At 34.9% G+C, this 119526-nt stretch overlaps 1 protein-coding gene across 10 annotated transcripts; it reads right to left on the bottom strand.

Moving 5' to 3' along the window:
- Positions 1 to 31453: 31453 nt before the first annotated feature.
- LOC127870789 (EH domain-binding protein 1-like) lies at positions 31454 to 112977 on the bottom strand. Of its 10 annotated transcripts, none has more exons than XR_008044910.1 (27): positions 104832 to 105122; positions 97307 to 97463; positions 94680 to 94737; positions 93767 to 93916; positions 91478 to 91659; positions 90573 to 90796; positions 88780 to 89338; positions 88033 to 88096; positions 87644 to 87807; positions 87195 to 87243; positions 86228 to 86368; positions 85198 to 85823; positions 84602 to 84665; positions 80908 to 80985; positions 77050 to 77256; positions 76256 to 76439; positions 74055 to 74108; positions 69285 to 69457; positions 68888 to 68981; positions 67330 to 67394; positions 66315 to 66435; positions 64673 to 64720; positions 61384 to 61483; positions 53628 to 53701; positions 42095 to 42209; positions 32280 to 35436; positions 31454 to 32133 (listed from the first exon to the last, which is right to left on the bottom strand). XR_008044910.1 is itself a non-coding variant. In XM_052413269.1 (26 exons), exons 2-26 carry the CDS (start codon positions 97405 to 97407, stop codon positions 35355 to 35357), a joined length of 3777 nt encoding a protein of 1258 aa, XP_052269229.1. In that variant the 5' UTR covers positions 97408 to 97463; positions 112867 to 112977; the 3' UTR covers positions 31454 to 35354. The 10 variants fall into 10 exon arrangements, 6 of the variants coding, with proteins under 6 accessions (XP_052269229.1, XP_052269230.1, XP_052269228.1 ...); XR_008044912.1 differs by having other exon boundaries at positions 31454 to 31987; XR_008044909.1 differs by having other exon boundaries at positions 31454 to 32279; positions 32432 to 35436.
- Between the last annotated feature and the right edge of the window lie 6549 nt (positions 112978 to 119526).

Here is a 119526-nt window from a genome sequence, read left to right as displayed (position 1 = left end):
TTGATGGGAAAAGGTGCGCATATTTTGTTAACCATGCACAATCTTATCGGATATCATCAATACGAAGTAACACCATCATGAAACGTTTCGCCGCGATACAAATATATTAATTGTTTTAATTGGCGTTAACAAAGTTCCAGCCTGCAGTCATTTAACTATTTCAGTAATAATAAAAGTAACCAAAGTCGAACATGCTACCCTATATTTAAAATGAAAAACGACGACACAACAGCAACAACAACAATAAGCGATGAACGATGACAACGTCTTCATTTTAAACATGTATTAATGTATGAATTAAATTATAATATAATCATAAGCCGTTTAGTGCTTAAAGAAGATTCATACCCATTCTTGATCTGATAACTTTTTAATTGATGAATGTCTTACCTGCTTAAAGGTGATTATCTGGCGTTGTTCTTATCGCTGTAAAATAACCCTCTCGCTAATCCGAATTTGCCGTACGTAAAACTCAAATTGAACCATTGAACTTATGTATTTATGCAGTATTTTCAGCTCTTTGTTTAATACATCTAATCCCCGAATCGTCTTAGTAGCTCGGATTCAGGCTCTGAGATTCAGGGGAAAGTCTATGGAGAATTATAACCGACTCTAGCACAGAAAAAGCTTAAATCAGTAAAACTAAGCTTATGTCTTCAAAAACGTTGCTAGTTTTGATAGATAGTTGGGCGGTTAAGACGGCTAAGTACGGCAGAGTAAACAGGCTGCCCCACCTCCATGAAATCGGGAACCAATAGGCGTGCTTGTTTGCATCTCTCGTCTCGTTATTGAATAAACCACGGTCGTGGAGAGATCGATGATGAATTATTAATAAGCCTGAAATATTTCACATTTTCTCAGATTTTCTGTTTTTCTGTGTCGCAGGAATCTTTTCTATTGACTTGTTCATAAATGACTCGACAGTCTCCCACTTTTGCCAAAAACTTCTACCGGCTGATTTACTTGCTACCATCGGGGCTTAAAAATCACCTTCGGGTTAAATCAATGAATACACACGCGTTTGTAATCCACTTAAAATTTATCTGCAAATGATGTTAATAATTTTTATCCGCTTTAAAGATGGCTGCTTGGGTAAATTAATACACCATTTAAACAAGCATTCGCAAATCAGTATTAAATCACGTTTGATAATTTTACACTGCCGGTGTACACACCGACCAGATCCGTATTTAAGCAAATAAGATTGAGAACGCTTAAGATTTTAATAAATCATATAAATATGTTTAGAAGATTTTCTCCTAAAGTATATAAATACCCATTTAGATCTAATTCCCCATTTTAAAAGCGAACAGCATTCTTTGCACTCCTAGATATTGTTTCGGACGTAAAATTGTACATTTTATAGTTAATTTTGGAATGTTTAATCATATGTTTCCTTCGAACCGTCCAAACTAGATTTGTGTGTTGGAATACTCGGATATGAAGTGTGCACTGCATTCGATGGAGAACTTGAATTGGTGAAAGTTAGAGAGTTTTTTAAGGTCTTTACATGCATAGCAACATTTCTAATCTTGTAAACACCAGCAACACAAAAATAAGTTTTATTTTCAGTTTGAAATTGTTTAATAATAATGAAGATGATAATAATAATAATAATAATAATAATAATAATAATAATAATAATAATAATAATAATAATAATAATAATAATAATAATAATAATAAATAAAAGATAATAATAATAATAATAATAATAATGGTTTATTTGAAAATATTTGTATTTTTCCAAAATGTTATACATTTCAAAAGAGCGATGTAGTCATATGCGAATCATTTTATCTTATCGCATTATACAATTATCATTTTATTTTATCACACAATTTAAACATAAGAAAGAGATTCATTGATCTCAATCTAATAAGTATTGTTTTCTAAAATAACCTTAATATAACTGAGTACTAAGATGTCTGCATTTTAAATCAAAGTATTTGAAAAACAACGATGCATCAATAAAACAGGGATATAATAGACAAGCTTTGCATTCCAGCGAATGTAATATTTCAATTTTCGGTATCATTTTGAATAAAACAAACATCAAATCATTCGGGACCGGATGCTCTTCTATTTCTCCCATTATTAAAGACGGGAATAAAGTTTAAACGTTCGCTCGAAATGTGTCCAGCGAGTTAAACCTTCTTTGAAAGCGAACGTTCAGAAACGAAAAGTGAAGTGGAATTAACATAATAATGGTGAATTCGATTGCAATTTCCTCTTGAAAATAGTAACGGCGAACCAAACTTAGATGCATTTTGGGCATCTATCGACTCGAGCCCAAAACATCATTGGGCAGACGACATAATACACAAGTCGACACAAAACAATTTGACAACAATGGCCGCTTAGATGAAACGCCCAGTGAACATCGCATGCTCATTTTTATAGAATGAAGTTTCGAAAACCATGCAATGTCAATTAGTACAAAATCTCTTCTTTATTCCGGCGGTTCCGGATTTAATGTACAATCTTTGTATACAGTCAGTCCAGACATATTTAAATATGTTTTATTTATTATCAAACGCACTCGCAAAACCTCAAGAGTGGGTATGTGCATTCATTTTTGATACATTAAATGACAAGTACACGTTGACTGCGCTGAAATAGGTCAACGGGCTAAGTAGATGTTCGAATACTATGTGTCAAGTGCCTTCAGCAAAAATATTCAAGAATGACTACATTATTAATATTTTATATAACACGTGTACAGCTAAGAGAAAACTACGTGCTGTACAACATGATGCATAAATATTCTTTACATTTGTATCGTACATGTTCGTTTAGAGTGCACAAAATTTGAAATGTCTAAATTATTAATTATTTGAAACCAGCACGATAACTATTGCGTAAACGTAAATCTGAATTGAAACGCAGAATCGGAAGCATTATCATCTCAATTGTGTAAAAGACATTCAGATATTGTGAGAGAGAGAGATTGCGTTGACACTTCGATTCAGGGGTATATGAAATGTGACGGGTAATGCCGTTAGTCAGTGTGGATTTATTGGGTTTCCTTTCTGTGCGCCGCCCGTGTCCATCTACAGAGAACCTGGCGGCGAACATCTAAGGCTATACGACACGTAGATAACTAATTATTTGTGTATTACAAAAGTAGTTGACACCTTCTGACGGTGCCTTCAAAACACAGTGAGATTAGAATTGTACGCATCCTCATTAAAACGAGTAAATAAATGTATAACCTGTTTCGTATAATACCGAAGCATTTCGTGTTGAATTATTTACGCTGGTGACTAAAGAACAAAAACCTAATGAGAAAATGTAATTATTAGTACATACGATGCACGTGATCGGATGATGATTACTTTTTAACCGGTCCTTCCATCTCGTTATGTGCTTTGCGACGCTTGCTGACAACAAATGTTGTTGTTAAAAGGCATGTATTTTTCAGATCTGTAACTTTAATATCGCAAACATATATATTTACTTATGGAAAGCTATATTATATAAATCGTTGTTGGTTTTCGAATTTAAATTTACAATCCTGGTCTTTTTTGTGTTTTTTTTTATTTCTTCGGTTATGTTTTAATTCCTTAAAACGACATAAGCAAACGCCATTGGTATTTTTTAACCATTTTATTAAAAAAAAAACAAGTATTGGGAAACAAACACGTTCAAAATTTATAGCATTTGATTTATTCCAGTTGTTTTAGCGAAACCAGTAGTGTTAATATGTGGAACTGCATTGGCCTTTACCTAGCTTATGTGTCACAATATTCATAGAGAATATGTTATATTAAATTGCAAGAAAGAAAGTTTCAAATAATAATATTTTACAAATAATTTCTATAAAACGTAATACAAATCATAAAATTGGTTGTTGAGTTGTCTTGTTATGTTCATCATCGCGCTGATGGGAATGTTTGCATCATTTTCTCTGATCTTTGCGAGGGTTTCGGCAACGGGCTTCCGATCATTATTCCTTAATCCCTTACAGAGCTTTGGCCTCGAAGATTGCTCAAAGAAGTTTCCATTGGCCGCCGTTGAAGGCGCTAAAATCGAGCGCGTGGAACCATACATCGACGAATTCATTTCGCTAATTAGCCATGATTGCGTCTTTGTTCGAAGTGGCAAAACACATCAACGTAAACGTACGGGAATAAAGCACGTGTTGATAGGTGTTCAATGCTGTTGTTTCGCCTACGAGACGATGTTTTCTTACCCGTTCGCACCTTTTCTACAAAATTGCGATACCAAAAATGTTGGGCTTCGGCGAAAATTATGGATCACAATTGAAACAAAATTCCTCATGCCGTTAAATTAAACATTTCATGCAATGACACGCACCTAAGAATTAATTATGTCGCATATTACACAGTTATTTGTTATTGTTTTGCATGTCAACAAATGTGTTCTAATTATGCTGTCATATACTCTCTATTAATTAAGACGAATAGCCACGAATGTGTATTTTAAAGCATGCATATTTGAAATATGCAAACAAGTTAAATTTATTTTATAGAAGAACGTAGAAATCAGCATTGTGGGCAAAACGAAACTGCATTTTTTTATTGAATTAAATCAATTTGTAAATTGATGAGTGCAGACGTTGGTACGTAAAAATATTTAGAACAATCGACAATAATATTTATATGACCATACAAAATATCGTATTGTAAGAAAAGTATTTAAACATCCACACGTGATTTTATATTTAAAGTATGAAAGTTCAATAAGCAAATATATTCACGTTTTTATTGGTGTTTTTAACATTTTAATGTGGGCTCAAAAAACACCGACTAATCCAGCATCGTCACAACAATATGTGATGGTGGGGTATGTAGAGGGGGCTTTAGTTCTTAGTAGGTGAGAAAAGATGAGAAATATCTAACAAACACCTATCAGACCATCGCTTTCGTGTCGCGTCATGTCCAATACTGACCAAACCCCCAACCGCCTCGATAAAGTACCGCGGTCTACATGTTCCGACGTTCGTCGGCGGATTATGGACCAACACCAACGGATTAGCCGCTGGTTTCGAAGAGATTATCGGGCGGATGAACGTGGATTAAGTGAATATTTGGCATCGATGACAAGAACTTGCCGAAATACACATTTCCCATTGTGAAACGTTTTGTAATACGTTAATCGCTTTAGAATCCCATAACAAGTGCGCTATTGGTTGGCAGTAATGTTACATGTATGAATGATGAATCAATCAACCCAAATAGTAAATAATCCCCACTGATGTGTCAATTATATGTTTTGATGGTGCCGATTAGACGAAATTCTACTTTTTAATCTTCATTTTTCAAATGCTCGTTTGAGCATGTTTTGTTTTATTGGCAAAGCCCGCTATATCGTTGAATCACTTTAATTTATGGCAAAACGAATTTGCAACATTGCGCACGTAACTTGAATCTTGACGCCTAACTAAAACTAATTAACTGAACACATAAGTTTTTTATGAAAGCATAATGGTTCACCACCATGTACGGTCTGTATAATATCAGGCAATTCAACGCCACATATATCTGAACATGTATTTCACTCATATAAAATATTATTAAATATGGGTAACATTTTAGCACCCATGTATAGTAAAAACAGAAAAGATCATTTACGTGTAGATATGCATTTGGTATTTACATAACTCGCATCTGGTTTTTTGTTCAAGTTTTATAAAGTGTTGATATACTATGAAGATTTAACTAGAAATGATAAATTTCAATTATACCTGAGCCTTTTTTTTAAGTTATGCAACATGTTTAAAAAGACAATGCATATTTCAAGCCAGTAAAAGTATTCCATGATTTCAGTATATGTATGAATACTAGAACCATATGTGTAATGCAGTGAACTAATCTATCCCTTTATATAACGCTACATCAGTTTGTGTACTGTCAACAATATCATAACAAACTAAATATACACACTATTTAAAGGGGCCTTTTCACGTTTTGCTAAATTGACAAAATTTAAAAAAAGGTTTCTGTTCGCAAATTTTCGTTGTAATTATGATATTTGTGAGGAAACAGTCATACTTAACATTTACCTTGCTCTAAAATATCAATTATATGCATCGTTTAACGATTTAAAAATTTGAAAATTATAAAGCGTTGTAACGCGAAACGATTAAATAATTTGGAGAGTTCTGTTGATGTCGTTATATTTTGGGATACTACGAGGATTGCTTATTTAAAGTATAAAATACATTGAACTAATTGTATGAGCATGGATGGCCGAGTGGTCAAAGAGATAGACTTTTACTCCAGCGGTCAGTGGCTCGAGCCCAGTTGAGGGATACTTTTTTTCTTTCTTTAATTTTATTCTTGTTTTTTTTTTAACTTGAGCTTTTTATATAGAATGTTAATGTTATGTATCGATATAAAGCATTTAATGACAAACTTCAATACATGCCAAAATCTGTGAAAAGGCACCTTAAACAATCAAATTGATTTCTTTAAAGTTTTTGTTTTATACAGTATCGTATTTTATTGACAGAAGTTGATGATACCTTCTATTTGTTGTATTTTTTATTTATAACGGCCATTTTTATAATAAGCATATCTGCATGCATACATGCAGTTTATGTTGCCAAACATCTACCCTGTTGATTTTGCAATCTACTTCGTACTTACACACAACGCGCTGGTGAACTTGAACATTCTATAAAAATCGCAAATCATGTACATCCACAAATATATACAACATTAAACAGAGGACAATTCGTGCAAATACCTGTACATATCAACCTTTCTATCTCTACATGATTAATAATTAGTTAACAGAGCTAAGTCGAACAATGAGCCTTTTTTAAACAAAAGCTTTTAACATCAGAGCGTATTTCGGAAAATCGAGAAACATCTCAGCAAATCTTGCTTTACAGTACATTTGTCCTTAATTGATATTTCTGTGAAAACACCAGGATGGTACTTATATTTCAAAGAGCGCACGAAGAGATTACCAAAGTTGCGTCATAATAACTGGGATGTCGCTGTCACCTGGATTGAGGAAGCAAGAGCGATGATGTTTAAATTCCTATCTGGAGATTATCTCTAAATGGATATGTTCTTTGAAGCCACGCGATTAGCCCTATCTTCCAATATCTTCGCAAATTGATAATCCCCCATTAAGGACCTTTCTCGCAGGTAATGTTTCATCTGCAGTTAATGGTTTTAATTTCATAGCAAACAACATTGGCTCTTGATAAACATCACTTGACATAGACAAAGAGACATAAATACATGTGCATGTACATGTACGTGGACGTGAAATCATCTTGCACGTGTATATACAAGGACGCCCTCTTTCTTTAGATTGTGTGCATTCAAAAGCCTTAATGCATTTTTATACGTCATTTTCTTACCACGATTTGTGGTTTGTTTTCAGCAAAAAGTAAATTGTCATATTATCGGATTATACTTCGTTACATATTTAAATTCAAATTAATAAAACGGATGCCTTATACTTTAAAACATGCGTCGCCAATGAGGCTCATGTAATATGTTGCAAACGGACGCAAAAATCAATGTTATATGTGTACATATTACTTTGACTATGATTATAGATTAAGATATCCGATAAGTAGTCATTTTCAGATTTGTTCTCCCGAACCAATTGCAACTAAGTCGTTACAGACTTTCGCTCTGTTATTAAATGTCCCTGTCGCATTATCCTCCGGTAAATATCTGTTATTGATAATGAAATCAACATAACCCATTAGGCTATCGTTTGAGCATACATTTTTTTGATGGAAGAACTGTTTTTTATATCTCAGAAATAACCCCGAAACTATCTATATTTTTTTTCAGAAATCTTATACAAATCAATGATGATCATAAACACACACTAATATTCAATTCGGACTACCGGTCTTAGGGCTCCAGTTGACAATGATGCCTTCTACGTCGGTTAAATAATTAGACTGTCCCCAATGTCAATTACATATCTGTATAATATAAAATATGTTAATAAAGTTTGCTTGAATATTATAACACTGTATGACACCCGTTTTATGAAGTCCTATATAAAACTGTAATTTTGGTGTAAACTACTAAAATCGAAGTCTTTATCAAAGCACCTGGTGACATCAATATTTAATATTTATCAAACGTGATTAGCTGACAAAGTGTAATTAATTAGGGATCCACCTTAACTATTAGTGGTACCGTTATCTCATAATAAATTAAATCATCGATTTCTCAGATCAAACGCAAAACCGTGTAGCAACATTTTCGGTCATCATTTTTCTAGCAGACTTCTCACTTCGACTGTATTAGTCGAGCCAGATATGGAGACTAACAAGGAATCACCCTTGGAGACATGGGCGTCATTGACTCCCAGAATATTGTCACTACACTTTCAATATGCTTCTACTCAACATATCCGTATCGGGACACTGTCGGTGACACTGGGGACGTTTTCGGGAACCACTTGAAAATTATGCGAACCGCACGCTGGCATTTTAATTTCGGCGAATTTTGAAGATTCGCGGCCATCTGCGAGCGCGCAAGTCTTCTCGTGCGACTCCTCTAGACTACATGACCTTCGCCCCTAAGGGTTAAGCCCGGGGTCAGGATAGGATCAGGCAGATGCGCCGAATAGGCTGCCTGCTACATGACCATTATTAGCAGCATTATTAGGATGCATTTGAAGTGGTTAAAATGCTGTTAACAATAATTAAGAGTCGTTTATTTGTTTACCCTTACTCTATAATGATTGTTGAATGCACGTGGCGAGACGAGATGCTGCACTGCACTAAATATTTGTATCAGGACAAGATCGACTTTCCGAACAGGCTTGAGCTGTTCAAGGCGCCGCTCGTTTCATCGTCGAGCATAGAAAACAAGCAATCAACACTAAAAAACAAACAGAAGTAAAATGAAACACACAATTTCGAAGAGACCAACTCATTGAAAACATACTCTAAGCCTGTTCTTAGGATAATCACTTAATGCGTAAGTTCTGGTCATGCACGTGAAACGGACTCGAGAGCGTCTGAATATTCCATGACTGTCCAAGCTTTCGTGTTACAATAATAAGCGTGTACAGAATGCACGTTAAAATACTTTGGTAAGTAATGTACGTGGGTAGTTTATAAATAAATAGTATTGTTCAAATGCTGCATAACAACGCGTAACGACGTACGGTGGAACAAAACAGGGAGTGAAAACTTCGAGGAAAAAACTTTTTAAAAATATATATTCAAGCCCGGTTGATTTATATTTGACGTGTGAATATGCGTCGTTCCTCTTGAAAACTGACTGGCTTTCTCTCACAATTACATCTTCATTTAATTCATACGATCGCGATTTATTCATGAGTTTTTCACGCGGTTTTCAAAGAACACTCGGGCGATATCATTGCCTCTCATTCTTATGCTAATAAGCAGTGAATCTATGGTCGGTTACCATACAGTATAGCTTTTCAATATGTGCACGAAAATCTCGAACGTTACACTTGCAGAGTGTCGATAGGTTGCTCGATTTCAATATCATTCTCGTCGCATTTTTTTTTCCTTTTGAATGCATTGCAATGTTTTATGCTTCTTGTCATAATCGTCATCATCATCATCATCATCATCATCATCATCATCATCATCATCATCATCATCATCATCATCATCATCATCATCATCATCATCATCATCATCATCATCATCATCATCATCATCATCATCATCATCATCATCATCATCATCATCATCACCACCACCACCACCACCACCATCATCAACATCATCATCATCATCATCATCATCATCAACAACAACAATAACAACAACAACAGCAGTAGCAGTAGCAGTAGCAGCAGCATCGTAATCGGCATCACTATCACTATCGTCCTCCTTCTCTTCATCATCATGAATACCACTTCCATCGTTACCGTCATAATCGTCATTGTGGCAATCATTACCAAATGTATTCATATTATTTTTCAACCGTTTTTAATATCCCTTATCATAACTCTTCAAATAAAAACGTCTTAAATGTATACTTCCAATCAAATATTACTCCAACGCGATTAATGATCGTTACACCGGTAAAATATAATTGAGACCAAAGTCAACAGAACCAGAGAAACATGATAATTATATAACGCTGAGTTCTCTACATTAAGAGTGTTGACACACTATTTTACTGTATTCGCATATTGAAGTGCGCAGGATTAGACATAGGCCAACCCAGAAAGGCTAAAAGTGGGTATCGAGATATTTGCGATCTCCTCCATACGTGCTTCATATACGACGAGGTGATCATTTGCATGTTTGCATATTTCATAATTGAATGGCTCATACCTGACGATTTGTGATTTTCGGTATTGACACTACTGGCGAGAGGCCGAAATGGCTGGGCCACACGCAAAAATATCTGCGCGTTCATCCCGGGCGTAGCTAATGTTTGATAGTGCTTGTTCGTACTTACGATTGCAAGTGATTTCTATTTCTTAATGATGTTTGCTATCGAATGTTAGTGCTTACTAATGCTTACTCTTGTTAGTGCGTATTACTGCTTGCATGTGCTCACTAGTGCTTGCTAATGGTTACTAACATTTATTAGTTCTTACTACATGTAGTTCTTGCAAGAAATTAACAGTGCTTTTTAGTGCTTCCTGGTTCTTACTAACGACAGAAATTCTTAATATTGGACGTGTCCAATTACTGTCTGCGAATCCCGGAGAAATAGCTACCAGCGAAAGCTACGCCCAGGCCTCAGGTGGAGTGCTGTTTACAGAATTTTGTTATTAACGTATGGAAGCATTTTCTTTAAATCGATATTGAATGTTAAATTTAGTAGTTGAACGGCATGTTAGACAAATCTGCATAACCAGAGACGTACATATCTGGCATAACATACATAGTAATTTTAGTTAACGGCGATCTGTGCTGCGAGTTGTATTCCGCATGTCTGCTTATTATTGTTCGTGTGTTCTTAGTCGTTCTATTCCTCCAATGTGAGATATTTAATTCTTTATAAATTAACATTAAACAAATTATGTTGGTAAATTATTTTCCTCTTCTCATTTTTTCTCCTCAAGACATTGCTTGTATTTTCGTCCTCTTCGTTTGCTTCTTCGATGTAAAGCATGGGTTTGTTCCTGAAGTTTCAGTATGACATGACACTAAATAAAACCACAATTTAATTAATTTTTCATTCAGTAATGTTTCCATTGACCACTTTCGATTGAACATGTCACACGACCATTGACCGTGCTGACGTCACAATGACTCCATGGTAGTGACACATTGTATTATTTGACCCATCGGTCATTAAAACAATTTAGAAAGGTTTTGACACGTTAGATTAAGGCACATATTATGAAATATTTCTTTTACGAAAATAAAGGAAACATATCTGTCATAAAATTTCATATTTTCTTCGAAGTCGACACTGCATGGATTCGCTAGCCAATGAAAAGCATCATTACTTTATTGGATAACACGCGGCGAAGCTCCAAAGCTGCGTGCGCATGCATCGGTAATCGTTTGCTTTGAAAATGTCTTCTGCTTCATCGATAGAAAATTAACGGCTTACGATAAGGAATAAATAGAAAACAAACCATGGTAATTCTCTGTAGTTTCGAGATATCATTCAATGGCCTAATAAACCCAGGCGAAATGTTCAGCAATTTGTCCGTCGCAGACGACAAAAGCAGATGAGAATGCCAGATTGTCTTATCGGTATCCCACACTCGTCAAGAAGTTCCCGAGACTTGTTAGTCGACAATAAGCGGTTAATCTAAATTCAGATTTTCGTCAATGAAATAATAAGAAAAAGGATCGAACGCTTTTATAAAAGGGTGCCATGCCGTTATAAAGGACTTGTAAAGAAATACTTTTCGATGAATGACGAAAGATAAACTTATAAGATAAGCATATTCGAAATGCGTCGTTGTTGTTGTTTTTTTATTAAAAAATGTAGGATTGGGATTTTCTTTAGGCCCGTAAAAGGTGACAAATCCAATTATTATGCATATAAACTGGTCTAATTTTTACCGGATTTCAGTTACTCTTGCTTAAAAAATGATAATAACACAGCTTAGGTGCAACGTTGTCAAGAATTATGGAAGATTTACCCGTTTCATGATTTGCAGAAATGTTTACAACTTTGCAATTTCAGTACATTTTCGCTATCTCCGATGTTCTTTGGTTTCGTTCGTAAAGTACGCATATATTGATGACGTAATACAAACAACACAACATCCTCGTAAACAAAGAAAGAGAACATGAGTTCGATAAGATATTTTTGTGTTTTACAATATTTTATTTTAGATGGAATTGCATCATGCATACTTGTTTTCATATACGTTTCATTGTTGACGCCATTTTTGTTTCGAATGTCTTGCCGCTTCACCCTTGACCTGGTCACGTAATACACCGGAAAACAGGCTCGGAATCGATCGGCATAAATGAGTAAACAGCGATGCAAATAAACTGATTATTTGTAAACACAATTGACTTGGATGACACTGTATTTTGAGCTCGAAACAAGTTGTATTGCTAATTTTTTATGGTAATGTCCAATAGCACATATATATATATATATATTTTTTTTTGATAACCTTTATAAAAAAATATGCAAAACATATTTTAAAATTGGTAATAATTACGGATCGTCCCCTTTTACGGGCCTTTAAGGCTAATTTTTGTCTACATAAGTAAAAAGCATCTAAAGAATATAGGATTTGATCATTAGCCAGGCTAGTAGGGTTCCTATTTTGTTTCCTAGTATGTACTCGTTTTAAATATATATTTCCCCAAATACAAACTCGCTTTAAAATTATTTTGTATATATGTACACGAACAATTAGTATAACATAAAAACAGCCGCTGTCATTATATACATAATATCATTACACATTTATGACTGCCAAATATAATTAATTCGACGTACAAGCCATCCTTGTAGCTTCCTCATGCGAAAAAGTCAACGTTTAGCATTTAAGTCTAATAAAACGGCAACATAAATTGTAAAAAGACAGATATGCCTCCGTATCAAAGCATACTGCCTCGTTTTCCGGTTTATTTTTTCGCGCGGATGAATACAGGGTAATCAGTCGGAAGTTAGTAGAAAACGAGATAAATGGGCGGATGCACCTGTGAAGCGAAGTACATCATGGTCACAAAATTACTCACTGTGAAAATCCTTCATGCGGGAATATTAAAACTTTCATAAATACGCCTGCAAACATGGTTATTTAGGCATAAAAGCATGCCCAGATGTCAGTGAATATAACGAGGCGAAACGGACTACATGAAATCGAATATTGTATTAAGAAATCAATTTGCAAAAACTTGATTTTAAGTTGTTAAATTGCCTGTTTACATTAATAACCACAATTAGTTAAAGGTGTTATTTTGTCTGATCATAATGTTAAACATATCAAACTACGTTTATTCCCTCTTATATGGTGTATGGAAAGAAACTGTTGTGGAGATCTCAATTATATCGCATAATGGTTTGAAATGAACACCGGCTGCAGCCAACCTTGACGAACGTTAATGGTCCGTTAAAAAGTTATCATGACTTTGACAAATCATTTCTTTTAAATTTGTTCCTGTTGTAATTAAAAGCTGCTCTCGATCGGAAAAGTTACCCATGTAAATGAGTTCTGATAATAAACACCAGTTTGGTAGGACTTCGAATAACTGCCCATGTTAATTTGTAACATCGGGATTCGTGACTTCGGTACTTAAACATAGTAGTCGTCGCTTCACACCTTCCAAGCACGCGCCTGCAATGGTTTTACGACAACGATATCGCTTTACGATGGTAAAACTTTCGTTGTAAATTACGGAAGGACGCAAACACGTGCGCCGCGTCACTGGGGCAATGGAGACACGTGAGTGGCTTCCATTTCGTGAGCAAAGGTGATACATTGACAAATAAGGTCGTAGATAGTAAACGCTGCTCACCGGTGCTGTCAGTTAATTGGGATAAAATTATCTTTGATTTCATTAACAAGTTAATCGCGTATTAATTAAAATTGAAGACAGTGGAACACGGGTGGTAATCGATACAAAATCAATGGGAATCAGTTATTATCATGAAGTAGCGATGCATTAGCGATGATTACCACTCCCAAGTGCGGTCTGTGAGTTCAGTGGAGGGCGGTAAATTAAAGCGATGTAAAATAATATGTAAATATTGGCTTGTTTTGTACCGGAACTAGTTACAACAGGCTTCATATAATCCTTATAACGTCCATCGAGTATATGCATACGATTATTTGGAAACGCAGAATAGATTTTAAAATTCATTTTTGCTTACATAATGTACGTGTGTTAGAATTACATGTATTTGTTAAAGCTGATTTTAAGGTCAGACAAAAGTCCAACATGAAGCCCATAAATTGCAGATTTAAAGGTTCCATAAGTTTTTTAACTTGCCCGCTATTGAAAGTGAATCTTAATTCTGACAATTTTTTATCGAACAGCATGACGTGTTTGAAAAGTTTAAAACGGTCCGTTCAGCCCGTTGTCAACGAATTTCTATCAAAATCCATGATGAGGTGGACGGGGTTGGGAGAGCCCTGAAAATGGGCGGGCGTATTTAATATTTACAAACATAACATTTTCAAGCAGAGTCATGAACGATACAAACATTTTGGATTGGGCTGAGCTACCATTTTTTCTAACATTTTACATTTTCTTTTGGAAATTTTAGCTGGTTTATCAATCAGTAGAAAATTATCCAGGATGCAATATAATGCTATTTATGTATTGATCAGATGTACGTTGTTGATTTATAAAATATTAACTCTTTGAATTTTAAATAAGTGCCAACACACAGTTACGCATACAGTTGTATACTGTATACCTGTTCCACGGACTGTTTTACAAATTATGCATCTACATATTATTGTGAAAAGTTATTGTATTTTTGTCTATTTTTGTGACGATGTTTCCTTTATGTGGCCTAAGTACCTTGTAAAATGTCATTAAATAATTTTTAATAAGACAAACTGTTTCACGAAAGCGGCAATTTTGAAGACACCCTTGCGCACAAAAATGTGACTCCGACTGCTCGTATCTGTACAAGATCTTCAAGCTGAGTATTCTGATACGAAAACATTTTTATAAATGTTTACGTGTCCTCAATCCCTTTAAGAAATATTGCTTCTGTGGATTTGTATCGGAACCCGGTCAGATAATTACTTATGAAAATACCAATGCAGTAATTTGTTGAAGATTATTAATTGGATTACTTGTTAGATTGTTAAGATTGTTAAAACGGCTTGCCTTAAAGTGATCGCCGGTTATATAGTAAACTTTAAGAAGCGTGTTGAAAACAGAGCGTCTTCTTGACTTCTCTGCTTCATACAGCGTTTCGAAGAGTCCTGGCATGCCAGTTGAAAATATGAAGATTGCAGATATGTTGCAAATACATTGATACGCCCTCCTGAAAACACAACTGCTCACATACGATGACACTATTTATACCATTTATACATTAAAAATGTTAAATTTCAAGTTGCTACCCTTATTTTTAAGGCGGGATATGTATGTGACAAAACTATAAATTCAAATTCATGTTAATGGCACGATTTTAGAATCGCTTATGGCATGAGATATATCTTGATGGGGGACATGAAAAATATTATCGATATATTAATGTGGCTGAAATGGACAACTTATTGCATGACAGCATACATGCGATTACAATGTTCCAACTTCGTGCAGGTAGCGTAAATTGCACTTATACATTATGTTGTCTACCATGTTCGTAGTTTCATGTTCACGTCCTAGCTCAGCAATATGGTGACATTTTTCAAGCCTTCAAAAGTGTGCAATCACAATTAGGACTTATAACTTAAATGTGTGATCTCAATTGCAATGTCTTCCCATATTTTAATGTGTCATTAATAATCGGAATTGATATCTGAGACGATAGGTTTCTGATAGTTATACTTTCATGAATCTATTAACATGCACTCAATTCCTGTCAAATAACAAAGCAGTATACAAATCGTTTTATTTAATAAATGTATGCACATTTTGATAGAGGCTTGGTGTCGGTTCATAACGTAATTGTGAAGAACTTTTTTATATGGCTGACTGAAGCCCGTTTACATTTTTGATATGATATAAGCTCGTTTACAATCATTATTGCTGTTGCGAACAGACACGTACGGAGTTTCATTCAACAGCCATTGTTTAGTTTCATTCTCTTCCGCCTACATTCTAGTTTCTGTTGGTACAACGACGACGTCGGGTCCATTTCCTTGGGGTTAATAAGCTCGCGTGACTGGGCGGCCATTGTTGTGGCTCACAGATAGCAGATAGCGGTCATCACCCGCTGGGGCAATGGTTTGTCACCGGAACCCATTCCGGATCCCTCCAATTAGGGCCTTACGCCTCTTTGCACATTATCTATGCTCGGATTGACCGATGTTTTATGTTTTTGTTCTCGTTTATCGCTATACGTCGTCTTAAGTAACAGAAGTTCTCGACGCATACTAAACAATACATGCATATCTTATATGCTCACATCTGCATTGATTAATCGATATAAATATTTTGATATTTGTATTAAATAAATACGTGTTTATCTGTTATGTATCGCACACAATTGTTAAAAAAATTTTTTTTAGTGATGATGTCAGTGTCTTTCGATCGCTTATCTGACCGGCAACCAAAACGTTTGATTGACCACAATCAAAACTGTCTATGTTTACCTTGTTATTTAAAAGGTGATAACCGAAAAATGTTTAAATGCAGTGATTTTCCTTATTACCATCAATCTTTGCCATGCTCTTAGCATGTCTGTGCTATGGACCTTTTTGTATAATAATCAACAACCATGAGTACATCCGAAACAGCTCATAACAATTTACATACGTGATAAGTTGTTAGGTGTACATGTAGTTGGACACAGACAGATCACTTACATGGAAGAAGACGCAATATATAAGTAGTTTGTATTGCTGAAAGAAACTGTGGCGGACGGTTCTAATAAGCTTAAATGACGAGTATAATGAGTGGAAAGTGTACTGCGACATTAAAACGATATACAAAAATATTTTGTTCGACCTTCCCTTTGGACCTTTCTCTTTAAAGGATTGTAAAATCGTATTGTCATGGATGCTCGTTAGAGTGTGTGTTGCTACAATTAAACATCCTGTTTATAGACCATTATAAGTTAAAAGGACTATATAAATCCATTTAGCGTAAAATCGCCGCGCTCTACCGGGTATTATTGTGGCCGGAACCCGCAGACATCGGCTCCTGAAACCTGTAAGGAGGCAATTTAATGACCATACCCGTGAGGCCACACACCACTATAAGTTTGAAGTAGCATGGATCGCGATGATCAAAGTAATTTATGTAAGATGTATATGGTATACATACATAGTAGCCGACATCCTTCTCAAAAGGGGCGCATAACAGATGTGTCCTTTTAATTGTTCATAATTCATAACTTAGTCCACGAGATTCGGAACTTAATTGTACCCCCTGTATAGATTGGTTACAATTGTGAAGACGCTTGTGTAATTTGCAATAAAGTAGTTTTCTTATTTTAAAAAAGCGGCTAATGAAGTGATCAACACAACAACGTGGATTGCAACCTATTAAATTTAACACCAGTCTCTGGAACTTTAATGAAAGCCTTATAAAACAAGGAATTGTCGAAAAGGAGTCTTATAATACGAGAAGGATAAAAAATGAAAGTACCAAAAGATGTTAAATTATGTCAATTTGGTTTATATTTGTCTCCTTGGTTCTTAGCGTGCCTGACGACCAACACACCACTACTTGTAAGTCCACTTAATTGCGACTAGCTCTTGATGTACACTGAATGGAAAACAAATATTTATACATCAACCCCAAATTGCGGCCACTGTCCATTTGCATAGCCGTGTCCAAGACTTATTGAAGCGGCGATTCTCCGATATAATAAATTTACCACTCTTTATTTAAGAATGACCCTGACTTGAATTTATTGAATCAACATTTGACACGCATCACTTCAAAAACAGAGTCTGATGTATTGACGTGGAAACTTGTTGATATAGCATTGTTTACACGAGGTTGACTTTATTTTCACTACCCCCACCATTTGAATGAAATTTCACGGCAGTGAATAAAGTGCACTTTGCTTGGTAAAACAATATTCAGGAAAGGACGATGTAAATATTAACGTTTTCATGTTTTTTCATGTACCGGTATGCATATAATACGAATATCAACATTTTTAAAAGTCAAAATACCCATATCGTAACAACCTTAAAAAACTTGCATTCCACTTGGTTAATAAAAGTGTTAATAGCTGGAATGCAATTTCTGTATTACACTGGTCTATTGACTCACATACACGAGCATAATTATAATAATCTATAACAAAATGAATAATTTGTTGTTATATTATTATGGACTCAAAGATACATATACCGAAATTTACTTTGATGTAGAATAAACAGTAGAAGGAAAGTTTGAATAATCTGTATTGGAACTGTTACTATCGTACGTGCACGTGCAAGTACGAAGAGAAATCATTAAAATACGTAAACGATGCGTATTTGTAGTATGTATATATGTGTTCAAATAAATCATAACACATCAAAATATTACAGAGTATAATATTGTGCAGATTATATACAATTTTGTATTGACCCTTGACATTTCTTTTTTGACGTATTCCTAACTAATCCATTTAAAGAATGAAACGTATGAGACTAGCTGACGATTTAAAAGTCGCTATTAATATCATCCTGCGTCCGTTTTTAACCATAAATCCCATGATATTCTTTCGGCTTAACTCACTTAGTTGTATTAAATAATGAAGTAAGGTAGTGCCATTCAACTTTAAAAAATCAAGGAATCAAGTGTGTGAACGCCTTAATGGACCGGAAACTAGACATAACAACGGGAAACAACCAAAGGAGCGAGGTGCGTGGAATGTAAAATATGGCGTCAATTTTGATGCAATTACGTAATATTTTCACCTCACATGAATCAAAAGGCAGACGGTAAATGGACAACCCTGAAATGATATTCCCCTTTCAGGTGTAAACAGCGGCTCCCGAACAAAACTTCCCGGTAGGGAGCGCAATTTCCAACCTCGCTTACAAGACGAACATGAATGTGTTAATCCGCCGATAAAGATGTTATTTGGCAACGAGAAGATCTTGTTAGTGGGTCATGATTAGCCGTCTCATTCTCATTAGGTATCGTTATGGAGATGTTCACCAGGTTTTCATCACCCTTTCACGGGAGCGGTAGGACCCCGGTGTCCGGCGTTCTAAATGACACTTCAGATGTAATGGAGACGGCCTATGGATGCGTGTTTACTCGCCGAGGGCCGAAATCATTGGGCTGATCCCTGCCGAGATCAGAGGGACCGATTAATTGACCAAAGGTCAGTCCGGTCATATGACCAATAATGACCAAACGATGACCACTCCACTTCTTGCATTACCGGGCTCTTGAAAATACTTGTGGTTCAAACATGTTTTGCTCATTCAATTACCAAACCGTCTTGAACCGAGAAAAACCAAACATCTTTGGTTCGACACTTGCTTGAGATAGACGATTATGGTTACGAGCCCGACTCCCTTGAATTGTTTTGGGTACTGGACACTTGGGCATGTAAAGTTAGCCATTGAGAAAAACGCAACAATGCTCCGAGATCAACTTCAATAATGACATGAAGTGTTGCGACAGTGCATTGATCTAATATGCACCTTTTCAACGAATCCCTTTGAACTTGATTGATACGGGGATTCTTTGAGTACGTTTGGGGAAATGTTGCTTTTTTCTCACCAATCGCATGACGAGTTTATTAAGCACTTAAAATATGTGCATGTAAGATTTTCGAACTGAATTGTGTGTGGATGCAACGCATTGACATTGATAAACATTTGATATGCAATGTACGTAATTATATATAATGTTTCTGTTTCTCTTACACGTTTAAACAAACGGGTTTTTAACACCTGTGTATTTAGAAATGTTATTTTACCTGTTAATCACGTTTAGCATAGTTAAGATACACGGTATATGTTCACAACAAATAATAATAATAATAATAATAATAATAATAATAATAATAATAATAATAATAATAATAATAATAATAATAATAATAATGTTGATATAAGCCAAAAATATCTGCTGGGTTTGACCTAATTGCAATGTCGTTAAATTAAGAAATTTAATCTTAAAAAATAAGCCATATATATGTCTTTTTGATTGTTTTATACATGTTCACAGTCCAAAAACAGTACAAAACTACGTATTAAACTAAATTGACCATCAAGCCTTTTAAAAGCAATTGCAACCGACAGTGAGAAAGAATCATGCTCCGTCTTGCTTACAAATCGGCGGCCATCTCTAGTGGGTTTTAAAGGGATTTCAGGGGGGATTTAGGGTCCTTCTTTACGGCTCTAAGGTAGAGGAGGTCCAACTTGTCTACATGACTTCACCGTGCATTATGCCAACTAACAGGTGTGTTAAACTGCGGGATTAGCTCTGCTAGTAGTCTATTATACAAATTAAAGAACTACTAAACGCCGTTTTAATCAGCTTTGCGACTTTAATAGCATTACACGGGCTTATAAGGGATTTAGGCGAACTTCCAATACACGAAGGTAAACATGGGACTTTAATGCGACAAATCATTCGATGATTATACACAAATATAATGGTATTTTTACAAGCGTATTGGTGTTCAATGTTCATTTGATGTTCACACCTTGCGGTTGTAACAGACTGACTAGATAATGTGGAGCTAAGTATGTGTGAAATTGTTATCAGTATAGCTGACGACGCATGGGTTTGTGAATGATACCTTTATGCATATAGTATGCTTTGAACTACACGCACACCGGCAGGTGTCTCATCCCATGTTGACGAACTCAACGTCTAAAGTACATAAGATTGAATTGAAATATAAATAAAAATGTATCTATAGCATCAATAAATCTACAATAATTATCATTTAATTGTAATGTTCTTGTCATGGTAAAAAATACAATCTAAGTCATGCATGAGAAGCTTTAAGAAAAAAGCATAACTAAATCGACTGAGAAATTATAATAGTTTCACTATTTAATAAATACAAAAGGAGCAACAACCATCCATGTTATCGGAGCCAGAGTAGTAGTAAAAGTAGTAATTTTTATTTCCCCTTTTCCCATTTTGTAATTAAAATTACAGTGGATAAATAATATGAAATCGTCAAACAGTTTGAATAATAGTCAAATTTGTTTAAACAATTATCTTTGTGGTGACATGCGGCTCGTTCAGAGATGCGTTTCGTTTTTGTTGGAAATGTGTAATATCTGCCGGCTATATCGCTGCCTAATTAGTTTTATGAGATCTAATAATGGCGTTAAGTCAACTTTTCTAAGTTCTGTATAATGAAGAACACTCGCTGAATTACGAGTGACGTCTGCTGCGTGTCGTCCGCGAGAACTGGCACGTGCCTATCTGAACGGCACGTGCGACGTCACGCATACTCATAGCGCTATTGAAACTAAGCGTCAGAGCACGAGGCTCTCGTTTGTAATTCTGATTGAAACGCTGACAATTCTTAAAAATCTGATTTGACGTTTCTTTTCGAGCAATTGGAATCAGATTTCCTGCTTCGCATACTATAACGACGCCAGGATTTTCGAGAAAGTTTCGAGCGTTGCCAAAGGTGTGGACAGGTCAGTGGGTAATTAACTAAAAGACAACTTATGCAATATGTAAGCTTCTCGTACATACAGACGGACATGTGCCCTAAAATATCGAATGCATATTTTCATCTGCACATTTTCATATATCTGCTATAAAAAATCGTGCCGGGGCCTCACATTACCGTCCGGTACCTTACCATGTTTGTGTGTGTTTATTTAGATTTTTTACCGTACTCAATAGTATTTCAATCACCGCCCTAGTTATCAGTTTACCTACTTATTGTTCCTGGATAAAGATAGGCTGGTAACTTGAATCAGAGTTAATATATGAGAAGCTGTAGACAATATTTCACGACCAATGCCCACACGAGGTATGCGAAGCGATTCTAAGATCAGTCGCTCTGCCAAATGAGTTTAACGGCCAGGATAAGCTTTAAACTATTTGTAAAAAAAAACACTCTGCATGTATAAATTATAAAAGAAATACAAAAACGCAACATAGCTTCTACAGGCGAAAAAACATACTAGTATTATGTTGAAACAAGAAATATGAATCTCGTCTCGTGTTAATTACTGCTGTAGTACAGACTCGCGTAGTGCCCTAGAAGCTGATAACATCAAGCAATAATTAATGCTAGTATATGACTTCATCACCATTGTTTAATTTGTTCGAAACGAGGTTCACAAAATTAAAGTTCTGATGAAAATATGTGATTTTGATTGTTACTGAATGGAAGGCATCAGTTCATATCTTGCATGGGAACTTGTTTAATGGACCAGCCGGGTGAATGTCGATAACGATATTCTCATTCGAATGTGAACGGATGCGCATTAATAACTGAAAAAACGCTGACAGGCGACACCAGTTAATTATAAAATAGTTCCATTTTATTGTCTAAATATGAAACCAGCAAATGATCATCAAAATGCAATAAATTGGATGTAATTATTTCATTAAATTCACGCCGCAAAAATATTACAAAATGGCCGCCGGCCGAAACGAAACTTTCTGAGAAAATAATATGTCCTGTCTTCCCACCAGACGATAAAACTGTAATCAAGAAATAATTACGTGTCATCAAGACATGGTGAACAGCGTTATAGTTTATTGCGCTCTTGTATGATAGTGGCTCGAACATGATTCCGCGTTAACTGGTGAACGACAGGCACAACAATGGTCTCACTAATTGTGTAAGAATGACATAATTTGTCTTTAAAATTACTGCGTTTGGGTGTCTTTCATCGGATGTTCTCGATGTCAATTGTTGTGTTTACAGGTACATGGGCTTAAAACTTAATCCTTTATTCGCATTTTTAAATATAAAGGTCTTTTATTTTAGTTTGGTTCACCCTTACCCACTCACTAAAACGTAGATCCCAGTATGTATATATCTGATTAAGTCATTTGCATGAAAAAGACCACTTTTTATATGCTCTTAAATCACCTGAACGTTGCAGCTCGCAAATTTCGTTATAAACTTTATATATAGATGATCTTGTAATTACACAAGAAGAAAATTCATTCTCAAGTACCTTAAAGCACTCAATGGTTCCGAGCATAACCACATATAAACCACATTACTTGCCTTCTATTCCTTAGTGCTGATTTGAACCGCACCAAATCAACCCATCGCGAAAACCTAAATAGCGTACATAAGCATCTAGGGAACACAAATTCATGACACCGATGTCAATTGGACGCAGCCTCCGCGGATTTCAATGCACATAATTCATGGATTCATTCGCATGGAAAGTCCATATTCTTTCATTGAACAAACAACATCAAAAAGGGGTCGACCCACTGCGGGGTTTTCGACGTATGTTTGGGGTGCAGCCGGTATTAAGTGTTTTCATCTGAAGGCCCTTGATTGACAACGTGCAAAGTTATTCTCTGGAAAGCTGTACACATAAATGAATAAATTAGTCGAAATATTAATTTTGAAGGTCAGTTTTTCAAATCAAACTCGAGGACTATGTTAATAGTGTACGACAGTTGACGTTTGCTTAGGTTTAAAATGTAAATCCCACCAATAAAAAGCGCTCATGATGACGCCGAAATTTGCTACAAAGTGCAGAAAGGTGCTATAAAGAAGACGCACACGTCCGTAATGTCGACTTAAATTGTTGACTTTGCAAATTAAATCCGTACAAAACGATCGGGATAATAACAAGTTTTGTTAAAAGTCTGCTTGTAGTAGATCAGAAAGAAAAATGGTTGACGCTCCACATCAACAAAGTCGTACTAAATATCAATTGATGTTTTGGTGTAATTTACAAATTGTGCTAATATTTTGGGTATCATCATGACAGCAAATGCATACTACAACTTAAGAAATATATGAATATGAGATATTTTTCAGCAATTAATCGAGATATATGTATAAGGAAACTCCACTTCTAACATTATCAGGAGAAAAATGTGCGTTACGATCCGCTAGTCTTGAGTTCAGTGCACGTTTCCGATTGTCGATATACAGGACAAAACATACAATACGCCGCTAAACATCAAAATAAAAAACACCTTTGGTCTCCGCTTTGAAAATACACATTACGTACTATTAACTCGGTTCACATGCGCATACATACAATATAACATACTGTTATTGAATAATTAATACAACAAACAGATGATACAGAGAGGATATAAATTGTACTGCTCACTTTAGTGAAGAACTCATTATATTTGTTTTATGACAATTGAAATATTTCAGAAAATTTGTCCGTTATCGACCAAGAACCATTTCGCCCAGGTGTCGAAAACATCAGGAACAACGATGACTGGAAGAAACAGTTCACCAGCGATACATAACACTTATATGACAATAGAAAATCACGAAAACCAACCTCGTTAACATGTTTCACACATATATACGCTTTTAGCTTTTCGCTTTTAACAGAAACACACTCTGCTCTTGTATTCAGGCCAGGAAACAGACTTTTCATGGGTGTTGGACATATGTTCAGCGAAGTGAAAATAGGGAAACCGAAAAATCAATTTATTTCAAAAAGTCAACAGCATCATTTGAATTTGAAATCAATTTTACAATTCGTTCATCTCGAACTTGTTGAGAATTGAACTATCTGATTGAATCTTCAATTTATTCTTTTCAGAGACGCACTGGTTTAACTTTTGCTCAATTAATTTCGCATATACGCGGAGTCATTTCCCGTGAAATTACACACATCAGTTGCTCGCTGGCGAGTCAGGGTTGGAAACATACTGATAAAAGCTGCTTTCAATACCTGAATGGTACTCATGTCACCGGTGAAAGTTGCTTTAAAGACACACGTTCACGCAAAAACGATAACCACGAAACAATTTGAAAGAAAAGTACCAAGTCCTTCACAAAACAAAGCATATTTTTACATAAATGAATTTAGACGTAGCGCGTATGCTACACATGTACCCATAAAACTACGCAAATGGGTCCAAATGGGCTTGAGTATATGGGTTAGCCCATATTGAAACAATATGGGCCCCATATGGGCTGGCAATGAGCAGATCCGTGTATGGAGAAACATTTTGTATTCAAACATTTGCAGTTTCAAACATCTTAAAGTTTGGTGTAGCTCTGCATATTTGGCACACATTTTCCTTATTATTACATGAACCGTAGTTAACAGACCTATGTACTCAGAACAGCAAACAGCAAAATGAAAAGCACAAATCAACTGTGTACCCAACAAGTAAGATATATGGGACCAATATGAGTTTTGCAGCCGAAAGACCACATCGGACCCATATGGGTACACCACGAGGCAAAGCATATCGGACCCAAATGGGTCCCATATGTAATGCATAAGAAACTGATTTCAAGACTACCTTGGTTGAACAGCAACATTTGCGGCACTTAGTGGTTGAGGTTATTACTCTAATTTGCCAAGACTTTGACAAATGTCTGCCTCAATGGCTTGAGCTCGTTGTATAACTTATACCATGACTTATATTTCCTTCCTAAATCGTCAATTAATAAGTAGATAATCTAGAAAACTAAACTACAATCAAATACTTTAAACATGTATGCAGTGCGTTAGGAAACTTGGTGCAAAATATGTAGGACCACACACAACGCCAAAATTTTCCAAAATACAAATGTTTAAATAAAAAATATGTCTCCATACATTATGTTTTATGAAATGTAAGTCATTGGTGTGGTTTGTCAGTTTAAACTATTATTTGCCCTATTTTGTATAAGGAGTATTTCGCGTTGTTAATATCTTGTTATCCTCTTTTACGAAGCACCGAATGCGCTGTGTACGGTAATGATACATCATTCATGAACCAGTTACATGCGCTATGTACGGTAATGATAATCATCCATAAACCAGTTACATGCGCTATGTACGGTAATGATACACCATACATGAACCAGTTACATGCGCTATGTACGGTAATGATACATCATACATGAACCAGTTACATGCGCTATGTACGGTAATGATACATCATACATGAACCAGTTACATGCGCTATGTACGGTAATGATACACCATACATGAACAAGTTACATGCGCTATGTACGGTAATGATACATCATACATGAACCAGTTACATGCGCTATGTACGGTAATGATACACGATACATGAACCAGTTACATGCGCTATGTACGGTAATGATACACCATACATGAACAAGTTACATGCGCTATGTACGGTAATGATACACCATACATGAACCAGTTACATGCGCTATGTACGGTAATGATACACCATACATGAACCAGTTACATGCGTTATGTACGGTAATGATACACCATACATGAACCAGTTACATGCGCTATGTACGGTAATGATACACCATACATGAACCAGTTACATGCGCTATGTACGGTAATGATACATCATACATAAACCAGTTACATTTGACTTGGCATTCATCAACGTGAACTGAAAAAATGATAATGATGATTATATTAGATAATTCTCGATTATTTTAAGAATTGCAATTGCCTTTTTGGCAAAAGGAAAGCGAATGCCCTTGATACGGCGCGGGATATTGCAAAATAAGATTAAATACATTTCAGTATTTTTGCATGATTACGTTCGCTTTGAACGTTTAATGTGCTTGTTAAGCGGCACAAAAGACCCCATTAAACAGAAGTAAACTTATGCGAATATTCATTATTTATTTTACATACGACGCCCAGATATTATTAGTTCAATCGGACCAGAAGTAATTCCGTAATATACCCACAGAGAAGTGTCGGATAAATATTGCTTTGAGATCAACACATATGCAGCCAACCTTGCTTAATGTACACACTGGCAATGTAACGATCCTTTAAAAAATGTTTTTTGTCCAAATCTTATGTCATACGGGACTTTTGTCTCATGTTGATATTGTCCGTTTGTATGCGCCTTTTTGACCAATTGTTAAAACGAGTTGAAGTAATTGCTCATCTTTTAATGTCCATTTATGTCATTATTTCAAGCTGGTATTGTGGTGATATACATGTGTAAACATATTTACATCTGAAAAATGTTGATTAAATGAAAACACGAAAAGAATAATTAGATACATTGTTTATTTGGCATTAAAGAAACACAAACCTTATCTGTTTAAGTTCATGGATCTAATTAAATTAACAATGTTCAGTTATATTGTTAAATACGTAAATATTATATATGGTAAAAATAAATACCATACACCTTTCATTCGGTAAAATAAAGACCAATACATTTTCTAGCCCCAAAAAACATATCCAATCAATGTTTATTCGCATAACACCCAAAGCTGAGTAATATCTGTAACGTTTGGAAAAAAAAGGTCCAGATCATCTATTGTATATATTTTTTTAAATACATATATTTATTCAAAACATTCCTTTACCCAAGTTTTGACAGAAAAAATGTAATGCTCCTTTTACGCCGTAAAAAATTGCAAAATGATATCAAATATATTTCAATTTCGGTATGATTACATTCGCTTTGAACATTTCATGTGGTTGTTTAGCAGTTCATAAGAAGATGAAAGCAGTCGGACCGAGAGTAATACCGTAATATACTAACAGCGAAGTTTCTATCAAATGGTGCTTTTAAATGATCATTATATTTTGTTAACCTAGTTTATATACTTAAGTCGTTGTCACAAACCTCTGATTACGGCTGTTGCACGGCGAAACGAATACCGTTTTACAAAGACCTAGTGCGTTTTCATGCGTGTTTTCTGCCATTTGTTTCAACTATTTGAAACGTTTGCTTCTGTATGTGTTCGTGCATGACATACCACTTTATACTTATATGTTTGGTGACTATACACACATCCTACTAGGGCTTATTAAATGCGTATACTAGCGCAAACACGTTTGAATATTTCTTGATATCATCTATAAATTATTTGCTAGACAGCATTTAAAAAAAATTTCAGTGCTATAGCTGCACTAGTTCATTCATTAAAAACAAACACTACGAAACGGTATTTCTCGAAATAGAATGTTCATGAACAATTAATAGTCATACATTTCCCATCGGAAACTGTATTTTTCTTTTCACAACCCCAGAAATGTCATTACGAAAGTTTTGTATTAAATTATCCTGTATTTATGTAGGTCATGCATTTTCGTACTTAAATATCTGAATGGCGTTGAAACATAGCGGGATATTGCAAATGATATTAAATACATTTCAATAATTTCGGCATGATTGAGTTTGCTTTGAACATTTAATTTGTTTGTTCGCACAAAAGACACAGTTAAACACCTTTTTAAATTGGGTGAATGTGCATTATTAATTTTACATTCGTCGTGCATAAATCATTATTAATTCCAACGGACCGGAAGTAATTTCGTAATAAATCAACAGCGAAATGGCGGAGAAGTTTTGCTTTTTTACTCAACACATATGCATTCAACCTTGGTTTATATATTTGTGTCAATGTCAAAACCCTTTAAATTCGGTTGTTGGCCTAAGTTGAATACCAGTCCATGCGCTCGCAGTTATATTCAGAAATAGTGCGTGTGTAAGCCGACTTGTTTAAACGATCCAGAGCTTTTGCTTCTGTGCTTGTACTTGAATGACAAACCTAAATAACACAACATCATGTACATCTTATAGTTGCAATAATTCAACTCTAAGCTTTATAGCCCAATGGGCTGCTTCGAGTTGCAATGCGCTCTCTCTTGTCCATGGGTGCAAAATGTTATCAAAATGCAAGGGTTAAGGAACACTGAAACTGCAAGAACTTATTAAAGTTTACCTATCTAAACCACAAACTCATCCAAATGGTACCATTAAAGCAAGAAATAATTGATTTTATTGACTTAGGTTTTGTTTTGTACGCTGTATCCGCCATATTGGAAAATTGACCCAATATTGGTTAGGTCGCAATGCACCAATATTTTGCACGTCGGGTTATGTGCTCCAGCCTATAAAGGTCGATAACAATGTGGTATTCGATACAGAATACACTGTTTCAAATTTAAACATAAACATGTCAGCGAGAAAAGTGTGTTGAAACATCGTCGTGTTTTTATAGGGTGCATGCAAAGGATAACATCCGTAGGTTGCCATTCAGGTAAATTTAACATGTTTATGAAGTTTATTCATTATTTTCCTCTATTTGTCTCGAACGACGTCTGTTTAGTGAAGCGCACGGATTCGCTGCGCTGAACTGCACCCATGTTTATGAAGGGGTGCATATGGACTGCCAGAGCCGCCATAGCAAAAATTATCAAAGGCTCTGGGAGTCCGTTTATATGGAATAGTACATCTTACTGCTGCGAATATAATGCGCATGCTAAGGTTTACTTGCATTGTGTTTTTTGTAAAAATCAATGTACACATTGATTCTGCATTTAAGATACAGACCAGATATATGTTGAATTGTTTTATAATAGGTCATTCTGATAAACAAGACCATGACATTATGTTTCCGAAATAACATGATTACACATTATAATGTGTACATAATAGGTATACATATAACACATATAACACCAGATACTATGTTACTTCTTTCTTCAATAGCATTTTGAAGTATAGAAAAGCGGTCCATAATGAATGTTTTATTTAAAATCATTGTATTTTTGTATGACCTGCATTTACACATTTTTCGATGGAAGACAATATTTGAATGCAATTGAAGCGTCGTGGGGTTTCGAAAATTATATAATTATATAATTCCGTGCATTATGTTCGCATATAACGTTTAACGTGATCGTCAAGCAACGCAGACAATTAGTTAAACAGTGGTAAAAGAAGTTGGTAATTTTCGAATGCATGTCGCCAAAAATTGAACTTGTCTGGTGAGTGGTTCGTAAAATGTAGGAATTGTCTGTTGTATGGACAGTTAAACAATTATAAAACCTATGTAAAGAAAATATTTGTTTTTGTCCCCAACCGGTTTCACCGGAGGGGACTTATGGTTTGCGCTCTGTCTGTCAGTCAGTCAGTCACACTTTTCTGGATCCTGCGATAACTTAAAAAGTTCTTAATATTTTTTCATGAAACTTGAAACATGGATAGATGGCAATATGGAAATTATGCACGTCATTTCATTTTGTTCATACGTCAAAAATTCTGGTTGCTATGGCAACAAATAGACTAGAAATACTGCTGAAACTGGTGGTTTTCTGGATCATGCGATAACTTTAAAAGTTCTTAATATTTTTTCATGAAACTTGAAACATGGATAGATGGCAATATGGGCATTATGCACGTCATTTCATTTTGTTCCTACGTCAAAAATTCTGGTTGCTATGGCGACACATAAAAAATCTGACAATGGTGGAATTTCTGACAATGGTGGAGCCGGTAGGGGAAATATATTGCTTGGCAATAGTCTTGTTGTATCTAAACTGTATACCTAACTCAAATAGCGTGTCGATATGGATATAGTGTACACGTAAGTGGCGTAAAACGTCGTATGTTTCAACTAATCCGACCGTTCATAATTTTCTGTGCCGATCCTAAACTTTTTGTTCGTATTATAAAATGATTTTTCTATAATTTCTGCAAAATTAACTATAACAGCTATTAAGTTAGCGATCATTTTTACAAAATGTGATCTTATTTCTGAATTAACTTTGAATAAACCGAATATAAATAAGAAAACATGTTTAATATGTTATTGCATATTATTATTAACTTGTGAATCGTAAAAAAGTTTTGCCGACCTGCCTCCCCTATTTTAAGGCGATGTTATCGAAAACTAATGCCTATTTTGGACTAGTTGGAGTGCTGACAAGTTATGTAGAAGCTAAGTAATTATGTAATAGAGGGATGTATAATATACGTGTTCCTTGGGATAATATCAATGACTGGTGTGGTAAAAAGCAACAATTACGTAAGCGTCTAAAATCAAGGTAAGCAAGAAATATTACGTTCGAATTAAGTCCAAAGTGTAAATCTATGTAACCAGTCATGGACGTGCAGGCGGACGAACAGGACAATCCCAAGCATCACCACACAAACACTAAGACGCTCGGGGTATAAACTGCACACGTAATATTTAGCACACGTTCTGTATGTTTACTACATAAACACGAGCGTGTTAAATAATACAATGCCAGTTTGATTTGCACATCATTAATGTTACATAAATTCGGAAAATAGCATTAAAAGCTTTATATTCTACTCCTTTATGCAAGTTGCACAATTACAGTGATCCAAATTACGGGTTGAGTGGCCATTAAAGTTTAAAACATACACGTTAAAAATCAATCAGCTTTGGTTTGTCTGGTCCTATTTAAAGGCATGATCACTTTAAATTACACAAATTAGGATTCGAGAGCATAAGCAAAAGAATATAAACATAATGCCAGTTTAAGGTCGATGCGCTTATCACGAAAGGTATACGCCATAAAACATTATTTTGTACCAGAGGAGAGACCAAGAAAGCAGAAAGATCAAGACATGTTTAAAATGAGACCTACATATATATTCCGACACAAGAGGCATGGAAGTTTTAACCAAAACAGTTTTCAGTTTTATGCACATTTATTTCAAAACAGATATTTGAGTTGCATCATTTAACACAGAAAAGCAACATTAAACAAAAGTGATTAACAACATCTTGAATACTCGCACACATGTGGTTTGTAAATCAAAATGTGGTTTTGATAAATTAACAGCATATTGTATGTTTGAGACTTTAAGACACAATTGCGGTAATTTGCTTCAGATACTGTATAATTGAAATAATTCAAAATATAATAATCATGTAAATACAAATATTAAACAAACAAGATGCGTTTGTGAAACACAATGTCCCCCTATATGACGTTTGACCTTGAAGGATGACCTTGACCTTGACCCTTCACCACTCAAAATGTGCAGCTCCATGAGATACACATGCATTTCAAATATAAAATTGCTAGCTTCAATATTGCTGAAGTGACATTACATGAGCAATTTTGACCCATATATTTGACCTTGAAGGATGACCTTGACCTTTCACCAATCAAAATGTGCAGCTCCATGAGATACACATGCATGCCAAATATAAAGTTGCTATCTTCAATATTGCAAAAGTATTAATAAAATAAGCGATTTGGGCCACATATATTTGACCTCTGGCCTTGAAGGATGACCTTGACCTTTCACCACTCAAATTGTGCAGTTCCATGAGATACACATGCATGCCAAATATCAAGTTGCTATCTTCAATATTTCAAAAGTATTCATAAAATAAGTGATTTGGGCCACATATATTTGACCTCTGACCTTGAAGGATGACCTTGACCTTTCACCACTCAAAATGTGCAGCTCCATGAGATACACATGCATGCCAAATATAAAGTTGCTATCTTCAATATTGCAAAAGTATTCATAAAATGAGCGATTTTGGCCACATATATTTGACCTCTGACCTTGAAGGATGACCTTGACCTTGACCTTTCACCACTCAAAATGTGCAGCTCCATAAGATACACATGCATGCCAAATATCAAGTTGCTATATTCAATATAGCAAAAGTTATTGCAAAATGTTAAAGTTGGCGCAAACAGACCAACCAACAGACCAACCAACAGACAGGGCAAAAACAATATGTCCCCCACTACTATAGTGGGGGACATAAAAAGCTGTATATAGAAATTATTTAACGCATTACATGACACTTAAATGGATGGATTTTCAGGTGCTTAATACGGTGTTTATCAGTGTAAGATACACTTAACCAATTTCAAGTTTTAGGAACATTACTTATTTCTATCCATGAATAGAAAATTAAATTGTTTTGAATATTTAATAACCATTATGAACTTGTATATGCATTAATTTAAACAATTACAAAGAAAACATTTGAATATTCACAAACATCATTATACTATATTATATAAAAGCAATCAAAGAAATTAATGGCAGAAATTGCCTTATAGGCATCAAGAATAATTACCGGTACACCAGAGTATTTGTAGCAACCGGCCCATTATTCAAAGCAGACACATATTTAAACACTCAGAGAAACTTGTAACATTACAAAACTTGAACACAAGTGACTTAGTTGATATATTTAAAATGCATTTTAAATCATTGCAAATATAGCACACATAAACCATAATCAACCAACACAAGGGATTAGGAAATAAAACAGAAGAATATTCTTGATATATTCTCAAATCCATCCAACGCTAGTAATATTGCACAATGTAATCTTCAATGATAATTATAATTTAAAATGATAAAAATAATATAAGTTCATAAGCTATGATTATAAAGCTATATAATAAAGCTAAAATGAAGAAATATTTAATGCAATTGATGTTTACTGTACAGGTTAAACACAACAGAAATACCGCTAATAAAAGATAATCAGAAAGTTTAATCAACATAAATACAATAAACAAAACTAAGGTTAGCTTCAAGAAGTTTGTGGCCAAAGTATACAAAATTTACAACAAAATATACAAGACTAAGGAGCACTGGCTAATACGTTTTTTAATCAGGGGATTCTAAAGTAAACATTGCAATATGACTATACCTTACCTTTTTAGACATTAATATAACCAAAGAAACATATACCCGGTATTCCTGAAAATCTTACATGATTTTTTTGAAAACTTAAATTATTAAAAAAGCTATCATGAGTTGTTTTTTTCCATAGAGTTCAGAGTTGGCTATGTAAACTATGTTTGTCTAAGCATGCATAAGAATTATATAGTCTGTTCTCAGAGAAAACCAGGCTTAATGCAGGCCAGTAAAGTATCATGGTAGATAAGCCTGCCGGTCCTAGAAAGCTAATCAGGGATGATCACAACCATGTTTTGAGCCACTTTCAATGACATGAACATGTATATGTTTTTTTTTAGTTTCAACCTTCTGTTTCCCTTTAATATATATAATGTGATCGTTTGAAAGCTTCTGATCCATTTAATAAACAATGTATTATAAACTTATAATATGTTGGTGTGAAAAGTATCTTAGTTTATTTTTGCTACTGTGTAATGTTTAATTACTGCCATATTTACCGGTAATTCATTTCACCTCATTAAATTAAAAATGTGCATATCATTGTATAGTATGAAAAAAGCTGAATAATTTGGTGCATTAATATTATCACAATTTTCTAAAATACTAATTCATAGTACTTAATCACATAAGCATGACAAAGGCACATTGCAGAGGCCACCTTTATTACTGTACATGCATATCACACATGCTATACTGATCAAAATTCAGTATGTCACACCATTGTTTTGATTTGTAAGTTTCGACATAATATAAGATTGTCAAAATAAGACATCACAATTTTGTGGGGATTTAATACACAATTCTGCCTTAATCTGTGTTACAATACAATGTGAATGTTATATATATATCTAAGAATTTATTATAAAGTATCCTTTGTAATTCTTGTACATCCTTATTACAAATTATATAATTTAATAACAATTGAATAATTACAGCATTACCATGCCTTCAGATAGCATATAGCCCTTAAAAAGCAAACCATGCTTCAAATAACAGGCTTACACTATTTCAAGACCAACTACACATTGTACTACATATAAGTATCTGAGAAAAGGCTAATGAATGTGCATAAAGTATTGTCTCAGATCAGCCTGTGCAGTCAACACAGGCTAAGCAGGAACAACACTTCATTTTCATGGAAGTTTTCATTTAAAGAAGTCTCTTTTAAATAAAATGTAATCTCAGAGTCTAGTGTTAACCCAGATAAGCCTGTGAGGCACAAGCATTAAGCCTGCTGTTCCCAGAACTAGGCACAAGCATTAAGCCTGGTGTTCCCAGAACTAACTAAAAAAATTATGTCAGTTTTTCAAGTGCCTTTTTGTTCCTGAATGATTCACAGAAAATCATTCAATGTATGTATACAGAAAGACAATTACCATATCATTTTTTGCACTGAAAGCTATTTGGTCTGTAAGTTATGTATTGAACTATATCTATGTTTGAAAATATTTGGTGTGAATGGCACATACAAACATTACTGTTTGCTTTGTATGAACAAAGTGTACTTAAGCGACTACTTCAGAAGCACCACAAGCTGTTACATGTACACAAACTGTACCAGACTATTAATATTTGACTGATTTTTATGTGTCTTTTAAATCTAATGGTTGGTGAGTTAACCAATCACAAGGATTCCGGCCACATTCATTATTTCTTGATGAGATAAGTGGAGAGCTTCAACATCCATGGCAATATCAACAAATTCTACATGTGTACTTATTCATAAACATTATTATGAAGAGTGCTAATACATCACTGTATTGCACAACTCTTGTCCTATGATGTAGAGTGCTAATACATCACTGTATTGCACAACTCTTGTCCTATGATTAAGAGTGCTAATACATCACTGTATTGCACAACTCTTGTCCTCTACCAGTAGTTTCCCTTCTGTTACTCTTTTGTCCAAGTACTCTTCATCATCGATGCTGAAATGAGAGACAATCATGCCTATGAATGAAGTTGTGCACACTATTATAATTATATATAAAGATCCAAATACCTAAAGGTATAAGTTAATCGAAATAAATGTTTGTGTAATGCCACTTCCACTTTGGAACTCAAGTTTATGATATTGTAATACTTTATATTACTATTAAGACATTTAAGTGAATGATCTGACCAAAGGACACAATCCATTCACACAGGGTAAATGGGTGTGGCATTGCAATTTTATTGTGTTTACACCCATTGTTTCCTGAATGTCAACCCCGCACATTTAAATTAGCACATGCCAAACTGCCTTCTGTACCATGTCACAAATAGATGGCAACCATCATGCACGGAACTACTCTACCCACACTTCTAAGGTCATAATGGTGTCCACATGCCTGCAAAGAGTCACAAAACAACGGCAGCCTAACACCCATAAAACAAAATTTGCTGCCTCGAGTAACCACACCCACTAATAATCCATTAACTGTAATAACAGCCTAGTCTTTCCCTGAAACAATATCTGTGCAGAAAACTCGTGCAATGGACATTGCAAGCGCACGCCAGTCACACGACATCTTCTTCCATAATTCCCATTTTCTGCAACCTAACACCGGAAAATGTGACGTTATTGTAGGTCGATCTTAGGAGAAAAGTTGACAAAAAGGCGATGCATTCACATGAATGTTTTGATCACAAAAGAGGAGCAACTTAGGACACTATAATTGCTAGCTAGCACAGAAAATAATGTATAGTGTGTCTAAATGCTGTATTGAGTTTATGGTAATTTGTACATGCACAGTAATTAGTGGGTGTCTTCTTACAAAATAGACAGGTCAGGACAAGTGGACCATGCTTAACCTCGAGGACTGTGCAAGAAGACTATACACAAAATCGATGTATCTGCTTAACGTTTTCTGTACCTGATAAAACAGTTATGCACTCTGCCGATAACAAATTTTGTTTTTTTCAAAGTCCAGTCCACTTTGATACTAACAAGACCAATGCAGCCTTGGAAGACATATAGTTGATATTTTCTATTCTATAACCAAAAGTAATTAAGTTAACAGTATGAAGAGTTAAACAGGAATATTTGTAAGAGCAGTACCACTGAAGCAGAACACAGCCTTTCAAACATCAATGGCACCAATAAATAATTAACCCATTTATGCCTAGCGTCTAGAAAAAAGACCTTGGCAAACAGCGTAGACCCAGATGAGATGCTGCATGATGCGGCGTCTCATCAGGGTCTGCGCTGTTTACTTAAAGGAATTTCTGTAAGAAATATTCTAAATATAGAAATAAACATACAAGACATCCCTAATTTTGGAAATCAATTGATCCAATTTAGAAGGATAGGAGAGTCCACTAGGCATCAATGGGTTAATTTAAAGATTATTATTAATATTATTTTCAGTCATTAAACAAATGCTCATTTGTTTTACATAATATTAATATGTATTTCATAAAGTAAGAACTTGTTTTACTATAATAAGGGTTTTGTTTTGCTGTCATTCATTCAAACTTGATGAAAGGTTAGATCATAGTTTCCCTCCATGGCTTAATACTAGCTATACAATCATCATTATGCTCCCCTCCCCCTTCAAAGAAGAGGGGGTATATTGTTTTGCTGGATGTCCTTCATGTTGGTCTGTCTGTTGTTAGACCAGTTCTTTTCCGATCAATAACTTGTGAAATAATTGACCAATTGGCTTGATACTTTCCATGCGCATTAGCCTTTGCCAGTAGCTGAACTCTATTTAAAATCGGGGTCACTAGGTCAAAGGTCACTGTCACACTAAGTGTGAAAATTGTTTTTCATCAATAACTTGTGAACAGATTGACAGGCCTTTGCCAGTAGATGGCCCCTATTGAAATTGGGGTCACTAGGTCAAAGGTCAAGGTCACACTAAGACTGAAATTTGTTTCTGATCAATAACTTGTAAACTGAAGGACTGATTGGCTTGATACTTGCCATGTGCATTGGGGTTTGACAGTTGAGGGCCCCTTTTTGAGATTGAGGTCACTAGGTCAAAGGTCAAGGTCACTGTCACACTAAGTGGGAAATCATTTACAATCAATAACTCCTCAACTGATTCACCAATTGACTTGACACTTCCCATGTGCATTGACCTTAGACAGTAGACTACCCCTATTGAAATTGGCGTCACTATGTCAAAGGTCATGGTAACAATAAATGTGAAAATCATTTTTGATCAATATCTCGTCAGCGAATAGAACAATTGGCTTGATACTTCACATGTTTTAAAGCCTTGGGCAGTTGATGACCCCTATTGAAATTGGGGTTACTAGTTCAAAGCTCTGTTTTAGGGGGCATAATTATATCTCTGACGGCTAAGCACTTGTTCATTAATGGATTAATGACCATTTTCAGTGTCATGATTTAAAAACAAAACAGTTATTGATTATAAAACAAGAGATGTGTTTGTCAGAAAAACAATGCCCCCTACTGCGCTTTGCAACATGTTTTTTGACCTTTGATCTTGAAGGATGATCTTGACTATTCACCACTCAAAATGTGCAGCTCCATGAGATACTCATGCATGCCAAATATCAAGTTGCTATGTGAAGGGACATAGAAGTTATGAGCATTTTTCGAAACCTAAACGCAAAACCTAAATGCAAAGTGTGACGGAAGGACAGACGGACGGACAGACAGACAGACAGACAGACGGAAGGACGGTCCGACTATATGCCCTCCTTCGGGGGCATAAACAAAGCTGTCAGCTTGGTGTTCACAGCCCCTGGCTCATTTCATATTTATTGATTGACTTTTGACATAATTTACTTATGTGTTCTCTTGTATATTGTCTCGTTTACTTCATGTATATGCAAATTCATAAAAAAAATTCATGTATGTATTACCTTCAAATTGTGCATTTGGATTTTTTTTTGGACTGCAAAGTATTATTTTCAAGATTTAACAATTAACAGACGTATAAGAAACACATTTACAAGTTCATAAAAACAATGATATTGTCAACATAATTTGCTGAAAAAATAATGGCAGTGATTAACCTTGAAACTAGGATTTGAACATCTAAACAAATAGACATTTTATGTTGCTCAATTAATGGTATTAACACAACTCAGGAGGTAATTTTCAAATTTAATGACTGAGGACCCAGCACTAGAGTTACAAGGGAGTAAGGAGGGTAAAGTGACATTGGCTAAGTCAGACATTTGACAGACACAAGAATGGGATTGGCACATGCTATCAAGTTGGAAATAAAATCTAAATTTGCCACAACAATGAGCAAGAAACAGTGAAAACATCCACATCTCCTGTGGCCCTGCTGATTAATGTGAGGCATTTGACATTCAGAGTTAATCCCCCTTAATCCTCTTCTCTTCTGGAGTCATAAATACTCCTAATTATTTTTAAATTTAAATACGCTGACCATGGGAAGAATTTCTTGACAGAACGCGAGACTAAAAGTGAACGGTATTGTTTGAAAAAAATTATGTTAAAAGTGGTATTACTGTTGACATTTTAACCACTCCTGTTGTCAGAGTGAATTTTAAAACTGCTTTACAAATATTTGGATATCCAATATTAGCAGAGTTGATTCTTTCTTTAATGGACCAATGATAAATATCATTATTTTACTTTTCAACTGTGATCTGCCTTTAAATTTATGAGTAAATATTATGGTACAGCCATGGAAGATTCAAAGTTGATAGCTATTCGATGATAACTGTCAGTAAAAAGAATGTAAAGCAAATAAAGTTGTTTTGAAATGATTGATGGGCAAATAACAATATTTATTCATGACTAACAGTTACATTTTTTTCTAAAAACCTCAGAAAAACTTATGCGGCTATTGACTGTTTGACACATGCAAATTTAAAATATTTGTAAAATTTCACAAAATAATTTTTTTACATATTTCAAACATTTAAATAAACACGATAATATAATATTTGCATATTTAGTAATTGATTTGATCTTTTTCTTTAATACAACTTATAGAATTACAAAGCAATTCACAATATTAACTATTCATTATATATATACTTATATTGTTTTAATGTTTATGCCACCACAGAGTGAGAGAGGGTGGATTTTGCTCAAACTTTCATAGTCAAATGAATGGATTATTGTAAAGGAAAGAATCTTGATTTGTGACTAATTTTGTCTCTTAGTCTTTTTGTCTGCTTTGGAATATAGTTGGTTTGTCTGTGTGCAAACATGCGCTTTGGAGGAATGAGTGTCTGTGTGCAAACATGCGCTTTGGAGGAATGAGTGTCTGTGTGCAAACATGCGCTTTGGAGGAATGAGTGTCTGTGTGCAAACATGCGCTTTGGAGGAATGAGTGTCTGTGTGCAAACATGCGCTTTGGAGGAATGAGTGTCTGTGTGCAAACATGCGCTTTGGAGGAATGAGTGTCTGTGTGCAAACATGCGCTTTGGAGGAATGAGTGTCTGTGTGCAAACATGCGCTTTGGAGGAATGAGTGTCTGTGTGCAAACATGCGTTTTGGAGGAATGAGTGTCTGTGTGCAAACATGCGCTTTGGAGGAATGAGTGTCTGTGTGCAAACATGCGCTTTGGAGGAATGAGTGTCTGTGTGCAAACATGCGCTTTGGAGGAATTAGTGTCTGTGTGCAAACATGCGCTTTGGAGGAATGAGTGTCTGTGTGCAAACATGCGTTTTGGAGGAATGAGTGTCTGTGTGCAAACATGCGCTTTGGAGGAATGAGTGTCTGTGTGAAAACATGCGTTTTGGAGGAATGAGTGTCTGTGTGCAAACATGCGTTTTGGAGGAATGAGTGTCTGTGTGCAAACATGCGTTTTGGAGGAATGAGTGTCTGTGTGCAAACATGCGCTTTGGAGGAATGAGTGTCTGTGTGCAAACATGCGCTTTGGAGGAATGAGTGTCTGTGTGCAAACATGCGCTTTGGAGGAATGAGTGTCTGTGTGCAAACATGCGCTTTGGAGGAATGAGTGTCTGTGATGCATTTCTTGTTACAAATATTTAAAACAGATATTTATCATACAGTTTATTTATTTCTTGTCATATATTGTTAACTAAAATAAATGCAGGAAGTTGCACCAAATATTTCTCCTCTCTGACAATATGTCAAATTAAACTGAGTGTTCAAAAATGAGTTCAGATATGCAATGTAATTTCAGTTCAAATTAGTTCAATTTAAAACAGGAAATGGAAAATTTCAAGATAATGCTAGTTTAATACAGAAAATAAAGGGAAATGAATTCAGACCAAAGATTCTTTGAAGTAAAGTTTTCTAAGACACAGATTAGGAAAAATAAGAAAAAATCAGACGTCAATGAAACACAATCAATATCACCAAATGAAGGATTAACAATGGTCATCACTAAATCAAAGGAAAAGAACATTTCAATGCACAGTCAATCAGCATTGTTGAAAGCGATGATGTGTACAGAAAATGGTGAAAAAATGAAATTGTCAACGAATCAACGGAAAAAGAAAGGAATAATTGGGTGTATCAACCTGGCTTGGTTTCCTATTACAAACAATATTGCAGAAATTTGTTTCTTGTGATGGTCGGGTGGGTTCGAAAAGGAGTGTTTCATCACAATACTGGCTGCCATATTTATTCATTATTTCTCACTATGAGGGAAACATTCACAACAATTGAGCGTCATTCACTCGGCAAATGAGAGCAACTTCCAAGGGAATGCATTATTGTATTATCAACGATTCAACCAAAGGCGGCCTTTACGTTCGGAGAACATCTACTAATTTGTTAATGGTTCAATTATAAATTGTATTGTTGTGCAGTTATGATAGTGGAATTCCGTAAATCAGGATGCATTAGGACACAATTTTCAATTACTTTTCAAGTATAAGGAAACTGGGACTCCAATGATTTTTTACTGACATTTTTAAATGTACAGAGCTTATTTTACATATGCTTTTAGTATTAATTGTAGAATATAACTTAAAACATTATTTACAGGACATCATTCAGTTAATCCATATGATGAACTTAAATAATAAATTGATGATGATTTAGTTCCTAATAATACATGTTCAGACAGTTAATTTCTGAAAACTGTATCCAATGACATACATTATTTCAACCTACATGTATCTTATAAAGGGTTCACACAAAATATTCAATTCTTATTAGATTTAGCCAAGTTAAGAAATATATTTTTATTTGTTCCAATCCGCCCAAAGAAAGAGTTTGCAGTGCCTAGAAATGAGGCATTTAATTCACATTTTAAATTGACACTTAATGAGAATATCGTGTTAAATGGATCCTGTGGGGGTCCGGAATTTTTTTTAATTTTTGCATCAAATGGCGCATTCTGGTGCGCTTTTATGCCTGATACCTGACCTTATACCGACAATTAAAGATTCCCATGTATAATTACTCAAGAATAAAGGGATTATTGTAATAAAAGAGACCGATCAATTAACAACATTATTGACACGTACATTACCGCGGGCGGGTGATGACAATCAACAATACACGTGTTATAACCGCGAAAGCGTGATTACATTGCTTCGTGGTAAAGATATTTTCAAATATACGGGTATTGAAATGAAAAGAAGGTCTTTGCAGAAATTTCATTTTTGCCGAAAATATTGGGGCGCCGCCGCCGCCCCTGCCGCCCCAGCTCCAACGCCTCTGATACTTACGCCCTCTCCTGTGAATCCAGATGCTGAACCAGCTCGTCTCTCTTGTTAACCGTTACCACGAGTTCCTCTAGCAACAGCGTCTCACGCAACTTCTGTGCTTCTGTTTTTTGCCAGTCTAGAATAAACAAATATACAGCGCACTAGGCATCAGAAGTTTATAAATGTTAGTTTCAAATAAAATGAAGCTTTATTTACATAATAATTAACCAGGTAATTAACCAATAAATAACTCCGCACATATCAAGGGTTGAGCTGTTTCTGCTTAAGATTTCTATGAGATACAACAGTCTCACGCTAAACCCTCAATCATTTTGTCTAAGCAATTGCCAAGGCTGGTCTCGAGCACAGGTGGTACAGCCCCAGTATTTGTAAAAATATTGCAAGACATATATTTCCAGAAAGGAAATTCATTTCTGAGTTGAATAAGATCCAGATCGTGAAAATCGCTGCAAAATTGATGAAGTAATGGCTGTTCAAAACGATGCACCCCGTTTTTGGGTGATTTTGAGTTGGATACCTTGTTATATATATATTTGATAGTAAAAATGTTTTTTCAGAAAAGTTGATTTTTCGTTATAATATGATAATTTATCATTCAAAATGATGTTTTCACTAATTAATGTCATAGCCACAACCTAAACACCTGTGGTCTCGAGTTATGCTGGCCATGCAGCATAAGACCCATTTTTGCATGATGCAAGTCATTGATAATTGATATGCAAACCTAATTTGATTTAAACTCCCCTTGTTTGACAATTATCTACACTAATTACATTGAGACTAGCAATTGTTCCTTTTTATTTTTTTTCAATTCCACGGTTTTTAATTCTCAAATATTTATTGAAATTGTATTATGTTGGTCTGTTGACTGACAGACACACAGAAAGACACAGTATTTAGGAGGATGTCTTTTTCTATCAACACTACATAGAAATTTGACAAACAACCTCATAAAGAGAATTTAATGAATATTTATTGCCTAATGACCTCCTCCAAAATGAGCATCTTTCAATTCACAAGTCTGTTTATGCATGATAACTGGGGAAAAGATCCAGCTTAAACCAACAGCTCCGAACTGGAACCCATGTGATGCTTGTATACAAACTAAAGAACAATTACGGGACCAAAGGCAAACAAGCAGTTCTGTATGAGAACGGGAGGCAACAAAATCCGCTTAAATCGTGTAATCCCTTAAGATTCAATGTTATGTCCATAGAGTCAATAAGAGAGAAACGCCAAAAGGCCTGTGGGGGGAGACCATTTTGTGAATATTGTTAATACAGCTTAAAACACAATGACAGGACAAAGATGGTGTTTAAGTAATCATATTTACAAATAATGGGCAATTATAAGACAGCACATAATTGCCAATCATGAAGAGATATTTATTCAGATGGTTAACTTGAAGTGATAGGGACCTAATGACAAGTGAAAATCGGTCTGGAATGGTGTTAAAGGTGGCGTGTGCCTGCAGATTGTGACAGAGCAAGAAAAATAGAGGGCTGAAGTTTGAACTGGACTTAATGTCATTAGCAAGCATCTCTAGTTAGCTACAATACTAGAAATATCTAATGAGGCGTGAATTGTAAGAAAGACACATTATGTGATCATTAAACTGGTAATTTATCTTATTTTTTTATTGACAGATACCAAAAGAAACTATTTAAGATTAAATGTGGTTATTAATTAAGGTCAGTTTTGGGTTTAAAAGATAATGTTAATTGCAAACATCAAAATGCATATAAGATTTCCATTTATCACATTAATTAAAAAAAACTTTAATTTATTTGGTTTATAAACCCCATGGTACACAGAAGTAATTATTTGGTTTATAAACCCCATGGTACACAGAAGTAATTTAAAAAGTCATTGAGCAAATTATTTCTTCCAAAATATGAAGTATTAACATTTCGGAAACCTCAAAAATCCCAATAGGCCTAGGTCACAATTTTGTGCCACAACCCTTGGTCCTGAAACAAAAGCAATCTTCCTTAGCAAGAATAACAGAGAAGCTGCAATCGAAACCATTCATGGCCCATTAATTTTCCAGCCCTGTTCGACCATTGAAGGTGATAAGACGTCAAACTGACATTTACCGTTTTCTGGACACGAAATGAAGCCTCATTGCGGACGCAAAGACGACGGCTATACTACATCGAGAGAATCACAAAAATGAAATTAATTGATGTTGGGAGCTTATTAAATCAATTTTCAATTTTCCCTGAACTTTCCAATCAGAATGTGTCGAAAATAAGCAGCTTAGGGCACTACAGAAAGGATTTCAGAAGAAGCGAACAAATGATAGAATGGAAGATTTCAGTCAAGAAAATTTACAGAACATGTAATCAAACATCACTGCAATGTATGGGATGGTGTGAAAGTAATTATTTGGTATTAGCCTCTTTTAACAATCTTTGATAATGGGTGGAACAAGGCACAAGAGTCAATGCAGACAATACTGTAATAACAGACGCTTTATAATAGGTCAAGTAACTTACTAATATCATGTTTTTTTTATAATTGGTACATATTTTAATGGAAACCACTTTAATTTTACAAATTTAAATTTTAAATAAACCTGATCCAAATTAAGAATCCATTTGATTTAATGTACCAAATTACAACAAGGCAGTCCAATAAACGGCTAAATTCTAATTATGATTCATAAATATTGTCTGACGTTGAGGTTCTACAACATAAATATTGTCTGACGTTGACGTTTTACAACATATGTCTGACGTTGAGGTTCTACAACATATGTCTGACGTTTAGGTTCTACAACATATGTCTGACGTTGAGGTTCTACAACATATGTCTGATGTTGAGGTTCTACAACATATGTCTGACGTTGAGGTTCTACAACATATGCCTTCTGCTCATTACATAAATGTGATTAACATTTGATTTTAAGTTTCATGAAAATGCTCTTAAAGCCACAGGAGATACAGAACGGACATGACAATACAATTTAAATATTCAACCTTTATGTGAGACCTTGACTTGACATGAGTCACCTATAACTTGTATATTAGCGGAACATTTTAGTTTAGTTCATGAAAATCTGTATAGATGATGTGGAGCAGCCTCCCCCCCAACCCCCCCCCCCCCCAACCCACATACACCAAAGTGCAGACTCAAATATTTAAGCTTTACATGTGATATTCACTTTAAACTGCCATGAAATACCCTTGCCCTCTGAAAATTATCTAAATGAATTTACTGATTTTTGTTAGAGACATAGGAATATGGTGCAGACATAAGGTGTAGTTTCCAATATTTGACCTTATAAGTGTGACATTGACCTTTCCTGTCTGACTGTTGCCATGAGCACATTGCCTAAACCTTTGAGCCATTTAATTTCATGAAATGAGTGAACACTAAAATGTGAAGGATGGACAAAGGGCCTGACATAAGCCAACTCCCACCTACATGTATAATAGCTGAGTGGAATTCAAAATCAATACACACATACTGACAACAAGGAGTGAATTTACTAATTTACTAAGATGTTACATTCTCTTGATGTTTTTAAAATGTGTTTTTTAAAGGAAATATAACAAGAAATCAAACAAAAATATATTCATAGATTAATTTACTTGAAATCTACCAACTTGAAAATTCCATTTTGTAATTGAAAAAGGATCAAATATCTTTTAGAAGAAAACATTATCATTCCCATTTCTTTCATTCATGTGTAGGATGGATGCATTTTATAATGTTTCTGCTTAGTGACGAAAAAGGGTCAAAGAGAAGAAGACAAACATGTAAAATGCAAAAAAATCACAGGGCAAACAAAAAAAAAATGCAACAAAACCTAACAGATTCCCACCATATGTGTGACAGTTCAGCATATGATTAGTGACATCCTATACAATCGCAAGGGCAACGAGGCTTGAAATACGGCCCACATGTTTATGAAGGGGCCGAGATTTCTGGATCAGTCAGACGTGAAATATTGTCCCCACAATCAATCAAGTTCAAAATCCAGGGGTGATAATTGGGCTATTATGGAACATTGCAAGAGTTCAGCAATCCAAATAAATAATAATTCCTCTCAAATCAGCATATTTTCATGGTTAGATAATTAAAAAAATGTCCAAAGGAGAACCTCAACAAATTTCAGATGAAGAGAAACATATTCTGAGATCAAAATATTAGAGCAAAATATTGCTTGATCATAGCAAATTATGCACAGATTTGTGTTTGGGATCATGGCAAATTACTGTTTATGATATTAATTCTAAAACAATGTGTGATAAGTATGCTGTAACTAATACAAGAGGACCATAATGAGGGCAGTTCACCTGATTCAAATCACAACAGTTGTTGAAAACCATTTTCACACAGGGCCTTGATTTTGTAAAGATTACCATTCTGACCATATTTGATCAAGATTTAGTCAATTTGTGGATTCTAGAGATGTAATATGTTTTTAACAGATTTTAACTAGTGACCTAGTTTTTGGACAAATATATAGATTTGAAGTTGGCCCAGATATTTTCAAGATAACAATTCTGACCAAGTTTCAAAAAGATCATTAAAGTCATATATGGGGTGTCTAAAAAAGTTAAAAGGTTTTCCAAGATTTTTGAGTGACCTAGTTTTTTGGCGCATGTAGCCCAGATTGAAACCTGTCGTGGATATTGTCAAGATAAGATTTCTGACTTAGTTCATAAATTAAAATATTGTATCATAACATTTGATTCTAGAGTGGTACCAATGTTTTTCTAAAATTTTACTAGCGCTCTTATTTTCCAATGCATGTTAACCAGATTTGAACCCCGTCTAGATATTATCAAGATGAACATTCTGACCAAGTTTAATCGAAATTTAGACATAAATGTGGCATCTAGAAGTAGGGTCTGGTCACCTAGTTTCAGATGAAATTGGTCCCCGTTTCAAAATGGGCTCAGATATTGTCAAGATAAACATTCTGACCAAGTTTCCTCAAGATTTATTCATAAATGTTGCAGTATAAGTTGTAACAAGTTTTAAAAAATTATTTCACCTTGTGGCCAATTTTTTGGCCACATGTAACCCAGATCAGAACTTGGCCTAGATATTGGCAAGATAAAATTTCTAAGTTTTATCAAGATTGAAATGAGCTTAAAGTTGTTGACATACTGTCCATGATGGCCATGGTAAATGACTGTAAAAAAAGAGATGTGTTTGTCAGAAACACAATGCCCCCTAATGCGCCGCTTTGAATATTTGTTTTGACCTTTGACCTCAAAGGGTGACCTTGACCTTTCACCACTCAAAATGTGCAGCTCCATGAGATGCCAAAAATCAAGTTGCTATGTTCAATATTGCAAAAGTTATGAAGAAGGTTACAGTTTTGGTTAAAGTTTTGGGACACACACACACGGACATATATAATGACAGACAGGCCAAAAACAATATACCCCCGATCTTTCGATCCGGGGGCATGAAAACTAAATTGCAAGGTATGTTCTGAGATCAAAACAAATTACTGCAGGAAATCTGCTTGGAATCGTAAGTATAACATAATCAATTATAGAACAATTATTAAAGCAACATGTTCACAAATTTGGTTTATCTTGAAGTATGCCATTAAATATTACTTAGACAGTTTTTAGCACAGACAGTTCAAACATAATGACCATAAAAAGAAAAGAAAAAAAGTTGTTTACACCAGGATTAAAATCCTGGTTCTCCACATCAAAAGATTAATGCCTCAAACACATTCTGGCATGTATAAATGAGGATGTTTTTTTACTTGAAAAATAGGGGCATGTTGACTGCATTTCAAATGTATATAATTTTCTTAGAATCAAGTGACAGTTATAAATTAACAAACCTTTAATTATGTTATTTGTTTATGTCATTATTGTTATTTGGCTCCTTCATTTACGCTGTTGTTTTCATTTGTGACTTAATGTAACATAAATGTAAAATCATTTGAATATTTATTACAATTAATAAATAATGATAACTACATGTAAATGAGTATTTTCATAACACATAAATTATATGAACTGATAATTACATGAATACAAATATAATCTTTTCACATTTTGAAACCATTATTAAAAACTTTCTATTGTTTAATTAATAAATATTTAGATAAATACCACATCCCTAATAAACAGAAGAAAAAATATATCAATACATATTATAATTATAAACATATTTAAGCAATTGATATGCACTGCAGAAACTTCACATTTTACCTTACAGGCAGCAGAAATCGTTACATTTACATTAAGAGAATTCCACGCCATTACCTCGAATCATTTCCACTAATTTCGCGGGCCGACCAACAGTTTTGATGTCATGCCCAGCTGTTTTCAGCACGGAATATCAATCATAAACCTACGATGTACAACACGCATTTAGATGTCAAGCGTTACCAACCACATGTTACTGGACAGAATATGTTTGCATAGCATTATGATAATCTACGCAATAAATGGCAACTGTTTCAAATATTATTGCCTTTGATTTCCGCATGAATTTTCCATTCAATAAATATGACATTAGTTGCAAATGTGGCATAAATTTATGCATTGCTTCAAAAAACAACAAACTTAAAATGGGCACAATAAATTCTTGTATTGTATTTCATGAGTTTTATAGGAGCCCTACACATTTGCACTTTAATTTGAAAACTTTGTGAGGCAGAAAAAAAATCACTGACTATTTGCTAGTTCAATACCAATTGCATATGTTAACAGTTTATTTGTAATAACAAACTTCTGAGAAAATTAAATGCACAATATTAAATATAAAGCCAATAAACAAATTAACAAATAGAGTAGTGTGCGAATGTTGTATTGTAAAACGCTTTTAACACTATATCGGTTATTTCATTTCATGTTAGTTAGTTCATATACTCACACATTCCCTGGTTAAGCTTAACCAGTCTACAGATTTATCTAGTACAAAGACCGTTCACTGACATGTACACTACTTGATTCACAGTTATAAGAGAATGACCACAGTAATAATTTCATGACCAATTCCCAAAGTACTTATGCAAGTTCAGGCATACATTTTCGTCAATGACTGCCTGTCTGCCCAACAGCAAAATGTAAAGATCAAACAAGTTCAGTGGCTGGACACAGATGGTCCAGGCCTTGAGCAAACATTACTGCTGCACAACTGACATCAACCACAAGGTGTACTAGCAAGACAGCAGGTGCCTTGCACCTAGAATTCCTCATGACACAATGGTAAGGCATGTATGACATACATGGTAAATCCTCCAAATTATGACCACACTGTTGGGCTTTTATTGCTATTGAACCCACAGTCATTAGACTCATGAGAAAGTAAATATCAACAACAGAGGAATCAATATCATGTACTCTTGTTGAATTTTAAGTTTTTCCCTAAAGACAGTTTCCAAACTTAGAAACAACACAAATAAAGTATAGAAGAATAAATGTTGAAGTTGTACATGATTTTGATAGTTCTTCCTCCATGTGCCATGGGTTAACTGATACCCTCACAATCTGGTATGATCTGCCACTTGATGGGTACGTGGCCTATACTAGAGCAGGGCCCGACAGGGGATACATGGATAACAAAAGGGGCACATGCCGCTATGTGTCTGCTTGAAATAATGAAAGCCCCACAGCCCTTCTGATAGGATGGGGCTAAAAGTGTAACATGCAAGTGGTAATTGTTATGATTTGTGTGGCCTTACCAGACACAAACCAGGAAAAGCTATAATGTCTGCCTAAGTAATTGACTGTTTGCTACCTGTGTGATGGGACATGCACCAAATGCCTGCTAATAAGACGGAAATGTAACCCTTCTGATCTCCAGACTTTTTATGCTGACAAGTCCAGAAAGGCAACAAGGGGAATCAAAAAAGAGCTGGGCAGAACCCTGCTATTTCACTCTTGATATATTTTTTATTCTCACAGTTATACACATGCAGTTTATGTCTTCCATAAAATAACAGACTGCTGCAAGTCCTTATCAATCAGACAATTTACAAAGAATTATAAAACATATCCAATGTCCAGATGATGATCAATTCTATACTGATACCTGTCATCCATAATGGGGCACAATTTGGGCTAGTCGGGTGCTGTTTAAGTAACAACAGGGTGGCAGACCGTTACCTGTCCAAAAGGACATGACATAACAGATGGCCGGAGTGAGTTTAGTGTTGGCTGTCACAGTGGAAAGCGTATCAGTTGCATTGGGTGCTATGAAACAAGCATCTTGTCATGGAAAATTGTTAACTCATCCTTACCTTTGGATTTGTTCAAAATAAAGATGATTGTACGTTGTTTTTTAATAATTTGAAAGTGCATTTTTATTATGCCCCCGAAGGAGGGCATATAGTGATCGGACCGTCCGTCTGTCTGTCTGTCTGTCCGTCCTTCCGTCACACTTTGCGTTTATGTTTCTAGTTTCGGTTTCGAAAAATGCTCATAATTTTTTATGTCCCTTTACATAGCAACTTGATATTTGGCATGCATGTGTATCTCATGGAGCTGCACATTTTAATTGGTGAAAGGTCAAGGTCATCCTTCAAAGTCAAAGGTAAAAAAAACATGTATCAAAGCGGCGCAGTAGGGGGCATTGTGTTTCTGACAAACACATCTCTTGTTTTTATAGACAATCATCTATAAAGCATAATTGCATGTTTTTGTAATAACGAAAATAATAAATTTGCGTTAAAAAATGTTGTCAAAATACCTGCAATTGTAATATTTGAACAAAATAGAATTGCCACTTGCATGCCTGATTTAACTCCCACATTCCACTACCTTGTGGCATAAAAACAACAGAGAATTGTGAAGGCACACTTTGTAACAACATTACTTTCATATTTGTGCATCTCAGAACCTGCATTCACAACAACAAAAACATTAATTTTCAAATTTAATAGCGGAATTAACAAGCAGATGGAAAACTAGACTGGACCTTGCAAAGAACACAGCCATTTCAAAGACTGTGCAGGTAAAACAATGACTACTGGTCTTCAGGTGATTTAAAGAGATGACCACTATTTCCGGAACATATGTCCAGATAATTCACAGGACAGACGGGGTCAGAATTAAACTTTGTCAGGTAAAAGGAGGGACAAAGGCGTTGTTCTGGCCATTGATTTTTTGACAATCAAGATAAATTACATAGAAATGCCTGGAAATATCAATGGCATTGGAGTACTGCAACAAAGTCCTATCTAATTGGATGCAATTTGGGGTTAGTATGTTTACCCTAAAAATATTTACAGTTAAAGGCAATTATTAACTTATTATATTAAGAATTTCAAATAAAAATCTTAAATGTTTTAATATGGTGAAATATATCGGAAATTTTATTGTGATTTAACCAAATAAAACCTCATCTAACTTCTGTATATTGCATAACATTCAAATGTTTCTGAGACATAAACTATTAATACCTTTCTTCAAATTGACATCTTACGAATCCTACTGAAGTGAATAAATAATGAATTCAGGTAAGCCTAAGCATTAAATACAAACAAAAGACCAGTTTTTTGCTGTGTGCTGCACTTCAACATTTTATTGCAAACATAAAAAAATCAATGGGAAGCGCAAGCAACAAACTGAAACATCAACGCATAAATCACCGCCCATATTTTCTTTGACATAAATGAATCATTGAGGGCTAATCAGAAAAGGACAAAAGAAAGAAATGAGGACCGTAGTGAACGTCTTTTACCTGATGAAAGGATGCCTAATCACTATGACTACTGGCTAATCAAGGGAAAAATTATAAATATGGCTGATCATGAAATAATATCAAAGAATCAGAGACCTACGGGTGGGTGGGGGCAAGCCATTTTAATTTTATATCACTGACTTGTGTAGGGGTTTTATAGTTTTAAGAAAATTGAATTTTGCAGAAGAAAATTTTTACAATTGTATTTTCATATTCTCATTTGTTCATAAAATAATTCCGTCAACCATATTTTCCTATTAAAGCGAGATTATACGATTTTTGTATATGTGTTAAATTGGAATATATTGATAAAATATGTTACAATAACACAAAATAGGCAAGAAAAATTATACATTGAAGACGAATTTCATAAAATACAGCAAAGACAGATTAGCGCCCCGAGCCGATTGTGACGAAGATATTTCGTACATATTTTCCTACAATAACCGAAGCATTCGTCTTTTTAGTTTATGTTTGTGTGTCATATGAATAGCTATTGATGCAGCAATTTAAAATGAACCGTTAAACTAAATTTAGATTCACATCGTACATGCATGATTAACATGCTGGCGAATTAGACTGTACAGACATTTTCGTTTTCAGAATTAAATATTTGGGTTATTTCGCATTTTTCGACACATGTTCATCTTAACTTTTATTTTAATTTATATTGAAATATATGTTTAATAAGTTTTTTTACACATTTTATATAAACTAATAAATATTTGACGAAATCGTATTATCTTGCTTTAAGAATATTCTTATTAAGGCCTTTAAAAAAAATTATTTTCTACACTAAGTGTTTGTTCTTTTAAAATAGTGTTCAATTATTATTAAGTAAAATATTTTGGTTTCTTGAAACAGAGATCAGTAATGTATAACAATTATTAATAAAAGGTTAATTTAAGGAAATTAATATGATTAATTATTACATTAATTGCTGTAACAGTATCGATTACAATTAAGAGTTCAGTTTTATTTAAATCATTGAACATGAAGTTCATCATGATGTGTTTAACACTTGATTATTGCTAATACAATTTTTATTATCAAGACCAGTAGAAAACCTTTTTTTTAGGTCATCATCATTAAATAATGATCCCATATCAGGAAAAAAATGCAATTATCTTTTAAGTCCAAACAAACTTTATCTTGGCAATACCAAAAATGTACTATAAGACACTAAAGAAAATAGATGGAAATGTCTAAATTCAAAAATATGTTGCCTAGCAATACACGATAACAGCAATAACATTATCAGACATGCAACAGTAGCAGCTTGAAAAAACTTTTTTTACAGGCATTGCATGTTAACATCACACCGTTACACTACCTGGAGTAATTAAAAGAAGACAATAATCATCTGATATGGAGGCTTGAGACTTTGGGACCGAGTAATTACCCAGATATTACAGGCTTATGATCATTTAATAACAGGAATCCCTTCACGGAACTGGTGTTCTTTTAATTAAAACAGGTGTATCATGACTTGTAACTAGCAATTTCATAATTGGAATCATACACAGGTAGTTGTCATTCAAATAGCACTTCCACAGGTAAAATTCTTAATCAATCCATTGAAAGTGTAGTGTTGTAAGAGAGACAACTCTTGCTTAACTGGCTGACCCGTTGCTAAACTTAAATATGAGTGTTTTGGTATTTTACCTTAGTTTTTTAATTACATGACCTACAGTTATATATTTAATAATCGTTTAATGTTACTAATTTATTTTCCTCAATAATAATCATTAATAAAGATTGGACAATTCTATTCATGCAATAGTTTCGACATTGGTTATACATCAAAAATCAAATATGAAAACCATAAAATATGAACCCATCTATCCCATGGACTCCTCACCTTCTATGGCCATCATGGCCCGCAGTTCTCGATTCAGAAGCTCAAACTTCCTCTCCAAGTCATCCTCCTTCTCTCTGGAAATAGAGATTGGATCAAATAGTCAACGCAGAATATAAATAAAATCATCAATGGAGAATAAAAGGGGATAAAAAAAGAAGTTATCAAAAAGGCTCAGAAGAGAAATAATCACTAGAGAATGAAAAGTCAACAAAAGGTGTCAGAATAAAAACAATAGGGAATAAATTCAAAACTATAAATAGATAATAAAATGAAGTGATCCACAATTTATAAAATGAAATTATGAGCAGAGAAGAAAAGTTATAGACACTACACTGACATAATCAATTGAAAACAAGGAAGAAAGGGAATAAAGAAAATATTATAAATGTGAGGAGAATTATCTGTCAATAATTTAAAAAATGTTTTTTGTTTTATTTCTTTTACACATTTCGCAATAGTCTTGAGGGACTAAATATATTTGCTTTCAAGTTTTACTTGTATCAGAAGTTTATCAGAAGAATTGATAAGTATACATTTAAATAAAAACACAAAACTTCAAATTAAGATGCATTATAGTAGCAACAAGACTATTGCCAAGCAATATAATTATGTCCCCTACCAGCTCCACCATTGTCAGATTTTTATATTATTTTTATTTGTTGCCATAGCAACCAGAATGTTTGACGTTGGAACAAAATGAAATGACGTGCATAATGTACACATTGCCATCTATCCATGTTTCAAGTTTCATGAAAAAATATGAAGAACTTTTAATTTATAAAAGTTATCGCAGGATCCAGAAAAGTGTGACAGCCAGACAGACGCACAGAGCGCAAACCACTAGTCCCCTCCGGTGATACCGGTAGGGGACAATTATAAAGCATGTGCTAGAGTTATGTGTCAAACCAAGGCAGCAGATCATTATCTGTTTTTACTTATTTTATTTTATGTTTTTGTTTGTATTCACAAATGTTCCAACAGCACACATACATTAAATAATATTTTGGTATGGGAAACATTATGTATAAAAGTATTTAAATGTAGCATGAGGCATTCACTGTGAGAAATATATGGATTAACAGGGCTCTCACTGCAATTAAATATAAACAAGAAACCGTCGGAGACGGGTGATGCTCCCCAAAGTTTTTTTGTCACAATATTGCACTATATATTCAGATAAAAGGAAACGTCTTGAGGGGCATAACAAAATTGGACAAAATAATGCGATGGTTGGTTTAGCAACTTAAAAATTTCAAATCATCTAACCAGAACCCACAAATAACATGCGCATCTCCTCAAGGTAGTTAAGCTTCCCATAAAGCTTCATTGAATTCCAGTCAGTAGTTGGGGAGAAATAGCCCGGACAAGTTTATAGAGAATTTCAAAGGGCCATAACTCTGTGAAAAATCATCCGACCAGAACCGGCTGATAATATGCACATCTCCTCTTGGTAGTGAAGCTTCCCATAAAGTTTAATTGAATTCCGGTCATTAATTGCTGAGAAATAGCCCGGACAAAAATTGTGCACTGACAGACGTACGGACAGACGAAGCGGCAACTATATGCTCCCCCCAAAAATTTTGGGGGAGCATAACAAATGAGAAAGTAAATGACCAGATTTTTGTTTTTACTACTGAGTGAAAAAATACTGGTTAAAAATGTCACCTTGTGAAAAAAAATGGCGACGTTTTTTACGAAATGGCAATTATTTGCCAGTGAGAGCGTTGATTGACCTTCAAACTGATGCAAATATTAAGCTTATAATATATGCAAATGAACAACGCCAACCATGTTTGTCAGAACAATCAGAAGCTTTTGGCCGGTTGTCATGGATGAATGATACACATCAAGGAACGGTTATCCTGAAGGTTAGCCATTTCGAGTTTGGATTTGTATAAGTTGAACCTTTTTACACTTTGAACAAAAATATATCCAACAATTTTCATTTTATGAAACAACAAACATTTTATCCTCAAATATATATTATGTTACACAGCACATTTTATATACAATGCAGAGAGCAGACACATATCTTCCATTATTCAAACACATTGAAAACCACTCATAAAATATAATATCTCCTATTTTTAAATGGCCAAATTGCACGCATGCAAAATGCAGCCAAGTTGTTGAGTTGGGCTGTTATTAAGGAATATTTTCTTTCATTCTCTTGTTCAACTTATATAGGGGAAACATGTTTCCAAATCAGATTTCTTAGAGGGAATTAGAGAAATGGGTTTAAGTCTACAAGATGATCATATTTTCTCAATATACTTAAGGTATTTTCCAGTATTCTCAAAGGATCCAAGTTCTAAATCCGCTATTTAGTCAAATACGCTTGATCCGAGTGCATAACATTATTATCACCATCTTGGTGGTATTAATAAGAAACAATACTTAGAGGCTTGTATGATAACAGACCACTATAATTACAGATGAAGGCTTTGTAAGCTTTAATTCCCTTTAATCTGATTTGTATCTGTGCTTTGTTTAGATAATTGGCAATCTCATTTTACATTAGCAGTTTTGAAGGAAAGAAACGTTGAAAATGATAAAAAACAATTTCTCTGTTTAGTATTTGTATACATGTATGGTGTAATTATTTTGAAATATTCAAAGAAAAGTACTGACCACAGAACAAAAGCATAATCTTCTTTTGGGTAAAAGATTTAGCCAACATTTCCCAAGCTGTTTGGAAAATATATACTTGGCACAGTTTTTTGTATTTAAGCCTATTAAAACTATAAAATTTGTACGAATCAAGGTCCACACAAGATTTGTAAAATGATTTTGAAATAAATTTTCACATTAATTGAAATGTGCAAGATCAAATTTAAAATTAAATATAAGTCAAATAGTACGATTTTTGTTTTGTCATCTTCTTGGCAAACTGATGCCAATGTGCTGTTCTATTTATAAGCTTTGTAATCAAAGTAAGAATAACTAACAGATATTCTGATTGTTATGTTTTTATGTATATATATTTTCGAACTCTATATACTGCGTATTTTTATCATCTTCACAGAAGAAGCAGCACTATCAAAGCTTCAGGGAATCTTTGACATCAAGAGACAGCGAGAGAATTCCAGGAAAAAGACAGTATCTACTCTATCAATCGTGCTTAACACCTGATCAAGCAGAAAAATACTTCACATCACTTCCAGCAAGGCTCAGCAACGGCTAAAGCTGCTTACACTAAGAGCGAACAAATGAGGTCCCAAAAGGAAAATAGAAGGCCGGGATTTAAAGTCAAAGCAGCTTAGCACCACTAAGCCCTTGTGGGAGAGATGGAACAGTGTTCCTGGCGTCACGATATTGACGACAACAGCACATTAGTTTCTGGTAGCGCATGACAGGAAACAACATTGGCGAATTGCGACGTTTTCTGGGCAATTTGATTTATGGTGAACCAAATGTGTGTGGCAGTTCCTAACAGAGTCATGAAATGATCATCAAATGACAATACATTGTCATGCTTTGATCAATAAAATTATTGCTGAAAAAAACCTTCAATTTTTTTTAACAGAATGTTTATTCCATAACAAATTAAAGACCCTTAAACAATATACCGGTAAACTTAAGAGGGGGTCATTGATTAAACTATACAATTTTCAGTCTGTGTTTGTTTTTACTTACGTCTTTAGAAGTATAGTATTAAAAGATAACATGGTGTCCCAAAATACATTCACAGAAATAAATTCAACAAAGTGCCTTAATTTATATTTAACATTTATAATAAGTGTTGGTAAAAAACTTTTGGAGAGGAATGTTTAATTCTTAGAACGACAAATCATACAACATCATAAACAATTATAAACATTTTTTTACAATTATTTGACAGAATGCCAAACTAATGGGATGTGTTTATATCAATTAAATGCGCTTTAAAACAACACCACACAAAAAACAACCTATCACTACTTACACAAACCATTTTTACCTTCAACTGACACAACATAATCCCCAATTTGTTGGCAGCAATCAATTAAGGGACAAGAACAAACAAACTTTTAACAATGCCTGTTGCTTAAGACTCTATGTTTTGACACCTTTAATACCATCTACTATTTGACTTTTTCCTAAGCTATCAAAGCAAATGTAATGTGTTTAGATAATTTTATTCTGACACCTTTTATCGACAACAAAAGTAAGCCACAAACGGACAGTATTATTTTTAAGGACTGTATAGAGGATAATAAATTATGAAACTGATTGCTTCATTTCTTAACATCAAATACCCTTACAATCTGAACACACAGGTGTGTAATGGCTTTGGAAAGGAACTTACAAGCTGAATAAACAGATGTGTTTTATATGGGTTCAGGAAGGAGCAACTTCATCGTTCACAAATCAATGATCTGAATTTGTTAAAATCGTTACTAATTTTACCAAAACAGACAGCACAAGTACCGGTATTGCAAGGATTGGACTTTACCAATAACCTAAGTGTCAGCGAAACAGCCACACTTTAGAAGACCATACACACAATAAACTATAAGGCATAATAGTAGAATATCATCAAAGATATACTGTTCAGTGTTGAAATCTGGGCTAGTGACCACCCTAAGACAAGTTGGAAGTTACTTGCCTATAATTGCATTTTTTTACAAAAGCGATTATGTGAAGGAGTGTTAACCACATAAATATCATCCATTTATTATTTTATAACTGGGAAAATATTTAAAGCATTAGTTATCTACATCAAAGCATGCTGCTAACCATTAACGATTTAACATGATGCCCAAGCCACCACCATATGGAGTTATACCACCCAGACTTTGGTATATTCTCAATGTTTTTGCTGACTTTACGTCATAACGTGGTCAGGGGGTATCTAGCCAATGCCGAGACGGATTCCGTGTACCATGAGAAAAGTGTCAAACAGGCAAACCGATAGTGATCTACTAGAACATGGGCCATTGTAAGGCCTGATAAGATTAAAGATCTCTAAGTCCCTGCTTTAATCCTACTTAGTAAGTTTGAACTTAACATGGGCTGTATTTCTTTTATTTTTTGCCATAATGCGGATCAACAAAATTAGGTAACAGGCAAAACATTGAAGTGGCATTTCCAAAATATTTTGACCATTTGTTTACAACAGTCAAGTGGCAGTATTTAGTCAGAACACATGCAGAGGGACCTAATTGTGCTGCACTGGTCATTGGGGCTGGGAGCTATGGTTTCGGTGAAAACGATACCTAATTAGGTGGACTTCAAAAGACATTGGGTAACTAAGTGTGCATAATCTGCCCCGGACCAATCGCCAGTCATAAGAGAGGCATTTGAGATCGGAATTCAACAAAGTTTTGCACCTGTCAGAAATAGGGATGAATACTGATATTTATTGTTGTAATGTAACTGAAAAGAAATTTAACGTAGGTAAGGTGGTTATGGCACAGACGGGAGGACATTCTTTTGCATATACCTGGGCATGAGCCATACATCTTGGCAGTTCATATGATGGAAAACATTTCTGTTTAATTTGTGTGGGAAAATACATAAATTTAGAATCTGAAACAATTTCTTTCAGATGTTCTTTTTATATACAAATTCCTAGTGGAATAATCCTTCTGCCCTGAACCAAATGTTAATACTTGATATGTCTGTGTCCCATACAGAATTCCATTTCATAATAGTGCGCGCCAATAACATAAAATTCCATATTGAATAATCATCACAATTCCCACAGAAAATATTGGTGAAAGAGATTAGTTCTATGGGGTTTAGAAAAACACATTTTCGATGGCCTGGGGCAAATACTGTCACACTAGCTGATTCAGACAATAAAACAGTATTTTAAATCATGATTATCTACATATTTTTACAACAAAAGTATGCATGAGAGACAAGATGCTGGGGTTCTTCATACAATATGATCTAAATCATATTATACTAACCAAAGCAGATGGCATACTGCATATTTCAGGTTTATGTTGAAAAAAGTATATGCATAGAGCTATCAATGTGTTTTGCATTTTTTTACAACAAGATAAAACTTTTATTTTAACACATGTTTAAAAATTGTTTTGAAATATATTTAAGTCTAAGACATGAAGTTATACGTCCAGTAAAAGATGTCATTGATTTTGTGTGTATGGTTTTAAAGTGTTTGTGACATATATATATTTTTTTATTTGACCACAGTCATTAAATATCTTAACATTTCAAACAGCTTATAAGGACCTGTTTCTATTTTAATTAAATTTTTTAAAGAAATCTTACAAGTAAACTTAAAATTTGTTTTCAGAAACACACAGGCCCTAATTGGCTGATTCCATTAGAAAAATTTTCAATAAAAAAGGGCATGCACTTCATTTTGATTTCTTAAACCAAGCTGCAACTTATTAGATTAAATCACCACTTCATTGACTGCGCTCATGATTGACAAACAACTGATTTGTATTCCTCTCCTATACAAATATTGTTGTACAAATGGCCAAACTGTTTGCATCGGTTAATTATAAAACCATAATGTGAGAAGGTTAAACATCACTAAATTATGGGAGAGGAAAAGTGAAAATTGAACAAATAATATTTGATTACCTTTGACCAACAATTCTATGTACCTGAATCAAGACTATCTAAACTTGAATGTTGACTTGAGGAAATTTTGAGTGTTTGGTCACAATTTGGAATAGACTAATTAAACACGGAATCCATCCTTTCCAAAATGAATGTTCAGGAAAATATTACAAGCTATTGACAATTGGTCAGTGTGGACAAACACGACGAGCATTGATTATTTAACCCTGAAGCGAGCTTGACATTCGAGTCCGGCCTAAGTACCTCTTGAGTGACCCTTTTTAGCTGTTGGAAATACTTGCGTAGATTTGTATTAGTCCTTGCAAAACATGGCAAATGCATTACAATTTGTGAAGCAAGTAAAGCAGTTTTGCTCTAAACTTATGAGATATGACAAATAACAGTTCTTGAATTTCAATTAGCAGCCAAGAGTGAGAGAGAGGCAGATTTTAACCAATATTGACGTGGTCACAAAATCATAATGACCCAACATTGTTGGTAGTACAGGTGGGTTTGATAAACAAACCTTTAGAAGAAGTGTCCAAAGCGAGTCATTGAAATTTCATACCAAAAATGATTTTTAATTACAAATCCTCAAGAACATTTTGATGATGTGATTGACACATGCTTTCATGATTTGCTCACCAACTTTTAACCAAATTATAATTACATACCAAATGGTATTATGTGTTTTGGTTAAGTTGCCCTGAAATTTATGAATGAATCATAAAAAGTTCATTTAAAGCACTATGTCGCTTAATATCAACAGATATAGTTTCAAACCTCTTGGCAATATCTTTATTAAACTATTTATTCCGATACATAATCTGGAGGGTATTTCTATTTCTGCCCCTTGCAGAATGGAGACAGTCTTTATGTTTCAGCGGGGATGAACTGGAATCACACGTCAAGGTTGCTGGTTTTAGTCCCCAATTGAAATCTTCCCTCACTTACATCAAATGTCTTACTCATGTGCAGTGTACTAAATGCTTCACACTAAATGGACCTGGGTGCGTCTGATGTCTTTGATAAAGCTGTCTCACAAGCTGTGTTCTTAACACAATTTGGCATCCCATAACCCACCATGCCCAACCTATTGTTCTTCCCTCCCAAAACCAGCACAAAATACCCACACATACATATAATGTGCTGTTCTTATAGGTAACAATAGTTTCCAGTTAATGACCATGAGCAAAGCGTGAACATGATGCCCATGTGTTGATATTGGACTTACAGAATGTTGAGCTGCATCTGGCGCCGTATCAAGGCGTTCCTCTTGTTGACCAGTAGGAACCACTCCTGCAGTAGCTTCTCCTCCTTGGCCTTGTTCATGCCTGGAAACCATGGATGCTAGCATTAATTAATATGGCATTTTTCATGCTCTAGTTCATGGGAGGAATCCTAAACAAGTGTGGTGAAGATCTGATGTAAACTACTTGAATTAGAGAACAGACACCATGCGCAATGTTTAAAACGCACTTAGTGACCCAGTGACTTAGTTTTTGACCTGCCACGACCAATGTTCGAACTTGGCCTAGACATCATCTAGATACAACTTCTGACCAAGTTTGGTAAAGATCGGATGAAAACTACTTGAATTAGAGAGTGGACAACATGCTCAATGTTTAAAACGCACTAAGTGACCCTGTGACCTAGATTTTAACCCGGCATGACCCATATCAAACTTGGCCTAGATATCATCTAGATACAACTTCTGACCAAGTTTGGTGAAGATCGGATGAAAACTACTTGAATTAGAGAGCGGACAACATGCTCAATGTTTAAAACGCATTAAGTGACCCCGTGACCTAGTTTTTAACCCAGCATGACCCATATTCGAACTTGACCTAGACATCATCTAGAAACAACTTCTGACCAAGTTTGGTGAAGATCGGATCAAAACTACTTGAATTAGAGAGCGGACACTTAATACGGACCCACCGACAGACAGACCGACAGATAAGCTCACTCCTATATACCCCCCTAAACTTCGTTTGTGGGGGTATTATTACTATAGGCTTGTTCATAGGAGGAATTCCTAAATTACAATAGGCTTGTTCATGCCTGGAAAGCAGGGGAACAATAATAGATTACTATTGTATTGCTCATGCCTGGAAACAATGGAAAAAAACAACAACTATGGCAGTACATGCCTGGAAGCCAAGTAAAGAAGCATAATTTACTTCAGCCTTCATCATTCTTGGAAACCATAGAAACAAGCATAAATTACTGTGGGATTGCTAATTTCTGGAAACCATGGAAATAAGCATACATAACAATCTTATTGTTCATGCCTGGAAACCATGGGAATAAGCATAATTTACTATGTATTTCATAATTCTTGGAAAATATGAAAATAAGTTTAAATTACTATGGGATTACTCATGTCTGGAAACAATGGAAACAACCATAAATTACTACGGCCTTTTTCATTTCTGGAAACCATGTGGAACAAGCACTAATTACAATGGCCTCCATCATTCTTGGAAACCATGGAAACAGTAAATTACTATGGCCTTGGTCATGCATGGAAACCATGGAAACAATGATAAATTACTATGGTCTTGTTCATGCCTGGAAACCATATGAAGAAGCATAAATTACTATGGGCTTGATCATGCCTGGAAACCATGGGGAATAAGTATAAATAAACATGGCTTTGTTCATGCCTGGAAAATATGGAAACAAGCATACATTACTATGGCCTTGCTTATTTCTAGAAAAAGCACAAGTTTTTGCAATATTAACCTTTATTTCTTTCACCACTACCAGCAGTCCATTTTGCAAAACAAAAAAAATACCATTTAGTTATGATATTTATAAAGATTTCACACAAAAAGTTGCAATTATTTAATAAAAATAAAATTAATATTAAGTCAAACAAAAATAAAACAACACAAAACTGAAAAGAAATCAAGGTATAACTGAAAATATTGCCACATATAACTGAGCATAATGCTATGTAAAACTGAAAAACAAGTAATGTATAACTGAAACATGTCTTTGCACATTGTGAACAAATGGCATAAAGAACAGGATAAGTCCTAGAAAATCGTATTGCAGTCATAAATATTACATAATAAACAAGACCTCTGTCACAAGCATGACTACTGCCCCTTTAACACTTAGTGGAAATCATGGCAGCCAAGCCTATGGCTGAGCTCTGTCACAAGCATGACTTCTTCCCTTTTAACACTTAGTGGTAATCATTGCAGCCATACCTATGCCTGAGCTCTCTCACAAGCATGACTACTGCCCCTTAAAAACTTAATGGTAGTCACAGCAGCCATTCCTATGGCTGAGTTCTGTCACAAGCATGACTACTGCCACTGTAACTCTTAGTTATAATCATGGCAGTAATGCCTATGGTTGAGCTCTGTCACAAGCATGACTTCTTCCACTATAACACTTAGTGGTAATCATGGCAGCCATGCCTCTGGCTGAGCTGTCACAAGCATGACTACTGCCCCTTTAACACTAAGTGGTAATCATAGCAGCCATGCCTATGGCTAAGCTCTGTCACAAGCATGACTTCTGCCCCTTTCACACTTAGTGGTAATCATGGCAGCCATGCCTATGGCTGAGCTCTGTCACAAGCATGACTTATGCCTCTTTAACAACTAGTGGTAATCTTGGCAGCCATGCCTATGGCTAAGCTCTGTCACAAGCATGACTTCTTCCCTTTTAACACTTAGTGGTAATCATGGCAGCCATGCCTATGGCTGAGCTCTGTCACAAGCATGACTACTGTCCCTTTAACACTTAGTGGTAATCATGGCAGCCATGCCTATGGCTGAGCTCTGTCACAAGCATGACTACTGTCCCTTTAACACTTAGTGGTAATCATGGCAGCCATGCATATGGCTCAGCTCTATGGCACATAATTCAGGAATAGGTGAGTCCCTGTGCCTGAAAATTCTGTTTTATTCATACACATTCAATTGTTAAGGCATACATAAAAGTTATATTAAATGCTTGCAAAATGTATAAGTAATTCACTCCAAAAATTTAGTATATTGTGGCTTCTAACATAAGCATGGCTTACTTCAAGGTCACATAACTCAGGATAAGTGATATCACTGGTCCTGCACATCAACAATTTATGGATATGACATACTTCAAGTTTTGATTGAATCACTTAGGAAATTTGGAAGAAGTGTACACACAAACTTAGTAGATTTGATGCCATGAAAATTCAAAGGCAAATAACTTTCGAATGTTTGGATTGATGGGCATGAAAATGTCTGCCCCATCTGCACTTCATATTGATAATACATATCTAGTTTCAATTCGATCGCTTTAGAAATGAGTAAGCATTTTGCTCCCCAAACTTATAACATTTTTTAGGACTGACCGACACAGTTACATGAATATACCACTTTTCATGTTTTGTTTGCAGAGGTATAATAATTAACATTTAAAGCCAATGTGGGTCAAATAACACCATCTTCATTCAAAAAAAGAAGAAAACAACATCAAATAAACTGAACTAGAAAACTTATTGTTGAAATTGAATGTATTACTTTGGCTTTTCTGGACAAACAACCCAAATGACTTTCTATGCTTTAAATCTGAAAATGAACAGGAATAACTATTAATTTTCTAAATCAGGAAAGGTCCAAGGGAAAGAACTATGCTAAAACCAGTTTTAGAGAAAGTAACAGGGAGGAAACTACAACACAGAGAAGAAAACCAAAACACAGGGGAGACGAGCACACTTCAGCTATCTTGTGAATTGATGTTGGGTTCTTCTCAATAGCATGTATAACATGAATAACAATAGTGCTTAAGTTACAATTGTATGTTTTATAATGTAAAAATAATAGATAGATGTATAAGACAAACAATTATTGTGTTTATTAAGAAAACATAAATCTAGGGCTGCACTAAATGTGGTAAATTCAAATAAAGAGTTTAAAAACAGTGCAAAACTATATTTGATTTAGAATATATACAAACACTATGGATCTGATATATAACCAGTGATAAAAAAAATGTCATAAACATGAGACTAGCATTTGTCAGACTAAAATTTCATTTGCCCCCATGTTAGATATACGAGCCCAATATTATGAACCCTCTTTCACACCTTTTAGCATCCACAAATTGCAATTCATGGTACATGTATTTATTATACTGGTAGTAAGGAATCTATAAAAAAGTCTATAGCTTATGTTGAGCGTTTTCATGGCCTTTTGCGGCAGACAAACTTAACTAAGAGAGCCACAGTCCCATCGGCACTCACCCGAAGCCCCAAAAGAAATAAACTGTTATGAGCAGGGTATTGTTAATAAGGTTTCACAAAAGACTTATAAGGAAAAGTGCTCCAACACCTAGCTGCAATGTTTTTTAATCAAACCCAAATAATTTTTAACTAAAGCCCAGATATTACATCAAAACTATTTGTTCATGTTGCGAGCAAGGTTAACGCTGAGTGGATCAAAGTGTCACTTCTAGAGGGGTGAAATGCTTTAACTATAGCAATTTAAGGACAACTGCTCCACCACATGGCAGCCATGTTTTTCAGTTGACAGTAACCATATTTCACTATGAAGAGATCTCATTAGAACATATCATTAGAACAAATCATTAAAACAAATCATTAAAACAAATCATTTTAACAAATGATCTTACCTGAATTCATAAAAGTTGAACACAAAAATTTGACTTACAAAATTGTTGAGCAAGCTTTTTCTCTCATTTGGACTAGTTATCTATTTTTTGACCCCATGTGACACATTTTTTATCTGAGCCAATACATTATGATGGGGCAAATGTTCTCATCAAGTTCCTTGCAGATTGGGCAATAATTGTGGCCTCTAGAATGTTCTCAAGCTTTTTATTTTAATTGACCTTGTAACCTAGATTTTGACCTCTAGTGACCCAGTTTCAAACTCGACAGATATATCATTTTGACTTACATTCTTGGTAAGTTTCATTATATTGGTCAATAAAAAAGCTGAACAAAACTTTCTCAAGAGAAAATTTACCATTACAATGTTTTGTTTATAGAAGTCAAGACCTATTCCATTGGTTATTCAGGAATTAATTATCCAATAGTGTTTTTTTCCAATACAATACATGTCAATCAATACACATACCACACTATCATAGCGATTAGAAAACACTTCCAGTCAATAATAAAACGAAACAAAAAATCCATACTTTTGTTCATGCAGTGTCGTAGCTTATTCTCCAAGATGGCCGCCCGACAGTCGATCTGTGTCTGTTCACGCTCCAATGCCTCCATCTCATTAATCACATACTGGTTGGTGTCCTTCAGATTCTGAGACAGGAAAACATTGACACATTATTTGTTTAATAAAAAATGTGTAATACCCCCCCCCTGAAAAACAAGAACAACAAACAACAACAACAAAAAAATAAATATGTTTTAAATGCAAGCACAATATTACCTTTTTTCTATGAAAATAAAATAAAACAAGATGTGTTTGTGAAACACAATGTTCCCCCCCCCATATATTTGACCTTTGACTTTGAAGGATGACCTTGACCTTTCACCACTCAAAATGTGCAGCTCCATGAGATACACATGCATGCCAAATATCAAGTTGCTATCTCCAATATTGCAAAAGTTATGGCCCATGTTAAACTTGGATGCAAACCAACAAACAGACAGGGCAAAAACAATATGGACCCCAGTATAAACTGGGAATATAAAAATGCAACATCATGACACATTCACATAGCCTATAATTCCTAGTTTTAAAGTGTCAAATAATAATAATAAACCTTTTTGTATAATCAGCTTAACAAGAGGGCATAAAAGAAATTAGTTGATTTTGGCATGATAATTATTTTTATTCACGAGAGAGTGGAGATTTTCCTTCAATTAAATGCCTCTCTATCACTATGCAACATTAAAAAAAGTTGTACCTGGAATATTTTGTAGAAATCGTACATCATGATGTTCATGAAAACAATTATGTAATTACACCAATTTAGCCCCTGCCACTGATGTAAACAATGTCGACCATGTATTCATAATTGACAAGTTACTTATATGCACCCATTATCTCACAATTTCTAGCAGTAATAAATACTGCACTGACAATAAAATGAGTATGAAAGACCCGCTACAAATGCATAAAATCTGACACAAACATATTTATACCTAACATTAGAATGACTGAGGCACATGGCATTGTGAAAGTTATACCTGTGCCTGCCGCAGGATTTCTTCAATGTCCAATAGGTCACCGTCATCATCTGCAGTGGCTTTCTCTGAATAGCATTCACATTTTAATTACATGAGTATTCTAAAATCAGATATACTGTATATTCATTTAATTGCATTGACGTGGAATTTTGTGGATTGATAAAATCTTGCATTTTTTGTTTGATCTTAAATTCCTGGACTTGTTATCAAGCATGATATGGAACTTCAGAACGTTGTTTGGACATTTGATGCCATGGTTGAGAGGATCCAACAAAATACACGGCCATTAGTGTCCAAATTCTATTGGATTAACAGTATGTCTGTAGGACACAGATGCCCGCACATTCCACAAAACTCAACATATGTTAAAACAAATTAACCCTTTACCACTTAGATATGTATTTTGACGTGTTCGTAGTCCCTTAGAAATTTACTTTTAATTAAATATCTTTCTTACTAAATTCAAGTTTTAAAGGCTTCATTTTCAACCCTTAGGTACTGATTAGCAGCAAACAGCATAAAACCTGAACAGACTGCACGTTTCTCACAGGCTGTTCTGGTTTTATGCTGTTTGCACATGGCCATTTTTACTTTGCTTCTGAGTGGGAAAGGGTTAAGCAACATAACATGATGCAAAACTTTAAACGCTGGTTAATATGTTTGTAAGTTTCATCATTCTGATTGTGTGGAAAAAGACCAAACCAAACTATGGAGGTCTACAAGCTGAAATGCTGAATACTATTTTTGCAGAGCTTTGGCACTGAAAGAGCAATAATTTTGCAAGTACTAGCAATATTAGTTGAAAATGCGAAATTTTGGCTTACAAAAATCTCTAATTATAAGACAAAAAAAATACCCAAATATGAAGGTGTGCAATTAAGTTCACATGATGCTGTTAATCTGCTTGTAAAGTTTCCTTCCCTCAGCAGCAATACCTTTTTAGTTATGTGCAACACAAAAATTAGATAGAGAGAAGGACAGAAAGAAGAGGGACAGAAAGATGGAAAAACAGACAGACAGGGGCAAATCTATACTATGCCCCCCCCCCCTTTCCATACATGACTTACATGTACCGGTGAGTGGAAAAAAGGGGCACAACATAACCATTTTTTAAAATAGGAAAATAAAACTTGTACCGCAACAACTTCATATCTTAAGATACAATGCATAAATTAACTCTTTCAGTGCTGGAACCGAATTTTGAAGGCCTTTGCAAACAGTTTGGATCCAGATGAGACGCCACAAAAAGTGGTGTCTCATCAGGATCCAAACTGTTTGCTATTCTGATAGTATTCTTTGAAAAAAAAATCGAAGAAAATGCTAATTCTAGAAATTCAGCAGACAACATTTTAGCAAACGACAAATTTCGCAGCATGCAAAGGGTTAAATGAAATTGTAGTTGCTGTTAGGTTTGTACTGGTTCATTACTGCTTTAATTACACTTCAATGATATACATATATAATTTAAGAATAAGAAATTACTTCATGTACACATACAATTTAAGACAAAGTTAAGACAGATACTGTTTGACCTATGGGACATCAACTCTACAGGTACCTGTTTGAGCTCTGGTCTGTTCATTGAAATCTACACTGGTGAATGAAGTCTGTGTTTGTGGGGCCACCTTTCTGTGTGCAGACGTAACTACAGGCTGAAATGATACACACAATTTCAGGGATACAATTTAGTAAGACCGAAGTGAAAATGCTGCATCCTCTTATAAAAGCAAGTTTACACATAATGAAAAGATTATGACAATAAAAACATCATTTGAATTTGAAATTACAATTTTCACAGTGGCTCTGTATGCATCATAAGTGTAAGTGTCAAAAGATGGAGATACAAACAATTACTGATCATTTTCTAAATGTCTGAGACAATACTTTAAACACATGCATTAAGCCCTGTTTTCCCAGAGCCAGTTCATATGGGATAATTGTGTGAGTGATTCTACCTCCTTAGACTCCTGTGGACCTGGAAAGTCCTTCTCAAACCCTGGAGACACAGGGGAGGTGAGCTGTATCTTTGGGCGGTTGAGGCTCATCTTTCGGAGCTGGTGGTCCCCCTTTGACCCGGTCGAGTCCTTTCGGAATGGTTCGGTGGCTGGTGTCATCTCCACTGACTTATCTGCAGAGACATAGGGCTCATTTTCATGATGGTTGCAACCATAAAATAAATGACCTGGTGTTAAACTGTTGTATTTGATTTCCATTTCCATTTTAGTTTTACGCTTAAGTAGTGAAATGTGTCTTGAATTTGAGGCTGTGGCACAAAATTGAAAAAGACAAAGTGCCATAGATAAAATCCAAAAAATAAATTATTGTAAACAATACCTCTACCTTATTTTATACAGAATATAAGTAAATATATAAACTGATTTTCAATTCACAATCAGCTAGTTTTTAATAACAAAGTTTCAATGTGTACAAACTGAAACTCACCAGTTTAGTTAAGACAGTCAGGTTAGTACATGTATACACAAAATAAATATATTTTTTGCCTTACGTATCTCTATGACCCCTTGATGGATCAAATAACGTGTAAATGGACCAGTCATTAATATTTATATGAACAGAGTAGGCAAAATAAAGGCTGCATGTAGGAAATACTGACTTCACTGTCCATGGTTAAACGCAGCTTTGTTGAACCATGTGGTGGTGTTTTATTGTATTAACACTGACACAAACACTGGCAATGTTTTAAACAGAAATTCTTTCATTATATATTAATATTATTATTTTAAATACAATTTTATATTAAAACTAAGGTTGCATATGCTTTGGACTAGATCTTACTTTGAAGATATTACACTTGGGTCAACCTGTGTGCTGTTTAAATTGTAAATTATATACTGGTCAATACACAGGATGAAAATGTTCAGTAGAAAATAAGAAACAAGAGGGCCAAGATGGCCCTAGTTCGCTCACCTGAGAGGAGTCGGTTCATTCAATCTTAACCAAATGTCAAACTTGACCTAGATATTGCCCAGACAAACATCCTGGTCAAGTTTCATCATTATTTCATCTGCGAGTCATGATCAATGTACCTATTAAGTTTCATGATCCTAGGCATAAGCATTCTTGAGTTATCATCCGGAAACCATTTTTCTAAGTTGAGTCACCGTGGCCTTGACAGCCATTGTGTGAATACGTTTTTTTGGCACTGTGACCTTGACCTTTGACCTAGTGTCCTGATAATCAATCGGGGTCATCTGTGAGTCATGATCAATATACCTATGAAGTTTCATGAACCTAGGCATAACTTATCATCCAGAAACCATTTTACTATTTCAGGTCACTGTGACCTTGACCTTTGACCTAGTGACCTGAAAATCAATAGGGGTCATCTGCGAGTCATGATCATTGTACCTATGAAGTTTCATGATCCTAGGCATAAGCGTTCTTGAGTTATCATCCAGAAACCATTTTACTATTTCAGGTCACTGTGACCTTGACCTTTGACCTAGTAACCTGAAAATCAATAGGGGTCATCTTCGAGTCATGATCAATGTACCTATGAAGTTTCATGATCCTAGGCATAAGCGTTCGTGAGTTATCATCTGGAAACCATTTTACTATTTCGGGTTACTGTGACCTTGACCTTTGACCTAGTGACCTGAAAATCAATAGGGGTCATCTGTGAGTCATGATCAATGTACCTATGTAGTTACATGATCCTAGGCCTAAGCCTTCTTTAGTTATCATCCAGAAACCATTTTACTATTTCGGATCATAGTGACCTTGACCTTTGACCTAGTGACCTAAAAATCAATAGGGGTTATCCGCGAGTCATGATCAATGTATCTATGAAGTTTCATGATCCTTGGCATAAGCGTTCTTGAGTTATCATCCAGAAACCTTTTTACTGCTTTGGGTCACCAAGACCTTGACCTTTGACCTAGTGACCTGAAAATCAATAGGGTTCATCTGCGAGTCATGATCAATGTATCTATGAAGTTTCATGATCCTAGGCATAAGCGTTCTTGAGTTATCATCCGGAAACCAGTTTACTATTTCGGGTCATTGTGACCTTGACCTTTGACCTAGTGACCTGAAAATCCATAGGGGTCATCTGCGAGTCATGATCAATGTACCTATGAAGTTTCATGATCCTTGGCATGAGAGCTCTTGACTTATCATCCGGAAACCATCTGGTGGACGGACGGACCGACATGAGCAAAACAATATACCCCCTCTTCTTCGAAAGAGGGGGGGGCATAATGAGAAAACTTCCCCCCTCCCAGCAGCCATTTTTATTCAACTGACCGAAACCATTTTTGAACTCAACTCTCGTATCAAGGAAACAATTGTTCTGAACAAATTTCATGAAAATTGGGCCAAAAATGTGACTTCTAGAGTGTTCACATGTTTTCACTATATACATATACAGAAAAATGCCCCGCCCACTGGCGGCCATGTTTTTTCACCGATCCGGACCATTTTCAAACTCCTCCGAGATATCAATAAAACCAATGTTTTGACCAACTTTCATGATGATTGGGCAAAAATTGTAACTTCTAGAGTGTTTACAAGGTTTCTCAATAGCCAAATAGGGAAAACTGCCACTATATACATATAGAGAAAAATGCCCCACCCACTGGCGGCCATGTTTTTTAACCGATCTAGACCATTTTTGAACTCGTCCGAGACATCAATGAAACCAATGTTTTGACCAACTTTCATGATGATTGGGCAAAAATTGTGACTTCTAGAGTGTTTACAAGGTTTCTCTATAGCCAAATAAGAAAAACTGCCCCGCCCACTGGCTGCCATGTTTTTCAACGAAATGGAACCACTTTTGAACTCAACCAAGATATCATTAAGACAAACATTTTGACAAAGTTACATGAAGATTGGGCATGAAATGTGACTTCTACAGTGTTTATAAGGTTTTTCTTTTTTTTGACCTAGTGACCTAGTTTTTGACCCGGCACAACCCAGTTTCGAAATTGTCCGAGATTTGATTGGGACAAAGCTTCTGACCAAGTTTTATGAAGATGGGACAAGAAATGTGGCCTATAGAGTGTTTATGAGCAAATGTTAACGGACAGACGGACGGACATACTACGGACAAAGACCGGTCACAAAAGCTCACCTGAGCAATCAGGTGAGCTAAAAACAATCTTTGATCCAATATTCAAGTTGGTGCTTCCTGGCTTATGAGTTTTGTAATAGGGCGTTTAGTGGGGTTTTCTATTTCTTAAATAAAAAATGCAAAGATGTAAAAGATCTGTTGAATTTAAGATCATATAGACCTGCTTCCTATTATCAATTGATTACTGTTACACATTAATAAACAAAGAATGAAAACAATATTATTTTATGCTTTCCGGTGGTTTATAGAGAAATATCAGTGAATCAAACTGATAATTTCACTGTTTCAAACAGTGAATATTATCAGTGAAAATTATTGATAATTTTCACTGTTTACTGTGAAATAACGTCATTTTTTGATGAAATGACGTCATTATCCCAGTGAAATTCTTTAGTTAAACTCTTTAACAATGTTTATAAACTGTGAAAAAAAAGCATAAAATAAAAAGCAAATTTGTTTGACACGGTGGAATATCGATTTTAATTCACTCATGATCATAGAAAATAGATATTTTCACTCGTGGCTGTGCCACTCGTGAAAATATTATCTTATATGTTCACTCGTGAATTAAAATCGATAATCCACCGAATCCAACAAATATCCTCTATATAATTAGTAAAAGAGAACAAACAATTTGAGATTTTTGTTGTTGCAATAATCATCCAATAAAATGGAAACCTTTAACACTTACTTCACTCCAGTTTAGTAGTTTATTTTGCCATTAATGTTAAATAAGACTGCCAAAATAAACCATCATGTCATTAATAATTACACAATCTATTATGTTATCTGACAACTATGATCCTTTTAACCAAAACAACAGGAATATATTTGGATCTTTTTTATTCTTAAAGTTAATATTAAAAACAACACTACCAAAACAGATATAATGTAACACCACAACCAGTTATATTTATACAACTACATCCCTTTCCCTCAAAATGTCAATGGTGATTTTGAGGCAATGCTTCAGAAACAAGTTTACTTTTTTTACATGAGTTTTTCCAATTTCAAGATTTGTTAAGAATAAACAAACATTTTGTGTATATTTAATTCATGTGCTAGTAATCTCTAAACACAATGATGTATGCACTGACAAAACATTATGAGAATTATGATTAAATTAAAATCTTACTTAAGATCATTCTGTAAAATGGCCACATCAGCAGATATTGCAAATATACTGTGAAATCAGTGGCCTTTCCAGGGAACAAATTTCATGCAATTTCCATTGCAGACATACTTGCATGGTTTTCATTTTGCAAATTGTCAATTTTGAACAAGTGCATTATAAGGCAGTTGGTATAATGTAAACATTTAAAGTAAAATTTCTACTAAACCAATTGATTACCAGTAAGTAAATAATACATGCATATATGTACAAATATATTATATATTCTGATCATAAAAACAATCGCTTTATCTTTAACGCGTAGAAAAGAAGAGTCTTGCCACAATTTTGGTATTTCAACAGCCCTGCTAGTAATTGTGTATATACAAGTACAAGTAATATGAGTTAAATATGCATAGGTTCTGCTAACAAGCATACAGCAAACCAGTAGATATGGTGAAAAGCAGGAGAGGTGCAATAAATTATCTACCCTGCATCCTGACTAAGGAGAGTACCTACCGTGCTTGGTGATAGACAGATAGGAGCGGAGCAGCTGACGATGGTACAGGGGTACTGCACAACAAACACACAATACAACATCATAACAACATGCAAAGGTGTTTCCTTATGACAGATGCATATTGAGGAAGAACTGTTCTGAAGAAGAGTGCCTTTAAAACTCAGTCATATGTCAACATGGTAATAACATGGGAAGTTTGTATGAAATGGGAATTTGTGTGTGTATGTTCACATCATTAGTTGTATCAAAATTACAAGAAAATGGTAAATCAAAATCAGTCTCAGTAGAAATGCTACCCTATCAAATTTATATTCTAATTTTATGATAAAACTATCAAATTGAAGTTTTTTGTTCTTTAAATAACTCAGATATTAGTGTAGTTAAACATATCTAGTAATAACTAGAAATAATCACACAAAATACTCTTGTCAATATTGACAATAAAAGTGGCTAAGAATTTCATAAAAACAATCCTACACCATTCTTTGAAAATGTTCAGGAAGTTGGTAAATGGTAAATGCTTGGGCTTTCTTGGAAGAGCCGAGATAAATTTCATGGGGACTGAACATATGCGTGAATCAAGTATTCATTGTGTGTGCATTGGGCACTGCTCTACGTCTTTATCTAAATGAAAGATTCCAAAGGCAGAGCTATGCACATGCTGTCATATAATTAGACAATTGCAACTGAGTAACAAACACATGATTTGTTAAGCATGTAACTTCTCTAGACAAATAAAGACAATTTTATTGGCATGAAAGCTGTCATTATATAGCAGGAATTGGCTTTACCATGATGATGATGTCAAACTGTCAATTCACACAGATTTCGAATTTCCAAAGACTTGTATTAATGTGCTTACTTCTTTATAATATTAAAATGCACCTGCTAACGTAAAACAGCACATTAAATTTTCAAAATAAAACAAGATATGTGTTTGTCAGAAACACTATGTCCCCTACTGCGCCGCTTTGAAGCTATATATTTTACCTTGACCTTTCACCACTCAAAATGTGCAGCTCCATGAGATACACATGCATGCCAAATATGAAGTTGCTATCTTCAATATTGCAAAAGTTTTGGCAAAATGTTAAAGTTGGAGCAAACAAACAAACAAACAAACAAACCAACCAACCAACCAACAGACATGGCAAAAACAATATGTCCCCCACTATAGTGGTGGGGGACATAAAAATGTTAAGTATCATGATATTAATTAGTAAGTATCAGTTAAAAGACAATTTATTTTAGTTATTACTAAATTTTCTCTACATCAAGCAATACCACAAAAAGTGATCTTCCTTGAATTTCATTATTTTCTAATGAACCAGCTCATTTGTCCAGGTTAATTTAAATTTTTTAAGGACAAAATCCCGACATTTGACTGAGATGTTACAGTAACTTAAGAAGATTCCAACAGTTTGAAAAAAACTCAATGAATATGCTTGCATTAGTGAAAATATAGAACAAAATGATCGTCAACAGCTGGCAACAATTTGTAAGTGTATCTATTTACAATAGCATATAATTATGTTACCAGGAAAACAGAACAGTTAGTCAGTGTTCTCCAGAAAAATTTCAGAACCCAGTTATATTTTCAAAGTAGCCGGCAACTAAGCATTAAAACTCGTGTTTTTGAACCATCTCAATTGATATTTTTTGAAAATTCTAAATAAAATGTAACCGGTGAAATCGCTGGCTGCTGATGCTTTCGGAGAACAATGAGTAAGTATCTTTCTGTTGAAGCTTACTTACAATAGAACTGAACATATTTTGTCTAAATGATCAGTTAAGTTATGGATAAAAACAAATCTTAAATACAGCATTCACTTGCATAAGTTAGAACAATGCTAGAGATAGTTAAATAAAACAATCATTCATTCCAGAAAGAAAAAAAGGAAAGATAAATATATAAGAACAAGTCTAGGTGAAGAATAAGTTAAATTACCCTGAAGAAATCCTAATTAGCATTATCAAATGGTTGGACAAAGAGAGAACATTTCAGTAGAAACAGGAAACATGTATCAACAAATCTTAACAAATGAACAACAATAACAGTATCCTTTAAAGTCATGGTGGCCTTGACCCCACCTATCCCATGTAAATTCAAAAGTGCAATCATAATATGACGAAATAACAAAACAAGAATCTAACAACAACAAAATCTTTCTTAAAACCTGTGCATACTAGAAATTCTTACCAGTATTTTCGTCTTCTTCGTCTTTTGACTTCTTCATTGCTGGAAGTGGCAGAGACCTTGCTAACGGGCCTTCTCCACTCATCTTGCGCATGAACTCAGTCTCTGAAGGTTTCCCAAGGCTCTCTCGAGTCTCCGTAATTAATTGACGGGCTCGCTCTCTTAGCTGCCTTTTCCTTTCGTCTTCCTGAATACGACATCAATGTTTTGCATTGATGTAGAGTTGCAGACAGGTTATATTAAAATTGCAATTTCAGACACACTTTGTGGTAAAAATTAACAATGATCTTATTTTTAAAAAAATCAAATTTTAGCTATATATATAGCAAATTTTAGCTATATACAGCAAATGTTAAGAACTATGAATTAAAAAATTAGTTTTGTTCAAATATATTTATTGAAGCTTGATTCCCATGGACTTATTGAGACACCCTTAAGTCTGTTCTCTGAAAAGAACTAGTCCTGTATGTCTATAAAGAGAGAACAAAAGACCTCTTTGTTCTCATACAGACACCAATTCCTTGCGCTATTGTGACTCTTGCATGAAACCAGTATATTGCCATGCAGTGAGATACACTTATATAAAGAAAACTCTAATCTGCGTATCAAACCTTCAACTTCTGACACCACTCTTGACAAACCAAGCAAAGACTGTCATGAAATTGAATCCAACAAGTACCTGCTGCAATTAGCACAATACATTTAAGTTCAGACCCGACCTATTGACTATTATTGTTCACTACAAAAGATGAAATGAAATGTGTAAACTCCAATAAACCCCAGGATCAATATCATACGGCAGCAATGTCCTTGCTTTCCTGGACATCCCCTGTGGTGCCTCTGGCGTCTGTGGCCCCGGTCTGACCTGCCGACAATGGCCCCTCCTCACTGCCTCCCTGCGGGGGCCCCTCCTCCTTGGTGGACTTGGCTGTCTCCTGACGCGCCTTCTGTAACAGCAGCTGGGCGCGTTCCTTTAACTCCAGCTGGCGTGAGCGGCGACTGGACTGTGGGATGAGATGGGAAACTGATACATTGGAGTGGAAATAACATCAAGAGGAAAATAAAGCAGCATGGTGTACAATCAATATATTAAAATTTATAAATTGATCATACCTAAAAGTCTGCAATTTAGAACACGCCAGATTCGAATAAACATTGTATTGTATTTTTGTCCCAGTTTCTGACTGATCATAGGGACAAATGTTCTGACCAAGTTCCTTGAAGATTAGGCAATAAATATTGTATCTAGTGTTCACAAGGTAAATGCAGAAGGTTGTGCTCAGGTGAGCTCAATGACATGTTTCTACTAACTTGACTGACCTTTTTTTCCAGCAGACTGTAATTTTTTTTTTTAATTCCAGGTTGAGGTGACTAATGCGCAACAGCAAAAAAATAACAAGAGCACCGCCTTGCTGGTGCAGACCGCTCATCTATTTTTCATTTTGAAGGTGAAGGGACCTATCTAAATTTGAATCACAAAGGAAGGAGGGGTGGAGTGGAGGGGGCGGTGTATAGTGTGGGGGTGTGGTCATTTATTACATTTTCTTCCAAAAATGCAAAAAAAATGCTGCTTTTTTTTGGGGGGGGGGATTCTTGGGTGGGATGGTTGGACAGTATTTCAAAAATAAAATACAAAAAATAGTTGTGTTTTTTAACCATGTTTAACAAAAATATTTTTGGGGGGTGGGGTGGGTTGGGGGGGGTATAGTGTTAGGGTGTGGTGGTCATTTATTAGGTGATCTTTACAAAAAAATCACACTTTTTTCAGGGGGGATTCGGGGTGGGGTGGGGCTTGGGGGATGGTTTGGGTGGAGTCTATTGTGATATGTCAGGTAAGAGTTGTTTTGTCAAAGTATCAATCAAATCTAATCATAAATAAAGAAGTTATGGCAATTTTAGCAAAATTTAATAATTTGACCTTGAGAGTCAAGGTCATTCAAAGGTCAAGGTAAAATTCAACTTGCCAGGTACAGTACCCTCATGATAGCATGAAAGTATTTGAAGTTTGAAAGCAATAGCCTTGATACTTTAGAAGTAAAGTGGATCTAAACACAAAATTTAACCATATATTCAAAGTTACTAAGTAAAAAAAGGGCCATAATTCCGTAAAAATGATAACCAGAGTTATGCAACTTGTCCTTTACTGTCCCCTTATGATAGTTTGCGAGTGTTCCAAGTATGAAAGCAATATCTATGATACTTAAGGGGTAAAGTGGACCAAACACAAAACTTAACCAAATTTTCAATTTAATTTTCTAAGTATAAAGGGCCCATAATTCCGTCAAAATGCCACTCAGAGTTACATAACTTTGCCTGCACAGTCCCCTTATGATAGTAAGTAAGTGTTGCAAGTATGAAAGCAATAGCTTTGATACTTAAGGAATAAAATGGACCTAAACACAAAACTTAACCAAAATTTTCAATTTTCTAAGTATAAAAAGGGCACATAATTCTGTTAAAATGCACGCCAGAGTTATCTAACTTTGCCTGCCCAGTCCCCTCATGACAGTAAGTAAGTGTACCAAGTTTGAATGCAATAGCATTGATACTTAATGAGAAAAGTGGACCTAAACGCAAAACCTAACCGGACGCCAACGCCGAGGCGAAGGTGATGACAATAGCTCATAATTTTTTTTCAAAAAATAGATGAGCTAAATATCAGATTTTTTCCAATTATATATGTTTATATGTTTATAGTCAACAAGGCATATATTGGTCAAACTAAGCTTTCAGCACATAAATCATATTGTTCATGTGTGTTTTAATTTGTTTTGTACTTTTGTTTCTTATTTTGATGTTTTGTTTGGTTTTAATTTTCAGTTTATAAGGTAGATCTTTATAGTCTTCCTTTTTCTTCTTAACAGTTTATCAATTGCAGTTTGTTACCATGAAGAATATAGCACCGAAAATGTGTTAATTAGTACATTGATCAGTGGCTTAATCAAAGTACTGACAGTACTGGTGTGACGATGCTTTTGAAGAGGATGGATATAAAAGCATCAATTTAAGTATATCTATATCACCACAATTGTGTATGTGGGTAAGAACATTTTGGGTAGGAAAAAAATTTGGGTACAAAAATTTTGGGTACGAAAAAAAATTGGGTACGAAAAAAATTAGGGTACGAAACTGGGAGGCGGGTTACATTCTCGATCAAATCTAACAAGAAATATCTTTAAAAAGATAATCGGCGTGTATTTTTCTGTACTACTTTTCGTAAAAACTTTCTATTACAATAAAATGTTTGTGGGTTATTAAAATTACGTTTCAGCAGATATATACAAAACATGACATGATCGTTAATAACACCTGTACATCATACCCTACCTTTATTTCGTTGTTTACGTTTTTAAGTTACTAATGTTATATGTATGGACGTGATTTCACATGCCCATGGGCATGGATATATGCTTTTTTTCTGTTGAATATTGTTTGTTAATTTAAGTTCAATACGAATAGGCATGTTTGTTCATTAGGAAGGTAATACTTTCATGATGATTCTCTAAAGTAGGTATGAGCACATAGCCGGCCCAGGTTAGCTCAATCGTAAGAGCACTTGACTACCTGAGTTCGCCCAGGAACATATGGATATGTTAACTAACCAAATTGATATGACCTTATATATGCTGAAATCTAACAAACGAACGAATTATCAAACATGTTATGTACACTTAGGTGGTTGTGTAATTTCTGTTTGAATATCGTATTAAATATGTACATTTAAAATGATTGTGCCCGAACATGAGTTTTGTTTCCTTTTTTTTTAGTCTATACGCGCCTAGGCTGCACCCAGTGTGTGTATTTGTGTATTTCCAAGGTTATGAGTTACCTCCGCGCCTAAGGCTGCATAATGTTGGGACCCGGAGTGTGTCCAGAACTCCTACCTAATAAGCTTAGACTGATGACAGTTGGGACGAATTTAAAATGAAAGCTGCAATTTCCAGCTATTTATTTTGTTACTGATATACTTTTTAATTTTAGATATGGTCTTGTTCTGCGGGGGGATAGGATTTTCCGGAGAAAACCCCACCTTTCCGGTATTGTGACCACAAAACAAACAAAAAAACATTGCGCAGGGAGCGGGAATCGAACCGGTGTCGTAGAGGTGAAAAAGCATACGTGCTGACAACTGCGCAAGCGGGACGGACCACTACTCAAGGAAATGTTGTTTTATCTATATCTATATATCATAGCAGTGCAGCGTTTACAAGTTCGAAATTAATCGTATTCTTTAGATTTGTGATCACGTAAAAAGTTAATTGTACATGTTTTCATTCGCAATTTATTTACAAAATCGAGAACAAATATCAAACACAATAGAGAAAATATTTAGTTGTTTCATTGGTCCATAAAGATAAAATGGATGTAAAATTACTCATTTAAAATCAACGTTTTGATACACTTATTGAATCTGTTTCCCCAGAATATGCTGTTCTATTAATATTTACCTTTATCAATGATAATCAGCGAGGTATGCCGATTAGAAAAATCGAGCTATCTCAATTGGACTGGCTCGGTCTTTTACATAGGTCGCCATTGTGACAAATTTATTGGTGGTATGATAACTTAGACGAGCTGCTTCGCAGCATCGTCAAAAAGTGCCTTATATTGAGACCCTGGATAAGACAACACTGATATTCCAGACTGGTTTTTACCTGAGAGGATTCTGATGTTTCTGAGCTAGGTGTGTCAGGAGTTGCTTCCCTTGAAGGGGTTTCTGGTATGTGTGGCCTCTGTAGTAGAAACTATGTTTGTATTCTGCCCTACATCAAACAGTTCTGACAAACATATATGCTGTAACCTTTATGAAAATATTGTTTGCAGTATTTCTTCAAATACAAACATAAACTGAGCTTTGTCACAGACATGACGAATAACCCCACATGCCGCATTGACACATAATATTTTGCATGTCGTCTTCACAAAAAACAGCGGACACCATGCTCAATTTTTAAAACGCCCCCTTGACCTAGTTTTTGACCCTGAAAGGCCCATGTTCTAACTAGGCCTTAAGATCATCTCCATAAAACTTCTGACCAAGTTTGGTGAAGATCGGATGTAAACTACTTGAATTAGAGAGCGGACACCATGCTGAATGTTAACAAGAGCACCGCCTTGCGGGTGCAGACCGCTCATCTATTTTTCTTTTTAAAGGTGAAGGGACTCTCATTTTCAATCACAAAGAAGGGAGGGGTGGAGTGAAGAGGGGTGTATAGTGTGGGGGTGTGGGCATTTATTACATTATCTTCCAAAAATGCGAAAAAAAAAGCAAAAAAAAATGCCAAAAAAAATTCGGGGGGTGGGGGGGGGGGGGGGGGTGGGGAGGGATTGTGCGATGGTTGGACGGTATTTCAAACATAAACTAATAAAAATAAATATTTGTGTTTTTAACCGTATCAAAAAAAAAAATTGTGGGGGGGTAGGGGGGGGTGGGGGGGGGGGTATAGTGTGAGGGTGTGGTGGTCATTTGCAAGACGATCTTAAAAAAAAAATTGGGGGGGGGGATTCGGGTGGGGAGTGGGGGGGGATTCTTGGGTGCGATGGTTGGACGGTATTTCAAACATAAAAAAATTTAAAAAAAAATTTGTGTTTTTTAACCGTTTCCAAAAAAAAAAAATGGGGGGGGGGGGTTGGGGGGGGGGTGGGGTGGGGGGGTATAGTGTGAGGGTGTGGTGGTCATTTGTGAGATGATCTTAAAAAAAAAAAAAATATTAAGTGGGGGATTCGGGCGGGGGGAGGGGGGGGGGGAGGGCACGGGGGATGGTTTGGGTGGAGTCTATTGTGGTATGTCAGGTTAGAGTAGTTTTGTCAAAGTATCAATCAAATCTAATCATAAATAAAGAAGTTATGGCAATTTTAGCAAAATTTAATAATTTGACCTTGAGAGTCAAGGTCATTCAAAGGTCAAGGTAAAATTCAACTTGCCAGGTGCAGTAACCTCATGATAGCATGAAAGTATTTGAAGTTTGAAAGCAATAGCCTTGATACTTAAGAAGTAAAGTGGATCGAAACACAAAATTTAACCATATATTCAAAGTTACTAAGTCAAAAAAGGGCCATAATTCCGTAAAAATGACAACCAGAGTTATGCAACTTGTCCTTTTACTGTACCCTTATGATAGTTTGCGAGTGTTCCAAGTATGAAAGCAATATCTATGATACTTTGGGGGTAAAGTGGACCAAAACACAATACTTAACCAAATTTTCAATTTTCTAAGTATAAAGGGCCCATAATTCCATCCAAATGCCAGTCAGAGTTACATAACTTTGCCTGCACAGTCCCCTTATGATAGTTAATAAGTGTTGCAAGTATGAAAGCAATAGCTTTGATACTGTAGGAATAAAGTGGACCTAAACACAAAACTTAACCAAATTTTCAATTTTCTAAGTATAAAAAGGGCACATAATTCTGTCCAAATGCCAGTCAGAGTTACATTACTTTGCCTGCACAGTCCCCTTATGATAGTTAGTAAGTGTTGCAAGTATGAAAGCAAAAGCTTTGATACTTACGGAATAAAATGGACCTAAACACAAAACTTAACCAAAATTTTCAATTTTCTAAGTATAAAAAGGGCACATAATTCTGTCAAACTGCACGCCAGAGTTATCTAACTTTGCCTGCCCAGTCCCCTCATGATAGTAAGTAAGTGTACCAAGTTTGAATGCAATAGCATTGATACTTTTTGAGAAAAGTGGACCTAAACGCAAAACTTAACCAAAATTTTCAATTTTCTAAGTATAAAAAGGGCACATAATTATGTCAAAATGCACGCCAGAGTTATCTAACTTTGCCTGCCCAGTCCCCTCATGACAGTAAGTAAGTGTACCAAGTTTGAATGCAATAGCATTGATACTTTCTGAGAAAACGCAAAACTTAACCGGACGCCGACACCAACGCCGAGCCAAGGTGATGACAATAGCTCATAATTTTTTTTCAAAAAATAGATGAGCTAAAAAATGCACTAAGTGACCCCGTGACCTAGTTTTAGGCCCGGAATGGCCCATGTTCAAACTTGTCCTAGAGATCATTTAGATAAAACTTGTGACCAAGTTTGGTGAGGATTGGATGAAAACTACTTGAATTAGAGAGCGGACAACATGGTGAGGTTTGAAACACACTAAGATACCCCATGACCTAGTTTTTGACCCAGCATGACCCATATTAAAACTTGACCTAGACATCATCTAGATACAACTTCTGACCAAGTTTGGTGAAGATTGGATGAAAACTACTTGAATTAGAGAGCGGACAACTTTGTGATGTTTAAAACGCACTAAGTGACCCCGTTATCTTGTTTTTGACCCGGCATGACCCATATTCAAACTTGCCCTAGACATTATCAAGATACAACTTCTGACCAATATTGGTGAAGATTGGAAAAAAACTACTTGAATTAGACAGCGGACAACATGGTGAGGTTTAAAACACACTAAGTGACCCTGTGACCTAGTTTTTGACCCGGCATGGCCCATGTTCGAACTTGACCTACACATCATCTAGTTACAACTTCTGACCAAGTGTGGTTAAGATCTGATTTAAACTACTTGAAATAGAGAGCGGACACCATGCTCAATGTGTTAAACGTACTAAGTGACCCTGTGACCTAGTTTTTGATCTGGCATGGCCCATGTTCGAACTTGGCCTTCAGATCATCTAGATAAAACTTCTGACCAAGTTTGGTGAAGATCGGATGAAAACTACTTGAATAAGAGAGAGGACACCATGCTGAATGTTAAAAAACGCACTAAGTGACCCCATGACCTAGTTTTTGACCCGCCAAGGCCCATGTTCGAACTTGGCCTTAAGATCATCTTGATACAACGTCTGACCAAGTTTGGTGAAGATCGGATGAAAACTACTTGAATTAGAGAGCAGACAACATGCTGAATGTTTAAAACGCACTAAGTGACCCCTCGACCTAGTTTTTGACCCGGCAAGACCCATGTTAGAACTTAGCCTAGACATCATGTAGATACAACTTCTGACCAAGTTTGGTGAAGATCGAATGAAAACTACTTGAATTAGAGAGCTGACACTTAATACGGACCGACAGACAGACCGACAGACTGACCGACTGACAGACAAGTTCACTCCTATATACCCCCCTAAACTTCGTTTGTTGGGGTATAACAAATATGCAAATAACTTTTTTGCAAACAATGAGAACTAAAATTTTGTATATAAAAAAGCAATTACATGTAATAAGATAATAAAATTACAAAAAAAGTTGAAATGTATAAATGTGTTAATGTTCTACATAAGTAAATCATCACAAATTGCAATCTGATATTTGTATTGACATTATTCAGATGGCTATAAATAATCAATTAATAGTGAATGTGGCTAACATCCATGGCTGCTTTTAAGTCCGGTAAATTTAGGTCTTTCCTCTTCATATCAGCTGACTGCCGTCTGCAATAATATCATGCTTGTTAAAAGAAAACAACACAATTATTGTACTTGCATCAGAATATGTTGCATGGCTACTTAAATTTAAACGTATAGATTGTGAGATTGCAATTAAATTTCATCATAATATGCTTTTCCCATTATAGGTACAGGGCAGTTTATAATTATTGTGCAGTTTATAAAAAACTTAATCATTATTTTAAATTTACCAGGACAAATACAACTATAAAGATTTTTTTATTTGAGAGACACCAGGACAAAAACAAATATTAAGATATAATGATAATTTAAATTCAACATATCTAGATTAGATATACTAGTTTTAGTGGCTAAAAAGAAAAGGGAAAGAAAATGTTTTAAATAACTTTGATCAACTATATCATTCTAGGTAATCCAATGTTCACTGTTTTTTTTGTGTGCAGATATCAAGACATATAGAGAGTTCTTCCTGATCTTTAACATGCAAATACTTTCAAATATAAATATTAAATATTATCTGAAAAAAATGATGATAAGCAAAACATGAAAATGTTACCTTTCAACATCTTGACTAGAATCTAACTCTGGTGTCTTCTTTTCAATTTTAATATTTCTCTTTTCCTCTTCTGTATTATCATCACTATCAAACGGATTCTTCCGTACATAGCTAGCGGGTTCTTTCTCAATATTTGAAACCAATTTATCACTATTTGCATTAAAACCAGGTGCAGTGCTGTCTAAAGGTTCTATTGAGTGAACACTAGTCCTAGGTGTTTTATTTCTGATTTCAACAGAAGATTCTTTTTTAGCATCTTTTCCAACATTACTATCTATAACTTTATTTTTCGATGAACCTTCTTTAGAGTTTCCCAATGAAAGACTAGAACTGTCAGTTTTACTTGACAAATCAACAGTAGTAGATTTACCTGCCTTTGAATCAACTTTGTCACTTGACCCTTTTTTATCTCCCTTGGCACCATTACTATCTCCCTTAGCACCTGTATTATCTCCCTTTGTAACTGATTCACCACCTGTCTTTTTTTCTTTGGTTTTAGCCTTTTTCACACTTCCATTAGCTATACGATCTCCATACATTTCTTTGGAGATGGCAGAGTCTTCGGCATGATCATTCTCTCCCAGGGTGTACGTACTTTCCTTTGAGCTGGGGCCAATTTGTTGAATCTGGAAACATGCCAAGGGCAAGGCATGAATACAAACAACCTTTGGGTAGGATACTTGAATATTCTAACACAGACTGATGAGTATACAATGACTGATTCACAATTTTAGTTTCTGACTGTTTAACATTGACTTAGTAAGGATGTGATTATTAATATGGTGCACCAATAGGCATGGAAATAAGTTACCACAAGTTATGTCACACATTTTGAGCAGCCTATCATCTTGCTAATCTTAACATTAATTAAAAATAAAAACATTCAGAGTTGACAGTCCTTACTATACAAATATCCTTTTCCCCATCTCTATATTGACTCTATCTTAATTGATTATTTGCTTGACTGTCCCTTTTTACATCCAAATAAATGGGCATGTTGATCAAAACAAGTGTTCAACATTTCTCTAACCTCCAGTGCAGTTCCGGTGAAGTAGCTTCGGAGGGTATGCAGGTAGGTCATCACAGCCAGCTTGTCTGGCACGGCCAACAGCACCATGTCTGAGGGCTCAATGACCCGTGGTATGCCCAGCTTGGCTGCAGCGTCGAATGCCTAGGGGGAAGAGGACAGTTTGTTACTTATTACAGTGTTTGAGGCCACTTACAGAAACTGCACACAATTGGCAAAATCCTGAATTTTTTTTACTTGTGATTAATTATGTAAAGTTGATTTATTTGACAATTTTTAAAACTCATGATGAAATCAAGCGAACCATGATTTTCTTAATGAAATACTGTGAAAAGTCTAAATCCAGCTAAAAAACACTGTGCTCAATGTCAATTGTAAACATGTTCTGCTTATTGATTTAAAACAAAACAAGTTTTCATTGGGCACAGGTGCCCACACATTCCTCACTTCTGTCTCAAAACTCCAATAATGTAAAAAACATGGTGTGATCTTTACCTTTGAGGTAAGGAGAAAGGCGTTACACGCGGCACAGATCTTCTTGTGATGATGATGGTCATTTGAGGCATTTTATTAAAAAAAATCTCAATATAAGGCAAAGTTTAGACTGACAAATGAACGTTAAGCTGTTTAACTTAAGGCAAAATTAAACTTGTGGCATTTACCTTTGAGGTAGTGAGGCAGGTGGTCAAAGGGACATTTCATCTTATGTTGGTTAACATTTGTGCAAAGTTATTTCAAAGTCCATTATTATACAGTAAAGTTATCTCTGAGACTTGAAGCTTGCACATGCATACAGTGTGACTGCTTTATGGCGGATTCTTTGAAGGAGGCATACAAACTACTTCTAACTAATATTACAACCATGCCACCTGTGGTGATTCTATAATATATAGGATCAGAACATACAGAAAACAATTATAAAATCAGTAATAATGATATTTAATTATATCCTACAGTTGTGTATACTCACTTTTTTGTTATTTCCTTTAATATCATGAGGAGCTAGTTTAGAAAATTCTCTGCAAAATAAAACACACAAACTCTTTTACAAACTTTAACACCAAAATGTTCAACATTTTTATGCTGCTCAGTACGCTATCAGTTGTGATTTCATTTTATTACAAGAATGTCATACTATAATGACAGTGTAAGCCAAATACATCAAACAAGTTGGACATTGTATGTACATTTGTAAAGTGTTAACTGTTTTGTGAATCTATGGCAGTTTATTTGTCAGGAGTAATTTGAAAGAATAAGAAAAGGATGGACCTCATGGTTTGTAGATGCCTTATGATAAGAACTTTTGTTGACTAATTTATTAGTACACTTTGTGGGAAAATCAAATCAGTACTCATACTTAAGAATCTCTCAGCAATTCATCATCTAGAATGTTTTCTACAAGCCAAGTGCATGACTTACATGAGGTCACTCCTGAAATGATGAATGAGAGCACAGAAGGCCATTCCATTCCTCCAGGAGGTGGTGAGATTGGTGACCTTGACCCCTTTGTAACCCTGGGTTACCACCTTGCACCAGTCCAGAAGGTCAAGGCTGGAGCTGGGAGCCTGGCTTGGGGATTCCATCTGCGGAAAATGTATAAGGATTGTCTCATAATCTTAAAGCAAATTGAATACATCTATTTTTTACAGAACACATTATCCTGACCACACATGTAGATGCATATATTTAAGTATAAGCTTTTTAAATGCTTAATGGCATGGCAGTTAAAGACCAAAAATCTTATTTACCACTAAACAAACATTGTTGATAAAGCTTGCAATAATAATTTATTTCATATTTTAACTTACATAGCTAGAATCTTCAATTGAAGTGTCAATAACAGTTGAAGGACTGCTTTCCACATTATTATTGCTACAATTAAAAAAAGTAAATCAATTTAATTTAATAATTTAACTGCATCACAAAACAATTTTGTGGTTTAAATAATTATTTGTCTGAAAAAATATTGTCAATTATATCCTTCTTTTTGATAGTTTCATCCATTCAAATAGATTCCACACCCATGTTTGATAAATTATGATAAAAATTGAATTATTTATATTTGTAAAGAAAATTCTATCCCATTGGTTCAAAACACATGGATTTTATATTTTGTTTGAAGAAGTTTTTCCCAGTAAAATGAAAACCAAACAAATCAATAGGAAATAAGAGGATCAAATCTGGGTTGCTAGGGTTTCTTTTTAACATGGGTTGTTTCTAAGGAAACATTTAATATTTAACTTATTCTGCTAGTATATTTTTCTTAAAATTAAGACATTTAAAGTAAATGTCTCATTTGTGTTGACATTGCTTTCCTCTAGTATTAAAACGTAAAGAAGCGCTTTGACGGATGATTATACAGGAAAAGAGGCTATATGTGATATACACAGAAAAAATGAACAATTATTTGATAAGAATGTTCAACATTTGAAACTAATATGTGCATGCAAGGACAGTGTTTTATTGCTTTCAGACATTGATAACACAAACTTCAGAGTGATATAACACTAAATTTTGTAACATACTATCTACCAGCATTTTCAATATAAACTGACCTGTGATTTTCTGAAGGCTTCTTTTCTTCAGGTGGTGAGAGGGACCTTTTTCTTTCAGCCTTCGGTGAAGACGGAGGTGTCCCTATGTACATAGGCCTGGGAGGGGTGGGGGCCTTCTTCTTAGACTTTACATACTTATGGGCAGGCTTGTTGGCATTCACGGGAGTCTGTGGTGCAACTTGAGCTGCAGGCTTCTTTTCACCTTGTTTCCCTTCTGGCCTCGGTGGTGGTTTTGTTGTTGGGGGATTCTCAAAGGGGACACCCTGGGAATGGGATCTCGGTGGAGCTGGAGCTTCCTTCTTTTTCTTCCTTCTGTCTAAGGACGATGTGTCACTAAATTTATCTGAGAAGGGATTGGAGTCATCCAGTTCCTCTGGCTCATCAAAAGGGTTTGTGGAAACTTCACTAGTGTTGTTTAAGGCTGACTTGTCATTGTCCTCTCCAGCGAAGGGGTTGTTGACAGTGGGTTCTGAAATGGTGCTTATATAAGCATCTTCTTCTGCTTCTTCAAACGGATTCATTGGTGGTTTTATTGGCTGGTACTTTTGAAACATTTCATCTGCAAAATATGATACTTTTGATTAATTATAATGTTGAATTTAAACAAAGTAGTCATAATGCAACCTTCAAAAGTCGGCTTAAGTTTATTTTATTGTGAATATGTTAACAGTGTCAGGATCGGATGAATATTAGTGTTACCAGACATAACGCGATATACAGGCAGAAAAATATTGAAATATAATTTTACACAAAAGAAAAAATGGAATATTCATACATTAAAAATAAGATTAAATTCTATAATGAAAATTCTTTAATGCAAAAATCACATAATAGACAGGAATATCACAGACTCCTCATGCAAAACAAACAATAAATGACAAAAACCAACATATCCATGCTGAAAATATACTAGATTACATATTTTCTACTCTTAAATAGAAATCATTTCATACGCACATATTCAAAACTTAGTTATTTCAACAAGGAAGTAAGAATGGTACATCCATAGTTAATATTTTAAAAGTCAAGGCCAAGATAATTAATGGAACACATTTAATACTTTTAAATACAAGTTCCAAAAAATAATAGCAAAAGGAATAAATACCAGTAACTTTAGAATTACAGGGATAACCTTTTGATTTCTGTATATAAAGAAATATTGATTCAAATACAAATATGTTTGCATTGCAGCATGCTGACAAAAATCAAACATGCAACACTTGAACGTAAAAGGGAACACTTCAAAAGAAATAAACTGAAATTGTTTGAGAAACATAAGAGGCTAAGAAACTTGCACTTATTACCTTTTCTTTTACAGCAGGTTTCATTAAATTTATCAACATACAAACAGAATACATGTAGATTTTATATTTCAACAGGACTGATAAACTTGTCATTCAAATCATGACTTTGTGTAGTTTTTTTTTTAGAGAATTAAGGTGACCAAGGTCATTTTTTTCCAAAATGAAATGCTGTCCAAACTAAGGCCAAATTGAATAATAACTGAGAGAATACTTATTGAACAACCTCCTTCATTTACATAATGTTATTTTGTAAAAGATAAATGCATGCAAACCAGTGTAAACAGAGCTGAAACAATTCATGTAAGTAATTTCAAGTTGCCATCCACAGTTTTTTTAAATTTGCAGCACTTCACATTTAAAGCAAACTTTGATTCTAAATTTTGAAATAACAACATGTTTATAGAGTCTTCTTGCAAAAAAAATCATGTTCATTATGTTTCAGCCCTGTTTGAAAAAAGTGAACAAAAATCAAAGAAAAACTCAAGATACCAATATCAATATCAACATCCTCATCATCAGGGTCGCCGAAAGGATTACCCATGTTTTGATTGGTTTGAAGCTGAGCCATCTGATTGGTTACATCTGCAAATTTAGCGGAGATGTTTAGATCACTCTCAGTGTCGTTTTCATCATCGTCATCAATGTCTTCCAAGTTGCCTATGTCTGACTTTCCTATCGACATCAAGGAGGCTACACTCTGCATGTCTTCATCTCTGCAAACAGACACGCAATACAACTGTGGCTGGCTATTAACAAATGAGCCTTCCTATGGGAAAACCACGCTAACTGCATGTGCTTAATGTGACACACAGAGTTGTCCCATCTAAGTAACGACACTTAAGGCCAAGATTGGATTTCGCTAAGAAGAGACTTCCTTTAACGAAAAATACCATAAAAGCAGGAAGTGTTGTCCATGATAAGCCTTTCAGGACTGCAGCTCAAATATTAGAAGAGAAACCAGGAACAAGATCCTTGATGGCTCTTTATTTAACTCATAGCTTTTATAAAAATAAAAGATGATATCATACTTCATGATTTATGATAAAAAACTGCTTTTCTATGTATGAACTAAGCCATAATTTGATTGACCCATTAGAATGTAATTAAGATATATATACTTAAAACTGTAATGGAGTTAATTATTTTTTTAACATTCCTAAACAGGGTTATAACAAAAATTATAAAGATGTTGCCTTGTATTGCCCCACTGATATACCAGGACAAGTTAGGCAATAAAAGAAATAAATTGGACTTTGACCTCACGTCTACATATGCTCCTTGTCTAAAACAATTGACCAATCAGAATGCTTGAAACATTTGAAAGCTTATTTCCATTTGCTTAACATATGAAACTCAGCCTAAGATTGAACTCACTGGGAGTAAGATGCACTTACGTAGCCTTTCCTTCGCGCAGAAAAACGCAGGATAGGGTGAGCTTGATAAGTGCACCCTTGATCTTCTTGGTGACTGGGTTTAACCGGATGGTGAGCTCATGCTGTGAGGGTATATCTGTAGCATATTTCTTCATGTTAATGGCTGCTGTAGCAATTATCTTTCTTCTGCCACTCTGGGATTGCTAAAAATGTTAGCCATTTTATAATACAGAGAAAGAAGGCCTTTCCCAAAATTAGGTAACTTCCCTTACATGAGAACATAAGGATTTTGCCTGACAAAAAAATTTAGGGAAGGGGAGCTAACAAAAGCTGTCAGAGGACAGCGCGTTCAACTATTCAAGTGCTTGACAGTATAACGTAAGCCATCATGGGGAAATTGTTCATTTTCAATAATTTATTAGACGACATTTCAAAAATAAAAAAAGGAAAAAAAAAAAATTGGGGGGGGGGGGGTTGAGAGGCGATATAATGATGTGGGGTGTGGTCATTTATTAGACGATCTTTCAAAAATAAAAAAATATTATTATTTCTTTTTTTTGGGGGGGGGGGGGTAGGGGGGGGGGTGAGAGGGGGGTATAATGTGGGGTGTGGTAATTTATAAGATGATGTTTAAAAACAAAATTGGGGGGGGGGGGTAGGGGGGGTAGGGGGTGGGGGGTGAGAGGGGGGTATAATGTGGTGGGGGGGGAGGTTGGGGGGGGGGCAGGAAGGGATTCTGGGTAGGGGCGTGGGGTATTGTTTGGGCGGAATCCATTGTGGTATTCAGGTAAGTGTTGTTTTGTCAAAGTAATAATAAAATGTGATCATAAATAAATAAGTTATGGCAATTTAAGTAAAATGTTCAATTATCTAAGTGTAAAAGGGGCCATAATTATGTCAAAATGATTAATACAGTGGTCTGCTCTTGTTTATAGGTTGGGGTCATGTTGGTAAACAAGTATGCAACATATAAAAGCAATATGTCAAAGGATATAGGAAATATTTGGGGTAGTACGCAAACTTTAACATAGATTTATCAATAATATGCATATTCTAAGTATAAAAGGGGCATTAATTATGACAAAATGCTTGATAGAGTTGTCTGCTCTTGTTTATAGGTTGGGGTGATGTTGGTTAACAAGTATGCAAAATATGAAAGCAATATGTCAAGGGACAATGAAAATAAATGGGGTAGTACGAAAACTTTAACGTTTGCTGCATATTCTAAGTGGAAAAGGGGCCATAATTATGACAAATGCTTGATAGAGTTGTCTGCTCTTGTTTAAAGGTTGTGGTCATGTTGGTAAACAAGTATGCAAAATATGAAAGCAATATGTCGAGGGACAAAGAAAATATCTGGGGTAGTACGAAAACTTTAACATTTGCACGCTAACGCAGACGCTAACGCATACGCTATAAAACGCCGACGCCGGGGTGAGTAGGATAGCTCCACTATATATATTTTATATATAATAGTCGAGCTAAAAAAGGGCAGAATTTTTTTTCATTCGTCATATGGCAAACTTTAAACATTTTAAGTAACTTCGTAACATTGTTTCCAAGTAAGTACTTATCAATCATCAGTTATATGTTCAGCATAATTTCATATAGTATGTTTCTTATTAAATACATTTTGGTGTCAATATCAAGTAATACTGTATGTTTTTCTTTAAAATGTACAATAGCCAATAAAACACGTTGGGGGATTCTGTATTAAACAGACCACGGACAAATGAAGAAGGGGAAAAAAGTTGAGACATATTATAAAAGGTTGGGGTATAAACATAGAAAGGGAAATGTTGCTACTGCGGGACCAACTCAATATAGCCTAATGAAGCTTCAGACGTAATAAAGCTTAGGTCAAGGGATTCAATAACATCCCAACAACAGGTTAATTGCTCTGAATTTTTTACCAAAATAATAATAATAAACTCGTAGCTATATTTTGAAGCTTTCATTAAAATTAACTTTAAATACTACTCTACTTTTGGGAATAATGCACATAGTTTTGAACTTGATAATACGCCTCTATTATAAAGGGTACTTGGTTAGTATTGAGTACAGACATTGTTTTATCTTGTCTCAAAAAAACATGTTGAAAGTAAACATCATACAATGATGGACAACTACACAAAACATCAATTAAATATGACATCATGCAAATAAACAAATCATGTCACTATTATGCACATGTGAGGTGTATTTCAACATTATTGAATAAATACACATTCATGAGACAGGGTTTTATTTCAATAATGAGTTCGGGTGGATGGGTTAAAACTATCAATACATTTCTACCATTTAACTCACATCTTCAATGACAAAATGCCACTCCTTGTCCTCGTATGCAGAGTGTTTGTTGTCCCTGAACAAGGTCACTTGTATCTCCACGTTCTCTGGTACCGTCCAGGAAACCACCCCCAGGTATGGGTTCTTGATCGTCGGCTCCCATTCATGAAGCTGGATATATATGCAACACGTTCTGGGAAAGCCAGCACAGGCTTATCAGAGACAACACTTTCCACTTGTATAGTTCTTTTTGTTTAAAGGTAGTCGCTTCTTCGCGAAAATCCATTATAGGTAGGAAAAGTCTTCCCTGATATGCTTGTGCGGACACTTTAAACACATGCAGAAAGCCCAGTTTTCCAGGACAAGGCTCATTGGAACCTAATGTACAACTGGGCTGGTATACCAAAAGGGCCGTAAGTAAAGTCTTATGTATATTGTAACTTAAGTAATACATTTTGATGTAAAAGTATTGAAATAATAATCTTAGGAGCAAAATTTAGATTATGTATATTAATTACATTAAATAAAAATAATTTTCATTTTTAAAGTTTTTTTATTAACTCAACTAAGGCAATTGAAATTGTTTCAATGTAAAGCGTTCCCAGGAAGGTAGGTTTGCAATTGCCTGATTGAAAAAAGTTTTTAAAATATCTTTTACTGGACAATATTAGGGAAAATTTACATATGAATTAATGTACCAGCACACAATGTTCAGTTAAATACAGATTTTCTAAACATTACAAATTTTTATCAGAGAGAGAGAGTGTACAGATTTCATTACAGCAGTAAGAAAACTTGTAAGGCCTAGTCTTAAAAGCAAAATGTTCATGTTTTCAAATTTTATTGAATTTCTTTTATTCACAATTAACAGAAAACAAGCATTTCATACTCAGGTTTTATCTAGTTGCATAACATTATCATTAACATGCCATACCATGGTAGACTTCCGACGATTTCTTCTGGTCCAGACAATGCACACCTTGTTTGGTTGCCTGAACGATAACATGTAGACACAGTTAATCTTAAATTAGCCCTTTAACATCACATATGTACACTCTTATTTTATAAATACCTTGTAAGCAATCATACTACATCCCAAATTTCACTACTACTTATTTTCTTATGCCTGAAAGAAGTGAAAACTTGATCACTGTTTACATTACATAATTCCAAATAAATGTTGTTATTGAATTTGTTAGATTATTTATTAAAAATTGATGTGTTTTTTTTTAAATTTAAAAGCATTTTATTTGCAATAAAAAATGGCTATGAAAGAACATTAGGTATCAGTCGTAGAAGTAAAATAATAAAGAATGAAATGTACATGAAGTACTGCTATAAATTGTACATGTCCAGTTCTGTAAAGTAGAATTTGAATACAATGTACTACTGAAACAGTGTGATGAAAAACATTTTTGACATGTAGCTTTATCTTTACAATATCATCATTTAATCATAATATTGCAACCAGATAAATAGTACTGAATGTGAAAATGTTTAATATATGCAAAATCAGCACTATTTAAATATTTATCTTCTATTTAGAGGCATTGTCACATTCAATACGCCTATTTAACATCACAGGTCTTCCATTTTGTCAAACCAAAATATTATCAACCTTTCTATTTTCACTAGGGATGGCAAAATTATTCGAATATTCGATTGAATGGTCAGCATTCGAATAATAAATGATATTCGCATATTTGCATTATTATCCAAACGTAATTTCACCAATATTTTATGACCTGCGAACCGCTTACTAAAAAGCAACCGAAATCACCTGGGAGTTTCATGTTTGACTTGACGTTGTTCGTGTCAAACTGATAACGCGGCCCGTATCAGTGTTGATTGCGCAATGCAATATACACGCTCAAAAAAAGGCCCCGACTGTTGTTTGCCAATGGGGTGCCAATTAACGGTTTCAATTGACTGGCGAATAATGATCAAGTTTTGTGATCACAGTATGTACAGCAATTAAAATGTGTGAATTACTCAAATCGCGCAATGCAATATACTTACTATAAGAAAGGGCCTGAACTGTTGTTTGTCAATTAGGTACCAATTAAGGGCTTCAATTTACTTGCGAATAATAAATTAGTTTTTGTGATCATGAGTTTGAACAGACATTTAAATATGTAAATTACTCAAAAGTAACAGATGATATAAACTAAACAATCATCAAGGAATCATAATTCAAATCTGAAAATGCCACCAGCCCCTTCTGCAGTATGGAATACTTTACACGGTCTGTGGATAAGAAGACCGCAACATGTTATGTGTGTAAACTTAGTTTTACATATGCGCGGTCTGCTACAAATCTGTGGAATCATTAAAAAATAAAATTCTATGACACGATGTTTTTCATTCTTTTTGTGCCCGATCACAGTATCGGTCATAGTATTAGTCGACAGCGATACAATTTTTCGATAGCAACGTTAATAAACAGCCTCGTATTTAGCAAACGGATATAACTTACAAACCAATGGAAATTAACACATAACAAGGTAAAACAAGAGGGCCTGAAAGGTATCCCCCGCAACATATGCTTTGTTTGAGGATGGGTGCAAATTGGACGGATGAACATAATGATAGATGGACGGACGGAGGACAATAACACAAAACTAAGACAAAGGAAGGTTCTTAAGCCTTCACAATTTATGCATATATATATACTCATATCAAGTTTAAATGAAATCCGCCAAAGCACTTCCAAGATATGGCTCCGGACACAAAAGTGCCGGACGGACAGCCGGACGGACAACGCCAAAACAATATCCCTCCGCCTCTGGCGCAGGAATATATTCATACCAAGTTTCAAAGAAATTCGCCAAAGCGCTTCCAAGATATGGCTCCGGACAAAAAAATACCTATAGTAAAAAGCATTTTTTCAAGATACAAAGGGCCATAAGTCTGTTTTTAACAGATGGTGTACAATGCCATTTGGCGTGCATCATCCTCTTATGCATATATATACTCATACCAAGTTTAAATGAAATCCGCCAAAGCACTTCCAAGATATGGCTCCGGACACAAAAGTGCCTATAGTAAAAAGCATTTTTTCAAGATACAAAGGGCCATAAGTCTATTTTTAACAGATGGTGTACAATTCCATTTGGCGTGCATCATCCTCTTATGCATATATATACTCATACCAAGTTTCAATGAAATCCGGCAAAGAACTTCCAAGATATGGCTCCGGACACTAAAAAGCATTTTTTCAAGATACAAAGGGCCATAAGTCTGTTTTTAACAGATGGTGTACAATGCCATTTGGCGTGCATCATCCTCTTATGCATATATATACTCATACCAAGTTTAAATGAAATCCACCAAAGAACTTCCAAGATATGGCTCCGGACACAAAAGTGCCGGACAGACGGGCTGACGAACAGCCGGACGGACGGACGGACAACGCCAAAACAATATCCCTCCGCCTCTGGCGGGGGATAATCAATCCTGCTGTTTTATGCGCATATTCGAATATTCGATTGAATGAATTTGCGAACATTCGAATACCGATATTGGTATTCGATGCCATCCCTAATTTTCACAGACACCCACCATTTCTTAGAACTTTCAACTTGCAATTCCTGATACGAGGCAGTGAACTGAAACTTGGAGGCTGCCTTGCCAACTCTTTGAAGCCTCTTCCACACACTCATCTTTCTTCCACTTGAAGAGCTCGGTGAACTATGGGAGGTAATCCATCTCTAATTTCCTGAAATTGGGTGAAAAAACGGTTTATATTTTACTAGTGGTGTAAAAGTGGAATTTTATGTAGGTTTTTACAATGCAAAGAAGTAATTATTTTTATATTTTACATTTAATTTATATTACTTTTTATATAATAATATTCATAATAATGATAGTGATTATAGGCCCGCCAGCTGAGTTGGTATCTGAGGATCTTGGGTTAGGTCATCTGCCCTGCCAATTAACTTGTGTGGGAACTGGTCATACAATCTTTTCTATGGCCATTCTACCACTACCTTTGATTTAAGAAGGGCAGTTGTCAGTTACTGCCAGAATGTGCAATGGTGAACCAGCAATAAAGTGTTAGTTAGTAAACTAACTACCATGATAAGACCTCAATCCTGCTAAAAATTTCAAAATATCAAATTAAACATACAAATTATTACTTTTTTATCATAAATAAATTGACTAAGTATTAACATGTCCCCTGGAGGTGAACAGATGAAACAAAGACTAAGACTGAAAACCATTTCCCAACAGGCAGAAGTTAAAACAAGAGTGCCTGAAAGGCCCAAAGTCGCTCACCTGAGATAAAAAGAAATGACCTGTTCTTTGCAGCCCAAGATATCAATAGAACAAATGTTCTAACCAAATTTCATGAAGAATGAACAACAAATGGCCCCATGGCGGAAATGTTTTTCAACAGACTGGAACCATTTTTGAACTCGTCCAAGACATTATTGGGACAAATCTTCTGACAAAGTTTCATGAAGATCCAACAATAAATGTGGCTCTACAGTGTTAACAAGGCAAATTCATGACGCACAACGTCGACAGACAATTGACAAAAGGTGATCACAAAAGTTCACCATGAGCAAAAAATATTATGCTCATAAAGATTGTCACCATGTGTGAAGATCAGCAAGTGTCATTTAGATTGAACTAAAAATGTGACTAAAAGTATTCACAATGTTTTACTATAAACAACTGTGGTGGTGCGGTCTCATTCGCTTACGCAAGTGAACCGGTCACGGGACGGTTACAAGTTATGTAACTTTGTGAGCACTTATGTAATACGGAAATATTTATCGAGTCTAATTAAAGACACTTACCGTATTTTACCATGTATAGCGCGCTTCCATGTATAACGCGCATGCGATTTTTTAAAACCAACATGGAGAAAAAAAAAGAATTCAAGACCAAAAACCTGAAAATTTGGCCGAAAATGGCCGCCATTCTTATATTGCGCAATCATTTAATCTGAGTTTTTCGGGCGCTTAATTTTTTGTTTAAAAGTAGGGAGCATTTAAACGATCAGGAGCATGGGTTGCATAGCACTATATTTTTGACAATTTTTAAGATTATTCTCTCAAGAACACTGTTATGTCCTTATTGCCGCGCACTGCGCATGTTTTTTCAAGACCCCTGCGCGTTAAATTCGAACCACTATTACCTATTCCTCACATTTGAACAGTGTAACATTTTCATTACCTGCCGCTCACAACATCGTATGACATCTTCTGCAGACCCGCAACATCTCAATGTCCAATTTTACACAAATCGTCTGTGGATCCCATTTTATTTTTCATTGACTTAAATATTTCCCCTTTAAGAGATGCTCCCCAATAAATCCAGTTTGACCCGGTATTTCGCGCCTGCACTGCGTCTAGTTGATAAGTATTTATAGTAAGACAAAGAATACACCCTAACGCTCAATTCCATACAGTTGGCGTTATCGGCGTAAAGCCATTTGACAAATTTCATTTGTTTGTCTCTATTGAAAGAAAATAAAACGAGTCTATATCTCTATTGTTGGTTTGTAACCTACGTAGTATACTCGCACAGTAGCATATTTATGCAGAGATCGGAAAATCATTGATAAATGTATTCGTCGTTTCAATGCTTAGGGCCTAGTAATTTCGGCAAATCGGAACTCAACTTACGTAAAACACTTGCTCAATAAACCGTTGAACTCCACCTCCGTTAATTCTCTGCAAAAGGTTCGAAGGCGGAGCTTTGCATGTGCTATTATTTAATTGGACGATTGCCATTGAGGAACAAACACACGATTGGTTCGGCATGTTGATTGCTAGACAAAGGAAGCCAATTTTGTCGGCGAGAAACTTGTCGCTTTATTGCTTCAGACAGGAAGCGGCTTTCCTTTGATGACGTCAAACTGTCAATTCACATAGAGTGCACATTTTCGGAATTGCTAACATTAAACTTTGGATTAAATTATCAAAATAAAGCAAAAGCGAAGTTGAGAAATATTATTGAAATAATTAGCCTCAGTTCAAATAAGACGTTTTGCGTTGTAAATCAACGAGTTTTCATGACAACAAAAACTTTAACAAACAATACCGCGGCCAGGGGATCGATATACCTCGATTTTTTTTAATGAACAATCAATGAAGAAGTGTGAAAAACACCAACAAAGATATTTTTTTCATCTTTTAATTTTTGTCAAAAATGTTACTACCCCGGTCATTCCTAACCTTTCCCGCTATTTGTTGTTTCGACAACGGCCCCTTCAGTCTATAACATTATAGGGTGTAGTTTCTTTGCAATAACAAAAATGGCGGCAATTGTGAAGATTTACGATTACGAAATGGATTTTTAGCAATTAAGCAACCAGGAAAGCGTTGTGTCAATGTATTACGCGCACTGAATTTTTATTTTGAAATTTGAAGGTAAAAAACTGCGCGCTATGCATGGTAAAATACGGTATTTCTAACACACTTACTGGTTGTAATTCAATTAACTAAAGGCATCCAGTCAGATACTCCTGAATACACTCAAAGAATTAATCTATAAGTGAAAACCAAAGCAGCTTTAATGAAAATAACTTACTTTAGTCTAAAGAATCTATGCATCGTTAAAAATGAACAAATACAGCAAATACCTTAATGAATGTAAAAAGAAGTTCACAATCTGTCAAAAAAACTGATATAAATATTAGTTACTGTTAGTATAGAAGTTCCTTCAAAAATTTAGTTTATAAAATAAGTCTAACTTAATCTAAAGAACACAATTGATGGAGAGTGGAAAACTCCAGTGACTCAAATGAAAAAAATAAGAAGAATTTACAAAAGTTATTTCAATCAAAAGTCTTTCTAATTTAGAAAACGCCAAATAACAAAATTGCCATGGAAACAGTTTCATAGCACAGTAGTCTGTTAAATACATCAAAACACAGTAGGTTTACTTGGCTTATCAGTAAAGATCAAAGATAAGGCTCTACAGTGCATTAGTACATGTACCGTACAGTTGTTTAATGACATAGGTTTAATAAATTGCATGCAAACTACTGTCTTTATGTACACCACATTTTGTGAAAGAAGTCCCAGGTTATTATACAAGGGAGTTAATTATTAGTTAACTATTAGAAAGTATGTACAAGTTATCTTTCTTTAACATTATGGCTTATCACAACTAGAAATGGCGCGGCAGAGGCCGACGCGTATCCCCACGCCGAATGTTTGACCCAGGGGCGCACCAGGGTTGGTAATGGGGCCATGCATAGTTGAGATTGACGGTATTGTCATAAGAAAAGTTCAGTATCAATAAGAAGTGAATCGGTGTAGAAATGAAGAAATTATACACATGTAGTAAAAGTCAATTTTGGGTGGGCGTTGCCTATGTGGGCAGGGCACCCCAGGGTTGGTAATGGGGCCATACATAGTTGAGATTTACTGTATTGTCATAAGAGAGGTTCAGTATCAATTTGAAGTAAATCGGTGCAGAAATGAAGAAATTATAGTAAAAGGCAATTTTGGTTGGGCGTGGCCTATGTGGGCGGGGCGCCCCAGGGGCCATGCATAGTTGAGATTGACCGTATTGTCATAAGAGAGGTTCAGTATCAATTTGAAGACAATCATTGTAAAAATGAAGAAATTATAGTAAAATAAGCTAAAAAATGAGTAAAAATCTCTGACCCGGCCCCACCCCATAACTTTTGACCCAGGGGTCAGATCAAAATTCCAAATAGTTCACCGTCGCACATATGCTCATAGCTGCCATGTGTGTAAGTTTCAAGGTTCTAGTGCTAATAGTGTAGGAGGAGCAGGTTGCCAGGACGGACGGACATAACCACAATATCCCCACTTTTTCTCCGAAAAGCATGGAAGATAACTAGACTGTTACAAGTTTTCACTATATACATATAGAGAAAACTTCCCCAACTCCTGGCGGCCATGTTTTTCCACCAATCATGACCATTTTTTACCTCATCCAAGATATTATTGGGATGAATCTTCTGACCAAGTTTCATAAAGATTAGACAATAAATGTGGCCTCTAGAGTGTTAACAAGATTTTACTATAGCCATATATAGCCATATAAGGAAAAATGCCCCACCCCTTGGCAGCCATGTTTTTAAAACAAAGGTTACCATTTTTGAATTCATCCAAGATATCATTGGGACAAATCTTCTGAGCAAGTTTCATGAAGATCGGAAAATAAATGTGGCCTCAAGAGTGTTAACAAGGTTTTAATATAGCCATATAAGGAAAAATGCCCCGCCCCCTGGCGGCCATGTTCTTCAACCAACCAGCATCATTTTTAAACTCGTCCAGAATATTATTGAGATGAATCTTCTGACCAAGTTTCATGAAGCTCAGACAATAAATGTGGCCTCTAGAGTGTTAACAAGAATTAACTAAAGCCATATAAGGAAAAATGCCCGCCCCTTGGCAGCCATGTATTTCAAGCAAACGTAACCATTTTCGAACTCATCCAAGATATCGTTGAGACCAATCTTCTGACCAAATTTCATGAAGATTGGACAATAAATGTGGCCTCTAGAGAGTTAACAAGGCAAATGTGCCATATAAGGAAAAATGCCCCAACCCCTGGCAGCCATGTTTTTCAACCAACCGGCATCATTTTCGAACTCGTCCAAGATATTAATGGGATGAATCTTCTGACCAAGTTTCATAAAGATTGGACAATAAATGTGACCTCTAGAGTGTTAACAAGATTTTACTACAGCCATATATAGCCATATAAGGAAAAATGCCCCGCCCCTTGGCAGCCATGTTTTTCAAGCAAAGGTTACCATTTTTGAACTCATCCAAGATATCATTGGGACAAATCTTCTGAGCAAGTTTGATGAAGATCGGAAAATAAATGTGACCTTTACAGTGTTAACAAGGTTTTACTATAGCGACATAAGGAAAAATGCCCTGCCCCCTGGCGGATATTTGTTTTTCAACCAACCAGCATCATTTTCGAACTCGTCCAAGATTTTATTAGGATAAATCTCCTGACCAAGTTTCATGAAGATCAGACAATTAATGTGGCCTCTAGACTCTAGAGTGTTAACAAGATTTTACTAAAGCCATATATAGCCATATAAGGAAAAATGCCCCGCCCCTTGGTAGCCATGTTTTTCAAGCAAACGTTTCCATTTTCGAACTCATTCAAGATATCATTGAGACCAATCTTCTGACCAAATTTCATGAAGATTGGACAATAAATGTGGCCTCTAGAGAGTTAACAAGTCTAATGTTGACGCCGCACAACGGACGACGGACAAAAGGAGATCACAAAAGCTCACCATGAGCACGTTGTGTTCAGGTGAGCTAAAAAGTAGGTGGTCATAGGAAAAGACATTTGTTGGATGTAATTTTAGAACATGGATGTAATTTTTAGAACCTTGATAATGAGACATTTTATAACAAGATGTGTTTGTGAAACACAATGTCCCCCTATATGGTGTTTGACCTTGAAAGATGACCTTGACCTTGACCCTTCACCACTCAAAATGTGCAGCTCCATGAGATACACATGCATTTCAAATATAAATTGCTAGCTTCAATATTGCAGAAGTGACATTACATGAGCAATTTTGACTCATATATTTAACCTTGAAGGATGACCTTGACCTTTCACCACTCAAAATGTGCAGCTGCATGAGATACACATGCATGCCAAATATCAAGTTGCTATCTTCAATATTGCAAAAGTATTTATAAAATAAGCAATTTGGGCCACATATATTTGACCTCTGACCTTGAAGGATGACCTTGACCTTGACCTTTCACCACTCAAATTGTGCAGCTCCATGAGATACACATGCATGCCAAATATCAAATTGCTATCTTCAAAATTTCATAAGTATTCATAAAATAAGCAATTTGGGCCACATATATTTGACCTCTGACCTTGAAGGATGACCTTGACCTTGACCTTTGACCACTCAAAATGTGCAGCTCCATGAGATACACATGCATGCCAAATATCAAGTTGCTATCTTCAATATTGCAAAAGTATTCATAAAATGAGCGATTTTGTCCACATATATTTATCCTCTGACCTTGAAGGATGACCTTGACCTTGACCTTTCACCACTCAAAATGTGCAGCTCCATGAGATACACATGCATGCCAAATATCAAGTTGCTATATTCAATATAGCAAAAGTTATTGCAAAATGTTAAAGTTGGCACAAACAGACCAACAGACAGACCAACAGACAGGGCAAAAACAATATGTCCCCCACTACTATAGTGAGGGACATAAAAAGATAAAAGCATTTCCCAACAAAAACATGCCATCCTTCACCATCCTTCACTTCATAGACACATTTTGCTGTCAAATTCTATAGGATAGCCCAACATTTTTGGGGTTTTATTATATATGTCTCTTATACATGTTGGTCATCAGCTTAAATAATATTGACTCAGCAACCATGTGATTGACACATCAATTATCCAGATTACTTAGTCACCAAGTTCACATTTAAGCCTATAATACTGTTGATGAATGTCAGTATGTTGCCCGTTCTGCAATGACACATTACAAAGATGTATAGGTAGTTTCCCCACAACAAGAAATCTGATAAATAAGCTGATTCCTTTATACCAGCATTTGATGGAAGTGATCTCAATTTAATGCATGACAAAAAACAAACTTTTTTTATACTTTCACTTTAAAGTTTTGCTTTCCATATTTAATAGTTGCATAATGATAATCACATAAATCTATATAAACACATTAAAACATGTGCATTACATACACTAAATCAATATAGAAGAATTGCTTTTCAAAAGATAAATTCAGCAGTTACTTCACGGTCACCGAAATGCAACCAAATAAAACTGTTACTGAAGTGCAAAAGTAATATTTAACAATAGATCAGAAATCAAATTCTACAAATATTATCTTCTATGTTTCTATATGAATTTATTTACATGAACTTAACTTCTATCTCTTAAAAACAAGAATGTGATATACTTTTAGTATATTTCACGTTATAAACATACTTAAATATTATTTCAAGTCAGGCACTTAACTATGGTAGATATAATTAACAAAATGATAAAAGACAGGCTGTTTTATTTTTAATTGAGAGAGTGTTTAATTTACATTCTCTTTCACACCATGTAATGTACCTCATAATTATGTATAAAGCTTCTTCAGCATTAATGGTTTTCTTATTAAATTTCACCAGCAGGTTGCTGACACACAATCTGTCTACATTTCCAACATGACTATGAATATGACATTTTTCTCTCCTTTGTACATTGATATCATTCATATCAGGAATATTTAATAATTACCAGGTAGTGTACAGTGTGGGTATCTACTAGTATGCCATATGCAAAATTAGAGATTAGCAACACATTTCAACAAATGACACTTAAGTTTGGCTTTAACATTTTTAAATAAAACACACCACATGTCATTTCTTATTATAAAATCATTGCAGAAAATAAATAAAAAATGTATTTAAGAGTAACACAAGAGTTATGACTTCTCAATTAAGATCAGTCTCTTAATATTTTCACAGTACAATATTTACGTGTACCATATCCAACAACTACCTATGTTATTAATATATTTTTACAAAACATAATGAAACACAACTAAATATCTATGAAGAGTATTATAATACATTATACACTAATATTATCAACATTTATAACAAGCAAAGCATACTTGAACAAAAATGTTTTCCACTTCAATTTCACGCTGACTTGGTGAGTAATCACATCAACAACTTCCTGTATAATAGCACATATTAATTTCCTACTTGCAAGTTAACCATAAAGTTTGCATCTGCTCTTACCAACAAAGGTGTTCAACAACATGTGTATAAATGTCTCACCCAACAAAACATGTCAATATCTAGTTATTTAAACTAAAATCTTCATATTTTTCTTTAAAGAATAAATAATTATTAAAAAATTGTTCCTTTATCAATGATAAAATATGGTTTCTTATGTATAATTAGTATCATTTAAATTGAGATAAATGGAATCACCAATCAGGGTCAAACTTTAAGAAATAGTACACACAAAAATCAGTTGCACATTTCAAAGATGCATTTCTTTTTGCGAATTGGTGCTAAAAATATCCAAAAACTTATCTTAAAAAATAAAAACAAAGCATACAAACACATACAAATATAACACCTTTTCACTGGTTAAGTAATATGAGTTATCTATTAACAATTCAAGAGATTGAGGTGAACTTATGAAAAGACAAAAACTCTCAATCATGATGAAAGATATAGAAAGTAAGTTATCATGGAACCAGAACAAACAATTCATCATCTTTCTGCTAAATTACCAAACCAGCCCTGCTAATCAGGTGAATCATCCATCAGACCACATGGCCAGTGTAATAGTACTGCTGCAGAAAAGTATATTGTTACAATCAGCAACAACTGTTAATGTGAAAGATTGATGGAAAAATAAATGATGAATATGCTTTCTATGTATTATATTACCTGTTTGTCTATTTAAAGTGAATTTATGGGCATTTTTCACTGTTGAATTGAACTGAAAAGAATTACAGGTCAAAAGTGTTAGTTAAAATGTGGCAACTGACCAATTATCTGCAACTCATCTTGCTACCAGTTGTTTATAAAAAATATATATTTTATCCTGCCTCTGTTGCAAACATTGACCAAATAAAGCAGGGTCGAATAAATTTCCTATCTCCGGTCAACAGGAAGTAGTGTATTCCTACGCGCGCTGTGACACATGATAACAAATAAAAATCAGTTTTTGTTTTGCTGTTTCACATTGTTTTCAATTTCCAACAATAAAAATATCTCATTCTCGATTCATTTTTTATTTGTTCACATAATTTCAATAGGAAAGTATTAAAAGGACCAGTTTAATGTGGAACTATTTTTACGTGACATAATCGGTAGTAATTGGGTCGTAAGGAATGGTTGTGAACATGTAGGAGCTGACCAGAATAATTATTTTGTTATCTTAATTAATCATTTGTCTTTGATAAAATGTGTTAGCGGCATAATTTTAAATGAAGCAGGATAAATAGAATACATGGTTGGTGCCGAGATGGAGAAAGTTTATCTGGTTCGGCCCGAAAAAGAAAAAAAGGCTCGCTAAAGCTCGCCCAATTTTCTTTTTCTAAGCCTCACCAGATAAACTTTCTCCATCTCGGCACCAACCATGTATTCTCTATATATTTGATATTTTACATGACTGTCCCAGTCCTCTAAGCCGAGCTGAACTGTCTTTTTATTAGGATCAGAGTTAGTGTTCGTGTGTCTTATAAAGAGATATCGTTTCTGGAAATTAAAATGATCCGTAAAACAAAATTGTGTCTTTGTGTCGTATGAACGAATCTGCACTAAAACAAAATTTAGATTCACATCGTACATGCATGATATACATGCTGGCAAATTCGACTGTTGATATTAAAATGCATTATTTTTCTCTTTCTGGGATATTGTTACCTCTGTTATGTGCTTGATGTGTGTCAGGTATAAGTTATCATATATATCTTTCACTAGTACCCTAGTATTATTGTTTGACGTTGGAATAAGAAATAAAACTTATAATAATCTGGGCTTTTTTTGCAACTAATCTTTAAATGCAGTTTTATTGTATATATTCAATTCAATATTTTTCTTTATTTCAATCCATGAAATTACTTTCGTCATCTCAAAGTTGGCGGGAACAAGAAAAAATATGGTGATAATGAGAGCTCGAGATATCTGATTAGGCGTTTTCAAAGAAAAAATGAGACAAAATTTACCTTTGTTTTAACATCTAAATACCTGCTAAGTGGTCTAACTAAAGCCGTCACCGTGTGGCATAATACTCACAAAAGGCGTAACAATTAGTGTATGAGATTCAATGCGCGTTTCTTACGATTCTTTGATGTTAAAACAATTCTGAACTGTACATGCACATTTTGTAGTTTTAAATGCAAGGTTCAATCGCTTATTATATAGTACAGGATAAAATAAAAATGAAAAGCCATTCTGGGATAGAACAACATCCTGCAAATTTGTGATGCTTTATAAACGCAAAAATATAACTGGCAATGCATTTTGGAATGTTGTTCGTAAAAACAATAAGTCTTTCGGCCTTTCGGCAGGCTGTGTATTAATTGCAGTTCATTGCAGTTAAAGTGACAGGCCTTACTCAAGTGTTAATGGCTTACAACATTAGACACGTAAGGTCATTGATGCAATTAACAGATAAATTATCTACCGCACATTATCGGGAGCAGCCGGGCGAAGCGGGACGGTGAAGTATCAAAGAAACAATTTCTCACTCACCTTTGCCGACACTGCGACAGTTATTCGCACTTCGAGATAAACGACAGTAAATACATGTAAAATCGGGACTCGGGGCAAATTTTTATATTGAGAAATCGAATTATTCGAGATGTGCGATGTGTATTAATATAGATAAAGAAGGAAAAAGGGACAATGAGCTTACCTCGACACTCGACATATGGAGAAAGTCAAGATATGCAATGTCGAGATAACGAGAGTAGACTGTACAACCTTTACCTAAAGCCATCATGACTCACCTATACCTTTAAAACATGATCTCAATGTCATTAAGTTTTAAAGTTACACGTTTGGTGAAATTCAGCCAAAAGGTCTTGGATAGGACTCAACAATGGAGGCTCAAAGCTTTGCTCTTTAAGTATCACTTTCACCTTTAGCCTGCATAATTGAATCATGCCTTCTGCACATTGTATCTATGCCTACATTGTAAAACATTTGATGCAGTTTTCATAAGAATCCTTTAAAGAGTAAAGGAGATTTGTCGCAGACATGACATGGTGAATCAAACCTTCGACCTTAAAGTCCTACCTTCCCCTTGAGCCAACATGACTCACTAACATGCCTTGTGCAAATTTCATGAAAATTCTTCTAAGGGTATAGGAAATATTAGAGGCACAAACAAAGAGTTTCAAACTTTTGACCGTGAAGTACAACCTTGGCATTGAGTCGGCATATCTACACATCCTCATCATTCCCTTAACAATAAGGCAAGTTAAATTTAAATCCATCCATAAATGTAGTAGATATGGAGATGACAAGACTATGAAGTCTCAAACATATAACCTTTAAGGATATGAAGTCTCAAACATATAACCTTTAAGGAAAGTTAAAATGTGCACAAATAACAGCTCAACAGTTAAACTGACAATAGTAGGATTCTTGTTTTTTAATTTGTTTTTGCAATATAGTTAACCCTATTTAAGTCATATACATGTAGAATCTAGGTTTGCTTTGCTGATCTATGTCAGTAATAAGTGCACAAGTGACTTACACCAATACCTGAAATTGGTCAAAGATCAGTAAAACAGGGAATAGAAGAAAAACAAGTACAGTTCAACCTGACTTGGCTTTTAACTGCATACTGCAGTCAGTCTAGATTCACCTGTCAAAAATCATTCTAGATCGCATTCTATATGCTGTTTGCACATAGCCATTTTTACTTTGCTTCTGAGAGGAAAAGATTTAAAACAACGTATGACATATTTTGTAATATACAAAATAAATTATTAATTTTCTACCAGAATGAGCCTACATGTACATGTATGCTTACATTATACAGTGCAAACAAAACTGTGTGTGGTAACGAACAAACAATAGTTCCAACTGACCTACTACTAGTATCTAAAAACTTGTCCCCTGTGTTTCAGATTAGCACCATTGTTGCAGATTAGCAGCATGTTGCTTTAACAGTGTTTTGGGACTTGGGATGTTGACAGAGTCTTGACCAAATGAGGTTTCGATAGAAAAACATGTGTTTAATATCGTTCTATGGTGTACAAGCAGTCCCTGAATATGGTGAGGGCGTTCCCGGAAGTCTTCAAATTTGGTGAAGGGTATATTTAGAACTTGATGTCTTATCATGTTGGTTTAAAGGTTATTTATAGCATGCAAATCTTAAAATAGTAACAGCCAATCAGAATCCACAGCTCAATCACAACCACATTTTTCAAGATGGTGGTTTGACACTTTCAACACAATCAATTATTTTGATGTTAACAGACATTAAACATTTGAAAAAAAGGAACAAATATATAGACCAAAGGTGAATAATTCTGATTATAATGATTTATAGTCATATATAAATACAGTATTTGTGATCTTTATGAAAATTACCCACGACTCAAGAGGTACATAACCATTATTTTCATAGTATCCTCCCTGCCATAGTATTGTGACTTGAAAGAAAACCCAGCAAGAAGTGCTTAAAGTTCATGTTATTTTTCAGTTTTTAGAAGTTGTAATTTATTTGATGGTTCTACATGACTATTTTGATGATCATTCTCGTGATTTCCGGTGTTCATTGGAAAGAAGGTCATGTTTATTCCAAGGTGATGCTATGATTTTTAAATTACGTTACACACAACTACGTTAGTTTGTTTATAAATTAATAGCACACGGTTGTTTAATCAAATAGTTTATATGCCGCTTACATTTGAAAAAAATGTTAAAATATTTTAAGAACAACACGATAAGGAGTTTCGTGTTAGCTATTAATATTCTACTTTTAGAACAAGCACATGAGGGAGCTAAATCTAGCCAGTATTTTGTCAAAACAATGCTGATATAAATGCAGTTTTGGTTGTTATGTCCAAGAATACACATTTAACTATAGATTGACACATTATAACACATGCGTGTTTTTGTATTTGTTCACTTCCAAAATTCATATGTATTCATTAAGAGGGCTGATACTACAGATAGACATGCAAGTATATTTTATAAGAATGTATCAAGTCATGATGAATTACAATATTTACCTGTTTTTGTCGCATTTTTGATCTGCTAAACGATGGTGACTGTGTAAAAAGCCTTTTTTCTAACGAAGTGCAGCATATGCAAACAATATATCACAGGATTTTACCAGATTTCTATAACCACAACTCAAAAAGACCCATGACTCAACAAGAACATACCATATACAAATATTGATACACTATTGTATTATATCTTCTCAGAGAGAAGTCCATATGAATAGATTCCCAGAACCAGATAATTTTCTGTGACGGCTCTGGGACTCCATATGCACCCCTTCATAAACACAAAGCAGTGCTCTGCAACTGATCAGTGCGCATCCCTAAACAGACGTTGGGTCATTTGTGACAATTTAAGGAAAGCAATGAATTAACTTTAAAGGGGCCTTTTTAAGTTTTGGTAAATAAAAAAATATAAATAAATGGTTTCAGATTCGCAAATTTTTGTTGTAGTTATGAATTTTAAGAGGAAACAGTAATTCTGAACATTTACCATGTTCTTAGACTATAATATCCATTATACATGTATGCATCTTTTGACGATTTGAAAAGCTGAAAATTATAAAGCATTGCAATGTAAAACGATTGAACAATTTGGAGAGTGTTGTTATATTTTGTGATACTACGAGGATGACTTATATAAAGTATAAAATGCATTAACATTTGTGTGAGGACAGATAGCCCAGTGGTCTTAGCGGGTGACTTTTAATCCATTTACTCCAGGGGTCAGTGATTTGAGCCCAGTTGAGGGTTACTTATTGTTTCTTTCTTTGAGTTTATTCATGTTTTTTTTTCCTGGATTTTTTAGATCCAACATTTACATTTATCAATATAAAGCATTTATTGACAAACTGCAATACATGCTTAAATCTGTGAAAAGGCCCCTATAGCTTTAAAGACAAATTTAATTTACCTGAATGGCAACCTACAGAAGTTATCCTTTGCATTCACCCTAAATAAACCAAAAAAATGTTTCATAAAGCTTTTCTTGTTTAAATTTTTATGTTGAAATTTGGAACAGTATAAATGTTTGGCATTGTAATTGGACTTGGGCTACATAGAAAATCACAATATTCAACAATTGGTGTACTGCAACCTAACTGATAGAGACACTTAAAATCAGCATCGTTGGGACACTTTTTTCATCATGATAGAGTACGAAAAAAACACAGAGTGAATAAAAAGCAATTCTTTTGTGATTTTATGGTGCCATTTGCACTTTATTTTTTGTCAGGTAAACATTGATAATTTTTTGCAGTTAGCCCTTTAAAGGGGCCTTTTCACGTTTGGGTACATTGACAAAATTGAAAAAAGTTGTTTCAGATTCGCAAATTTTCATTTTAGTTATGATATTTGTGAGGAAACAGTATTACTGAACATTTACCATGCTCTAAAATAGCCATTATATGCATCTTTTGACGATTTAAAAACCTGAAATTTATAAAGCGTTGCAACGCGAAACGAATTAATAATTTGGAGAGTTCTGTTGTTGTAGTTATATTTGGTGAAACTACGAGAATTGGTTATATAAAACATTGTATCTGGAAGGATGGCCGAGAGGTCTAAATGGGAGACCTTTTACTCCAGGACTCCAGTGGTTCAAGCCCTGCTGAGGTTTACCTTTTTTCTTTTTGAAATTTTATTCTTGATTTTTTACTGGAGAATTTTGGATCCAATGTTTTAGGCCCTCAATCTATCACATCTGCGGCTGAATTTCGGCCGCAGTCCCCCACCTGAAAAGTATACTTTTTTCCCCTTTTGGGGGGAAAAAATTCCCCCTGAATTTTTTTTATTTCATTTTTTTATTTTTTATAGAAAAATGTGTCTCATGATTATTATATCTCAATTCTATTTCAATTTAATCTTGTCAAACATACTAAATTATGAAAAAAGAAATGAATAAAGTGTAAACATGTACAAATGTAATAATGAGAGATAGTAGGTAAAAAAATCCCCCAAAAAGGGAAACGCCGCGAAAATTCCCCCTCATGAGGATAGCGACCCGCTTCCCCTAAAATGGATTGAGGGCCCTGGTTACTTTTATCAATATAAAGCATTTAATGACAAACTTCAAAAAATGCCAAAATCTGTGAAAAGGCCCCTTTAATTGGTGATCAAATTATGAACCTTTGGTTTCAAGACGCTGCATTGCAACTCTTAGCAACCCTTTGGGTTATAAAGCTGAGAGTTGAATTATTGAAACAAATAGTAATCAAAAACTATGAATTGAAGAAGACTGAAGAATCCCATCATGACATGAGTACAAAGACGGCGCAACGTCTCATTCGATCTATTCGGAATTGCAGTTGCCTTCAGAAATTTCATTTAATACTGTTTTAATTTAACATTTGTTTTCAGTGAATAAATATGTAAAAATGACTTAATACCACTTACCAAACAAACCAAATGTGTTTTGTTTTCTATTTTGACAGGTTATGGTACATTTGTTTGTTTATTTATTTATTTATAAAGCAATGCGGTTAAACCGGTTTCAGATGAAATGAACCACAACGAGAATCGATTACTTACTTGCGGTGTTTTGTCTAGTCTGGTTCCTAGCTTCGGTTGCACAGGTACTTGAAACAAGAAATATCTTTAAACAAGAAATATCTTTAAAAAAGATATACGGCGTAAATAGTTTAATGAATGAGATCAAGGATAGCGAATGTCTTTTTCTGTGCAGTTCTTAGCTGCATCACACGCAGTACGGGATGTTACGGGGAGTTTTCGCGGCTTATTTTACATTATAACATATTGCTGGTCATAAACCTATAGATACAAAACAGAAAACCAAAAGAAGAATGGAAGTGAAATTTAAACATATGAGTCAACCGGCCACACGAGAACAAACCTGTTTTAGTGGTCTGTCGGGCATTGCTATTTGATTCGATTATTAACAGTATCGAGAATCATCGTGCTCATGCTTAAAGTGATATTATGGGCATTTTGCACTGTTGAATTGAGCTGAAAAGAATTAACAGGTCAAAATAGTTAGTTAAAATGTGGTTACTGATCAATTATCTGCAACTCACCTTGCTACCAGTTGTTTATAAAAATATATTTTATATTCGATATTCTTACGTGACCCACCCAGTCCTGTAAGCCGAAATGATCCGTAAAACAATATTGTGTCTTTGTGTCGTATGAACAAATCTGCACTAAAACTAAATTTAGGTTCAACTCGTAAACGCATGATCAGTTGTCAAACGAAAGTACGGTTAATATTCAAATGCATTATTTTTCTCTTTCTGGTATATTGTTTTAGTATGTTGATGCTGCATTAATTACTATAAGTGTATATGAAGTAGAAACATAAAAAATAATCAACGGTTGCGATAGACACCTATAAACTGTTACATGCTCATTATATCACTTTAGTACATTAGGCAATATGGTGGAATAATTATTGTTAAATTTATTAAAAAAAATATTTATCATTGTATTGTTGAAAACACATTAAGAATCTATTATTGACATTCCATAATTATATTGCTGAATATCTTCTTTTAACATATTTCTGGTCTAAAGAAAATTCCAGGTCACCTAGTTCACGGATAGCGTCTTTATTATATAACGATTATTTTACTGACCGCGAACTCCTGTGATGACCTGTATATAAACTCTGAATGTCCGCGACTTGACCCGAAACCTCGCGGGTTGAAATGCAATTCTTTAAAGTGAGGCCTCGCTTCCACTGCTCTTTATACTTTTACATGTTAACATGTTGACAGAAATATGGAAGTAAGTACTTAATATGAGAACATAGCCTTTTAAGTATAAACGCTTTTGCGCTGGTAATACTCTGAAAATAAAAGGTGTACGCACAAACTGTATTGATGTCGAGAATTGAGTGTAAAACTGTTCTATCTATTAAGCCTTTTCATTAGAGATAAAATTGTTTCATACAGTAAAACAGTGTTACAAAGACGCGGATATGTTTCCAATGTTCTGGTGGTAAACTCAAATCAGCCAATGGAATAAATGAAGTGTATTCATTCGTACCTAGCCGCGGGAAATTTTATTTGAATTTTATTGGACACTTACAAAGGTCAAGTCAGGGTGAAAAGCTGGCTTATGCAGCTTACGCCGAAAAAATATATACGGCGTTGATTGTGGTTGGAGTTTATGGAAGGTAAAGATTTAAATGAATAAGATCAAGGATAGCCAATAATTTTTTTCTGTGCAGTTGTTAGCTGCATCAAACGCAGTACGGGATGTTACGCGGAGTTTTCGCGGCTTATTTTACATTATTACATATTGCTGGTCATAAACCTATAGATACAAAACAGAAAACCAAAGTCAACACGCGAAGTCTCCGTACATATTTTAAATAAGTATACGCGCGTTCTTCGTACAAACCTGTCTGAGTGGTTTATCGGGCATTGCTACGTGTATTTGATTCGATTATTAACAGTATCGAGAATCATCGCGCTCATACTTAATACATTATTTAGTCAATATGATGCAATAATACATTAGTAAATATGATGGAATAATTCTTGTTAATTAAATAGAAATAATATTTATCATGATATTGTTGAAAACACATTAAGAATCTATTATTGATATGCCATAAATAATATCGATGGATATCTTCATTTAACATCTTTCTGGTCTAAAGAAAATTCCAGTTCACCTAGAACACGCTATAGCGTCTTTATTATATAACGATTATGTTACTGACCGCGAACTCCGATCAGCACATAAGGTCTGATCTGTATATAAACTCTGACATTCAAACACACTAACCGCGAATTGACCCCTTATACCTCGCGGGTTGAAATGCAATGCATTAAAGTGAGGCATCGCTTCCACTGCTCTTTATACTTTTACATATAACATGTTGACAGGAATATGGAAGTCAGTACTAAATATGAGAACATGGCCTTTAAGTACACAACGTTCTCGCACTGGGAAATCCTCTGAAAATAAAAGGTGCACGCACAAACTGTATTGATGTCGAGATTGAGTGTAAAACTGTTCTATCTATTAAGTCTGTTTCATGCTGAACACGCAGTAAAACAGTTTTACAAAGACGCGGGCATGTTTCCAATGTTCTAGTGGTTTTATCAAATCAGCCATTGCAGTCAATGCAGTGTATTCATCTGTACTTGGCCGCGGGAAGTTTTATTTGAATTCTATTGGACGCTAACAAAGGTCACGTAAGGTGAAAAGCTGGCGTATACAGCTAACGCCGAAAAAACATTTGGGTCCGTATATATATAACAATTTTTTTCGGTGTTAGCTGTATACGCCAGCTTTTCACCTTAGCCTGACCTTTGTTAGCGTCCAATAGAATTCAAATAAAATAGTTATATAATAAAGACGCTATAGCGTGAACTAGGTGAACTGGAATTTTCTTTACCACCAGAAAGATGTGAAATGAAGATATCCAGCGATATTATTTTATGGCATGTCAATAATAGATTCTTAATGTGTTTTCAACAATACCACGATAAATATTATTTTTAATTAATTAACAAGAATTATTCCATCATATTTACTAATGTATTATTGCAGCATATTGACTAATGTATTAAGTATGAGCGCGATGATTCTCGATACTGTTAATAATCGAATCAAATACACGTAGCAATGCCACTCAAACAGGTTTGTTCGAAGAACGCGCGTATACATATTAAAAATATGTACGGAGACTTTGCATGTGACCGGTTGACTTTGGTTTTCTGTTTTGTATCTATAGGTTTATGACCAGCAATATGTAATAATGTAAAATAAGCCGCGAAAACTCCGCGTTACATCCCGTACTGCGTTTGATGCAGCTAAAAACTGCACAGAAAAAGATATTAGCTATCCTTGATCTCATTCATTTAAATCTTTACCTTCCATAAACTCCATTCACAATCCAACCACAATCAACGCCGTATATCTTTTTAAAGATATTTCTTGTTTCAAGTACCTGTGTTCGGTTGTAAACATATACGAATAAATAAAATAAAGTATACAAATTGTCTTTTTCAATCCCTCATTTAATTAAACGGTTAAAAGAAATAATACATTCAGAAACAATTGGAATCCCTAACACTCATTGATCCCTTTAGGTGTATGACAGAATGCAGCCGTTGGGTGTCACTCTCAGCCATTCAGGGATGGTGTATACAATGGATCAAATATCTGGACACTTGAACACTGAATTAATTGATTCCATTAGAAAGAAGTTTATAATTGTTGGTAACAGCATACATTTTCATGTAGGTGTATCCCTTGAACGTAATTCCAGAGGAATGCGGCTCATATGGAGCACTGGTTTGGCTCAATTGCAATTATACAAAACCTAAGTTTTTGTCATCTATCCCACCAGATACCACAATTCTACCTGCGAGCACTGCCTGTGTCCGCATTCCTTTAAGAACAAAAAGATATTGATATACTGACAATGAATATTTCTAAGCTAGTTGCCATAGTCCTGAATGAGTTCTTCCCCTAGATGAAGTTTGCAAAGGAAACGGCTAGCAAACCAATCCCTGGTGAATTTTCTGAATATCCAGAGTTACGTAGAAAAAAACAACAACAAGTAATCCCACTTCCAGTTATGTCAAAAAACGAACAAAAATACTCTGATGTTGTGGAAATACTAGACATTTATGAAGAGCTTGTTATCTCTGTTTGTAACAAGGCACACATCGAACCAATGCCAGTACACACCGGCGGGGATCAACTGACGCGCGAACGGTTTTCTGGGGTAAATATTATATATATACAACCCCCATATACACTTATTAAAACATCATTATATGTACCTAACCAATTAATTTATGTGACAAAGCAGTCAAGTTTTTCTTTACATTTTCCAAAATAGTGTTGGTAAAAAGAAATAAAACACGAGAATGTTGAAAAGGCACTGTTGATAATACATAAGGCATTTAAAAGTACATTTGTATGCATATGTGCCCACATACACTTACGCTATGCCTCTACAAAGCAAAGAAATTGCAACAAAAAGGCTGGATATTAGGGTTTTTGCCACCAAAAAGAATTACAAAGTCACAGCTCACACAAGGTTTCCTGGTCTTATCCAGATGGTATCCATGTTTTCCCAACATGGTCATTAAAAACGCAAATTTCTCCACAAGAAATAGTTTTCTGGAGAAACCCTGCTGAGAGGTTATGGCAGACATGTGTAAGTTTGTATAAATCCTTTCATTATTGCAAATTAAAGCAGTTTTTCTCCACTAAATGCCTGAACATGGCCCTTTTTGCCCAATCTTCTACTTCAGGGAGCCACATTTCGCTCACTTTTGTCAGGATTCTTTCTACATGTAGGCCAATACCATTGTTTGCAATGTTAATACACAGTTTTTTCAAATTGGACTTTAAAATATTTAACTTTTCTAATTTACTTACCCGGTGTAAATGCATGTGTTTTCCTCTCAAGAGGAAGCAGATATAATAATTATTTAGCACTGCATGTATATCAAAGAATTTCAGCCCGACATCAAAACCATAATTGAAAGATCACCCTTAGTGCTTCTTATTAGATATTGGAAACACATTTGGCTTTCAATCCTATTTGATACCGGAACTGGAAACAAACGAATGCTCATCAACATAGAAAAGATGGTAAAAGCAAAGGGAAATGACTTTTATTCAGTGTTGCCCGCAATTCACTGCTTTACTGGTTGCGATACAGTGAGCGCATTTGTGAGAAGGGGAAAAGTAGGTCCAGTAAATCTTCTCGAGAAAAATACAGGCTTAATGCGTACCTTTGCCAAGTTTCGTGAAACACAGGAGTGTAGTGATGACTTGTTACTATTTTGTTACTATTTTGTGTTTATGTTGGTTTGTATTGTGCTGTTTTGTACTGTTTGGGCAATCGGTCACTTGCCTTAAATAAAGGACCAACTAATTGTTTTTAATGAAAATTCAATACTGCTCCAGCAGCTGGAGTTTCACTTCTTTATATTGTTACTGGAAGTTGATAATTGTGTATGTTATATGTATGGAACGCCAAATTATTCAGATGTGAATATAGCTCCGGTCTGAAACTTTCTGTAATGAAGTGAGATCAAAGGTAATACTCTGAACTCATGCGTCACTATTGACTGAAGTTTGCTACTTCAATGTAAAGCAACCCTTAACATTCACACAAGACGAGCTATTTGGTTTACACGCCCATGAAAGATATCCCTGCATGCCTGATGTTTAAAATAGTGGCTGTAAACAAACGTGATGCAGACGGAATCGAATATGTGTGGACTGATAGTGACATTTCCCCCAGTGAGCTAGTGGACATACTCTGTACAAAGTTGCAAGAGGATAAAACCAATCAGGATGAGGATGAAAATGATGATAGTATTGATATTGACAATTTGCTTGATGAATGTTTGATGATCAGTGATATAACTCCTGTGTCCTAACTATGAAAATGAAACAAATGGCAAATCGTAAGTTACACTTTGATTTGAAAGTATATAATAATAATAATAATAATAATAATAATAATAATAATAATAATAATAATAATAATAATAATAGTAATAATAATAATAATAATAATAATAATAATAATAATAATAATTATTATTATTATTATTACTAAATCTTCTAAATAGAGTATTTATCGGTCTATTATTTGCCTGAGATAAATTCCTATGTATGCTATGTCTTTAGCATCATTGTTATTATCACTATTATTGTTATTATGATCATCATGATTTATAATTGTTACATTGATTATTGTCATTATTTTACCAAATTTGTGTGATAAAATAATGTAAATCTTATGATCTGAAATAATATGTTTGACACACAATAAGTATGTTAACGGAATATGTATATGAGTCATATACAAATATGTTTAAAATATATATATTACATATATTTTAATAGAAAATATCATTATATAAACATAAGAGGTAGGCTTTGAGTGATTACAATCTTTTTTTATTAAGGAATGTTAAGATAAGTTGTTTTCTTAAAAAGTTTGCATTTTGTTTGAAAGGTAATCTAAAAAAATATATAAAAGTTTTTCACTTATATATTTTAAAGTTAAATTTCTTCGTAACGCCCCGCTAGCAAATTGCAAACAAAGTG

Source organism: Dreissena polymorpha, chromosome 3, assembly GCF_020536995.1.
Source record: "Dreissena polymorpha isolate Duluth1 chromosome 3, UMN_Dpol_1.0, whole genome shotgun sequence".
Lineage (NCBI taxonomy): Eukaryota > Metazoa > Mollusca > Bivalvia > Myida > Dreissenidae > Dreissena > Dreissena polymorpha.
This window is presented reverse-complemented; position numbering and strand designations above follow the sequence as displayed.

Excerpts from the sequence above, each read along its gene's own strand:
- LOC127870789 (XM_052413269.1), bottom strand. The coding sequence starts at position 97,407 with ATGAGTGTGTGGAAGAGGCTTCAAAGAGTTGGCAAGGCAGCCTCCAAG. Across the intron at positions 88,097-88,779 it reads AAGCCTTCAGAAAATCACAG|CAATAATAATGTGGAAAGCA; the intron begins GTCAGTTTATAT and ends TTTTAATTGTAG. Across the intron at positions 53,702-61,383 it reads CAGATGCAGCTCAACATTCT|AGAGAAGGAGGATGACTTGG; the intron begins GTAAGTCCAATA and ends CTCTATTTCCAG.